At 36.5% G+C, this 144,179-nt stretch overlaps 3 protein-coding genes, 3 long non-coding RNA genes, 6 other non-coding genes and 5 pseudogenes across 12 annotated transcripts; 12 read left to right on the plus strand and 5 right to left on the minus strand.

Annotated features, from left to right (window-relative positions):
• Positions 1 to 18,971: 18,971 nt before the first annotated feature.
• Positions 18,972 to 22,775, plus strand: LOC113347579 (annotated as a pseudogene).
• On the plus strand, positions 20,887 to 20,977 carry LOC113354814. The gene has a single exon (XR_003362026.1). It is a non-coding gene; the product is annotated as a small nucleolar RNA Z101 (small nucleolar RNA).
• On the plus strand, positions 21,055 to 21,134 carry LOC113354847 (annotated as a pseudogene).
• LOC113354842 lies at positions 21,530 to 21,613 on the plus strand. Its single transcript, XR_003362051.1, has one exon. It is a non-coding gene; the product is annotated as a small nucleolar RNA Z102/R77 (small nucleolar RNA).
• LOC113354867 lies at positions 22,231 to 22,338 on the plus strand. The gene has a single exon (XR_003362070.1). It is a non-coding gene; the product is annotated as a small nucleolar RNA snoR100 (small nucleolar RNA).
• A 222-nt stretch (positions 22,776 to 22,997) lies between the features above and the next one.
• On the plus strand, positions 22,998 to 23,086 carry LOC113354823. The gene has a single exon (XR_003362035.1). It is a non-coding gene; the product is annotated as a small nucleolar RNA Z101 (small nucleolar RNA).
• A 63-nt stretch (positions 23,087 to 23,149) lies between these two features.
• LOC113354845 lies at positions 23,150 to 23,230 on the plus strand (annotated as a pseudogene).
• A 74-nt stretch (positions 23,231 to 23,304) lies between these two features.
• Positions 23,305 to 23,396, plus strand: LOC113354826. Its single transcript, XR_003362037.1, has one exon. It is a non-coding gene; the product is annotated as a small nucleolar RNA Z101 (small nucleolar RNA).
• An 81-nt stretch (positions 23,397 to 23,477) lies between these two features.
• Positions 23,478 to 23,561, plus strand: LOC113354840. The gene has a single exon (XR_003362049.1). It is a non-coding gene; the product is annotated as a small nucleolar RNA Z102/R77 (small nucleolar RNA).
• A 4,520-nt stretch (positions 23,562 to 28,081) lies between these two features.
• On the plus strand, positions 28,082 to 30,409 carry LOC113347578 (protein NRT1/ PTR FAMILY 5.8-like). The gene is made up of 4 exons (XM_026591254.1): positions 28,082 to 28,235; positions 28,330 to 28,547; positions 28,643 to 29,244; positions 29,354 to 30,409. Exons 1-4 carry the CDS (start codon positions 28,172 to 28,174, stop codon positions 30,159 to 30,161), a joined length of 1,692 nt encoding a protein of 563 aa, XP_026447039.1. The 5' UTR covers positions 28,082 to 28,171; the 3' UTR covers positions 30,162 to 30,409.
• Positions 30,410 to 43,517: 13,108 nt separating this feature from the next.
• LOC113347582 (tropinone reductase homolog At5g06060-like) lies at positions 43,518 to 45,833 on the minus strand. The gene is made up of 4 exons (XM_026591256.1): positions 44,864 to 45,833; positions 44,234 to 44,450; positions 44,040 to 44,146; positions 43,518 to 43,940 (listed from the first exon to the last, which is right to left on the minus strand). Exons 1-4 carry the CDS (start codon positions 45,401 to 45,403, stop codon positions 43,752 to 43,754), a joined length of 1,053 nt encoding a protein of 350 aa, XP_026447041.1. The 5' UTR covers positions 45,404 to 45,833; the 3' UTR covers positions 43,518 to 43,751.
• Positions 45,834 to 46,777: 944 nt separating this feature from the next.
• On the minus strand, positions 46,778 to 90,365 carry LOC113350952 (annotated as a pseudogene).
• Positions 65,942 to 68,264, minus strand: LOC113347581 (tropinone reductase homolog At5g06060-like). Its single transcript, XM_026591255.1, has 4 exons — positions 67,288 to 68,264; positions 66,658 to 66,874; positions 66,464 to 66,570; positions 65,942 to 66,364 (listed from the first exon to the last, which is right to left on the minus strand). Exons 1-4 carry the CDS (start codon positions 67,825 to 67,827, stop codon positions 66,176 to 66,178), a joined length of 1,053 nt encoding a protein of 350 aa, XP_026447040.1. The 5' UTR covers positions 67,828 to 68,264; the 3' UTR covers positions 65,942 to 66,175.
• A 375-nt stretch (positions 90,366 to 90,740) lies between the features above and the next one.
• LOC113347580 lies at positions 90,741 to 92,600 on the plus strand (annotated as a pseudogene).
• A 24,518-nt stretch (positions 92,601 to 117,118) lies between these two features.
• LOC113353214 lies at positions 117,119 to 117,843 on the minus strand. The gene is made up of 4 exons (XR_003361151.1): positions 117,701 to 117,843; positions 117,508 to 117,602; positions 117,321 to 117,409; positions 117,119 to 117,177 (listed from the first exon to the last, which is right to left on the minus strand). It is a non-coding gene; the product is annotated as an uncharacterized LOC113353214 (long non-coding RNA).
• Positions 117,844 to 125,704: 7,861 nt separating this feature from the next.
• Positions 125,705 to 128,009, minus strand: LOC113353215. The gene is made up of 3 exons (XR_003361152.1): positions 127,590 to 128,009; positions 126,537 to 126,603; positions 125,705 to 126,078 (listed from the first exon to the last, which is right to left on the minus strand). It is a non-coding gene; the product is annotated as an uncharacterized LOC113353215 (long non-coding RNA).
• A 1,158-nt stretch (positions 128,010 to 129,167) lies between these two features.
• On the plus strand, positions 129,168 to 131,596 carry LOC113347584. The gene is made up of 2 exons (XR_003359098.1): positions 129,168 to 130,763; positions 130,994 to 131,596. It is a non-coding gene; the product is annotated as an uncharacterized LOC113347584 (long non-coding RNA).
• The last annotated feature ends 12,583 nt before the right edge of the window (positions 131,597 to 144,179 follow it).

Raw genomic sequence — 144,179 nt, forward strand, 5'->3', positions numbered from 1 at the left:
CATATTTAAAAAAAAATTGCATAAAACCTCCAACTTATAGAGATTTTAGAGTCACTAGCATACTTCTAGGTACGTTTACATAGAGAATTCTGACTGACATAACTGAACTTGGAAGTGTTAGGGAACTACGTTCGGATTTCTTGCTTGTTAGAGTGTTAAATAATGGATTTAATCATGCCGGTGATGCAAATTAGGAGCAGGGAGAAATGCATTATTAGAGTTGCTGATCAATCATTAGTGGAGACTACCCTAATTATATCATGTGAGGCACCGACCAATTTTTTTTTTTTTTTTGTAGCGGACTAAAAAAAAAAAAAGCTTTCTTTTGGGTGTGTATCACCGTACGTTAATTCCGGGTAGAATGGTGAGCTATCCAACCTCCCACCAATAGAAGCACTACTTTTTGATCTCTTGAGTTTTAATTTTGTCAATCATGAGGGTGACATCTATAGATGAAAGCCTCCTTCTTGTAGTTCGATTTGCAGTTAGCACCATTCTCTCTCTCGGCAACAACGGGCCCATAGAAACATCATCATCATCAACAAGGGAGCGACATCAAAATCTACAAGGAAAGTTGAAGACATTCAAGGTTTACAAGCAACGGAACAAGAAAAAGAGGAAATTTCAAATCCAAGTAAAGCAACATATAATGAGCGGATTTTTATATATACATGTTGAAGACTTATTTACAAGAGCAAAGAAAAGCAAAAGGTGAGAATTATTGAAGTTTATGATTTCGAGACGATACAAGTTGTGAAGGATCAAGCGGTAAAGTTTTTTTTCCCGCGGCCATGGTTTGTTTATATTTTCACTTTGTTTTGTATTTTATTTCTCTTGTTTCTAAAAAAAAAAAAGAAAAAAAAATGATGACAAGAGAAATTATTATTTTTTTATTTTTTTTGTGGTTTTTATTTATTTAATAAGATGTGGGGAAGGAAAATCTATAAGGAAGTTTCAAGCGACAAGGACTTTAAGGATAAAGGTTACAAATTGTCAAGGATCTATGAAATTAAAGAGTTTATTATCATCAATAGTTGAATCCGAAGACGAAGACCGAGAAGATGAGGACGAGCAGACGAAGACGTTTCTATTGGATGCTATGAGAGTGTTTTATTATCATTGCAATCGGATGTGAAGATGAGCAAGTAATCTCATCCTCGATAATAGTGGTTGATTTCCTTTCTTAGAGATCATCAGAAAAATGGTTTTTCAAAATGTTAAAAGATGTGGGTTTTTTAAAATATTTCGGAAGTTATCCTTCCCACCATTCAACGTGTTGCAGGATTTATCTCTTCATTCCTACCTGCACATATGTGAGACCCATAAAAAAGCCGTCTTTTGAGTGCAATTTCATAAAATACTTTTTGGTGAGGCAGAAGTCGAGGCGAAATGCTTATTGATCGCTTCTCAAACACGCATTCTCTCATTATGGTGTGGTTATTTCTCACTCAACATTTAAGGATGAGAATATGTTCTTACGTATTTCTAACTTCTTATTTACTAGCATGCAGAAACTCTATGTCCTCATAGCTCTTTGGATGTTTGGGACGCTGGAACGCTTTGAAGTTGTAAATTTTAGTTTGATTTGCTCGAGGACTAGAAAAGTCTAAGTGTGGGGGAATTTAATAGGTGTAGAATACACCATATTTACTATCTAGAGTTTATGCTTTCTTTGTTATGTTTCTTGTAAATTATGTATTTTACGTTCGTTTTGAGTTTTATAACTACCCTGGAGTCATACGGAGGAAAAGAAGAAGAAATCACTAAATTTGAGTACAAAAGGAAAAAAATTGTCATTCCATGGGCGAACACTATCTGGAGCCCAGTCAAGTTTACGGGGCGAATCTATTTGGAGGAGTGTTAATTACAGTCAAGCTAAGGATAAAAGGCAACCCACTTAAGTGTTTGAAGCACCCGATTAGATACTCATGGCACCTCTGTATTAAGATAGCTGGGGATATCATTGGCCGGCCCATAACAGTACCCAGACCCACCTTAATGATTAACACAACCCTAAAATCGAGACCCTCTTCTTTCTCTTCTCAATCATTTTGCACCTGAAAGAGATGAAATTGAGAAAGAGAAAAAGAAGCGCAGCCAAGCAAATGGAGGAAAACGAGATCGAGGAGTACATAGAGTTCATGTTGAATCTCTGAGAAAGAGGAGAAGAAATTGAAGCTTCTTGATTTATACCGAGAGAGAGAGCATTCGCATTTGATAAAGGGGATCCGACTGTTAATCGAATGTAGAAGAGTATTGTTTCTTTTAAGGTTTTGCTTCGAAATTGAATTGAGAATGGGTTTGAAGTAGACAGAGAAGAGATGTGGATCTCTGTTGTTGTTGTGATTTGTGAAGAAGATGAAGAACAGATTGAAATGGTGGTTAATTTCGAAGATGGGTTCGATGCTGTTGCAATGAGATGGAGAAAATAAGACGAAGAACGTTCTGTTTGTGAGATATTCAAACTGAGATTGGAACGGAGTGTCTGCAGTTGGTGATGAATTGATGGTGCAGGAAGGATGGCAAGTATGAGATGATATTGTTGGTCTGAGATATAAAGAATGGTTGGTGGTAGGCTGGATATGAAGAACTGGAACAGATGAAGAATGGGTTGCTGTGATTCAGATTGTTAGCAGAGAAGAATAAGAAGGAATCTGCTGATTATCATGGGTTCTGATGAAGAAATTGATATGAAACTGGAGATGGGTTCTGTGTTGGTGTTAGCAGTTGAGAAGCTGAGAAAGAAAAAAAATTCTGGTGCATTTGAGCTGCAATTGGTGATGATTCAGTATGAAAGTTGCTATCTGAATAGAACAGCTTGAAGGTGGTGGTACTGGTTTTAGTGGGTTAAATGTGTAGCTGCTGTTACTTGGTCATTGATGGAAGCTAGTCCTGTTAATGTTGGCTACAATCTGAGAAGAACAGAGATGGGTATGGTGGCGATTTGAAGGAAACAATGTGTGATGAAATGATGCCGTAAAGAATGCTCAGATGTATGCCTAGGAGTTACAAGGAAAGAGTGAAGAAGGGCCTGAAATTATGGTTGGAATGTCCTGTAAACAGCTGAAACTCGGCCAGTTGTCCACTCCGACGATTTGACTCGGTGTCGGCGCTGATCGATCCAGACGAGTCAGATGACCGATCCTCCTGAATGACCCAATGAGTAAGCCGAATCAGCCTGACTCAGAAATTGACTAGAAGCTACTCACTTTCTGCCTTGACCCATTGATTGACGGTTTGACTTGTTTGATCGTTAACTCTGACGGTATCGTGACGGAATATTTTGTTATCAGAGAAGAGAATTCAGATGACTGGCAGAGAGCTTTCCTGGCCGGACTCCGGTGATCCTAAGAACTATTCCGGTGACCCAAAGTTATAAAATTTTTTTGTAGATTCTTCTCATGGGTGTGAATACTTAGATTTGGAAGTTGGATGGAAACTTGGAAGATTTGGAGATTTGGGCTTGAAATTGGAACTAGGCTCAAATTGGGAAATTGGTATTATTATGGAATGGGGATTCTATTCCTCGGAGGATTGGAGAGCTATTGAAACCTATAAATAAAGGAGTTCTCTACAACTTTTTACAGACACATCTACTTTGGAGAAGGAGTTAAAGTGCACAAGAATTGGAGGAGGACAAACCAGCATCTTTTCAATAAGTTCTTCTTTCTTCTTTAATTATTATTATTATTATTGTGTGAACTCCAAACTATGAGTACCTAATTTTCTTATTTATTGAGGGTGAATTCCTAGTTCTTAACATATGATTTGATTTTTTGCTTCAATTCTATCTTTAAGTTTTTCACATGATTATCGTTTGTTTTTACTAATTGGAATGTTTATACATTCATGGTTGATTGATAGATTGTTTAGGTGGCCAACCAAATTGATTTGTTAATTGATCTAAAGCTAGTGAAAGTTAGGGGATAAGTAATCGTTTCTTGACTCTTTACACAAGTAGCAAACACGAGACCTTGCGGAGGGATTCCGTGGAGCAATTGTGTGTGAAAACAACGTTAGCAAGTAAACCTTGAGCTAAGAATCTAACTACTAATATCAACCTAATAAATTCATAAATCTTAATGCGTTTAACTAAATTACATCTTGAGTGATCTACTACTAGGTGGTTTGGTGAATAGAATCCGGTAGTCGAGAACTTCCGTGTCCGGTGATACAAGGGATTTAGGGGTTTAGCACTGATCTAGCTGCTTTACCTATGGTTGGTGATAATCTGTGACTAATAAAAAGTAGAAAAAAACATAATTTGAATCATTATTTTGCAACGAAGAAGGATTCCTTGATCTAACTTCTCTTATTGATTTCGACTTAAACTTTTAATTGCTTTATGTACTTTCTTTTGTTTTTAAAATATAAAACAAAATCCCCCCCCCTTTTTGTGACAATTTTACAACTAAAAACTCTTGCTCCTCGTGGGAACGAACTTGACTACACTATATTACTTGTTAATTAGGTGGAAAAATATTAATCAATTTGTTGTGGTTACGACACGCATCAGTACTGCTGTTGAAGAAAAATGAATAATATCCGTTAGTGAACCAAGTTACATAGTTTAATACAATTCTTTTTTTTGTGATGTGGAGTCAATTTTTTAGTCCAGCTGCACCCAACTAAGACGCGAACGGTGTCGATTCACTCGAATTAGTGGAACCACGAAATGTTTGTAAGGTGATTACTAGGTTTAGCCTAGATTTTATTCACGAAATACATAAGATGCACCCGAGTGCATAATGTATATTCTGAAAAAAATATACGTTTTTTCCGGATGCTCCCGAGTGCATAATGCACATTCTTTTATAAGAAATAGGTTTTGCTCAGGTGCACTCGGGTGCATAATTAATGTTTTTTTTTTGAACTTGTTTCTTTTTTTTTTCATTAATACTTGTTTTTGTTTGATATTCTGGTGGTGAATTGTGATGATAGTAGTGGTGGATTTATTTTACGAGATCATGTACTATTGATTTTGGTCGTGTATGATATATTACAGGTGATTTGTAGGATAAAGTTAGATTTATCCCCGAAATACAAAAGATACACCTGGGTGTATAATGCATATTCTTTATAGGAAATAGGTTTTGCACAGGTGCACCTAGGTGCATAATGCATATTCGTATAGAAATAGGTTTTGTCCAGGTTGCATCTGGGTGCACAATGAAAATTTCTAAAGGAAATAGGTTTTGGCAAGGTGCACCTGGGTGCATAATGTGCATTCCTATAAGAAATACATGTTGGCTGAGTTGCACCTGGGTGCATAAAGCATCCTCGGTCTGCGTTAAAGGAATTTTTTTTCTTCAAATTTCATATCAACAATGGATCCTTTTTTGTAGATATTTGCAAGCCCTTTCCAAAAGTATAAATTTTGTTAAATTTCGACTTATATTTCGGAAGTTAAGATTTTTTCCGCGATTAATTTAAAATTAGAAGGAGAAAATATATAGAAGAGAGAAAAGGATATATGATAAAGAATAAAAGTTGAAGTAAAGAATATAAATACTAAATTTCCATGTGTCTTTTTCATCCAGACTCATAGTTTGTTTGTCCACTATTCCCATGCTTTATGGATTTGTGGTCATATGACCCATTTTCCGTTTTCAGTTTGGCCGTATGTCAAAAGTTAAAATTCTCTTAAAGGAACAATGTGAAGATTTCGAACTAGTGTGTTGATTTCTCATAAGTTCCGCTAAACCTCCAATGCCTTTTTTTCTTTTTTTTTTTCTTTTGAGTTTGGTCGTGTATCTAAAATCTAAGAAGCTAAATTTACCCAAAGGAACAACATACATAATGGTTTGCGACTTGGTCCCACGTGAGCACTATTACATGTCATTTTCCCTAAGCCATCTAACGGCTATTAGCAATCAAAAATTAAGATGCTAAGTCAAAGCTGAACATAGCAAAAAGCTACAAAACACTAGCTAATGGAAAAGATTTACGAAAAAGCTGATTATGATAATACTACGGTAACTTAGAGTTTGATGAATGGCCTGATTCTTTATGTCTGTTAACTAGGCCTCATTGTACTTTTGTTGTTTTGTATTAGGACCCAAAATAGTCAATCGCCAGAGTTTAGATTATTTCTAGATTACCGTTTTTCAAAATAGCTAGCTCGCTTTCTATAACGTTTTCCATGACTAATCTAGAAATTAGCCCAGTTTATACTTCAAAAGGGTTGAGTTCGGTCAAAGGTAGTCAAGGTCGTAGCTTAGCTGTGGGGCGTGCCAAAATGGTTAGGGCTTGAATCTTTGAGCCCATGAAACCACATGTTATAGGTTCAATACACGTACGCCACTTTCATGCATTTTACTCGCGCATGGCATAGTGGCCAGTAATGAATTCCTATAATGTACTTCAATTTTGATGTATCTGGGATTGCTGTATTTAATTTTATCTTATCAATGAAACAGAGGGTTACTTCTTTCCTTCAACAAAAAGTAATGAATTCCTATCATCCTAGCAGTTTATATTTCCGCCCAACATTGACCATGGTATACGGACACCATATCGGGACTTCCAAGGAAATACTATATTACTTTTGGAAATGCTATAAAACAATCAATCACACTATGTTATACACCAATCTCATAAATCTCTATTTTTTAATTAATCATCTTCGATTCTTAATCAACAAAGATGTTGGTTTCTGATGATACACAAACTTCTTATCTACAGTTTTTAAATGGCACGTATTGGTTTCTGCTAATAATTGAAATCACAAAATTAATCAAGTGCACGTTTTGCATTGGTTTTCTAGTGATATTGAAAATGGTTGGTAGCTAAGTTAAACGATGATGTGTGATTGGGTTTTCATTTCTTAGGGTTAACTCTATCGGGCTCCCCTATATCATTTGGACGTTTCTTGGGCGTTTTGGGCTTTGATGAGGTTATGTTTCTTGAATTTTTTATTTCACTGTTTGTAACCTATTTTTATTTTTGGCACTTAGTTATCTCATTGCTCTTTCATTATTTGAAAGTTGTATCCGCTTGTTATATAGTTATATTTGAGTTCTTTTTGTAACTAATTCTTATTTCTTCAATACTCGTTCTTTCACAATAAGAAAACAATAAAATAAATTGTTCTCAAATGTTATATAGTTATTGATAAACTAAATCTGAAGTAAAATACGAGATAAATTTAAAATACCGTCGATTGTTAGAAAACATGCAAACTTTTGAAATCGAATCTACCTTATATCTTAAGTGGTTTCCTTTTAACAAAGATACCACTAAAACACCAAAAAATTTGATTAGAAGCTAACTGAAAATGATATAATAAATTATGAGATCCTTTTTTTTGTCAGTCAACATTTATCAATTCATACATATCAAGATACTGATTACATGATCGCTTACAAAAATAACAAAAACATCAAAATAAAAGATGACTGAAACGATTAGAATTAAAGATATCAATTACAAGTATATTGTAAAGGGAAAAATCCACATAAACTATAAAGATATCCAATAAACTATAAGATTTGTATCTTTAATATTTTTCTAATACAATCTTTTATTACAATAATTTAAGTAGTCCAAGGAAATAAAAAAACAACCAAAAAATACTATTAAGAACGTGATATTGTAATAGCACTACAAAACATAAATCAACTCACAAAACCTAAGAGCTCCTGCTAAAGCCCGAGAAACCACCAGTATTGCTAAGGGCCCGAGCAACGACATAATTACCAGTGTAAGCGTTCATACATTTGAATTATATTGTATTATAAGTTTAGACTAATCCTTGCAAAATGAAGAAAATTGAGATCTACTGAGTAAAATGTGCAGCAAATTTAAGGCTAACAGGCAGTGCAGATGAATTAAGACGGGTTCAATGTCGTGAATGTAAATATATTTCCTGGTTGCTTATTTCGATCCTTTAGATGTAACCTGTGTCCCTTAAAGTGGTTTGACTTTTCTACCCAAATCTCCTTTTTTGTCTCTGAGGTTTCTCATTTGTTAATTAATAACAAGTTATGTAAGCTTATGAGAATATTCACGGGGTTTACTCAATAGATAATTTTGTAGATTTTTATAGATTTAAAAATAGTCATGAATAATGACAATTTTCTTTGAGTTCTACAGAGTTGGAAAAATACTTGCTGAGTTTTGTAAAGTTAAGTCCAATTCTTGTAGAGATTTGTATAATTTCAAAAAACTTGTGAAGCCGAAATTCTAGAGAATTGTATAAAAAACTAAACATAACAAATCTAAAAATATAGAAATTTATAGAGATATATTAAGTTTATCTAATCAAAAACAATTCTTGAAAAACTCTGACTGCAAATTAAATTGAGTGGGAATCATAATCTAAAATACTTTATCCATCAATGGAAATTTTCATTTCAACAAATAATAAAATTAAAAGGAGTTTGATCATATTATATGTACATCTAGGATATAATTAAAAAGAGAGAGAGAGAGAATTGGATCTAAAATTGTAGTTATCACAGAGTTTTCTAATCCTTTAAGAGAATTTAAATTTTTGTTATGATTTGTGTAATTAAGTGAGCAACTCAAATATATTTATAAAGAATAACATATAATAAATAGCTTGATATATAAAATAAGTTACATTCATGTGCAACTTACTAAGATGAGATATATTTTTAATCGTAAAACAAATTAGATGTATGAAATACACTATATATATCTATATATAACTTATATTATGATTGAAAATTGAAATATTATATGTGATACTTGTGACAATAACACATGAATATGTTAGAACAGACACTATGCTATTTTATATATTATGAAGGTTTAGCATTTTATTAAGATGGAATGAAGTGTTATAAGATGATAGATGACATGTATATCATGTTGTGTAGAAATATAAGATGAAATGCAGAGTTTTTTTAAAGTTATTTGAGACGATGACTTAATGTTTTATATGCTAATACATCTTTCAACTAGTGTTTCTTGTTTACATATACAACAACTTTTTTATGAAGTCTGAATCACATATACATGTTTAATGAGTTTTTGAATCAATGGTCTTTCGTAAGTACATTTTTTCATGAGCGAAATAAGATTGATAGAAAATTACCTCAATATAATTACTTTAATGAAGAATATTGTTAACACCATGTATACGAAAAATCCATCACACCGACAAGGGACAAAACAAAACCAAAAAGTATTTAGTTAAACATATGTTTAAGCTCCGGTTCACATAATAAAAGATCATTCCCATAATACCCTATTTATTTCAGATAAGCCATATATCAAAAGATAATACAATAATAATAACCTATCTTCCCAGTAACAGAGTCACCCATATCTATGAAACAAATTTTCCTTCCTAGATTTATAGATGAGACCCGAACCTGAGACACAATTAAAAAAAAAGTAAGTATAATAATATGCTTTTTGAATACATAAAGATAAATTTTGAACATTAAAATTAACTATTTAGGACCTGAAAAGTAAATGAGAACTTTCTAACCATCAAGTCGGAGCCGCTTGAGTAGTACCTGAAAAGACGAGGGTATCCAAAAATACCACAATCTTAAATTTTTCCACCTATAAGTCCACTTGACCGAAAGTGATTGTCTATGGGCAAAGTCGAGACAATACACACTTTGTGTGATCGTCTATGGATACGAAACCGAGACAATACAACAATCAAAGTGTGATTACTTGATAATATGTTCAGACTTAACCAAACTCTATAGGATCACTATCAAGTAATTAGGAACTAACGTTTGTGTAATTTACTTTAAATTATAATAACAACATTTATAATTGCGGAAAGAAAAAGTAAATGACACAACAAGATTTTGTTAACAAGGAAATTGCAAATGCAGCAAAATCCCGGAACCTAGTCTAGAATTGAATACTATCAGAATTAAGCCTCTATACAAAATCAAAATCAACTTCGTATAGTTGAGACCAAGCAACTAAATATAGTTCACCTAGTTTCTTCTGTATCCCTGCGCTTTCAACATTCGATAAGTGCACGCATTAGAACAATCCCTTTTGATCGTGATCCAAACAGTAAAGGAATAACAAATTTGTTTGGTAACTACTCTTTTCAAACGCAATGATTTGAGTTTGGCAAAGGCTCTTCCGTTTAATCTAATAAACTCCTTTGTCGGTTTTTAGATCTCTCTATCCAACAACTACTGAAATAGTAGAGTTTAGACTTTACGATCAACAATATAGAATCTACCTAGACGCTATATATATTGATGCAGATCTATGCAACTAATTAATCGAATAAATCCGATATTAGTTGGATCCCAGTCGATCAAGTTTTGTGCACCAAAGAATTGGGAAACAATAAGAAATATTTTTCGTCTTCAAATCTTCTTTAATATTCAATAAACACCTGCACAACACAACTTGAATCTCTTGGGATCAATCAGACATAGAACGGAGTCTGTTAAAAATGGATTATCACAAGATGTCTTTAGATCTAAAAAAAGTTATAAAGATCCCGTCGACACTTCAATCTAGTTTGAGTGAATCTTATATCAGAAGAGAAGATTCTCAATAATAAACAAACTAGGTGCAATTAAAGTTCAACAACCATTATTCAATCAAATAAAATCGAAAACTAATAACACTGCAATTATCTAGTTTCCCACCAACGGCACTCGTAGAGATTCTTGATCCCACAGAAGTCTTTGAACGAGCGATTGTAAGAGATTTCGCCTAATTCAGGTACTTTCTCTCCGGATAGACGGCTACACCATTAACAACACAAAGAAGTACGTAGTTTTCCTAGCTCTTAGCATAGTTTGCTAGAAATGCGAACTTGGGTATTTATAGACCAAGGAAGCTTGGACACCAAGGAATTTTAAAAACCGAAAATATTCTCAAGATATGCAATAAAAGCCAAAATTCGGTTTTCATAATTCTTGGAAATGCTTTGTCCAATATCTCTGAAATTCAATAGAAAATATCCAATTAGTAAATGCACATTACCAATTTTTATTTTCTAAAGATGTGCATTTAATTGCTCGTAATTAGATCATATAAAAGCTAACAACCTTAGTTAAAAGATTCTTAATTTATTTCGGATTGGGATCTCCTTGAATAACTAAGGAATATATTTGAAAAATAAAATATAAGAATTATTGTACATGTTCAAAGTATGTTGGCATCTTTTTCTTTGTAAATCCTCTTTCATATTTACAATCTTGGAATCGATTATACCACACTTCTAAACAAGTTTAGAATTGGTTCATCTGTATTTTCAAGACAACTATGTGATAGATCATATATTAAATCACCACTATGGGTTCAATCGATTCTACCAATCAAGGGATCGGTCATACCTTCACTATGGCCTAATTGTGATTGGTCGCACAAGTTACCAGGACCGATTACATCAATTACTGGGACTAGTTACCATATACTTGTGGTATTTCTTGTGATCGGTTACACAATTTACAAGGACCGGTTACACCAATTACAAGGATCGATTACACTACTCTTTTGTGATCGGTCACACCAATTACTAGGATGGGTTACACCAATTACTAGGATCGGTCACACCAATTACATGAATCTATCATACCAACTAAGGTGATTACTTAGGATTGGTTATACCATCAGAAGTCATACCAAATCATAAGTTGGGTCTTGTGATTAGTTATACCAAGATACATAAAAGTTATGATCGGTTCGACTAAATCATATATATTGGTAATTCCAAAGATATGCAATGAATAACAATACCAATAAGCCTAGCGATTTCCCTTTCAATTCATAAAACAACTTTATGAACGTACTTCCTTTAAACAAATGTAAACATTGTTTCCTAGGATGAAATCTTCACTTTTACCCATATATATAATCACAATAGCATTCAAAAGATTATGTTGATGTCATGTCTACGAAGTTCAAAAGATAAACAATATACCTCATAGTCTAATTCCTTAATCCTATATGTCTAGAGTAAAATCATTCACAACATCACAGTTATTTTTCAATACATCACGACTTGAAAGATACGTTGGGAATGAAACAGTTCAAGTCGATATTACTAAACTCAAGAGGAAGGTTGATGTTGTCATTGTAGCTCGTTAATTCTTCACGTTATTCAGGTCTTCGAGCAATACTTGTATGTCTCATAATCCAAATCTTTCCAGCCTAACCTATACGAAGTTGACTCTAGTACATAATCAAGTGACTCTTCAAATGAGTTTTGGTTAACTAAAATATGACAACCAAACTTGACATACCAACGCTTGGTGGGTTCAACCGAGATATGATCTAAAAATCTCCTCTTTTGTTAATTTTAGTGACAAAACTCTTAATACATATGATAAACAAATTACAAGAATTCATTAGACATACACTTGATTCCAAGTTTCTACTGCACAATACCCTGCATTCATTATATCCTTTAGATGTCGTTGCTGACATTATAATAACAAAGCTTATACTCCCCCTAAAGGTAAGATAGGTAGATTTTCAATCTGAACATCTTTGTTATTCAATTGTAGTTCATATACCGACAATATCGATATGATATGTTTCTCCTCCTTAGTCAATGCTTTACTCTTTTGTTAGATACAACGTTTAAACACAATTGACCTTTCCTTAGTGATTTTATTTCACTTGTTTATTCCATATATTTCTCCCCCCTTTTGTCAAAAAATGACAAAGGTTCGAGCAAATACAGGTCAAACCGAAAGGATCCCATAAACCTATAACAGTTAAGCACAAATATTTTCACATACCCTTTAGATAACCAAATATCAAAACCGAAACTACAAATAATTCGGTTTTAATATATATGTTATCAAGGAAACAATTTCCCGAAGCAATTTTCCCTAATAGTTTAACAAACTAACTAACTTAGTTCTTTTGTTAAACGATTAACTAACAAATTCGTTACCTCAGATTCTGCATACTCTTTTCCTAAAATTATATATCATTAAGCGCAAGTTCAAGTTAGAACACTCCCCCATTACATTGTCATCCTCTCGCAAGAACAAAAGAACAACAAAAAAAAGAAACCTTTACCAGAGAAAGGTTGAATCGATTTTAACTAATACGTCAATAGCAAAAGTTGAAAACCCGAAACACATATGCTTTTATGATAAAAACAACTCATGTGAACATAAATTGATTCAACATATTGTGACTTTTTCACACATGAGTTTCAATCGGAATACCTATGATCCTTTGATAAAGCCTACCAACAAGGGACATAACTCATTCCTACTAAATCAAAAAGTCACACAAATCATAAGCGTTAACAACATATGATATCGAATATTAAGGTTAAGAAAATCGAAATCAGACATCTCATAAACCGAAAACACATAGCAAAATATAGACATTCAAGCACAGACTACGTAATCGGAAACTAGAACCAAGAAAAATTATAAAATAATAATTTTATTTATAAATAATGATGGTTTTATTCAAAATAGACCTTATAAAATAATCAAAATAAATCAAATACTGATGTCTATTTTCTTGAAAATCAAAATCCTTCATGATTTTGGGATTTCTTACGCTTGATGGGAATGATTCTCCGAATTTCTTGAAGAGATACTTGATTGAAAAATAATTCCTCAACCTTGTGAAAGTTAGCTTCTTCTTCGTTTACTCTTTTAATGAGCAAATCTGTTTGTTGCTTCAGAAGCTGAGCTTTGAACAAGTAAAGATTTTTCAAGAGTTCGTTTCAACAATAATACCTCTAATTTAGTCTCAGCACAAGTCTGTGCCATCTGGTGAAACTCTTTTTCGTAATCAATCATACAGGGTGAGTAACTCATATTATTCCAAGAGATGGCTTGGTTTATTATGTAATCCAAAAGGATTACAAGTCATCTTTTCAGCACACCTTTCCGAAACCTTTTCAGAAAGTTTTGTATGATAATCTGAATCAAACATAATTCTTTGTTCCATACGAATACAAGAATTTTTCTCAAAGATCACCGAAATTTTATATACCAATAGTTTCCAAAAACCTGATCATTGATTTATGGAAATCAAATATTATTTTTTATTACAAAAAACCGAAATTTTATCAATAATAAGTTTTTTAAGAAAGTGATTTTCAGTGAATATTCTCCATAACTCTCGCAATATTTAAACTATTGTTCAATATACACTTAAGTCTTCAAACAATTTTTGAGAACTTTATGAGTTAGTTTATTTAGTCAAGATACTAAGTATCTGATTGACACATACTGTTCGCTTCAAAATTAGAGATTTTTCTTTTATCCGTTTTCATAGGGATCTTACTTCTTTTGATGGACAAACCAAACTTATCATAGAAATGACTAGCATAAAGATATTTAGGTATTACCCCATGAGTTGATGAACTTTATTTTTTATGCTTCTTTCTATTTGGATCCATAGTCTTCTTTGGCATCCATTTCCATGAGTTGCTAGTCTTACAAACTTTTTTCTTCCTCTGACAAAATTTTCTTCCGGAATCCATCGATATGGCCATATCAGTCTTATGGATGAAATTCTTTGAAGTAGATCTCATATTGCATCATTTACCTGAAGTGAGTTTTTTAGAAATTGAACAAGATAACTGTTGACAATATCTTATGATATGACCTTTGAAACCACAATGAAAACATCGTCTGTGATGATGCTTATAAGGATGTGGAGAATTCTGATACGAGTAGTTCATCTTGTGATTCTCACAGGATACCAATTTCCTTTTTGAGGATAAAACCTTCTCTCGAAAGAATTTCATGTCTTTGTTTTTTCGTTTTGAAGGAAAGATCAAACCAGAACTTTTGCATTTATCCAAGGAGGATGTAGTCACTTGATTTTGTGACATTATTGACTGCATCTCATCTTTCAGCCTATTGACATATTCAGAAACTGTCTTTATCTCAGAATCATTTGAGATTTTTAAGGCATTGTATTCTTCTACAATTATTTTTCTTAAGAACCCGGCCTTTTTTTCTTGGTCAATACTTTTCTTTAGCTTTGCTTCTAAAGATTGAATATTTGAAGCGGATACACTCTTGAGAGAGTCTAGATCAGCTTTAAGAATAGTTAGATCAAGATTGAGTCGATCATTTTCAGCTTTCATATGACATATATCTTTAATAAGCTTTCATTTTTTTTAGTGCAAGAATGAGTTCGATTGCAAATGGGAGGAATTCTTTACTCAGTTCATTTAGCTGAGAGTTTTTACATTGACATAATTAACATCTTATTTTTCATCAAGAAAAGATTTTTCAGAATCTGAATCAATGATTGTGAATACATGGATTAACTTATATTCTTCTCGAGAACAACCAAACATATTTTCGAAAGAGTAAGTAGAACTCGTGGAAGAAGCCCCTTTTGAGCATTTGCTGAAATTAAACCCATTGAGAGTTTTACTCCAATCTTGTAATACGTTAACCGAGTATTTTTTACTTTGCCTAGATTTTATGTAGACTCTTTTCTTATAGGTTGTATTGCACCAAACACAGATTGTTAGATCTTTTCGTGTTTTCTAGCTTGTTCTGATACCAATTGAAAAGACGAGAGTACCCAAATATACCACAATCTTAAACTTTTCCACCTATAAGTCCTCTTCATCGAAAGTGATTTTCTATGGACAAAGTCGAGACAATACAACAAATAAGTATTCACACTTTGTGTGATCGTCTACGAATACGAGATCGAGACAATACAACAATCAAAGTGTGATTACTGATAATAGGTTCGTACTTAACCAAACTCTATAGGATCACTATCAAGTAATTAGGAGTTAACGTTTGTGTAATTTACTTTAAGTTATAATAACAACAATTATAATTACGGAAAGAAAAAGTAAATGACACAACAAGATTTTGTTAACGAGGAAACTGCAAATGCAGAAAAACCCCGGGACCTAGTCCCGAATTGAATGCTCTCAGAATTAAGTCACTATAAAAAATATAAACCAACTTCGTATAGTTGAGACCAAGCAACTAAATATAGGTCTTCTAGTTTCTTTAGTATCCCTGCGCTTCCGACATTCGATAAGTGCACTCATTGGAACAATCACTTTTGGTAGTGATCCAAACAGTAAAGGAATAACAAATTTGTTTGTTAACTACTCTTTTCAAACACGGTGATTTGAGTTTGGCAAAGGCTCTTCCGTTTGATCTAGTAAACTCCTTTGTCGGGTTTTAGGTCCGTCTATCCAACATCTACTGAAATAGAAGACTTTAGAATTTTCGATCAACAATATATAATTTACCAACTCTGAAATACAGCGACTGAATCTCTCTCAGACTGTCCTGAAATTTGAACTCTGAAATTGTTCTTCAGTGCACATTTTTCCCGCCTATTTTGTTTTGCTTCAAATGGAAAGTACAGCACAATCCACCCCAAGATGATTACATATAACACCCATACATGCCCTATTTATCCTTAATTTATCCATCCATACAAAATTCAGCGATTGAGTCTTACTATAACAACCCAAAATCTCAAACCCTAATATGCTGCCATTATTCCCTCCAAAATTCAAATGTCAAATGAAAAAGGAGATGGTCGCCCCTTATCCATTTTCGGGTGTGCGAATAACAATTTGATGCCCTTTAGTAATTTGGGTGCTCCTTATCCACTGTCGGGGTCCCCCTAACACATGGTCTGGTGGGTTCAAATAGTAATTTTTGGGCATAAATAGTAATTTTCTTGGGTTCCTTTATTTATTCCTCTAGGTGCCTTTAATAACTTTCTCCAAGGATCCAAATGCCACTTTTCGAGCCAATTTCTCCACAAAAACTTATTTCTTCAAAAACACCTACAAGGACATAAAACCTATAACAAGTACAAAAATGAGCACTACAATATATATAGATGAAATCAGAATAGACATATAAATGCATCTATCATGTGTCCCCCAAGTCAGTCTGTTGGTAGACACTTATACCAATCCATCGGTTCATTGGAATGGTTAATAGATTTCAATCACCACGATATGAAAACTATGATTTTTACTAAGCTGGCAAGGACATTAACATTCATTAGGTTTAATTAATCGGTTGCAAACAAAATCTTTTTGGTGACTTTATCGCCAGAGCATCTAAGTGATCCAAATGCATCACCTTATTTTTCTGAAAATAAACATATAATATTACACCAAAAATAGTATGCTGTCTTTGGAATCATGTGTATAGACCAAATTGATTGCACACACAACGATACTGAAAGAGTGTTTACATGGTGTGAGCTATGCAATGTTGCGATAGTCAATTGTATTGAAGCATAATTATGAGAACTTTCAAAACTGAAATAAGTGTCAAGGTTTTTATGTCAGGGAGGTTTCTCCGTTAACAAAATATTGTGTCTTGTGTCATTCCTTTACTTTTTATACTATAATGATTGTCATAATTGTAATTAAATAATTGCACTTGTATGTTAATCGTCTTGGTAACAATCCCATGTTGGTTTCAGACTCAGACTATTTACCAAGTATATTTTGTTGAAGTAATCTTTTGGCCGTTACTGTTTTGATAAGATTATACAAGTTGTGTATGAATAGGTTGTTATCGAAAGATTACGGTGTATTTGGTATTCATGTCATTTTAATTAAAAATACTTCCCTTTGATCTTGCATTTACTAGCAACCATTTTCCTTAGAACAATTAGACATGATTCAGAACTTGTAAGAGCAAAACACACATAAATAACATATGAAGCGAATTTGAAGGCATAAGGGATGCAAAGTTTAGAGTATCATCCATGGTCCTTAAACTACGGATATATTGAGTTTTAATTGGTCGTTTTTCTTCAACTGTTTTCTGAAAATGTTACATGCTATCATGGGAAAAATAAAAAAATTCATACCTCGTGGACTTGGTTCTTTCCAGCATGACTAAGCAAAGAAATACACTTACATTAAACTTTTGACATGCAATACGAGGATAAACAACTTTTAAGGAAGCAAGAAGCAAAAAGGTTTTGCTTCATTTTGAAGCTCCTTAATAATTTGTAGAAGTCATTTATAAATGGGTTATTCATCCTTACTTTTCGCTTTTTAACTATAATTAAGTAAAAACAACTTCTACGAATGTATCCAAAGTCCAGATAAAACATAAACACTTATAGCCTATATGGATAAAACTTCGCAAATTACTTTTCGACTTTTAAAAAAAAAATGCAGAAATTAGTATGGAACGCAATTTCAAAATGACATCCAAATAGGCTACTAACATTTTATAAAATAAAATATTCTTACTTTTATTTTGGAATTAACACTTGCGTAATGGTAGCCGGATTCCGAAGTTCTAAACCCCCTCTATAACTTGTAATTGTAACCATCAAAAGACAGAATGGATGTGTTTCCAAAAAAAAGAAAAAAAAAATAGCCGGATTCCGAAGTTCTAAACCCCCTCTATACTTGTACTTGTAATTGTAACCACCAAAAGACAGAATGAATGTGTTTCAAAAAAAAAAAGAAAAAAAAAAAAGAAAAAGTAAAGTAGCCCAGCAGAATCCCAAATCCAGGCCCAAGTTTAAATTCGGGTTGATTTTGTGTGTACCGGTGTACATCGTCTCTTCAGCTAATTCCCCAATGCTGTCTCTCCTCCTCACGTACTCTTCTCAACAGCAGCAGCAGTTTTTAGGGTTTACAGAGACGAGCTGCTATGTCGCTCTCGTCTTCTTCACACTCACAGATCTTGAATCATGTCCAATCAAATGAGTAAGAATCGAAATGTAAATCTTCCTGCGATCCTTTGTTCCTCCATCATTTTTTATTAATTTTGTGTAATTTATTTTTTTTGTGATTTTCTGGAGGTTTAAATCATAATTGTTTTGATTATGGTACCAGTTTGTTGCTGATGGAGTGTTCTTTGCTGATCTCAACGAAGTATTGAGAAGAGAACTAGCTGAAGATGGTTACTCCGGTGTTGAGGTTAGGGTTACACCTATGAGGACTGAAATCATCATCAGAGCTACGAGAACTCAAATTGTTATAGGTATGAAGACTAAACTCTTAAACACTATTATCTGTTGTTTTGTGTATTTTGGTATATATCCGAAATTAGAGATTGATTTCATTTTTTGGTTTGTTTAGATTTGTTGGTGAGAAGGGAAGGAGGATTAGAGAATTCACATCTGTAGTAATGTAGTATAGAAGAGGTTAACTTAACCTAAAATAAGATAGTAAGAAACACTTACATAAAGTTGGATAGGTGATACTATTTTGCAGTGCAAACTGTGTATTATCAAAGCGATTGGAGCGTGTCCGGACTTCTCAATGGCTTTGACAGTACACATGTTTGCACTGCAAATGTAGTATCTACAGATGAGAGGAGGGTTAGAGAATTGACATCTGTAGTATAAAAGAGGTTTAAGTTTCCTAAGAACAGTGTTGAACTCTATGCTGAGAAAGTTAGCAACAGAAGTTTATGTGCTATTGCTCAAGCAGTCTCTCAGATACAGACCTTCTTGTTGGGCATGCTGTTCGTAGGTGTGTATTCATATATTTTCGCAGATGACCTCAATTATCTTGTGTCTATCAATTTGATTTGTTGTGAAACAAGTAGGTAAGTCGGTACCGTTTTGATTCAATTTTCGTGTTCTTAATGTTTGCTAATTACATCCATTTACATGTTAATATGGACTGGATTTTATGTGAAATAAGTGGGCAATTGGTGTCATTTTGATTTAAGACTCGTGTTCACTTGATTGTGGTTTCACATCTGTCTGTGTGGTTGCAATGTGGCTGTATGTTTTTGTGGAATTGGTTTAGAAATCTGTGCACAATTAAGCCGATGCTGCGGAAAATAATGAGGGAAGCCGGAAGCATGGTACTGTATACGGAAATTGAGCATTGGTACTAATGTCTGAGTACTTGCTCTGATGCTTCTGGCTCTGATTTTGCGGGCCTGGAAACGTACCTACAACTTTCATTGTTGTTATCTGCATTATGAATGGGTTGTATATCTGATCTGTATCACTGTTGTATACACATGATAGAGTTTCCATGATGTATGTCATTAATTTTCAGTTGCATGTCTCACTGATGTCTGTTAAATACTATGCACATCTCACATCTGTATGTCATCTTTAAAGCAAATAGGTAAACATGGTACCAACTTTGTGTTCGAAGATGACTACATGGGTTATGCTTTTTCAAGCTATTTAGTTCATGATGCCTTGATTTCATGTTTGTAAGCTCGGGTAGCCACATTCCCTCCTACATCTGCGTATCTTTTTCTTTTCGTTTTCATCTATCTCAATAGTCTGAGACCAGTTGAGCACTGATACATGCTTTGGTTTTCAATAATTATGATTTTTGTTGCTGTTAGTAATCTGTATTTTTGAGTATGCAAATATGGTTCATAGACTTTCAATGTTAAAAAGCTTTGATCTTGTTCTGTGTCATCTACAATGCACATATGCTCTCTTGGTATCAACTTTGTGTTGGGAGATGACTAAATGAAAAATGCTGTAACAAGTATCTTTGCTCTTGAATAATCATTATCACGTTGCTTTCTATATATTTGTTGAAGATGTTTGATTATGAATCATATAAGCTCATTGTATATCGCTAATGGAATTTCTGTGCTTAGGGCCTGCTATGGTGTTTTGGGACTCGTCATGGAAAGTGGTGCCAAGGGTTGCAAGGTACAGTCTTCTGCCGGTCTTTCATGTATTCCAGTCTTTTACCTTCTGTCTGCTTGATATGATATTAAACTTCAAGTTTGTAATTGTTATACAGGTAATTGTGAGTGGAAAGCTTAGGGCAGCTCGTGCAAAGTCAATGAAGTTCAAGGATGGATACATGATTTCTTCTAGTCACTACATTGATTCAGCCGTTAGACACGTCCTTCATAGACAGGTCACTTTGTACCTCTCAACTGTTGTTTATTGTTACTTTCTTAAATCTTTATGAATCTTTCGTTAGTATATTTTGAGTGGTAATTGTGGTTCGGTTTAACTGCTGAGTGTCAAGGGCAAATGAGGAAATTTTATATGTAAATGGATAATTTGCATCTGAATATTTCATTGATGTTAACACTTTGGAGATCTGATGCCTTGAATCTCTTTTGTGTATGTTGTTATTGTTTTCTCCCGATTTTGTTTGTTTCATTTTGGTTAAGAGTTTGATTGTGGAGAGTTTGAGGTGACGATTAGGTGATTTCCCTATTGGTTTGATCGTCAAAATGATGGCATAAATGTCCTCTAGCTGATCATTCTCTCCCTTCTCACAAAACCAAAATCCCATGTCTATTTTTCGGTGTTACTTTTTTTCTGCAAGTTGGTATTTCCTTTGTTTCTGGGAATTCCTTCCACCTTCTAACTTAAAGTTCATGTGTTGTTTGTTGAGCAGGGTGTTCTTGGTATCAAGGTCAAGAATCAAAATCATGTTGGATTGGGATCCTAAAGGAAAGAATGGTCCAGTGACTCCATTTCCTGACGTTGTTCCAATCCACCAACCCAAGGATGAAGAAGACTACGTAAGCAGGCCTTCAATGATGGCTCCTACCGAAATTGAAATGGCACCTCAAATGGGAGTTCCCCAACAAACTATAGTAGCTTAAAATGGATGTGGTTTCTAGTTTGTAGCCATTTTTGAGTTCCGTATTCAAGAGAATGAGGTGATGATTAGGTAATTTCCCTATTTGTTTGATTGCTGGAATGATGGCTTAAATGTATTAGCTCTAGCTGATCGTTCTCTCTATATTTTCTTTAATTCTATGGCGTTTTTGTTTTGAATGAAACATTTCGTATACTTTAACTGTAGTGTCAAGGGCATATGAGGTTGGTTACTCTGGTATTGAAGTTAGGGTTACACATATGCGTACTGAGAATCTGAGATTATCATCAGCGTTACTCGTACTCAAAATGTTTTTGGTATATATCTGAAATTAGGGATTTGATTGTTTGGTTTCTTGGATTTGTAGGTGAGAAGCGAAGGAGGATCAGAGAATTGACATCCATCTATAGTGTAGAAGAGGTTTAAGTTTCATAAGAACAGTGTTGAGCTCTATGCGGAGAAAGTTAACAACAGAGGTTTATGTGCTATTGCTCAAGCTGATTCCCTCAGATAAAAGCTTCTTGGTGGGCTTGCTTTTTGTTGGTGCGTATTCATTTATTTTGCAATCACTTTAATTATCATGTTAATATGAATTTGATTTGTTAGGAATTAAGTGGCTAATCGGTAATTGATTTCCATGATGTAAATTGTTTCATATTTTGAAACTGTGAATCGTTTTGTGTAAACTTTAAATTTGGCTGTATAATATGCATTTTAAGAAATCTAAGCACAATTAAGCCGATCCTCTGGATAATTAATGAGGGAAGCATGATACTGTGTACAGAAATCAAACTTGGTACTGATGTCTGCTTGCTCTGATGCCCTCTGGCTCTGATTTGGCGGGCCTGGAAATGTGCACATTTTTCTCCAAAGTTTCTGAATCATGATAAACTTATATTACTTCTCTGTATGAATAGCCCCTTGTAAGGTTTCTCAGATTTATTGATAACTTACACTTTTGCTAGGTTTCTAATATGTATGCATGTTATAATTTATTAAGAAGTTGTTGGTTGGTCTAACGTTATAGTTTTGAAACAGCAAGTTACTTCCTGTAAGTTACCTTGCCTATAACTAAAGCACAGTTGCACTTCTCTACACTTCTGTCTATTAATAAATATTATACATCTGTATGTCATCTATAAGCAAATAGGTAAGCTTGGTAGTAACTTTGAGTCGGAAGACAACTACATGAATTATGCTTTTTCAATCTATTTAGCTCACGATGCATTGATTTCATGTTTGTATTCCGCTTAGAATAGTGGCCAACCATTCTTTGATATTCGACTTCAAGTTTGTAATGGTTAAACAGGTTATTGTGAGTGGAAAGCTCGTGCTGAGTCAATGAAGTTCCAAGGATGGGTCAGCCTGCTAAAGAGTACATTGACTCAGCTGTTAGACACGTCCTCTTTAGACAGGTCAGTTTGTACACCTCGGTTGTCATTTACTCTTTACTATCTTAACTCTTTACCATTTCTTTGTTAGTTTATTTTTAATGATGATTGTGGACTGTTTTAACTGTTGAGACGGGCAAATTAGGAGTATTATTTGTAAATGGTTAATTTGCATCTGAATATTCATTGATGTTAACACCTTGGAGATCTGATGCCCTGAATAAATCTCTTCTTTGTTTATTTGTTATTGTTTTCCTTCATTTTGGTTAATAAGTATTCTCGAGAATGAGGTGATTAGGTACTTTTCCTATTGGTCTGATCACCGAAATGATGGCTTAAATGTATTAGCTCTAGCTGATCATTCTCTCTATACTTTATTTTACTTTTACGGCATTTTTGTTTTGAAAGAAACATTTGGTATGCTTTAACTGTTGATCTTCAAGGAAAATGTGGACATTTTATATGTAAAATGGGTAATTTGTGTCTGAATATTCCATTGATGTAAACACCTTGGAGATCTGATGCCCTGAAATCTCTTCTTTGTTTATTTTTTATTGTCCTCTCCTACTTTTGTTAGTTTCATTTTGGTTAAGAGTTTTTGATAGTGGAGAGTATGAGGTGATGATTAGGTAATTTCCCTATTGGTTTGATTGTCGAAATGATGGCGTAAATCTATTAGCTCTATCTGATCATTCTCTTCAGTCTTACTAAATAACATCTACTTTTCAGTTTTACTTTTTTTGTTTAATGCGGAGTTATATTTCCTTTGTTTCATGGAATTCCATTCATTCTTCTAACTTAAAGTTCATGTGTTGTTTGAGCAGGGTTTTTTGGTATCAATGTCAAGATCATGTTGGATTGGGATCGTAAAAGCAAGAATGGTCCAATGACTCCGTTACCTGATGTTTTTACAATTCACCAACCTAAGGATGAAGAAGACTCATTAGCTGGCCTTGGATGATGGCTCCTACCGAAATCAAAATGCTACCTCAAATGGTATGTTCCCCCACAAATGATAGTAGCTTGAATTGGATAGGTTTCTAAATTGTAGTCATTTTTAAGTTCTGTAATATCTCAGAAGAGGATATTTATGCTAGATGAAGATACTGTAACTACCGAGAATATTTGAGTTCTTTATTTATTTCAAGTTTATGTGGGTTTCTTTTTGTTGAGTAATACAGAAAAAACTACAGAGAAGTCATTTCAAATTTATTGAGATATTTATGCTAGAGGAAAATACTGCATTAGATAGTGTAACTTACTGATGCATGTCCAATTGATCCTTGGCTACTTTACTTGCTGCTACCTGTTAGGAGATTCTTTATTTTTTCTTTGTCTAGATAAAGTTAGCGGCTGTGCTTTACGGTTTTTTTAAAGCTGTAGGTATACCAGAATTCAGGATTCAATGATGCTGCTGGCGTTTTTTTTTTTTTTTTTTTTTTTTTTTTTTCTTCTTTTGCAGCGATGGAAAAATTGTTGTGAACTGAAAAGAGTTTGGAATGATGTTACTTGTTATCTTGTTTTATATTAGTGGGCTTGAAGGTAGTACCAAGCCCTTGGTCTTATTGTAAGGTTGTTTTATCTTGTTTCAGTGAAGTGACTCCTTCTTTGAAACCTGTTCGGAGGCATACTCAATATGTTGGAGGCATACTAAATGATGATACCATTTAGGGTATCTTTATAAAGGGGTGTCTAAGCATACCAAAATTACTAGATTACCCTTTAATTACATTAAATTATTTAAATATCCTTCAATTTAATTAAGAACTTAAACTAAAATAAATTAAATTATTGAAATACACTTAATTAAATTAAAATTCTAAACTAAAACTAATCAAAACTTAGAATCACTCACCACATTTCTTCTTCTTTCTTTTTCTTTTTCCATTTTCAGTAGCCGAACACTCTCCATAATCCCACATAATGTATATTAGAAGGTATTTCACAAAAACTCATCTAGATTTTGACCATTATTGCTTAGTTTGGTCGATAGAATAGGGTTTCTTTGATTATCAAAAGCTGGTTCGGCCCAAAAGTTTGCGACAAAAACAGAAGAACTTCGGCATTTTCTTATTTTTTTTTGCTATGTGGAAGGTTGTTTTATCTTGTTCCAGTGAAGTGACTTATTCTTTATAGCATCAATCCAAATAAGTTGTACCCTAATAAAATTCAAAATTTATTCGACGAAAAGCTAGGGCAGAAGTTTGCAAATGCTTCAACATTGGATTGTAGCTGAAAAGAGTTATATGCTGCTTGTGTGAGATAGACTCCATCCCAATGGATAAAAAGAAATAGTGAATTTCTTTAGTTGAAACTTGAAACTCCAAATGGTTGACTGAAAGAAACCAAACTACAATCTGCAAAATATAAAATTAAAGGAAAGAGAACAAGAAATAAATTGTTAGATGATTTCTTTGAATTGTGATCATACAAATCTGTTGTATAACAAACCATGGCTTAGCCCAGTTGGCAGGGAAGTAGGTTGAGTGGCTTCCGTGTCGGAACCTATGCCAAGTTGAAGGAAAAAAAAACCTATTGCATGAATGAAATACTATTAAGTTTGTATCTTTTTGATTAGAATTTATAAGAGAGAATTCGTCGCCTGGTAATTATTTTACGGCCACGGATTTTATTTTGGCTGGCAAATGTTCACCAAGGGCCCATGCTCATCACTGTTGTTTCATTTCAAAGGAAAAGATGGTTCGATGATGTCAGCAACAACAACATTTTTTTGTTTCTATCTTGTTATTTGTTTTTGCTGTTTTTATTTACTTATTTGATTGATTTCTTAGGTTCATCTTATTTGGATCCACAAAATTGGTCAATTAATCCAATAATGACAATTCCTGGATGAAAAAGAACGAGAATGTAAAAATAGTCAGGATATAAACAGTTTCACCCTACCCATTTTCAAATATTTTTTCTTATTTTTAATTTATATCAAGATACATCCAGTTTCATCCTCACTCTTTTTTAAGTTTAAACCATGATGAATCCAATTTCATTCTTGTTATTTTTCTCGTGTCCATTTCACCCATACTAATTTTTACTAGTCTATTAAAATCATGTTTTAAAAATATTTGGACAAATGATATATTTTCCGCTTTAAATTCCATGTTATGTTATTTTCTGATTTCCTTGTGTGAGAAACGATCTTAGCCTTAGATGTTGTTTTATTTTTCCCAGAGATTTTCATGTTGTATATGAGTACGTACACTTTTTTTTTTCTTCTTCTTATCTTCACGTGATCTGGTTTGTTCTTTTGGTCATTTGTAGAAAGTAGTGTTGTAGTAGTACTAGTCTCATTGTTATGCTATTTTGAGGCTCCAAGATGAAACCCATTTTTGCTAGTTGTGCGATTAATTTTTGTACGCTAGTTTTCATTGAAGGTCATTTGTACGTTGTAGGAATACGGGGAGAGGATTTGTCAACTGGATTATACTAAAGAAGATGGCCGAGGTAATTATTTTGATGAAACAAACTTATGGTGTTATGGTGTTATGACTTGGATACTTTCAAGTATATTAAGTTAATTAATCAGATGATTCGTAATTGGAAAATCCTTGCATAGAGATGCACTGTGAGCTTTTGTGAAGTCCTACATCCCACTGACGTTTTTCTATCAGTCCACATATCTTCACTCCATGTATGACCATGACCTATATGGCTAGCTGTGATATTTCATCAAGACAACACAAATGGGCACGTGGATTACTGTGCAAACTGTTTTGACTTGGACCTGTATTATTGTATCAGCAAGTATTGGAAATTTAAACCAATCAATAGATGATGGTCCAAGTATTCATTGCCATGCTCAGGTTTATATTTCTCTCTGTCTTGAAACCATTTCAGCTTCATGTTTGTGTATTTCTAGATATATTTCCATTCTGAATAACTTATGAGTTGATATGCGTGGTCACATGGCATGACAAGACTCACATTGTATGTTCAGTCACATTGTGTTACAGATATTGATATCTATGAAGTGACCTGGAGTGAGTGAATAATTAATGACTACTCCTGTTTATATCGGAAATGCTATTCATCTCCCTATTCTCCACCTCCCTATTCACATTCTTCTAATCTAAGTCCTACTTTTCTATCGAGATCCGCATTCAGATTCAAATGGGATTCACCATTTCCTTAATATGGGGTTTAGATTGTAGGGAGGTGAATAGGGAGGTGGATAATAGGGAATTGAATAACATTGCCCTATTTATATTTCATAAAATGACAGGTTAAATGGAAATTCTTTTTATATAAAAGTGAAAAATTACAGATAAGCAACCTTACCGTAGAGTTGTGATGGATGATAATAAAGCTGAGAGAAACGCACCTGTGAACCTTTCTCTAAACGATGAACTTGAATCCACATTCTCTATATAGATTGTTCTTGAATCTTCGGAACTCGATTATTCATCTCTACGACTGCAAGAAGCAAGGAAAATCCACCAAGTTACTCTTAAATCACTAAGGTGCCGTGCATGCATGCTTGCACAGAATGGAATGTTTATTCACCGGGTCTGCCATATAGCGGTGCATGTACTTGACGCATAATTAATTACGCAATGTGAATTCCATACAAAACTTAATACTCATCGAGGAAAGCACCCTCTTCAGTTTCTCTTGGAGGAAAATACAACATTTACAAATACATATACATACACATCATTACGTATGTATTATGATTTCCATGTGCATACGGAATTGATCACGCTCTTTTGGTACCACACTCCCACTGAGTTTAGATTTTTGTTTCTTTTCTATGATAAACGAAACAAAAGTAAAAGTATGATGACAAGAAGAAGCAAGTGAAGTACATATACCACGACAAAATGAAACACAAGACCTAGTTCATATACAATTAGCAACCAATTGGATGCTGATATAATAATAATGAGATGCGATTGAAAATTAAGACTCATACTACCTTTTCAGTCTTCCATAATATGGAGTCCATATATACTCCCTTCATCCGAGTCATTAGATCCTCCATGATCAAGTTTTGATTATTTGTTAATTAAGTACCACTGACATACAGATAAGTGTTGGTTGACGAGGATGACATGTCCGTATGCCATGTGGGTTTTAAACTAGTTTTTAATGAGTGATAGATTCATTGTGGATATACCATTCTTAAATGAGATTCTTAACTAATTAAGGTTGTGCCCTTAGTATTTGGTTGATCAGCTCTTGAATAATATAAATACGCGACTTCAGATTTCTAGCAATCACAAAGAGAGCATGTGCAGAGAACAATGAGTCTTGTCTAGAGCGACAAAGTGAGGGAGAAAATAGATTAATCATGGCAAGAGGTGGAGGGAGATTACCATCTATCATGCTAAACAAATCATGCATTCTTATAATTGGTGAGATTTTTTGAATCTATTAAGCTTAATTCTTCCCTTTGTTTTAGTATAATTAAATTCCAACTAAGACCATATTTTTCTGCTTTTTCTGTAGTTGTGGCTGCTGTAGAGAGGTTTGCGTTCAAAGGTGTTGCGTCGAATCTTGTAACGTATCTGACGGAGGTGATGAAGATGAGCAATTCAACAGCGGCAAAAACAGTCAACAGTTGGGCTGGAATTTCATTCTTGTTACCGTTGTTTGGAGCATTTCTTGCAGACTCCTATTTGGATAGATATTCTACCATTTTTTCCTCTTCTATTGTTTATGTTACTGTAAGTATTTAATTCCGACATTCAACACTTCGTATAAATTTGAGAACTCTGATTAATTGTACATTACTTTTTGGTTAATCATTGTATAAATGTAGGGACTGGTGTCATTGACATTTACAGCACTGGTATGGGAGTGGATAGCTAAGAGTACTAATGACCATGAAAAGACTAGTTCAAGTCCATTTTCTCCTTTTCTTTTGTTTTTGTCTCTATTTTTAATCGCTTTGGGACAAGGTGGATACAACCCATGTTTGCAAGTCTTTGGAGCTGATCAACTTCAACTTAGGAAAAATGATAATCAGTTACCAACTTCGAACAACAACGAAGATGGTGATGCAAATGACGAAAATATTTCTAATGAAAAAATAAAAAGTATGTTCTTCAAATGGTGGTATTTTGGTATATGTAGCGGGAGTTTGCTAGGCGTGTCACTAATGTCCTACCTTCAAGATACTTTTGGTTGGGGATTAGGTTTTGCCATTCCTTGCATTGCCATGGCTATGTCTGTTACTCCATTCTCATGTGGGACTAGGTTCTATACAGTTATCGAAGAGCAACCCAAGTCTGTTAGAGGAACCACCGGAAACATGATAAAAAGCTTAGTGAACTCTATTAAGAGTGCTGCACAGAAGTTAATGCATCGCGATTATGTCGCCCTACCCTCAAATCTATCCGACGCAGAAGCAGGCGAACTTGAGTAAGCTCTTCTCTTTCGATTTGATGGAAACTGTTTCTCTCTTAAATGAATAATATATCTTGTAGGGTTATATTGGTTTTGAAATCTAGTTTTTACATTTCATCTGTAGGCCTCAGCAGAAAGCACTATGTAGCCAGCATTCTGGTGATCAACAATCCGACAACATGCCTAACGGTGCAGTACCGGTAGTTGATATAGTTGAGGAAACAAAATCTGTAGCGCGGATAATGCCAATATGGGGTATGTTATTAACGTTTGCAATCATCTTTCAACAACCAGCTACTTTCTTCACAAAACAAGGCATGGCAATGAAGAGGAATATGGGTAACCATTTTATGATCCCTCCAGCAACATTACAAAGTGCAATAAATGTTTCTATAATTCTTTTAATGCCTTTATATGACAAAATAGTAACACCAGTTTATCGAATAATTAGTGGAAGCGATAAGGGAATTAATGTGATGCAAAGGATGGGTTTTGGTATGTTTTTATCAGTAATTGCTATGTCGATCGCAGCAATTGTTGAGACAAAAAGACTCGAAATTAGTAGAAGAGAACCAACCATGAATTCTGTTCCATTATGCATATTCTGGTTACTTCCCCAGTATATCCTTTTGGGTATTTCGGATGTTTTTACAGTTGTTGGTATGCAGGAGTTCTTCTATAGCGAAGTTCCTAACAAGCTGAAAACTATGGGAATGGCTTTACACTTGAGCGTTTTTGGTGTTGGAAGCTTCCTTAGCGCAATCTTAATATCGTTCATCGAGCTTGTTACAAGTGTTAGCAATGGAAAGCATAGTTGGTTCTCAGATGATATGTGTGAGGCCCAACTAAACAAATACTACTGGTTTTTAGCATTCTCAAGTGCATTAAGCTTGTTTTTCTTTGCAATTTACTCACATAAGTATTACAAGTAGGTGAGTTGAAACACAGATTGCAAATGCATTATAAGAAAGTTATATTAACTCAGCTAGAGATCGTAGTAAGGGTTTTTATTTCTTTTGGCTTGCACTTTGGGTAGTTTATATAGTGTGTTTTAGGAGTATCGATCTTTATTGTTTGCCTGTATACATTAAACGTTCAGTATTGACTATTGATGCTTTCTGGAGAGCTTATTATCTAAATGTAAAAAATGTTTTAGTCGTGATCAATAAATAAATTTGTGTAGGGATTCTCATCTGTACGTACAACTTCGGATGCTAGATTGTGCTTTTTGTTTATCTATAAATGAGAACGTCTTTCGCATAAATTGTAAAGGCTCTCATCCTCAACTATATCTTAAGAGTCAGAAACATGCAACTTACAACACGTTTGTTTTTTCCTCTATATAGGTAGAGTGTTCTATATTGAGGTTTACCTCTATATCTATATAAATATCATTATATAATCTCTCTTAAAATCATGTTTGTTGGACCACTATCTAACAACTCTATATTGTGTAACCAATTTTATATATTTCTCATTTTATCCTTATAATATTCAAAAAATCCATGAATATCCATTACAACCAAAGATGTTCAAAAATTCCAAAAGGAAAAAAATGTATTAGAAAATACAACCAAAGATGTTCACTTTTTCTGAAACGGAGCGAAAGTATAACTTTTTTCTGAAACGGGGTAAATATATCACTTTTTCTGAAACGGATCAAAAATATCACCTTATCTGAAACGGGCGAAAGTATGACTTTATCTGAAACGGGCAAAAGTATCTCTTTATCTGAAACGGGCGAAAGTATCACTTTTTCTGAAAGGAAAAAAAAATCACCTTTTCTGAAACAGCGCAAAAATCACTTTTTCTGAAACGGGGCAAAAACATAACTTTTTCTGAAACAGAACGATAATATCACTTTTTCTGAAACAGGGCAAAAATATCACTTTTTCTGAAACATGGAAAAAATCACTTTTTCTGAAACGGAGCAAAAATATCACTTTTTCTGAAACGGCGCGAAAGTATCACTTTTTCTGAAGCATGCGAAAGTATCACTTTTTCCGAAACGGGGCGAAAATATCACTTTTCTGAAACGGCGTGAAAGTATCACTTTTTCTGAAACGGGGGAAGTATCACTTTTTCTGAAACAGGGCTAAAGTGTCACTTTTTCTGCAACGGAGCAAAATATCACTTTTTTCTGAAACAGCGCGAAAATATCCCTTTTTCTGAAACGGGCGAAAGTATCACCTTTCTTGAAACATGTAAAATTTTAGATTTTAAATTAAGGAATTATTTTTGGACACTATAAGTTTGTTCGAGGATATATTAGTCATTTGAAGGTTTAATAGAGGTAGAGGCTCAAAGATAACACCTCATTGGTGCTATTTGATTTCCTCTATATAGATAGAAATTTGCCTCTATCTTAGTAGCGATAGTGGAAAAAACAAACACCAAATAAATGGGATCCACCACTATGTAGAGGCTAATAGAGGTTAGCCTCTACATAGACGAAAAAACAAACATGATGTTAGCCAATCGTAAAGGCTCTACTTATTTTCCTCATTCCTCTAAGCGCTTGCAAAGATATCCAAATTACTGATCTCATGGCAAATTGTTAGACAGAACAAGGGAAGAGAAATATACGTACATACCTGAAAATGACAATCATACATTCCGTGGAGTGTAAACCCATTCTCAGTAACTTTTCCTTTAATTATTCAAGTCACGGGTGATGATCTTATCCTTCCAAATACTTCTCTTAGTCGAACAGATAGTTAGCTTGTCGCAGTCGCTATGTGCACAGAATCTTAGGTCATTTTGTTTTGTTTTGAAGCATAGAATCTTAGGTGACTCACAACTACCTAATGTCCGAACTCAATGATCGTTGTCCTACAAGTACGTTTGTATTTGAGAATACTGTATGCATGTTGTAGATTTTGAACATTATTCAGCGTTTGTATCCGCAGAGTTTCGTGTTTGTGTGTTTGTTTGTATTTCATGTTGTTTATCGGTATTGATGGTATGTTTAATTTCCGTGACGTCTCTACACTCCAAATTAAGTGAGAAACATGCATTCTTCCTAAATCTAATTTTTAATGTGGCGTGAAACTCACGCCAAACTTGATACCACGTTATTCTCTAAAGATTATTATGCAATCTTCCATACAGGGACGGACCCAAAAAGGATAAATTTTCTTTTAAGACCCGCGCTAGAAGCCTTGATCAAATAGATTTTTTTTTGGCTTGTGGACTGGAAGGCTACCCGTGCTAAAATCTCTATAGCCCAGCTGTAGGTCCGTCAGTGCTTCCAAACTCGACTATTTAACATGGTTCAGCTGCCGTTGCAATAAAATGGAGCCATTTCCTATTTTTTTTCTTGGCCTACATGAACGTGTGAGTAATTCTTACAAGTCATTTTAATCAATCAGTCTCTATGACTAATACGAAAGTACTTGGGTCTTTACTTAATTAGTACTAGAACAATGGCAAAACCTTAAGTTCTCTACAAACTTGTAGAAACCATTTAAGGATCTTCAAACTAATGAGAAGGACATGTGGTTTAGTCACTGTTGTTCAAAATATATATGACCTTTGTCTCTTCGAAAATCTCATCCATTAAATTATATACAATGTCCCTGCTAATAAACAAATTAATAAAGACAAACCTAACGTGCATCCTGATTAAAACTACTTAAATAGTCTTTTCTATCGATCCCATTACTCCATAAACTTATATTCCAACTCTGGGTTTACAGATTTCAAGTTAAGCAGCTATTAGTTATGCCTTCGTTGGTGTTTGCAGTCAATAATATCTGCAAATTGTTTGGCACTGCAACAATTCATCGGTTGTGTGTACCATGCGAATCATAAGTGATGGGGCATGTTACCTCTCATCTTCTCCATATCCATGGATGCAGTTTCCTAGCTTAGGAACCTGTCAGATCCATCAAACTTCGTGTTGATCTGTCACCCATCAAGAAGTTATAAGAGAGCCCCGTTGCTTGGTGGTGTAGGTGTAAAAACATCCCAACATTCTTCGAGATACGTATAGATGGATTAAATCTGTGTCGTTGATGCAATTAGACAAAAAATGTCCATGAAAATGAAATTGATATTGACCGATTGATCTCCAACTACTGATTTAATTCCACAAGAAATAGTTGTTGAAAATATAATTGATGTCGAGTAGATGAGATACCTGCAAAAACACTCCGATGATAAAGTAAGAGAGAGTTGAGAAAGAGTTTCTTAACAGGTGTATAGTGTGGGAAAGGATTAGAAAATTTGTACCTATTGAGTTAGGATTTAACCTCATTTTATCTTGACAGGTTGATAGTTTAATAGGTATCTTAATAATTTCCCTAGTTTGTATAAATCGAAGAAAACAATCATATTCATGATAAAATTTGTTATTCCCTCTAACACTTATCATAATCCTTATTCATCTTAAATAATTTTTATCATAAATAATAATTATAATGACCTGAGATAATTATCCTCTTTTTATTAGGATTTTATAATTATCTTAAATAATACAGAACTATGAAATAAACCAAGGTGGCCATATTTAATACACTTCTCCTTCGATATTTACTATTTATATGAATTAGAATAAACTCGGACCATTACGGTACCGATAATAAGTAATTTTATACGTTTTGATTGTGATTCGTGCATTTGCCCGCCGTTATTACATAATATGACAATTGATTTCACTATTTTTCTGAATTGTCCATGTTTTTTAACCGTTTTTTAACATTAAAACGATCATCACACACATTACACTTTATAGTGTTACACATTTTGCGTCGTAACGGAATCAACATATAGTTACTCACCAATACCTCCCCCTAACCACAAAGCCGCATGATACCATTTCTTTTTCGACCACCACCAAGTGGTGGAGCCAAGGATTGACTGACTGGCTCAAGTCCCCGTTAAGACTCTGATAACTACATAAAAATCTTAATTTTCCTATAAATAGTACTTAGTCCATCTAAATTTAGGGTTTAGTCCACCAAGTTTACATGTTTCTTTAACGAAAAAAATAGCCCGCTCAATTTCAATTTCTGTTGTGTCACTACCAATGTTGTCATCACTACTAACCAGCACCCACGTACTACTTCTTCCACCACCCCAGTGACTGAGCCGGATTTTGAGGAAGGGGGAGTAAAAATTCTTGGCAAGTTGGATATGGATGCAAAATGGATTTAGTAGCCCATCATATGACAAAAAGAGCAAAAATGATTACAATTGGGTTTGGCTATGCCCCTAACCACCACTAATATTTCCGCCACCACCACTTTTAGAACCGCTAACTCTTCCACCCCCACTACTACCATTAATATCTATTGATATTATTTTTCTTTTTTATCAAAATTATTTACTAATGGAAATACATACTTATTAAATTAATTAAAGAAACAATTATAATGAAAAAAATTAATAGACCTTGAGCAATTAGTGAAACACTAACTTATAAAAAGTTTGTAATGAAAAAATTAATAAATCATTATTATGAGAAATTAGTGAAACAATAGTTAATAAAACACTTATTAGCTAATAGATCATTATTTAAGTTGAACAAAGCACAATCGTAGATTTATCTCCCCTTCACGGCAAACTGTTATTTATCTAGCCTAACTTAGATAAGCTTTGTTATTTGCTTATCGATAGGAAAATTGATTGCAGAATGAGCTACGTTTCAGAACCAAAGTAATTTTGTTCACCGAAAAATATTTTCTTTTCTTATTCAGATAAAAAGAAAAATAACACTTCAGATTCTTTCCATAGAAATTGAAGAGTCTTATTTCCTAATTCTTTATGAACACTAAACACTATAGTATTTATTCCTTTTTGTGCTATACATAGAATGCACCACAGCCGTAGATTTATCTATTGCGAGAGCAAATTAGGACCGCCATTTACACATGCTAAGTTAGCCAAACTGTGTTTTATATTCTTGAAAACCATTTGAAATAAAAATATGACAAAACCCAATTTCGATCCATAGAATTTAAATCTACGTTTTATTATTTTTAAAAATGGCACGCTGCCCTTTCTTTCATTTAATTGTTTTTTTTTTCTTTTCTTTTCGTTCTTTTTTTTCCCTTTCCACACCATCACCACCAACATCATTAGCTTTGCTAGCACAAAACTAGTTGGAAAAGACAGATCGTCAATAGCATCACCTCTGTCACCTCCATCATCATCTCCTTCTCTTTTTATTTACTTTTATGTTCACCATAAATACCTCTACCACCAATATCCGCAATTAACAACACCTTCGTCTCCTCCACCAACACCAACACCACCAACACCTCTAATCTCTTTTCATGTCTTGATATTACATCAACACCACCACCACCTCCTCCTCCATATATTTTTTCCCGCACCACTACATCTCCAGATCCCGCCACCAACAACACCTCCTCCTTCTTCTTTTATTCTCTACAAACATCACCAACACTTTCATATCATCATAATTGAAAACCATCATCAAAAGATAATGATACATCAGAATGTAGAAATTAAGGTTCTGTCTTAGTGAAATATTAGAAAACTGATCAAACCAAATTTGGTTTCACAAAACTTTACAAAACATTTTTTTTGTAAGTTCAGATGCATTCAAAAAAACCTAACTTGGGGAGTTAGTAACCCTTAAATTAAGATGAGTAGAGCCATCTAATGCTGGGCTAGAAGAGACAACCCTAACAGTTGATTTATCTACTTCTAAAGCTTGTTGGATAGAAGAAGGAGCAACATAACTCCAGTTAATTATAGTTATGAAGTATTTAGCTTCCTTAGCCAATACATCAGCTACATTGTTTGATGTTCTTGGTACGAAATAAAAACCTGTAAAATTTTGACAAAAAGAGAATTCCCTTTTCACTTCATCCATAATGAATTGATTCTGCCAAGCTAATTGCGATGGTTCTCCATTCAAATAATCAAAAAGATTTTTGCAGTCCCCTTCTACATTGAAATTTGATTGATTTACTTCTTTAGCCCACTTAGAGGCTTGGAGGAATCATAGTGCTTCTTCTTCTTCTGGGGATGAGACTGAAAGAGGTCCTGATCTTCCTGGTGTGAAGTCACCTGCATCATTTATGAAAATCAAAAAGAAACCTGCCGGGGTGCTACTTGAAATCCAAGAAGCATCCAGAGTTAATTTATTTTGACATTCTCCTGGGAATTTCCAAATGCCCTCAGTATTCCTTTATGCTTCTAAGAAATTTTTGTGAATTGAATACTTATCCTTATGCCAGAAAGCTCTTTGTATTTCTGAAGAAAGTTATTGGTGGGTGTGTTGTTGTTGACCAAAAGTTCTATTCTACCTTTCTTTCCATATGAACAGAATTTAGTCATTATAATTTCTATAGATATGGTGGGTTTGTCTTTTCCTAGACATTCTTTACATATATCTAAAAAGGATGTATAACATGCAAAATTTATATCTACGGGAAAGGGCTCTGTATCCCAGACTGCTTTAGCATAGTGACAGTATAAGAAAAGGTGTTATATGGATTCTAGTGCATTACAACTGAAAGTACAGTTAGGGGAAATGTCTTTCTTAAATCTAGACAATTTAAAGTTAGTTGAAACAACATTCTGCAAACATTTCTATGTGAAGATCTTAATTCTTTGGGAAGTTTTTGTGGCCCATAGATGTTTCCAAATAGAGTCAGGTTGACCTAAGTTATAATTATTAAGAGTACTCTCATTTAACTTGTTGTACATTGACTTAACAGTAAATTTACCAGATTTAGTTAGAAGCCATTTGAGAGTATCTACTTTGGCTAGTCTAATTTTACATATTTTTTGGGCAATATGTAAAGGGAAAGTGTTATGAATCAAGAGTTCATTCCACCTTTTAGTATTAGAGTCTAGTAGGTCCTTAATTAAGATTAAGGAATAATTGTTTACTGATTTGAATTGCCTAAGATTTTCTGTCAAGTCTGGTATCCAATTGTCTTTCCAAATTTTGACATTATTTCCATCTCCAATTTCCCATATACTATTCTGCTCTACTAGGTTAATTCCTTTGTAAATACACTTCCACATCCAAGAACTAGTGGTTGGGATATTTGTTCTAAAAGCAGAGGTTTTTCTGAAATACCTAGGTTTCAGTTGGGACACCGCTTTACAAAACTAAACAACATTGAAACTAGGTTTTGTGTCGGTGAAATGTCAGAAAAATGATGAAACCAAATTAAAATTTAAGAAAACTGAAGAAGCAAATTTGGTTTCATCAAATGGGGTTGTTGTGAACAATTTTTTTTGTTGGGTTTTTTGTATATGGATAGTGACAACTTTGGATTATAACCTATGACCTTTAAATGATAAATGTAACCATCTAAGATAATTATCCTCTTTCTATTAGGATTTTGAAGTTACCATAACCACCTAAGATAATTATTCTCTGTGTTAAATGATAATTGTAACCACCTAAGATGATTATCCTTTTTCCGTTAGGATTTTGAAGTTACCTTAAATAATTATTATCGTAAATAATAATCGTAACCACCTATGATATTTATTCTCTCTGTTAGGATTTTGCAATTAAGTATTCACACCGATAATTAACTTAGACAACAATGATAATCCCAAAGACTGATATTTTCTTTAAAATATCGTGATCGCCGTTCTAAGAATAACACTTATCCAAATTTAAACTTTCTTGCTTGAAGATAGGGGGTTTTAGAATTTAACTCATAGGTCTCCGGGCTTCCACAATAAGAAAAAATGGGTTTCCATGATAATTCCAATGGGCTTCAATAATAAGCCAACCGAACTTTCAAAATAAGCCCGTTGTGTATCCATAATAAACGACATGACCTCAGTAATAAGTCAATTGGATTTTCAAGATAAGTTAGTTATGTTTTCATAACAAACGAAATGAGCATCAATAATAAGCCAACTGGACTTACAAAATAAACCAGTTATGTTTCCATAATAAACAAAATGCGCTTCAACAATAAGCTATTACCTATACCGTTTTAGCATGGTACAAACACCAGGGTTTTTTAAAGAAACGTTTTCTGGGCGAAACTCTTGTTTCAAGGGGGGCCATGATTTACTTAGGGTGTCCACCTCACACTTATAATGGGTATCTTAAAGTGATGAAATGACTTATATACCCTTTGTCCGAATTTTATTTATGACTACTTATCAACTACCCTAAACTTAATTAAATGTATTAATCTAACCCTAATCAAAATCATTAACAAAAAAAAGAAAAAAGAAAAAAACTCACCGGAAAAAAACAAAAGTAAAACAGAAAAAATCTTATTATTCCTTTTCTCTTTTAGTTCCTAAAGTGTACGTCAACAGTTATTTTTCTGCTAACCCATCTCTTTTAATTCCTTTTTAGTAATCATTAAAAAATGGTGGAAACAACAGTTAGAGTAGCATGTTCGGTTAGGGAATTTTTGAAAAAAACTTAAGTTTATAACTGAACTTTTTAGAAACGAAGAACATTAAGAACAAATCGGTTACACAATGAAATTTTTTCCGATGTCGCAAATTACTTTGCATAACCAAACACTTCTCTGTACAGCCAACTCTAGTGTTCGATTGAATCGGAAAAAAAAAACCTAACTAAAATTTTCTCTGTATCGCCAACTCTTGAGTTCCGTTAAATCGTAATTTTTTTTTCCAAAGCCAAACTCTTCTCTGTATAGCCAACTCTTGAGTTCGGTTAAATCACAAACTTTTTTTAAAAAAACGAACATTTCACTGTATTACTAACATAAGAGTTTGATTGACTTGTAATTTTTTTTCTAACCTAACATTATTCTGTAAATCTCAGCCTAAAAGTTCGGTTACCTATCCTGGAAACTTGACAGCAGAAAAAAACAAAAAATCTATTAAAGATCAATTGGGATAATGTGTCTGAAGATATGCTAGCCGAACTAGTTTGTTCTTCAGATATTGTAACCGAACTTTATTGACATAGCATATTATTTTAAAAAATTTCATTTCTTCTTTGGAATGTTGGCCAAATCAAGCAGCACTATCTAATTTTGATGTTTACCCGAGTATCCAGAACCCTCATTTCCAAATCATCCATCTCAATGTTTTTCTTCCAAGAACATCTTCTTCTTCTTCCTCAAAAATTGTTCTCCCAAAAAAAACCCAACTTATTAATTTAACTTCACTAATAACTAACTACTTACTTAATAATTTAACTAATCATTACATTTAGTTAATTTGGGTATTAATATAAATATTGGATAAGGGGTAAATTCAGTTTACTTCTAATGTCATACCAAAATAAAATCACGACCCCCTCCAAAAAGGGGTGGTGCCCAAAAAACCATTCTTTTTGAATTAATATATAATCACTATATGTTGGGATATATGTTTTAAAATAATTATTTTATAATTTATATCAACAATTCGAGCTTGGCCCAGTGATTAAGTATTTTGGGCCTGGAGGGTTAGATCTCAGGATCGAATCCCTCCCCCTACTGATTGTGCATATATATTATTATATATATATATATAGAACATTAGTCCGGGAGGTCTCTTGAATTTGGAAAGTATTTTTGCTGTTTTTAAAAGATTTTTTCAAACCGTTTTTTTACTGCACTTAATTATGTTTTAATTGCGCTAATTATGGCATGATTTATTTGCCCGTTTTTTCACTCGTGTGAAATTTTGATTGCAGCAATTAATCCAATTTATTCTCCATTAATCTGCATTGATTGCCTTGTTATAAAAACAGTTTTGAGAACAAAAAGAAAAAACAAGTTTTTTAGGGATGGCCATTTGCCCCACCCAAACCCATCCCCGTGGGTACCCGCCCATATTGGGTAGGGTTTTACCCGTACAAACGGGGTTGGGGTTGGGTATGGGTAATACCCGAAATTAGTAAAGCGGGGATGGGGCCGGGATGGGATTCTAGGTCCCCGCCCCATACCCGCCCCGTACATTCCCGTTTTAGGATTTTATATTTTTATTAATTATTTATATTATATTTAGACTATGATATTATATTATAAAAGAAAAGGAAAAAGTATAAGATATCATTAATTATTTATATTATATTTAAACTAAGAAATTATATTATATTATATTATAAAAGAAAAGGTAAAAGTATAAGATATCATTAATTATTTATATTATATTTAAACTAAGGAATTATATTATATTATATTATAAAAGAAAACGTAAATATATAAGATATCATTAATTATTTATATTATATTTAAACTAAGAAATTATATTATATTATATTATATTATTTATTTATTGTATTGATTATATTATACTATTTAAGCTTTCTTTATTATATATATTATATTACTTTATGTGTATATTACACAGTGATCCCAAAATGACAACTATATCCACACGAGGTGAATCCGAACAGTCTGAACACCATGTCGAGACAATTCCAAGTTCTCCAATGGATGATGACCATGGTGAAACTGCCGAGGCAAACATTACAGGTGATTGTGATAATGCCGAAGGTGAAATTGCTATAGTTTCAGGGATGAAAAGATCCATAGTGTGGAACCACTTTGAAAAGAAAAAGATAAAAGGGGAAGATAAAGCAGTTTGGAAATATTGTCATAAACCATTAGGAGGAAAAAGCACAAATGGGACTAAGCATCTACACGCACACATGAAAAAATGTCCTCGACGTAAACAGCAAGACATAAGACAATCAATAATCACTCCGAGTAAAAAAAGTGACGGAAGAAGTCATCTTAACACGTACAGTTTTGATCAATCGTTCGCTAGGAAGGAACTTTCTTATATGATAATCATACACGAGTATCCGCTTTCCATCATTGAACATGCCGGATTTAGAAGATATTCAAATGCGCTTCAACCGTTGTTTAAGGTGGTATCTCGGAGCACAATTAAAAGGGATATCCTTAAAATCTATGATGAAGAAAAAACTAAAACAATGGAGGTGCTACAAAAACATCAAGGTAAAATTGCGTTGACTACTGATATGTGGACTAGTAAGCAAAAGATATGATACATGGTTATTACGACTCATTTCATCGATGAATCGTGGATCTTGCAAAGCCGAATTATTAGGTACGCGTATTCATTTAATGATTTCAGGCATTGGATATGCACGTCATAAATGAAAAATCACTACCATTAATTTTGTTACTGATTAATTACTAGTTGCTACGTAGTACGGTCTAATCAACCATCTGAATTTTATTTTGTATTAGGTTTATGTATGTGCCATGTCCGCACACGGCTGAAGTCCTGTCAGCCGCATTGACGGAGTGTCTGCTAGACTGGAATATCGATGGTAAAGTATCCACTCTTACTGTAGATAATTGTTCCACTAATGATCTTATGATCCAACTTCTCCAAGAAAAATTATCAAGTAAATTACTGTCGGGTGGAGATATTTTTCATATGCGTTGTTGTGCACACATATTAGCTCTTATAGTCAAGAAAGGATTAGAGGGGATCAAAGGAGCAATCGAATTGATTCGTAATAGTGTTTCTTACTGGAAAGCAACACCAAAACGAGTTGAGAAATTTGAAGAGGCCTCCCGTCAACTAAATATTTCGAGTATAAATAAGTTAGTTCTTGATTGTGAGACAAGATGGAACGTGAGCAACGTACCTGATGCTTAATACTGCTATTAAGTATCAGAAGGTTTTTGCTCGACTAAAGCAACGTGAGCAACAGTATGATTGTTTTCCAGATGATTAAGATTAGTTGTTGGCAAAGGAAATGTGCGACAAACTTAAGATATTTTATATCTTCACAGAGAGGTTTTCCGGAGTAAAATATCCTACCACCAACCTTTTCTTTCCAAGTTTTTGTGATATTAGATTGTCATTAAATGAGTGGAAAAAATCTAAAGTTGGTGTGATTAAGGAAATGGCATATGAAATGATAGAGAAGTTTGAAGAGTATTGATTTGTGATCAATGGAGTAATGGCCATAGCAATTATGTTAGATCCAAGGTTTAAGATGAAATTGATTGAGTTTTATTTTCCACAAATTTATGGTCAAGCTTTTTCAAAAATCGAAATTGATCGAGTACGCGATTTATGCGTTGATTTGGCGACGGAGTATGAACTAAAAGTAAAATTTGCTGAAACATCTGTTAGCCAAAATGATTTGTCTTTCACTTCAGGGATGCATGGTTTTAACGATGACGTAGATCCTTTGGAAAAGTTTGATATGTTTGTCTCTAATACTGCTCCTACTAGTACTGTTAAGTCAGAATTAACCAATTACTTAGAAGAAGATCTTTTACCTAGGATTGGTAATTTTGACATACTAGCATGGTGGAAGACAAATGGGATTAAATATCCAGTCTTGCAGTGTATGGCTAGAGATATTTTAGCGATTCCAGTTTCAACGATAGCTTCCGAATCAGCTTTTAGTACCGGAGGTAGATTCGTGAGTGTCCAACGTAATAGACTTCATCCAAAAACGTTGGAAGCTTTGATGTGCGCTCAAGACTGGCTATGGGATATGCTGAATGGTAATGAAATTCTCTTTTTATTGAAATGTTTTTTTTTACATTTAATACATCATTATGGTTAAATGATACACTTTCTTATTTTGGCTAGGTGGATCAAAATTCGATGGTGAAACATTTTGGGAAGAAACTGAAGCAGACGATGAGGTGATCAATATGGAGGAAGATACTTGATAAGAAATAATTAAGAACTAAAATGAGTGATGCTCGTTTATAGACCAATTTGTTTTTCTTTGCTTGTTTTACGATGAATTTATGAGTTTGAAATTTTAAATTATTATTATTATTATTGGTTGAACTTAGGTATTGATTATTAAATTAACTCATCATATTTGAGCTTAATGTTATGGGTAACCCGTAAAAAACCCTCCCCGTACGGGTATTTGCCATACCCGCCCCGTCCCAGATCAAGCGGGTAATGGGGAGGGTGTGGGTTTTTTTTTATGAACGGGGCAGTGACTGGGATACAAGATCCCCGCCCCATACCCGCCCCATGACCATCCCTAAAGTTTTTACACTATTGTTTTTCTGAGAATCAAGAGACCAAAAATACTGAGCAAGAATAAAGAGAGTAAAAGTGATCGATTTCTCATTGTGTGCTTAAGAGATCGAAAAAGAGTTTTTCTCGGCTGTTTTATCCTGGGGGCGTTGTGACGGAAAAGAACTGCTTGCACAAAATTCAAAGCAGAGCCATGAAACGTCCTAAAGAGAGCGACTTGGTCGTGACTCAGCCGTCACTTTGTTTTGTGTCTTAATCTCTGTTTTGCAAGTGTGAAATCGGCAATTGTTCCAACACTATCTAGGATACAGAACTAAAAAAAGCTTCCAAATAAGATTTGGAAATTTTTGAGTGTTTTGGAGGCTCACTAGAACAACAAAGGGCCTAAATAAGGTTTTAGGATTATATTTGCTTGCTTTTAACAGCGGATTTCAGAGATTAGAAAAGCTATAGTATTGCAGAAGGCCCTCTACCATCCAACTAAAGATAAAAAAACGAATGTCACACAACGTTATGGGTGTAAATTAGTCTCTCACACATAAGCTTCAGATCAGTGTATTTCCCAAATTTTATTCATAAATCGACAGGATCCAGCCAGCTAGCTAGTCATGTGCCGGGAAGTTTCCATTTACTGAAAATCCACCATCAACACAAATAACTTGACCGGTGATGTATGAAGCACCAGGGAGGCATAAGAACGCGACAAGAGGTGAGATCTCATTTGGAGCTCCAAAACGCCTCATTGGAGTCCTAGAGATTACGCGCTCTACGTATCCTTCTTTTTGGATTTCCTGTTGAAAAACATAAAATTGTAAACCAAAAGAATACCATAAGGATCAGCTTCTACATATATTTTTGAAATGCTTAAATTAGTAAGTGGTTGTTATTACCCTTTCAACAATCGGGGTCTTAATTGACCATGGCGAAACACTGTTGACACGAATGTTGTCTTTGGCCCACTCACAAGCGAAATTCTTCGTCACTTGGTTAATTGCTCCTAATTAAAAGAATTTTCTTGTAAATCATTATTATTGAACTGATTTCCACTAACATTGACTCCTAAATTTTACCGATTGAAACTCACCTTTAGAAGATGCATAGTTGGATACAAAAGGCAAAGCAACGACCCCAGCAACAGAAGAGATGAAAACTATGTTTCCTGAACCAGAAGCTTTTAAGAGAGGGTGTGCAAGTATTGACAGATAGTATCCAGAATCAAAGTTGGTAGCAAATATCTTCGAATGATCCTCATCTGTGAAATTCAAGGTTTCTTTGAAAATAGCTGTTCCAGCATTGTTTACCTGTAGTACATGAATAAATAGATGTTATATATGTTTATTATGCGATAAATATTGGTCACTAAATATAATATGAAGACGCCTTCCGTAATTTGGTGGACGCTATGGTTAAAGAGAAATAGGAGAGTTTTCAGTGGCAAGTATCAAGATATTAGAAAACTCTCTAGTCTCTTTGAAGACCTGATAACTTATTGGAAGGAGAATATGTACATGATATAATTTCTTTTTGTTAGATTGGGCTAGTTAGGTCTACTGGAGCTTGTTTTATGTGAACTTGTTCCGGTAGTGTCATAGCTTCTGGTATTGTATCTCCATTGCCTCTTCGCATTTAAACTTCCTTCCCCAAAAAAATAAAGAAGTAAAGAAAATAATTTACTAGTTAGGAAACTGAAAACTGGTTATGATAATTAACTTACAAGGATGTCAAGTTTTCCCTTAAAAGCAGTGGAGATATTCTGGATTAACTTTTTTCTATCAGATGAAACTGAAGCATCAGACACTGAACCAGTAACTTGATAACCTTTTTTTTCCCAATCTTTCAAGCATTTCTGGATTTCGGCCTCGTTTCGAGCTGTCATATGAACGACCGCTCCAAGTCCAGCTAACTCCTCAACTATAGCATGTCCAATTCCTTTGGTAGCACCAGTTACAAGAGCAATCTTTCCCTTAAGTGACCATTCTTTGAATGGTGACACAGATGGAGGAGGAGAGACATCTTTTGTGGCGGTGATGGCAGAAATGGGCTTTTCAATAGCTGTAGCGCTGTTTTTGATGGATAGATTTCTGAATGAGTCAGAGAACAAGTTTGTGACTTGTAGAGAATGAGAAGAAGAAGGTTTTGTTGGAATAGAGTGGGGATCAAATTTGGAGAAATTATAAGATTTTGTGTTAAGGAAGGGAGACGGGAGACGTGATGGCTTTCTCGATAGTGAATGATGTCCAGTAATGGAGGCCATCGTTATAGACTCACAGATGAAGTTCTAATAAGCTGTAGTTAGGACTTGGATTCAATGAGCAGAAACAATTAATTAGACTCTGGAACAAAGAAAGCTTATAAGAAGAGAAAGGCCATTTCCAAAGAAAGAAAGAAATAGATTGCTAAAGAACATTCTCTGTAATTTGAACTTGAATAATCTTCTTGTTTTCTTGATGACTGAAAATTATACCTTCTTTCTTTCCGACATGGATGAGTCCTGTAAGGCATGTCAAGCAAGACTGTCAATGATACACGTGGTCAAGTACATGTTTCAGTTTTGTTGCTAAAATCAATAATACACTGTTGAGATTATTAGTCGGACTTTACAAGCTGGTTTTGAGGCTAACTATAGACCCACGCACTTTAACATGGTATGTTTATGTTTTTTTATGTTTTTTAACAAAGATGAAAGGTACGTTATTATGTATTAAGATCAGGATATATATATATATATTATTTTTATAAAATATGGAATAAATTTGCTAAAGTATAATAAAACAACAAAAATATGAGAGGCAGGGATTCAAACCCTTTGATTGCTGTAATTGCCTTTAGGAGAGGCATGAGTCCAAACCCCGTAATTGTCACAAAAATCTTAAATAAAAGATTTTGGAGGTAATCCACGGATCACTCTTCCATTAATCAAAAAAAAAAAAGCAAACAAAAAAGGAAAACATTCGAGCATCACATCGCAATTTGCAATGAACTAATATGGTCTAGTTCATTTATTGACCGCATCTGTGCTTTCGACTTATAATTAATTAGTAATTAAAACCATGGTGTTGTACGGGTTCATCTCTAATATCTATTGACATGACAGTTAGCCAGAGATTCTCGTTCAACTTTAATAATGAAACACCAATGAAACAAAAACCGAACCAGATCTTCAATAAAAGTAATCCAACCAGATATTTACCTAGGCTGGCTAGGACCAATCGAACACTAAGAAAATAATTCCTCCACCCATCTACATATTCCAATATTCTCGTTCAACTTCATCAACGACACACCAATGAGACAAAAATCAAACCATATTCTTCAAAAAAAAAAAAAAAAAAAAAAAAAAAAACAAATAAAATCAAACCACATGCTCGGGTGTATATTTTATATATTTATTAATGGTGAGTGGGTACTAGACCTAAATCTAAACTTGAAATTATGGATGCTAATTAGATGACGGCCAAGTTCGGTTTATAATTATGCTTCGAGTAATTAAGGAGCACATGGGCAGCATCTTAAAGTAAAAATGGCACAACTGCAATTTACATGCAGTTCTCAAATTATAATCTTAGTTATGACAATTGAAACCGATCGGAAGACGATACTTAGACTAACCACCTAGAAGATGTCTAGGTCAATACTTTCTTCTTCAATCACCTTCAACGATCACGTCTTTAAATGAACCACCACCACGAATCTGTGTGCACATATTTCATCATCAAACACGTGTATATAGGAACATACGTGGAGAGCATGCGGACAAAGTCATCAAAGCATGATGACATGTGCCCACAACCAAGATGCTCATCCCGTCGACGTTGGATCGTTGCCCGAGCAAATCTAAGGGCAGAAGTTAAAGGATATTCCGGTAACACGCTGTACTGCGGAGCACCAAATAACTCCCAAAGAGTTACTTTATCTCATCCCCAAAAGAAGCCAAGATCAACGATGGAGAGAAGATGTACTGACATAGATGCGACAGAGGCAGAGAACACTTGCCTGACACGAGCAGGCACCTCAACTACCCGCATTAAACACTCTGAGCAGCATACGTGTCGATCAACCCGTGGAACGAACGAGGATGACTCTGCGTGATGAAGTTACGAACGAAGACCCCTGCGTGATGGAAACAAAACACAAGAAGATAAGGTTCCAACGGCTTTCAGAGATGGGTCCCACACTCTAACCCTATAAATGCACCCTCTCCACCAAGAGTGAAGGGAGGGGAAAAACAGGGGAAGGAGAGAGAGGGAAAAGATTGCAAGTGTAAGTTAGTCCTTTAAAATAGATAGACCAATGTAAACTACAAAGTCACTCGACTATCTTTGTAACCATCAAGTAAATAGTGAAACAACAACCCCGTGGATGTAGGCCTTAGTGCTGAACCACGTAAATCCCGGTCTCATTTACACTTCAGCACTTTATTGTTGTCTAACTCTTCATGAGTTTTACTTTTATGCTTCGTTTTCTTTATCTCCCCTTGCGCAAACGCCACTCGCAGTATTCTTAGATGAGGCTATGATAAACCCGAAGGTTTTGAGCCAAGGAATCAATGCCATTGTATTATCAGCACGAGTTGGTACCTAGAGTTTGAATATTGTTTGTGAACATATAGATGCCTACGTGATTTACGTGTTCACAATTTGGCGCTAGAAACAGGGACTTCGTCCCGGTAAAAGATTTATCTTATCCTGTGATTTCATAATTAAATTAGCGTAAGATTGCTCTGCTTCATTATATTTAACAATATTTATCTTTTATTAACTTTGCCATGTTCAAAAACGCACCCGTTGTCTTCGGTACTACCGACAGTATCGTCGTTTACTGGTTAAAATATTTATTACTTAGATCCAGGATCTACATTTTTCTTTCAATGAATCCGCACTTTTAATAAGAATTTAATCCCTATACTTTTAACTCATGTTTGAATCAAGTGGGATACCCTAAGAGTTCTCTATGGCCCTCGGGAAGTTTCTCCCTGTCGTGGAATTAGGAATTTTCGCAAACTAACCCGATCCGCGCAGACATTTCTGTTTCCCGCTGTTTGAAATTCCCTTGTGCAGAAAGATGCAAGAAGTAGGAAAATCCAGAGCCACGTCGAAGGAAACACCGAGGACAACCCCGGTCATCACCCGGAGCAAGCAGAAAGGAGACAAAGCCAAAATGACCAGTCAGAAACAGGACACTGAGGAAATCACTTCGCCTATGTATGCTAATTCCGTTGCAGCCGCGGCCCTCAGAGCAGCGGCGACAAAATATAATACGACAGCGGCAGTCCCGAAGACTACGGAAGCCGTGAAAACTCTTGCTACGAATCAATTTCACCAACCAAAAGAAAGGGTGGATGAATCCAGAACGTACCAACCCGCGCACCCGCCAACCTTCGGAATGCCATCAACCAATGAGCTGAATCAAACTGTGCAGGTGGCTCTAACACCGCAGATGGGCACTCCGCCCGATCTGGGAATGCCAACAATCGAAGCTGAACCTCCCCCGCCTTTAGTACAAACCATAGAAGAAGGCGGCACGGTGGCCGTAATAGCACGAGCTGGGACTCCCAATCAAGGGTCGAACCAATCAGACCGATTGATGGCCGAACTTGAAGAATTGAAGAAAAGCCAAAAGGTTTACGCGGATGCTGTGGCTTTGTTGGCCAGAAAAACCAGGATTTAAAAGACCGGATTGCCTTAAGCACAAAGACGAGCCAACAACTCGATGAAGCAAATTCAAAGGCACCCGAACCAAACCGAGACCGAAGAGTCATCGTAGCGGCCAATGGAAACGCGGCCAGAGGAAGTAGCGCATCCGACCCAGATTATAACGATGGAGAGTCAAGCTATCACGAGCAGAGGAATGTAGGGCACCACCGCGCGATGGAAGAGCTGCGTGATGAAATGATGGCAGAGATCAGGCAATTAAAAAGTAGACAAGGCGGAGGAAGGTTGGAAGAAGTCATGAGAGAGGCTAACTCCACACCCTTAACTCATCGCCTGGCCAACACTATTCCACTCAAATGCCCTGTCCCGACATTCGAATGCTATGACGGATCCAGCGATCCCGCTGCACACATTCGGTATTATAACCGTGTACTGGCTAGATGGAGCCAGAACGACGCAGTACTCTGTAGATACTTCCCATCGAGTCTGAAGGGATCGGCATTGTCTTGGTTTGATAATCTGCCGCCAAACTCCATCCACTCCTACGACCAACTCGCAGAAAAGTTCTTAAGAACTTACATGTACAACAAGGCTGTTAATACTGGAATGGATAAGCTTTTTCACTGGCAATCGGATATAAGGAAACCACGAGGGAATACACCAACAGATGGCACAAGGTCTGCCAAGCCATAGGAAGTGTGGACCCGGTGGTAAGTATCAACTGCTACAAGTGGGGATTAGACCGAATGAGTCCACTCTTTGTTGAGATTCATGGAAGCGTGCCAAGACAGAGGGGGATCTTCGAATAATTATTGAAAAACACGCTCGTCTTGAAGAAATCCAGCGTGAAAACCCGAGGGCGTACCCACAGAGAACTCACCGTAAATTCCGCAGAACAAACCACTGGAACCAAAAGGAATTGCTCGGTGGAACGACCCCACGAAGATAGGAAAGAACGAAGGGACGAAAGGCGAAAAGACGATCGGAAGTTCGAAGATCAAGTTTACACAAAGCTCAATGCTGCTCGGATCCTGCGAGAGGTCAAAGGAAGGGAAAATCTGGAATGGCCATGGTCTAAGGGAAAACAACCCCCAAGAACCGAGAAATCCAAAGATTACTGTGAATACCACTGTTTCAACGGGCACCAGACCGAAAAGTGTAAAAACCTCAAAATAATGATCCAGAAATTGATTGATGCGGGCGAGCTCAAACATTACATACGAAAGGATGTCGCAGAGGATAGATCTAAACGAACCAAGCCAGTCCAACTTCCAGAAGGGAACCGCACAATCAACACCATCTCATGTTCTGAAACCGCAGGGCCCTCACTTACAGCACAGATAGGAAAGAGGTTACGGAAGCAGTTCGAGGACCGATGCGAATTGTATAAGATCGATGGGATAGAGGTGGACGAACATGAAGAGTGGATGGACTCACCTATTATCTTCGATGCTGAAGATATCGACGAAGATATGGAAGACCATAACGACCCCTTGGTCCTCACACTACCCGTGGCTGGATGTAACCTTAAAAAGATCCTCATAGACGGGGGGAGCTCAGTGAACGTTCTATTCTACGATGCATTCAAACGAATGAAGCTCCATGAAGAACAGCTAATGACCTCTTATTACACCATCTACGGATTTAATGGAGCACCCACGAAGCCCTTGGGAGACATCGTGTTGCAGGTTGACGCTGGACCCATGAAAGTAGAAACACGGTTCAGCGTAGTGGACGCCCCGTCCCCCTACAATTCCATCATTGGAAGAAAATGGTTACATAAACTCAAGGGGGTGGCGGCAACGTACTACCAATATCTCAGATTCCCTACACCTGAGGGAGTAATGGAAATCAAGGAAGATCGGGTCTCTGCAAGAGAGTGCCAAGCCACTCAGGATCGCATCAACAACGAACAAGAAAAGCAACACAAAACCGGAAGACTTAAAAATAAAGAAGCTGCGAAAGAGAAGGCCATAAACTAGTTCCTCAAAGAAACTACAGGAAGGGATTTGACCAAAGATGATAATATACGGAACACAGAGACAAGTACTTCAGCAGCCAACACTGGACAGAAACATACCAAGTAGAAATTAAAGAACGCCCCAGTCCTCGGGGATCCGAAGCCGGTTTTCACGCCAGTAGAGCCCGTAAAAGAAATCAACATAGGAACGGAGGAAAACCCGAAGATGATCAAAGTAGGAACCATAATGGACGAAAAGAGAGAAGATTCCCTGACCAAGTTACTTAAAGAATACGCAGATGTATTCGCCTGGAAATTAGGAGATATGCCTGGGATTGACTCAAAAATAATCCAACATGAGCTGCGCATCAAACCAGGCACGCCACCTTTCAGACAGAAAATAAGAAAAGTCGCGCCGGAATATCATAAGGCAGTGGAAAAAGAACTTCGAAAACTACTAGACGCAGGTTTTATCAAGGAGGTCAAGTACCCTACGTGGATCTCCAATATGGTCGTCGTTCCTAAGAAAAATGGGGGGGTTAGGATATGCATCGATTTCACTAACCTCAACAAAGCATGTCCAAAGGATAGCTATCCATTGCCAAGCATAGACCAGCTAGTAGAAGCAGTAGAAGGATATGAAGAACTGTCATTCATGGATGGACATTCTGGCTACAACCAAGTGGCCCTGGCAGAAGAGGATCAGCCACACACAGCGTTCTACACACCACATGGTATTTATTGCTATACTAGAATGCCTTTCGGACTTCGAAACGCAGGGGCAACATACCAAAGAATGGTCGATGCTATTTTCAGGCCATGGATTGGAAGCACCTTAGAAGTCTACGTTGACGATATGCTCGTCAAAATCAAGCTGCGCAAAGATCACCACAAGGATCTGAGAGACATCTTCGAAGCAATGAGGAAACACCGCATGAAAGTAAATCCAGAGAAATGTACTTTCGGTGTCACCTCAGGGAAATTCCTCGGGTATTTGGTCACAAAAAGGGGCATCGAGGTAGACCCAGCGAAGATTCAGGCCATAGTAGAAATGTCATCCTAAAGAATTTAAAAGAAGTTCAGAAGCTCAATGGGTCCATAGCAGCCTTGGGCAGATTTATTGCCCGATCTTCGGACAAATGCATACATTTCTTCAATATTCTCAAAAAAGGGAGCAAGTTTGAATGGACCGCAGAATGCGAAGAAGCCTTCCAAAAAATCAAAGAACACCTAGCTTCGATTCCGATCCTGCAGAAGCCGGATCCTGATGAGGTTTTGGCATTATACATAGCAGCAACCGAAGACGCAGTCAGCGCAGTGTTGGTCAAAACCAATACGAAGATAGAACAACCTATCTATTACGTCAGTAAGACCCTCAATTCTACGGAAAGGAACTACACAAAGATCGAACAGCTTATCCTAGCATTGGTATGGGCTACTCAAAAGCTGAGAACCTACTTCCTAACTCACTTCGTCCGGGTCCCATGCAAAGCACCACTGGAAGCAGTCCTCAAAAGCGCGGGAAAAGTAGGCAGAATAGCCAAGTGGAACACCCACCTGGACCAATTCAACATCATTCATGAAATCCATCATTCTCGAAAATCCCAAGTTTTGGCGGATTTCTTAGCAGACCTTCCCCTGGACAACGACGATGGGATTAAGGGAATTTACTCACATAAGTATTACAAGTAGGTGAGTTGAAACACAGATTGCAAATGCCTTATAAGAAAGTTATATTAACTCAGCTAGAGATCGTAGTAAGGGTTTTTATTTCTTTTGGCTTGCACTTTGGGTAGTTTATATAGTCTGTTTTAGGAGTATCGATCTTTATTGTTTGCCTGTATACATTAAACGTTCAGTATTGACTATTGATGCTTTCTGGAGAGCTTATTATCTAAATGTAAAAAATGTTTTAGTCGTGATCAATAAATAAATTTGTGTAGGGATTCTCATCTGTACGTACAACTTCGGATGCTAGATTGTGCTTTTTGTTTATCTATAAATGAGAACGTCTTTCGCATAAATTGTAAAGGCTCTCATCCTCAACTATATCTTAAGAGTTAGAGACATGCAACTTCCAACACGTTTGTTTTTTCCTCTATATAGGTAGAGTGTTCTATATAGAGGTTTACCTCTATATCTATATAAATATCATTATATAATCTCTCTTAAAATCATGTTTGTTTGACCACTATCTAACAACTCTATATTGTGTACCCAATTTTATATATTTCTCATTTTACCCTTATAATATTCAAAAAAATCATGAATATCCATTACAACCAAAGATGTTCAAAAATTCCAAAAATGTATTAGAAAATACAACCAAAGATGTTCACTTTTTCTGAAACGGAGCGAAAGTATAACTTTTTTCTGAAACGGGGTAAAAATATCACTTTTTCTGAAACGGATCAAAAATATCACTTTATCTGAAACGGGCCAAAGTATCACTTTATCTGAAACGGACGAAAGTATCACTTTATCTGAAACGGGCGAAAGTATCACTTTTTCTGAAACGGAAAAAAAAATCACCTTTTCTGAAACAGGGCAAAAATCACTTTTTCTGAAACGGGACAAAAACATAACTTTTTCTGAAACAGAACGAAAATATCACTTTTTCTGAAACGGGGCAAAAATTTCTCTTTTTCTGAAACAGGGCAAAAATATCACTTTTTCTGAAACATGGAAAAAATCACTTTTTCTGAAACGGAGCAAAAATATCACTTTTTCTGAAACGGCGCGAAAGTATCACTTTTTCTGAAGCATGCGAAAGTATCACTTTTTCCGAAACGGGGCGAAAATATCACTTTTCTGAAACGGCGTGAAAGTATCACTTTTCTGAAACGGGGGGAAGTATCACTTTTTCTGAAACGGGCTAAAGTGTCACTTTTCTGCAACGGAGCAAAATATCACTTTTTCTGAAACAGCGCGAAAATATCCCTTTTTCTGAAACGGGCGAAAGTATCACCTTTCTTGAAACATGTAAAATTTTAGATTTTAAATTAAGGAATTATTTTTGGACACTATAAGTTTGTTCGAGGATATATTAGTCATTTGAAGGTTTAATAGAGGTAGAGGCTCAAAGATAACACCTCATTGGTGCTATTTGATTTCCTCTATATAGATAGAAATTTGCCTCTATCTTAGTAGCGATAGTGGAAAAAACAAACACCAATAAATGGGATCCACCACTATGTAGAGGCTAATAGAGGTTAGCCTCTACATAGACGAAAAAACAAACATGATGTTAGCCAATCGTAAAGGCTCTACTTATTTTCCTCATTCCTCTAAGCGCTTGCAAAGATATCCAAATTACTGATCTCATGGCAAATTGTTAGACAGAACAAGGGAAGAGAAATATACGTACATACCTGAAAATGACAATCATACATTCCGTGGAGTGTAAACCCATTCTCAGTAACTTTTCCTTTAATTATTCAAGTCACGGGTGATGATCTTATCCTTCCAAATACTTCTCTTAGTCGAACAGATAGTTAGCTTGTCGCAGTCGCTATGTGCACAGAATCTTAGGTCATTTTGTTTTGTTTTGAAGCATAGAATCTTAGGTGACTCACAACTACCTAATGTCCGAACTCAATGATCGTTGTCCTACAAGTACGTTTGTATTTGAGAATACTGTATGCATGTTGTAGATTTTGAACATTATTCAGCGTTTGTATCCGCAGAGTTTCGTGTTTGTGTGTTTGTTTGTATTTCATGTTGTTTATCGGTATTGATGGTATGTTTAATTTCCGTGACGTCTCTACACTCCAAATTAAGTGAGAAACATGCATTCTTCCTAAATCTAATTTTTAATGTGGCGTGAAACTCACGCCAAACTTGATACCACGTTATTCTCTAAAGATTATTATGCAATCTTCCATACAGGGACGGACCCAAAAAGGATAAATTTTCTTTTAAGACCCGCGCTAGAAGCCTTGATCAAATAGATTTTTTTTGGCTTGTGGACTGGAAGGCTACCCGTGCTAAAATCTCTATAGCCCAGCTGTAGGTCCGTCAGTGCTTCCAAACTCGACTATTTAACATGGTTCAGCTGCCGTTGCAATAAAATGGAGCCATTTCCTATTTTTTTTCTTGGCCTACATGAACGTGTGAGTAATTCTTACAAGTCATTTTAATCAATCAGTCTCTATGACTAATACGAAAGTACTTGGGTCTTTACTTAATTAGTACTAGAACAATGGCAAAACCTTAAGTTCTCTACAAACTTGTAGAAACCATTTAAGGATCTTCAAACTAATGAGAAGGACATGTGGTTTAGTCACTGTTGTTCAAAATATATATGACCTTTGTCTCTTCGAAAATCTCATCCATTAAATTATATACAATGTCCCTGCTAATAAACAAATTAATAAAGACAAACCTAACGTGCATCCTGATTAAAACTACTTAAATAGTCTTTTCTATCGATCCCATTACTCCATAAACTTATATTCCAACTCTGGGTTTACAGATTTCAAGTTAAGCAGCTATTAGTTATGCCTTCGTTGGTGTTTGCAGTCAATAATATCTGCAAATTGTTTGGCACTGCAACAATTCATCGGTTGTGTGTACCATGCGAATCATAAGTGATGGGGCATGTTACCTCTCTTCTCCATATCCATGGATGCAGTTTCCTAGCTTAGGAACCTGTCAGATCCATCAAACTTCGTGTTGATCTGTCACCCATCAAGAAGTTATAAGAGAGCCCCGTTGCGTGTGGTGGTGTAGGTGTAAAAACATCCCAACATTCTTCGAGATACGTATAGATGGATTAAATCTGTGTCGTTGATGCAATTAGACAAAAAATGTCCATGAAAATGAAATTGATATTGACCGATTGATCTCCAACTACTGATTTAATTCCACAAGAAATAGTTGTTGAAAATATAATTGATGTCGAGTAGAGGAGATACCTGCAAAAACACTCCGATGATAAAGTAAGAGAGAGTTGAGAAAGAGTTTCTTAACAGGTGTATAGTGTGGGAAAGGATTAGAAAATTTGTACCTATTGAGTTAGGATTTAACCTCATTTTATCTTGACAGGTTGATAGTTTAATAGGTATCTTAATAATTTCCCTAGTTTGTATAAATCAAGAAAACAATCATATTCATGATAAAATTTGTTATTCCCTCTAACACTTATCATAATCCTTATTCATCTTAAATAATTTTTATCATAAATAATAATTATAATGACCTGAGATAATTATCCTCTTTTTATTAGGATTTTATAATTATCTTAAATAATACAGAACTAGTGAAATAAAACCAAGGTGGCCATATTTAATACACTAAATCTCCTTCGATATTTACTATTTATAAATGAATTAGAATATAACTCGGACCATTACGGTACCGATAATAAGTAATTTTATACGTTTTGATTGTGATTCGTGCATTTTCCCGCCGTTATTACATAATATGACAATTGATTTCACTATTTTTCTGAATTGTCATGTTTTTTAACCGATTTTATTTTAACATTAAAACGATCAATCACACATTACACTTTATAGTGTTACACATTTTGCGGCGTAACGGAATCAACATATAGTTACTCACCAATACCTCCCCTAACCACAAAGCCGCATGATACCATTTCTTTTTCGACCACCACCAAGTGGTGGAGCCAAGGATTGACTGACTGGCTCAAGTCCCCGTTAAGACTCTGATAACTACATAAAAAATCTTAATTTTATCCTATAAATAGTACTTAGTCCATCTAAATTTAGGGTTTAGTCCACCAAAGTTTACATGTTTCTTTAACGAAAAAAATAGCCCGCTCAATTTCAATTTCTGTTGTGTCACTACCAATGTTGTCATCACTACTAACCAGCACCCACCGTCACTACTTCTTCCACCACCACCAGTGACTGAGCCAGGATTTTGAGGAAGGGGGAGTAAAAATTCTTGGCAAGTTGGATATGGATGCAAAATGGATTTAGTAGCCCATCATATGACAAAAAGAGCAAAAATGATTACAATTGGGTTTGGCTATGCCCCTAACCACCACTAATATTTCCGCCACCACCACTTTTAGAACCGCTAACTCTTCCACCCCCACTACTACCATTAATATCTATTGATATTATTTTTCTTTTTTATCAAAATTATTTACTAATGGAAATACATACTTATTAAATTAATTAAAGAAACAATTATAATGAAAAAATTAATAGACCTTGAGCAATTGAAACACTAACTTATAAAAAGTTTGTAATGAAAAAATTAATAAATCATTATTATGAGAAATTAGTGAAACAATAGTTAATAAAACACTTATTAGCTAATAGATCATTATTTAAGTTGAACAAAGCACAATCGTAGATTTATCTCCCCTTCACGGCAAACTGTTATTTATCTAGCCTAACTTAGATAAGCTTTGTTATGCTTATCGATAGGAAAATTGATTGCAGAATGAGCTACGTTTCAGAACCAAAGTAATTTTGTTCACCGAAAAATATTTTCTTTCTTATTCAGATAAAAAGAAAAATAACACTTCAGATTCTTTCCATAGAAATTGAAGAGTCTTATTTCCAATTCTTTATGAACACTAAACACTATAGTATTTATTCCTTTTTGTGCTATACATAGAATGCACCACAGCCGTAGATTATCTATTGCGAGAGCAAATTAGGACCGCCATTTACACATGCTAAGTTAGCCAAACTGTGTTTTATATTCTTGAAAACCATTTGAAATAAAAATATGACAAAACCCAATTTCGATCCATATTTAAATCTACGTTTTATTATTTTAAAAATGGCACGCTGCCCTTTCTTTCATTTAATTGTTTTTTTTTCTTTTTCTTTTCGTTCTTTTTTTTCCCTTTCCACACCATCACCACCAACATCATTAGCTTTGCTAGCACAAAACTAGTTGGAAAAGACAGATCGTCAATAGCATCACCTCTGTCACCTCCATCATCATCCTTCTCTTTTATTTACTTTTATGTTCACCATAAATACCTCTACCACCAATATCCGCAATTAACAACACCTTCGTCTCCTCCACCAACACCAACACCACCAACACCTCTAATCTCTTTTCATGTCTTGATATTACATCAACACCACCACCTCCTCTATATATTTTTTCCCGCACCACTACATCTCCAGATCCCGCCACCAAAACACCTCCTCCTTCTTCTTTTATTCTCTACAAACATCACCAACACTTTCATATCATCATAATTGAAAACCATCATCAAAAGATAATGATACATCAGAATTAGAAATTAAGGTTCGTCTTAGTGAAATATTAGAAAACTGATCAAACCAAATTGGTTTCAAAAACTTTACAAAACATTTTTTTTGTAAGTTCAGATGCATCCAAAAAACCAACTTGGGGAGTTAGTAACCCTTAAATTAAGATGAGTAGAGCCATCTAATGCTGGGCTAGAAGAGACAACCTAACAGTTGATTTATCTACTTCTAAAGCTTGTTGGATAGAAGAGGAGGAGCAACATAACTCCAGTTAATTATAGTTATGAAGTATTTAGCTTCCTTAGCCAATACATCAGCTACATGTGATGTTGGTACGAAATAAAAACCTGTAAAATTTTGACAAAAAGAGAATTCCCTTTTCACTTCATCCATAATGAATTGATTCTGCCAAGCTAATTGCGATGGTTCTCCATTCAAATAATCAAAAAGATTTTTGCAGTCCCCTTCTACATTGAAATTTGATTGATTTACTTCTTTAGCCCACTTAGAGGCTTGGAGGAATCATAGTGCTTCTTCTTCTTCTGGGGATGAGACTGAAAGAGGTCCTGATCTGCCTGGTATGAGGTCACCTGCATCATTTCTGAAAATCAAAAAGAAACCTGCCGGGATGCTACTTGAAATCCAAGAAGCATCCAGATTTAATTTATTTTGACATTCTCCTGGGAATTGCCAAATGCCCTCAGTATTCCTTTATGCTTCTAAGAAATTTTTGTGAACTGAATACTTATCCTTATTCCAGAAAGCTCTTTGTATTTCTGAAGAAAGTTGTTGGTGGGTGTGTTGTTGTTGACCAAAAGTTCTATTCTACCTTTCTTTCCATATGAACCAGAATTTAGTCATTATAATTTCTATAGATATGGTGGGGTTGTCTTTTCCTAGACATTCTTTACATATATCTAAAAAGGATGTATAACATGCAAAATTTATATCTATGGGAAAGGGCTCTGTATCCCAGACTGCTTTAGCATAGTGACAGTATAAGAAAAGGTGTTATATGGATTCTAGTGCATTACAACTGAAAGTACAGTTAGGGGAAATGTCTTTCTTAAATCTAGACAATTTAAAGTTAGTTGAAACAACATTCTGCAAACATTTCTATGTGAAGATATTAATTCTTTGGGAAGTTTTTGTGGCCCATAGATGTTTCCAAATAGAGTCAGGTTGACCTAAGTTATAATTATTAAGAGTACTCTCATTTAACTTGTTGTACATTGACTTAACAGTAAATTTACCAGATTTAGTTAGAAGCCATTTGAGAGTATCTACTTTGGCTAGTCTAATTTTACATATTTTTTGGGCAATATGTAAAGGGAAAGTGTTATGAATCAAGAGTTCATTCCACCTTTTAGTATTAGAGTCTAGTAGGTCCTTAATTAAGATTAAGGAATAATTGTTTACTGATTTGAATTGCCTAAGATTTTCTGTCAAGTCTGGTATCCAATTGTCTTTCCAAATTTTGACATTATTTCCATCTCCAATTTCCCATATACTATTCTGCTCTACTAGGTTAATTCCTTTGTAAATACACTTCCACATCCAAGAACTAGTGGTTGGGATATTTGTTCTAAAAGAAGAGGTTTTTCTGAAATACCTAGGTTTCAGTTGGGACACCGCTTTACAAAACTAAACAACATTGAAACTAGGTTTTGTGTCGGTGAAATGTCAGAAAAATGATGAAACCAAATTGAAATTTAAGAAAACTGAAGAAGCAAATTTGGTTTCATCAAATTTTATAAAAAACTAAAAACATTGAATTTTTTTTTTTTTTTTTTTCTGTTGGTGATTTTTTTTTCTGTTGGTGAAAACAATATCCCATTTTTTTGCTTATTTTTTTAAAATTTGATGAAACCAAATTTGGTTTCATCATTTTTCTGGGGTAGATTAGAGAGATTTGTTCAAATGGGGTTGTTGTGAACAATTTTTTTTGTTGGGTTTTTTGTATATGGATAGTGACAACTTTGGATTATAACCTACGACCTTTAAATGATAAATGTAACCATCTAAGATAATTATCCTCTTTCTATTAGGATTTTGAAGTTACCATAACCACCTAAGATAATTATTCTCTGTGTTAAATGATAATTGTAACCACCTAAGATGATTATCCTTTTTCCGTTAGGATTTTGAAGTTACCTTAAATAATTATTATCGTAAATAATAATCGTAACCACCTATGATATTTATTCTCTCTGTTAGGATTTTGCAATTAAGTATTCACACCGATAATTAACTTAGACAACAATGATAATCCCAAAGACTGATATTTTCTTTAAAATATCGTGATCGTCGTTCTAAGAATAACACTTATCCAAATTTAAACTTTCTTGCTTGAAGATAGGGGGTTTTAGAATTTAACTCATAGGTCTCCGGGCTTCCACAATAAGAAAAAATGGGTTTCCATGATAATTCCAATGGGCTTCAATAATAAGCCAACCGAACTTTCAAAATAAGCCCGTTGTGTATCCATAATAAACGACATGACCTCAGTAATAAGTCAATTGGATTTTCAAGATAAGCTAGTTATGTTTTCATAACAAACGAAATGAACATCAATAATAAGCCAACTGGACTTACAAAATAAACCAGTTATGTTTCCATAATAAACAAAATGCGCTTCAACAATAAGCTATTACCTATACCGTTTTAGCATGGTACAAACACCAGGGTTTTTTAAAGAAACGTTTTCTGGGCGAAACTCTTGTTTCAAGGGGGGCCATGATTTACTTAGGGTGTCCACCTCACACTTATAATGGGTATCTTAAAGTGATGAAATGACTTATATACCCTTTGTCCGAATTTTATTTATGACTACTTATCAACTACCCTAAACTTAATTAAATGTATTAATCTAACCCTAATCAAAATCATTAACAAAAAAAAGAAAAAAGAAAAAAACTCACCGGAAAAAAACAAAAGTAAAACAGAAAAAATCTTATTATTCCTTTTCTCTTTTAGTTCCTAAAGTGTACGTCAACAGTTATTTTTCTGCTAACCCATCTCTTTTAATTCCTTTTTAGTAATCATTAAAAAATGGTGGAAACAACAGTTAGAGTAGCATGTTCGGTTAGGGAATTTTTGAAAAAAACTTAAGTTTATAACTGAACTTTTTAGAAACGAAGAACATTAAGAACAAATCGGTTACACAATGAAATTTTTTCCTATGTTGCAAATTACTTTGCATAACCAAACACTTCTCTGTACAGCCAACTCTAGTGTTCGATTGAATCGGAAAAAAAAAACCTAACTAAAATTTTCTCTGTATCGCCAACTCTTGAGTTCGGTTAAATCATAATTTTTTTTCCAAAGCCAAACTCTTCTCTGTATAGCCAACTCTTGAGTTCGGTTAAATCGCAAACTTTTTTTAAAAAAAAGAAAATTTCACTGTATTACTAACATAAGAGTTTGATTGACTTGTAATTTTTTTTCTAACCTAACATTATTCTGTAAATCTCAGCCTAAAAGTTCGGTTACCTATCCTGGAAACTTGACAGCAGAAAAAAACAAAAAATCTATTAAAGATCAATTGGGATAATGTGTCTGAAGATATGCTAGCCGAACTACACCTACAAAAGGAGTTTGTTTACCCGTTCTTCAGATATTGTAACCGAACTTTATTGACATAGCATATTATTTTAAAAAATTTCATTTCTTCTTTGGAATGTTGGCCAAATCAAGCAGCACTATCTAATTTTGATGTTTACCCGAGTATCCAGAACCCTCATTTCCAAATCATCCATCTCAATGTTTTTCTTCCAAGAACATCTTCTTCTTCTTCCTCAAAAATTATTCTCCCAAAAAAAAACCCAACTTATTAATTCAACTTCACTGATAACTAACTACTTACTTAATAATTTAATTAATCATTACATTTAGTTAATTAAGGGGTTAATTTGGGTATTAATATAAATATTGGATAAGGGGTAAATTCAGTTTACTTCTAATGTCATACAAAAATAAAATCACGACCCCCTCCAAAAAGGGGTGGTGCCCAAAAAACCATTCTTTTTGAATTAATATATAATCACTATATGTTGGGATATATGTTTTAAAATAATTATTTTATGCATTTATATCAACAATTCGAGCTTGGCTTAGTGGTTAAGTATTTTGGGCCTGGAGGGTCAGATCTCAGGATCGAATCCCTCCCCCTACTGATTGTGCATATATATTATTATATATATATATAGAACATTAGTCCGGGAGGTCTCTTGAATTTGGAAAGTATTTTTGCTGTTTTTAAAAGATTTTTTCAAACCGTGTTTTTTACTGCACTTAATTATGTTTTAATTGTGCTAATTATGGCATGATTTATTTGCCCGTTTTTTTCACTCGAATGAAATTTTGATTGCAGCAATTAATCCAATTTATTCTCCATTAATCTGCATTGATTGCCTTGTTATAAAAACAGTTTTGAGAACAAAAAGAAAAAACAAGTTTTTTAGGGATGGCCATTTGCCCCACCCAAACCCATCCCCGTGGGTACCCGCCCATATTGGGTAGGGTTTTACCCGTACAAACGGGGTTGGGGTTGGGTATGGGTAATACCCGAAATTAGTAAAGCGGGGATGGGGCCGGGATGGGATTCTAGGTCCCCGCCCCATACCCGCCCCGTACGTTCCCGTTTTAGGATTTTATATTTTTATTAATTATTTATATTATATTTAGACTAAGATATTATATTATAAAAGAAAAGGGAAAAGTATAAGATATCATTAATTATTTATATTATATTTAAACTAAGAAATTATATTATATTATATTATAAAAGAAAAGGTAAAAGTATAAGATATCATTAATTATTTATATTATATTTAAACTAAGAAATTATATTATAAAAGAAAACGTAAAAATATAAGATATCATTAATTATTTATATTATATTTAAACTAAGAAATTATATTATATTATATTATATTATTTATTTATTGTATTGATTATATTATACTATTTAAGCTTTCTTTATTATATATATTATATTACTTTATGTGTATATTACACAGTGATCCCAAAATGATAACTATATCCACACGAGGTGAATCCGAACAGTCTGAACATCATGTCGAGACAATTCCAAGTTCTCCAATGGATGATGACATGGTGAAACTGCCGAGGCAAACATTACAGGTGATTGTGATAATGCCGAAGGTGAAATTGCTATAGTTTCAGGGAAGAAAAGATCCATAGTGTGGAACCACTTTGAAAAGAAAAATATAAAAGGGGAAGACAAAGCAGTTTGGAAATATTGTCATAAACCATTAGGAGGAAAAAGCACAAATGGGACTAAGCATCTACACGCACACATGAAAAAATGTCCTCGACGTAAACAGCAAGACATAAGACAATCAATAATCACTCCGAGTAAAAAAAGTGACGGAAGAAGTCAGCTTAACACGTACAGTTTTGATCAATCGTTCGCTAGGAAGGAACTTGCTTATATGATAATCATACACGAGTATCCGCTTTCCATCATTGAACATGCCGGATTTAGAAGATATTCAAATGCGCTTCAACCGTTGTTTAAGGTGGTATCTCGGAGCACAATTAAAAGGGATATCCTTAAAATCTATGATGAAGAATAAACTAAAACAATGGAGGTGCTACAAAAATATCACGGTAAAATTGCGCTGACTACTGATATGTGGACTAGTAAGAAAAAGAAAGGATACATGGTTATTACGACTCATTTCATCGATGAATCGTGGATCTTGCAAAGCCGAATTATCAGGTACGCGTATTCATTTAATGATTTCAGGCATTGGATATGCACGTCATAAATGAAAAATCACTACCATTAATTTTGTTACTGATTAATTACTAGTTGCTACGTAGTACGGTCTAATCAACCATCTGAATTTTATTTTGTATTAGGTTTATGTATGTGCCATGTCCGCACACGGCTGAAGTCCTGTCAGCCGCATTGACGGAGTGTCTGCTAGACTGGAATATCGATGGTAAAGTATCCACTCTTACTGTAGATAATTGTTCCACTAATGATCTTATGATCCAACTTCTCCAAGAAAAATTATCAAGTAAATTACTGTCGGGTGGAGATATTTTTTATATGCGTTGTTGTGCACACATATTAGCTCTTATAGTCAAGAAAGGATTAGAGGGGATCAAAGGAGCAATCGAATTGATTCGTAATAGTGTTTCTTACTGGAAAGCAACACCAAAACAAGTTGAGAAATTTGAAGAGGCCTCCCGTCAACTAAATATTTCGAGTATAAATAAGTTAGTTCTTGATTGTGAGACAAGATGGAACTCAACATACCTGATGCTTGATACTGCTATTAAGTATCAGAAGGTTTTTGCTCGACTAAAGCAAATAGAGCCACAGTATGATTGTTTGCCAGATGATGAAGATTAGTTGTTGGCAAAGGAAATGTGCGACAAACTTAAGATATTTTATACCTTCACAGAGAAGTTTTCCGGAGTAAAATATCCTACTACCAACCTTTTCTTTCCAAGTTTTTGTGATATTAGATTGTCATTAAATGAGTGGAAAAAATCTAAAGTTGGTGTGATTAAGGAAATGGCATATGAAATGATAGAGAAGTTTGAAGAGTATTGATTTGTGATCAATGGAGTAATGGCCATAGAAATTATGTTAGATCCAAGGTTTAAGATGAAATTGATTGAGTTTTATTTTCCACAAATTTATGGTCAAGATTTTTCAAAAATCGAAATTGATCGAGTACGCGATTTATGCGTTGATTTGGCGACGGAGTATGAACTGAAAGTAAAATTTGCTGAAACATCTGTTAGCCAAAATGATTTTTCTTTCACTTCAGAGACGCATGGTTTTAACGATGACGTAGATCCTTTGGAAAAGTTTGATATGTTTGTCTCTAATACTGCTCCTACTAGTACTGTTAAGTCAGAATTAACCAATTACTTAGAAGAAGATCTTTTACCTAGGATTGGTAATTTTGACATACTAGCATGGTGGAAGACAAATGGGATTAAATATCCAGTCTTGCAGTGTATGGCTAGAGATATTTTAGCGATTCCAGTTTCAACGGTAGCTTCCGAATCAGCTTTTAGTACCGGAGGTAGATTCGTGAGTGTCCAACGTAATAGACTTCATCCAAAAACGTTGGAAGCTTTGATGTGCGCTCAAGACTGTCTATGGGATATGCTGAATGGTAATGAAATTCTCTTTTTATTGAAATGTTTTTTTTTACATTTAATACATCATTATGGTTAAATGATACACTTTCTTATTTTGGCTAGGTGGATCAAAATTCGATGGTGAAACATTTTGGGAAGAAACTGAAGCAGACGATGAGGTGATCAATATGGAGGAAGATACTTGATAAGAAATAATTAAGAACTAAAATGAGTGATGCTCGTTTATAGACCAATTTGTTTTTCTTTGCTTGTTTTACGATGAATTTATGAGTTTGAAATTTTAAATTATTATTATTATTATTGGTTGAACTTAGGTATTGATTATTAAATTAACTCATCATATTTGAGCTTAATGTTATGGGTAACCCGTAAAAAACCCGCCCCGTACGGGTATTTGCCATACCCGCCCCGTCCCAGATCAAGCGGGTAATGGGGAGGGTGTGATTTTTTTTTTTATGAACGGGGCAGTGACTGGGATACAAGATCCCCGCCCCATACCCGCCCCATGACCATCCCTAAAGTTTTTACACTATTGTTTTTCTGAGAATCAAGAGACCAAAAATACTAAGCAAGAATAAAGAGAGTAAAAGTGATCGATTTCTCATTTTGTGCTTGAGAGATCGAAAGAGAATTTTTCTCGGCTGTTTTATCCTGGGGGCGTTGTGACGGAAAAAAACTGCTTGCACAAAATTCAAAGCAGAGCCACGAAACGTCCTAAAGAGAGCGACCTGGTCGTGACTCAGCCGTCACTATCTAGGATACAGAACTAAAAAAAGCTTCCAAATAAGATTTGGAAATTTTTGAGTGTTTTGGAGGCTCACTAGAACAACAAAGGGCCTAAATAAGGTTTTAGGATTATATTTGCTTGCTTTTAACAGCGGATTTCAGAGATTAGAAAAGCTATAGTATTGCAGAAGGCCCTCTACCATCCAACTAAAGATAAAAAAACGAATGTCACACAACGTTATGGGTGTAAATTAGTCTCTCACACATAAGCTTCAGATCAGTGTATTTCCCAAATTTTATTCATAAATCGACAGGATCCAGCCAGCTAGCTAGTCATGTGCCGGGAAGTTTCCATTTACTGAAAATCCACCATCAACACAAATAACTTGACCGGTGATGTATGAAGCACCAGGGAGGCATAAGAACGCGACAAGAGGTGAGATCTCATTTGGAGCTCCAAAACGCCTCATTGGAGTCCTAGAGATTACGCGCTCTACGTATCCTTCTTTTTGGATTTCCTGTTGAAAAACATAAAATTGTAAACCAAAAGAATACCATAAGGATCAGCTTCTACATATATTTTTGAAATGCTTAAATTAGTAAGTGGTTGTTATTACCCTTTCAACAATCGGGGTCTTAATTGACCATGGCGAAACACTGTTGACACGAATGTTGTCTTTGGCCCACTCACAAGCGAAATTCTTCGTCACTTGGTTAATTGCTCCTAATTAAAAGAATTTTCTTGTAAATCATTATTATTGAACTGATTTCCACTAACATTGACTCCTAAATTTTACCGATTGAAACTCACCTTTAGAAGATGCATAGTTGGATACAAAAGGCAAAGCAACGACCCCAGCAACAGAAGAGATGAAAACTATGTTTCCTGAACCAGAAGCTTTTAAGAGAGGGTGTGCAAGTATTGACAGATAGTATCCAGAATCAAAGTTGGTAGCAAATATCTTCGAATGATCCTCATCTGTGAAATTCAAGGTTTCTTTGAAAATAGCTGTTCCAGCATTGTTTACCTGTAGTACATGAATAAATAGATGTTATATATGTTTATTATGCGATAAATATTGGTCACTAAATATAATATGAAGACGCCTTCCGTAATTTGGTGGACGCTATGGTTAAAGAGAAATAGGAGAGTTTTCAGTGGCAAGTATCAAGATATTAGAAAACTCTCTAGTCTCTTTGAAGACCTGATAACTTATTGGAAGGAGAATATGTACATGATATAATTTCTTTTTGTTAGATTGGGCTAGTTAGGTCTACTGGAGCTTGTTTTATGTGAACTTGTTCCGGTAGTGTCATAGCTTCTGGTATTGTATCTCCATTGCCTCTTCGCATTTAAACTTCCTTCCCCAAAAAAATAAAGAAGTAAAGAAAATAATTTACTAGTTAGGAAACTGAAAACTGGTTATGATAATTAACTTACAAGGATGTCAAGTTTTCCCTTAAAAGCAGTGGAGATATTCTGGATTAACTTTTTTCTATCAGATGAAACTGAAGCATCAGACACTGAACCAGTAACTTGATAACCTTTTTTTTCCCAATCTTTCAAGCATTTCTGGATTTCGGCCTCGTTTCGAGCTGTCATATGAACGACCGCTCCAAGTCCAGCTAACTCCTCAACTATAGCATGTCCAATTCCTTTGGTAGCACCAGTTACAAGAGCAATCTTTCCCTTAAGTGACCATTCTTTGAATGGTGACACAGATGGAGGAGGAGAGACATCTTTTGTGGCGGTGATGGCAGAAATGGGCTTTTCAATAGCTGTAGCGCTGTTTTTGATGGATAGATTTCTGAATGAGTCAGAGAACAAGTTTGTGACTTGTAGAGAATGAGAAGAAGAAGGTTTTGTTGGAATAGAGTGGGGATCAAATTTGGAGAAATTATAAGATTTTGTGTTAAGGAAGGGAGACGGGAGACGTGATGGCTTTCTCGATAGTGAATGATGTCCAGTAATGGAGGCCATCGTTATAGACTCACAGATGAAGTTCTAATAAGCTGTAGTTAGGACTTGGATTCAATGAGCAGAAACAATTAATTAGACTCTGGAACAAAGAAAGCTTATAAGAAGAGAAAGGCCATTTCCAAAGAAAGAAAGAAATAGATTGCTAAAGAACATTCTCTGTAATTTGAACTTGAATAATCTTCTTGTTTTCTTGATGACTGAAAATTATACCTTCTTTCTTTCCGACATGGATGAGTCCTGTAAGGCATGTCAAGCAAGACTGTCAATGATACACGTGGTCAAGTACATGTTTCAGTTTTGTTGCTAAAATCAATAATACACTGTTGAGATTATTAGTCGGACTTTACAAGCTGGTTTTGAGGCTAACTATAGACCCACGCACTTTAACATGGTATGTTTATGTTTTTTTATGTTTTTTAACAAAGATGAAAGGTACGTTATTATGTATTAAGATCAGGATATATATATATATTATTTTTATAAAATATGGAATAAATTTGCTAAAGTATAATAAAACAACAAAAATATGAGAGGCAGGGATTCAAACCCTTTGATTGCTGTAATTGCCTTTAGGAGAGGCATGAGTCCAAACCCCGTAATTGTCACAAAAATCTTAAATAAAAGATTTTGGAGGTAATCCACGGATCACTCTTCCATTAATCAAAAAAAAAAAAGCAAACAAAAAAGGAAAACATTCGAGCATCACATCGCAATTTGCAATGAACTAATATGGTCTAGTTCATTTATTGACCGCATCTGTGCTTTCGACTTATAATTAATTAGTAATTAAAACCATGGTGTTGTACGGGTTCATCTCTAATATCTATTGACATGACAGTTAGCCAGAGATTCTCGTTCAACTTTAATAATGAAACACCAATGAAACAAAAACCGAACCAGATCTTCAATAAAAGTAATCCAACCAGATATTTACCTAGGCTGGCTAGGACCAATCGAACACTAAGAAAATAATTCCTCCACCCATCTACATATTCCAATATTCTCGTTCAACTTCATCAACGACACACCAATGAGACAAAAATCAAACCATATTCTTCAAAAAAAAAAAAAAAAACAAATAAAATCAAACCACATGCTCGGGTGTATATTTTATATATTTATTAATGGTGAGTGGGTACTAGACCTAAATCTAAACTTGAAATTATGGATGCTAATTAGATGACGGCCAAGTTCGGTTTATAATTATGCTTCGAGTAATTAAGGAGCACATGGGCAGCATCTTAAAGTAAAAATGGCACAACTGCAATTTACATGCAGTTCTCAAATTATAATCTTAGTTATGACAATTGAAACCGATCGGAAGACGATACTTAGACTAACCACCTAGAAGATGTCTAGGTCAATACTTTCTCTTCAATCACCTTCAACGATCACGTCTTTAAATGAACCACCACGAATCTGTGTGCACATATTTCATCATCAAACACTTGTATATAGAACATACGTGGAGAGCATGCGGACAAAGTCATCAAAGCATGATGACATGTGCCCACAACCAAGATGCTCATCCCGCGACGTTGGATCGTTGCCCGAGCAAATCTAAGGGCAGAAGTTAAAGGATGTTCCGGTAACACGCTGTACTGCGGAGCACCAAATAACTCCCAAAGAGTTACTTTATCTCATCCCCAAAAGAAGCCAAGATCAACGATGGAGAGAAGATGTACTGACATAGACGCGACAGAGGCAGAGAACACTTGCCTGACACGAGCAGGCGCCTCAACTACCCGCATTAAACACTCTGAGCAGCATACGTGTCGATCAACCCGTGGAACGAACGAGGATGACTCTGCGTGATGAAGTTACGAACGAAGACCCCTGCGTGATGGACACAAAACACAAGAAGATAAGGTTCCAACGGCCTTCAGAGATGGGTCCCACACTCTAACCCTATAAATACCCCTCTCCACCAAGAGTAAGGGAGGAAAAAGGGAAGGGGAGAGAGAAAAGATTGTAAGTGTAAGTTAGTCCTTTACAATAGATAGACCATGTAAACTACAAAGTCACTCGACTATCTTTGTAACCATCAAGTACATAGTGAAACAACAACCCCGTGGATGTAGGCCTTAGTGCTGAACCACGTAAATCCCGGTCTCATTTACACTTCAGCACTTTATTTTTGTCTAACGCTTCATGAGTTTTACTTTTATGCTTCGTTTTCTTTATCTCCCCTTGCGTAAACGCCACTCGCAGTATTCTTAGATGAGGCTATGATAAACCCGAAGGTTTTGAGCCAAGGAATCAATGCCATTGTATTATCAGCACGAGTTGGTACCTAGAGTTTGAATATTGTTTGTGAACATATAGATGCCTACGTGATTTACGTGTTCACAATTTGGCGCTAGAAACAGGGACTTCGTCCCGGTAAAAGATTTATCTTATCCTGTGATTTCATAATTAAATTAGCGTAAGATTGCTCTGCTTCATTATCTTTAACAGTATTTATCTTTTATTAACTTTGCCATGTTCAAAAACGCACCCGTTGTCTTCGGTACTACCGACAGTATCGTCGTTTACTGGTTAAAAGATTTATTACTTAGATCCACGGATCTACATTTTTCTAGATCTCGTACGGACCTATCTTTCCGTTGGGTTTCGTAAGTTTTCAAAGGATTTACGTGCAGTTTTAAAAGGGGTTTTCTCGCGTTTCCTCATACTTTCAATGAATCCGCACTTTTAATAAGAATTTAATCCATATACTTTAACTCATGTTTGAATCAAATGGGCTACCCTAAGAGTTCTCTGTGGCCCTCGGGCAGTTTCTCCCTGTCGTGGAATTAGGAATTTTCGCAAACTAACCCGATCCGCACGGACATTTCTGTTTCCCGCTGTTTGAAATTCCCTTGTGCAGAAAGATGCAAGAAGTAGGAAAATCCAGAGCCACGTCGAAGGAAGCACCGAGGACAACCCCGGTCATCACCCGGAGCAAGCAGAAAGGAGACAAAGCCAAAATGACCAGTCAGAGACAGGACACTGCGGAAATCACTTCGCCTATGAATGCTAATTCCGTTGCAGCCGCGGCCCTCAGAGCAGCGGCAACAAAATATAATACGACAGCGGCAGTCCCGAAGACTACGGAAGCCGTGAAAACTCTTGCTACGAATCAATTTCACCAACCAAAAGAAAGGGTGGATGAATCCAGAACGTACCAACCCGCGCACCCGCCAACCTTCGGAATGCCATCAACCAATGAGCTGAATCAAACTGTGCAGGTGGCTCTAACACCGCAGATGGGCACTCCGCCCGATCTGGGAATGCCAACAATCGAAGCTGAACCTCCCCCGCCTTTAGTACAAACCATAGAAGAAGGCGGCACGGTGGCCGTAATAGCACGAGCTGGGACTCCCAATCAAGGGTCGAACCAATCAGACCGATTGATGGCCGAACTTGAAGAATTGAAGAAAAGCCAAAAGGTTTACGCGGATGCTGTGGCTTTGTTGGCCAGAGAAAACCAGGATTTAAAAGACCGGATTGCCTTAAGCACAAACGAGCCAACAACTCGATGAAGCAAATTCAAAGGCACCCGAACCAAACCGAGACCGAAGAGTCATCGTAGCGGCCAATGGAAACGCGGCCAGAGGAAGTAGCGCATCCGACCCAGATTATACGATGGAGAGTCAAGCTATCACGAGCAGAGGAATGTAGGGCACCACCGCGCGATGGAAGAGCTGCGTGATGAAATGATGGCAGAGATCAGGCAATTAAAAAGTAGACAAGGCGGAGGAAGGTTGGAAGAAGTCATGAGAGAGGCTAACTCCACACCCTTAACTCATCGCCTGGCCAACACACCTATTCCACTCAAATGCCCTGTCCCGACATTCGAATGCTATGACGGATCCAGCGATCCCGCTGCACACATTCGGTATTATAACCGTGTACTGGCTAGATGGAGCCAGAACGACGCAGTACTCTGTAGATACTTCCCATCGAGTCTGAAGGGATCGGCATTGTCTTGGTTTGATAATCTGCCGCCAAACTCCATCCACTCCTACGACCAACTCGCAGAAAAGTTCTTAAGAACTTACATGTACAACAAGGCTGTTAATACTGGAATGGATAAGCTCTTTTCACTGGCAATCGGCTATAAGGAAACCACGAGGGAATACACCAACAGATGGCACAAGGTCTGCCAAGCCATAGGAAGTGTGGACCCGGTGGTAAGTATCAACTGCTACAAGTGGGGATTAGACCGAATGAGTCCACTCTTTGTTGAGATTCATGGAAGCGTGCCCAAGACAGAGGGGGATCTTCGAATAATTATTGAAAAACACGCTCGTCTTGAAGAAATCCAGCGTGAAAACCCGAGGGCGTACCCACAGAGAACTCACCGTACAATTCCGCAGAACAAACCACTGGAACCAAAAGGAATTGCTCGGTGGAACGACCCACGAAGATAGGAAAGAACGAAGGGACGAAAGGCGAAAAGACGATCGGAAGTTCGAAGATCAAGTTTACACAAAGCTCAATGCTAGCTATGCTCGGATCCTGCGAGAGGTCAAAGGAAGGGAAAATCTGGAATGGCCATGGTCTAAGGGAAAACAACCCCCAAGAACCGAGAAATCCAAAGATTACTGTGAATACCACTGTTTCAACGGGCACCAGACCGAAAAGTGTAAAAACCTCAAAATAATGATCCAGAAATTGATTGATGCGGGCGAGCTCAAACATTACATACGAAAGGATGTCGCAGAGGATAGATCTAAACGAACCAAGCCAGTCCAACTTCCAGAAGGGAACCGCACAATCAACACCATCTCATGTTCTGAAACCGCAGGGCCCTCACTTACAGCACAGATAGGAAAGAGGTTACGGAAGCAGTTCGAGGACCGATGCGAATTGTATAAGATCGATGGGATAGAGGTGGACGAACATGAAGAGTGGATGGACTCACCTATTATCTTCGATGCTGAAGATATCGACGAAGATATGGAAGACCATAACGACCCCTTGGTCCTCACACTACCCGTGGCTGGATGTAACCTTAAAAAGATCCTCATAGACGGGGGAGCTCAGTGAACGTTCTATTCTACGATGCATTCAAACGAATGAAGCTCCATGAAGAACAGCTAATGACCTCTTATTACACCATCTACGGATTTAATGGAGCACCCACGAAGCCCTTGGGAGACATCGTGTTGCAGGTTGACGCTGGACCCATGAAAGTAGAAACACGGTTCAGCGTAGTGGACGCCCCGTCCCCCTACAATGCCATCATTGGACGAAAATGGTTACATAAACTCAAGGGGTGGCGGCAACGTACTACCAATATCTCAGATTCCCTACACCTGAGGGAGTAATGGAAATCAAGGGAGATCGGGTCTCTGCAAGAGAGTGCCAAGCCACTCAGGATCGCATCAACAACGAACAAGAAAAGCAACACAAAACCCGAAGACTTAAAAAAAAGAAGCTGCGAAAGAGAAGGCCATAGACCAGTTCCTCAAGGAAACTACAGGATTTGACCAAAGATGATAATGTCCGGAACACAGAGACAAGTACTTCAGCAGCCAACGCTGGACAGAAACATACCAAGTAGCAATTAAAGAACGCCCCAGTCCTCGGGGATCCGAAGCCGGTTTTCACGCCAGTAGAGCCCGTAAAAGAAATCAACATAGGAACGGAGGAAAACCCGAAGATGATCAAAGTAGGGACCATAATGGACGAAAAGAGAGAAGATTCCCTGACCAAGTTACTTAAAGAATACGCAGATGTATTCGCCTGGAAATTAGGAGATATGCCTGGGATTGACCCAAAAATAATCCAACATGAGCTGCGCATCAAACCAGGCACGCCACCTTTCAGACAGAAAATAAGAAAAGTCGCGCCGGAATATCATAAGGCAGTGGAAAAAGAACTTCGAAAACTACTAGACGCAGGTTTCATCAAGGAGGTCAAGTACCCTACGTGGATCTCCAATATGGTCGTCGTTCCTAAGAAAAATGGGGGGGGTTAGGATATGCATCGATTTCACTAACCTCAACAAAGCATGTCCAAAGGATAGCTATCCATTGCCAAGCATAGACCAGCTAGTAGAAGCAGTAGAAGGATATGAAGAACTGTCATTCATGGATGGACATTCTGGCTACAACCAAGTGGCCCTGGCAGAAGAGGATCAGCCACACACAACATTCTACACACCACATGGTCTTTATTGCTACACTAGAATGCCTTTCGGACTTCGAAACGCAGGGGCAACATACCAAAGAATGGTCGATGCTATTTTTAGGCCATGGATTGGAAGCACCTTAGAAGTCTACGTTGACGATATGCTCGTCAAAAGCAAGCTGCGCAAATATCACCACAAGGATCTGAGAGACATCTTCGAAGCAATGAGGAAACACCGCATGAAAGTAAATCCAGAGAAATGTACTTTCGGTGTCACCTCAGGGAAATTCCTCGGGTATTTGGTAACAAAAAGGGGCATCGAGGTAGACCCAGCGAAGATTCAGGCCATAGTAGAAATGTCATCCCCAAAGAATTTAAAAGAAGTTCAGAAGCTCAATGGGTCCATAGCAGCCTTGGGAAGATTTATTGCCCGATCTTCGGACAAATGCAGACATTTCTTCAATATTCTCAAAAAAGGGAGCAAGTCTGAATGGACCGCAGAATGCGAAGAAGCCTTCCAAAAAATCAAAGAACACCTAGCTTCGATTCCGATCCGGCAGAAGCCGGATCCTGATGAGGTTTTGGCATTATACATAGCAGCAACCGAAGACGCAGTCATCGCAGTGTTGGTCAAAACCAATACGAAGATAGAACAACCTATCTATTACGTCAGTAAGACCCTCAATTCTACGGAAAGGAACTACACAAAGATCGAACAGCTTATCCTAGCATTGGTATGGGCTACTCAAAAGATGAGAACCTACTTCCTAACTCACTTCGTCCGGGTCCCATGCAAAGCACCACTGGAAGCAGTCCTCAAAAGCGCGGGAAAAGTAGGCAGAATAGCCAAGTGGAACACCCACCTGGACCAATTCAACATCATTCATGAAATCCATCATTCTCGAAAATCCCAAGTTTTGGCGGATTTCTTAGCAGACCTTCCCCTGGACAACAACGATGAGATTAAGGGAATACCAGAAGCCGAGGAAGAAAGCAAGGATCCAATGGATATCCTCGAAACCTCGAGTCAAAGACAATGGGAAGTCTTCGTCGACGGTTCCAAAAATAAGGAAGGAGCAGGAATAGGCATTGTCATCACCACCCCAACCGGAGAAAGGATTGTACAGGCACTAAGTTTAGAATTCAAAGAGCATACCAACAACATCGTCGAATACGAGGCAGTCGTACATGCCCTCCGAATAATAATAAAAATGGGAGTAGCCGACGTAAGACTAACAAGTGATTCACAGCTTGTCATACGGAAAATATGGCTCGAGTACAACGTGTACGATGACACCCTCTCAGCTTACATGGCCTTGGTCCAAACATTGGCGTCACAAATTCCGAACATCAAGTTCCGGCACTTATGCAGAAGGGATCTCAGGCACGCAGATGCCCTGGCATATATATCATCCATGCTGAAGGACGAAAGCATCGAAGCTATTAAAATAACAATGGTATACGAGCCTTCGATTACACCACAATTCTCCTTCGCTACCAATCAAGATACAGTGGAAGAAAATACCGAAGACCAGGTAGAAGAGGACATCCATAACGATTTCGACGAAGAAGATATCCTGTCAAGAGCAAATCAAGACGAAGATTTCAGCAACGAAGATGATTGGAGAACGGTGATCCATGCGTTTCTCGAAAAGGGAAGTTTACCCGCAGACCATAAACAGGCTAGGAAAGTACTCTCCAAAGAAGGAAGATATGATCTTCGGGATGGGGTCCTGTACAAGAAATCCTTCCTCGGACCGTTACTACGTTGCTTATCTTGAAAAGAGGGGCACCGAATTCTAAATGACATCCATTATGGAGACGCAGGGAATCATAGCGGTATGAGATCACTAGCCGACAAAGCCAAAACGAAAGGATATTACTGGCCCACGATGATACAGGATGCCGCAAGAATGTCCCGACGATGCGAAGAATGTCAGTGTTTCGCCAAAAAGATACACGCGCCAGCAACAATGTTAAATTCTGTAGATAGCCCATGGCCATTCGCAAAATGGGGCATAGATATCGTCGGGCCTTTCATCGAAGGATCAGGGAAAAGACGATTTTTGGATGTGTTTACTTTCATATTCCAGAACATCATCTGCAGGTTCGGCATACCAGCAGAAATGGTATCCGATAATGGTAAGCAATTACAAGGGAAAAACATAGACATGCTCTTCGATGCTTTCAAAATAAGGAAGAACAAATCCACCCCTATATACCCTCAAAGCAACGGACAAGCGGAAGCCACCAACAAGACCCTCGCCCTTATCCTCAAAAAACAATTAGAAGAACATAAGGGGCGGTGGTGTGAACAGTTACACAATGTGTTATGGGCATACAGGACAACGCGAAGAACTGCCACTGGGGAATCCCCGTTTCTTCTCACTTATGGAGCTGAAGCAGTCATCCCTACAGAGATACTCATGCCAACCACAAAGACCGAAGCGTGGGAGAAAAATCTCACAACAGACATGATGTTAGAGAGATTGGACGACCTAGAAGAAAGAAGGGAAACAGCATTGCAGAAGATGGAAAATTACCAACGAAGACTTGCAAGGGAGTACAACAAAAAGATAAAGCTTCGGAATTTTGTAGAGGGGCAGTATGTGTTGAGAACAATCCCACAGTATCAAAGAGAGAAGAGATGGGGAAATTTAGCACCTACGTGGGGAGGACCTTTTATAATACACGATATCGCGGGAAGCGGTTCCTACTACCTTCGTAATCTGAAAGGCGAAGTCCTCCGACATCCTTGGAATGCTAAGTGGCTCAAACCATACTTCCCATAGGGGCAACGCATCCTTGCAACTGCATGAAGGGTACCAGAAGAAGAAGGGAGCGTGACCACTCTACATGTTTCTATCTCTGGACGAGGAATTGCAGGCCTCAACCTATCAATCAAACAAGCTTTCTATATATCAACTAAACCTGTCGACAATATTGGGGAAAGTAGTTAATCTACAATCTCTCAGGGCTCCCCCGTCAGTGTCCATAAGTGTAATACCAGGGGGAAGGCACCCAGCAGAAAGAGATACCCAACCAATCTTAAGGCAACGGGTCGACGGAATGGGTGTATGTAAATTTTTTAACCCCATATCCTAGAACGTTTCCTCGGCCCCCACCGTATGGGAATCCTCTGGCCAAGGGTTCGCCAGCGGGGTGACAGGTCTCAAGCCGATCACGAAGGTACCTCCCTTCGGGATCGCACCCAAACACTTCAAATCCTCTTATATTTTTAGAGTCTTTCATCACAATGACTAAAATAAAACAACAAACTGATATTGCAGGTATATCAAAAAAAAAAAAAAATGATCCATTTCATAAAGGTTGGTTACAAAAAGCGACAAGGCCATGGATTGTAAATATACACATCCAAAATTTACAAGGAATACACAGCAAAAATATTCTCTTTTCACCAAAAATTTACAAGGAATCTCAACGGAAGGATAACGATGTTGCGGTCTCTACTTAGAAGGGGCCACCACATCAGCAGGATTGTTCCGAAGAGTTGAAGGGACGCTCCCACCAGACGAGGGTCCCGAAGAGCCAGGCAGGGAAGCAGGCATTGGACGACTTGGATAGCTTTTCACAAGGCCATGCTCGGTCTTAAGGCCAAGCTCAATCTTCTCCAGCATCTTGTTTGTCTCCTCAGCCAATTGATACCGAGCCTTGTGCTTAATAACTATCGTCCACTGTTGGGCTTGGGATAACAATGAAGACAGATGATTCACTTCTTTAGAAGCTGCACCAACGGCCTCTTCGCGGGACGCCGCCAAACTCTTAAAATGATTATTCTGTTATTCCTGCTGCGTTAAGGAAGATTGAGCCTTTTTAAGCTTTTCATTTGCAACGCGGAGTTGTCCCTCGAGCTCTGAAAAAGACAACACAAGGGAGTTAGCACAGTAAAGACACAATCACACTCGATGAAATAGAGTTATACCTTCGACACAAGACGAAGCCTCTTCATACTCATTAACAACCGCATCTCGCGCTTCATCAAGATGGTCATATTCCGCGAATAATTTCTTATAATCTAGTTGAAGGTTGGTGAGAGTAAATTGACTGGAATCTAATTCTACCTGCTTCATCGAATCCATGTGACGAAGGTGGTCGACCTCTTTGTTTATCTCTGATACCCCCTTGCTCAATCTGTACATACACACTTCAAGATTTCTCTCAGACTCAGCCTGACGAGCTACTTCAGCGCGGGACGCGGCAAGGGCCTTGCTTAGAGCATCGTCTTTGGCACGGGCATTGTCCCTTTCTCTGGCAAGATACAACACACTATCCTTAACTCCTGGAAAAGGGAGGGATCGAGCCTGTTGTAATTCCTCTTCCAGAAGTTGTATCATAGACTCCAACAAGGAAGTACGCTCATGGGATTCCCGCAAATTCTCACGTGTCCACAACAGTGTACCGTTGAATAAAGCACGGTCATAGTTATACAGATTCTGCATATCAACTATCTGAACATGCCTTGCGCGCCATACCTCAGCCCGAGCGTCCCACTTTTTGGCTTCGCTTTTAATTTTCTCAACAAGCTCTTTGATACGATATTTCTGTCGTGCCCTTTCATTGCGGAGCCATATCAGCTCGGGGATGCCGCCCACTGAAGATAGCGTGGGGAGACTCAGACAGAACACCCTAAGTAATGAAGGAATTATGACACATTGCGAGGGAAAAAGATGAAAAAGAGCCAAACCTATGAAAGCTGAAACTTGGCCGCGAGTTTGTTCTAACTAGGCGCGAACGACTGCAAGCTCTGAACGAAGACCAGCCTCCGCTTCACCCAGCTTTTCTTTCTCTTTGAGATTTTTCTTCAGCTCTTCAATTTCCACCTCAGCCGCAGATAATTCCTTTTCTTTGTGACGAAGCTTAGCCTCGAGATTCAGAGATTTCGCTTTGAAGAACTGATACACACGTGGTTACAATGCTCACTCCTCATCATCTACACATCAAGACGACAAACATTATTTTACCGAAGAATTCGATCGTCACGAAGAAATATGTACGAAAATTTACCTCCAAGACACGCTGCTGAGGAAAGCCATATTGATACCCGTCGGCTATGGCCATCATATCCGCAACGGAAGAAGGAGGCTCAGACACAAGGGTAGCTTCGGGAACACTCAAATTTCTTCCCCAGGCCTCAGATACCCGCGCCTTGGAAGACATTTCCATCATACGACGGGTATACGCATCAGAATCCTTTTCACCAGTAATAACCGGGGCGGGATGAGGGACAAATAGCAGATCCTTTTTCTTGAGCCAATCCATTATGGCGTCCTCACCCTCAGATGTCGGCGAATGAGGAAGATCCGCGGCAGGCGAATCAATCACCGACTTCCCCTTTTCTGATACGGCCCCTTCAGCACAAATGTCGGCACCAACATGCGCACCATGCTCCTCCGCGCCACCATCCTGAACAGCAGCGTCTTCGTTATCAGCAACCCCGAGCACATCCCAATCGTCATTGGGGGAAAGTAGAGAGAAGTCCTCAGGAAAATCGAGGGCATCGTCGAAGAACTCCCCTGTGGAATACATCCGGTCAAAAGAAAACTCTTGAGAAAGGGTGGGGAGAGTATCCGCGGCATCACCAGCAGGGACAGAAATATCACCATTAACACCGCCATCAGCTACCACGGCGTTTTTCTCCCTTCATCACCATCATGACCCGCACGGACCTCTTCTTCGACATTGAGAGGGGAAGTATCAGTACGTTCCTCCCCATCTGTAATCTCCTCATCCTCAGCAAACTCTTCGTTCACCGGACTGGTAACTTCTTCATGAGCCTCAGCCTCACCCATCACAATGGTAGAAGACTGCTTCGACTTAATCTTTTTCTTCTTCGACACCTGAACCAACACCACAAAAAGAGTTATTTTTCCCCGAACAGTTGAATTTCTAAAGAAGGAAAAGCGCAGCTAGAAACCGCATACCTGGGCAGTCGAGGCACTCCTCGGTGGAAGTATAGCACCAGAACCTTCCTCCTCGTCTCCCTCAACGACGTCAAGGGCATAAGGAAAATTCATACCTGAGAAGTTTAAACGCCAGGGACAGAAATCTCCATAACGAGCAGGAGGAGATTCACGTGGCCTGCTACTCTCAGTAGGACGCCAACCGCGTGGACCGGGAATCCAACCGTACGCCCAAGGACCAACAACTTCGATAACGGTAGCGTGCCACTCGTAGTCATGGTCGCGCTTGATCCTCTCGCGTGCCGGAAAAAGTTTCCGCTGACTAGACCCTTCCGTGCCGGGAACATACTTCAGCTTGGCATCGCTGACCTCATTTAACAGACGAATTTCGCCCCGAGGAGCAGCAAGATTCCGAAGGCTAACACTCCACGGCTTACGGTTCCTACTATTGACGTAATCACCGAAGGAGTTATTGAAATTCTCAGGAGTATACCATTCCTTCTCCGCGGGATTGGGAACGTAACAAGTCATTGTCGTCTCTCCCTTACTCCGCAGATAGCACTCCCTCAGTGCACGGAGATAATTCCCCGATAGTTGCGATACAGAACGGCTGTGAGTATTGGTGGAAGAGCCTTCACGACTAGCAAGCACATCATAGTAGAAGGAATCACCTGACTTGTATAACGGCAGCATAAGACCAGCTTCGAACGCTCCAACCGTAGTCAACAAATGAAATTCATCGAACTCATACCTTGAGATAAGCTCATAAGTAATATCATCCTCAGGGGCATAGAAACGAACCTCGAAGGCTTGAAGCTCATGCTTTTCCTTGAATATTTCGAGATCAATATGCTTGAACGTTACTTTTTTCTTGCTGACCGAAACGCTGCGTATCAATGGGGCAGCCTCATCCTCCTCGGCGGGACCGGATGAACCAATGAAAGCCTCGGAAGCCTTTCTCTTCAAAGAAGGATTTTTTGAAGACTCAGCCCTCGGAACACACCTTTGGTATTCCCTTTAAAAGAACTTATAGGAGGGGGCGGCAGATGACGCTCGGGCTCTACAGAACGTAGAGGAGGAACATCAAAAGCGACAGCACGGTCGGTGGCTGCGTACTCCTAACATCATCACGAGGACGAGACACCGCGCGATCGACAACTCTTCGAGACCCAGAAGGATTTGTCGAAGGAACCTCTTCCCTAGAAGATGAGGCCTTCGCCCCAGAAGAAACTCGATTTCTACGAACATCATCTTGAGACTCTCTACGCGGAGGAGATCTCGATAGACCAGAACCAGGAGTCTGATAAGGAAGCCGCGGACGGTCAGACATGGCTGCGAAAAGATTAATCATAAACAAGTCAAAAACAAACACAAGGACATCATAAGATCAAAAAATCCACATAAATAGCAATCCACACACGATAACGCAGAAACCCTAAAATTAGCATACATGCTCGAAACTCCCTAAATCACTACCCTGAAAGGCTCAAGCAAAACAATGGCCTCCTTGATTTAAGACGAAGAACAGGGGCAAACTAGCATGCAAGCATTAAAAGAAGTTCTTCATCACAAACAAGGGACAACAGTAGCAGAAAATTTACAAATCAACATAGCGTAAAACAGTGGAAACAAAGAAAAGAAAAAACTTACCAGCAAAAACAGCAGCAGAAAGAACAAATCAGAAATAAAGAGGAGGCAAGTGTGATTAATGCTAAGGCGGAGAGAATTTAAGGACTGAAGAATGAAGACTGACAGAGAATTTAAATGAAGACTGACAGAGAATTTAAGGGCTGAAGAACAAGGAATGAAGAGCAAGGAATGAAGACGGAGAGAATGAAATTAATTTTTCTCTCTTCCTTAATATACTCGAAAGAAAGAGGAGGAAGTTAAGAGAGGAATGGGAAACGTGCCCATTAAATGAGCAATTAATGCACGAATAAAGAAACATGCCCAAGTATCTAGGAGAAGTTATTAGGAGAGAGGAAGAATATGTAACGACTATTTTCTTCAATGCTCCCGCTAAACACTCAAGCCCGAAGAAAAGGGGCAAATTGTGTGCACATATTTCATCATCAAACACGTGTATATAGGAACATACGTGGAGAGCATGCGGACAAAGTCATCAAAGCATGATGACATGTGCCCACAACCAAGATGCCCATCCCGCCGACGTTGGATCGTTGCCCGAGCAAATCTAAGGGCAGAAGTTAAAGGATGTTCCGGTAACACGCTGTACTGCGGAGCACCAAATAACTCCCAAAGAGTTACTTTATCTCATCCCCAAAAGAAGCCAAGATCAACGATGGAGAGAAGATGTACTGACATAGACGCGACAGAGGCAGAGAACACTTGCCTGACACGAGCAGGCGCCTCAACTACCCGCATTAAACACTCTGAGCAGCATACGTGTCGATCAACCCGTGGAACGAACGAGGATGACTCTGCGTGATGAAGTTACGAACGAAGACCCCTGCGTGATGGACACAAAACACAAGAAGATAAGGTTCCAACGGCCTTCAGAGATGGGTCCCACACTCTAACCCTATAAATACCCCCTCTCCACCAAGAGTAAGGGGGAAAAACGGGGAAGGAGAGAGAGAGAAAAGATTGTAAGTGTAAGTTAGTCCTTTACAATAGATAGACCAATGTAAACTACAAAGTCACTCGACTATCTTTGTAACCATCAAGTACATAGTGAAACAACAACCCCGTGGATGTAGGCCTTAGTGCTGAACCACGTAAATCCCGGTCTCATTTACACTTCAGCACTTTATTTTTGTCTAACGCTTCATGAGTTTTACTTTTATGCTTCGTTTTCTTTATCTCCCCTTGCGCAAACGCCACTCGCAGTATTCTTAGATGAGGCTATGATAAACCCGAAGGTTTTGAGCCAAGGAATCAATGTCATTGTATTATCAGCACGAGTTGGTACCTAGAGTTTGAATATTGTTTGTGAACATATAGATGCCTACGTGATTTACGTGTTCACAAAATCATTGGCAACACATGCTCTAAAGGTGACACTATGACATCTAACAGATATGGTCCAGGGGTATCCAACATCTTCTGAATAGCAGCCCTCACTTGCCTCACCTTCGTCACACGAGCTAATGGAATATCACATGCCTCTGCAAACTTCAACATATCTGGGAACATTTCAGACTCTTTCGCTGGGTTTCCAAGATATGAGTGACCTCTGTTTGCCTTATAAAACCGATCCTCCCACTGAACAGCCATACCCAAATACTGATTATTCAGTAGCAAAACCTTCACCGGTAAGTTTTCCACCCTTACTGTCGCCAATTCCTGAATATTCATCATAAAACTTCCATCGCCATCTATGTCCACAACGGCAGCATCAGGTCTAGCAACAGCAGCCCCGATTGCAGCGGGCAATCCGAAACCCATAGCGCCAAATCCACCAGAAGTTAACAATTGCCGAGGTCTTTTATACTTGTACCATTGTGCAGCCCACATCTGATGCTGCACAACACCGGTGCTAATAATAGCATTTCCTTGCGTTAACTCGTCCAAAGTTTTTATCACATACTGAGGAGGAATTGATTCTCCAAAAGTCTTAAAACTCAACGGGTGCTTCTTTTTTTGCTCCTCGAGCTCCTCTCTCCAAGGCGAGAAATTGTGTTTCAGTTTTGAAATCTTTCCCCCTAACAACTTATTTAAACCCCCTAACGCCATCCCAATATCAGCACATGCAGAAACATGTGGTTGTTTGTTCTTTCCAATCTCAGCTGGATCAATATCAATGTGAACGATCGTCAAATCTCACCCCAAATGCAAGTAGCAAATCGGCTTTATCAACAGCATAGTTTGCGTATACAGTTCCATGCATACCAAGCATTTGCAAAGAAAGTTCATCTGTGCAGGAATGAACACCTAAACCCATCAAAGTACTGGCAACAGGTATTCCAGTAAGCGCAACAAACTGTCTCAGTTCTTCACTATAGTTTATGCACCCACCACCAACATATAACACAGGTTTATTTGATTCTGAAATTAACCTAATAATTTGTTCTAAAAGGTTTTTCCCAGGTGACTTTGGTACTTCTGACATATATTCATGTAATATCATGGGGTTATTCCATTTAGGAACAACATGCTGTTTCTGTAAATCTTTAGGTATATCGATAAGGACCGGACCAGGTCGTCCCGATCTAGCAAGAAAAAATGCTTCTTTAACAACACGAGGAATATCATCCACTTCAAGAACAAGATAATTTTGTTTGGTAATTGATCTCGTTACCTCAACAAATTGAGGTTTCCTGGAAAGCATCAGTACCAATCATATTCCTCGGAACTTGGCCTGTAATAGCAACTACTGGAATACTATCGCGTAATGCATCAGCAAGACCTGAAACAAAGTTAGTAGCCCCAGGACCAGAACTAGCAATGCAGACACCAGGTAAGCCAGAAGCACGAGCATACCCTTCAGCAGCAAATATTCCACCTTGTTCATGCCTAGGAAGAACATTTCTAATTGTTGAAGACCGAGTTAAAGCTTGATGAATTTCCAGTGTTGCGCCACCTGGATAAGCAAAAACAATTGTGACTCCTTCACGTTCTAAAGCTTCAACTAGAATATCAGCTCCATTTTTGGGTTCATTGTCTATAGATCTTGAAACAAACGGAGGAGCAGAGTGCATCGTCGTGGTGGTCCTGGTGGTGGAATCGTTTGTTTCAACGGCTGTAGCCTTGGGTTTGCTTGATTCATTTTGAAACGAATCAGGGAGCAGGCTTGTCAGCTGTAGAACGCGAGAGTAGGTCTTGTTGGAACGGGGAGAAAATGGGTTTTCGTGGAAACGAAGGAAGACGAGTATCGTGATGGCTTTCTATGGAGATTAACACGTGCAATGATGGACGCCATTGAAGTAGCAAAAGCCAAATATTTAGCACTAGTGCTTAGTATTAAATGGATGAGTGTACCATTAACAAGAGAGAGACCCTATTTATATAGACATATATTATACCCTGTTGGAGATAGATAGTCAGACAAACTACTTCCTAAGCATGAATCCCCACCTTAAAGGTTTGTAATAATGTAGTGGTATAGCTGAGGTTATGGCGGGTTGGGTCCGGGATTGGGGTGGAACCATAACTGGAGAATGAGTTCATGTTACAGCACCCAGACACGGTATTACCTGATATACTCCTTTTTGGTGGGTGGGTAATTCCATATGAATTAACTGAAATGTTTTATGTTCATGAACTTCCAGTAGTGGATGATAATGATGACGGAAGGGTTTGGTGTGGAACCATAACCGGAGAATTTTCAGTACCCTCAGCAATTGAATGCATCAGACAAAAGCATCCGAAACTAAATTGTTAAAAAAAAAGGTATGGAATTCTTCTATCTATCCAAGTGTTTCTAGTAATATGTGGAAATTGATTAAAGGAGTGTGTATTTCTGATGAAAATTTAAAGAAGAGAAATTTCATTGTTGCTTCCAGATGTGTACCGTGTAAGAAAATCAGAAGAATATCATGTGGCAATGTGAAAAAGGCTGTTAAATCTGACAGTGGTTGGGAAGCATCTTTAAGTTTGTGAACCCAATCTTTTATGAGGAGATCCCGAATCTTGCAAAATACAAGATCCTAGTAGTGGGGGAGATTTGGATAAATACTGCATTCATAACCATAAAAGAAATCTGGTTCTTGAGAAACAAATGAGTTTTTGAGGGAGAAACATTCACTGATGGTATAATCAAGAATAAAATAATGAAGTTTATTCTTGAATGTGATGTGAGAATAAAAGGGATTGTGTGGAACACAGCTTATGACATGGAAGTTCTTAGATTCTTTGGTTTGAAATATAGAAAAATGAGGTGTACAAAAAAGGAGGTATTTTTCCAACTACCAACCGATAATCAATTGCTCTTTTGCTTTGATGGGGCTTCAAAAGGGAATCTAGGAGAGGCAGGTTATGGTTTCATATGGAGGGATACTAGAGGTGATTTTATAACTGATGTGGCAGGTGAGATGTGACTTCTTTGTTGAAATAGTGGACAGTGAGAAATGAGTTTACTTCTCTGATCTTCAGAACTGACTCAAGCGCGGTGAATAATGCATATAGAAAGAATAAGGTTCCACGATATGCAGTCACAGGATGGACAAATATTTGTGCTAATATATCATCTTGGAAGTTTATAAAAGTAAACTTCTCAGCCGACAAAATTAGGTAAAAAATAAGTTGATTTCCATTGAGGGCAAAGTCACGACCTGAATTTTTGGGGGAACTGGAAAGTGCAGAGAAATCATATTTGAGAGTTTGTTAAAGTGTAGATACATAGGTGCCTAAGAATACTGGTTGGTATATTTTGTTTTTGCTTTGGAATGCCTTATGAGAGTTCTGTAATTAATTTAGTTATTCTTTGATTTTAATAAAATCTAAAAGTATCTTGAGTTACCTCTACGGTAAAGATTGGTTATTTGCGTTACCTCCCCTGAAAAATAAAATTAGCAAACATATTTAAACCTTCGCCCAACCTTGATTAAGAAAAATAATTAATCATTAATCACATATAAGGTTAGATAGTCAAATGGTCAAGTGAGACATCAGCTCATTTTATGCTTTTTGCTTGATCGATTTTTTTTTATTACTCCTTCCGTCCAACTTTATTTGCTTAAATTGTGTTTTTTTTAACATATTTGTACCAAAAAATTGGTATATTTCCAATTAAATTTTTCTAATTATCAAGAAAGAAACAAAACTAGGATATAAAAACTAGTATATTGAACCAACAATTTGAAAGATCGATCATGCATGTGGAAGTAATTTGAATTTCTATCAAGTTTTTACAAAATTCAAATTAAGTAAGTAAACTTGGACGGGAGTAATTTTTTTTGGTACCCATCATTCAGCTCACTGTATACGATGTAATTAATTTGGTACCCATCAATCTACATAGACATACTTACGTAGGCAGTCGGGGCTACATGGTAAGAGATTTATATCTGCTTACTTAATTGATCCGAAGGGCCATAAAGAGGTTTTAGGATTAACTATATTTGCTTGCTTTTAACCCGAATTACAGTGATTCGAAAAGCTATTATATTGCAGAAGGCCCTTTACCATCCATTTCAAGATAAAAAAACGAATGTCACACAACTAGATCAGTTACTATCGTATTGCCCACATAAATTACCGATCTGTTCATTATAGTATTTCCCAAATTTTAGCCGGAAATCAACAGGATCCAGTCGGGTCGGATAGCTAGTCATGTGTTGGAAAGTTTCCGTTTACTGAAAATCCACCATCAAGGCAAATAACTTGACCAGTGATATATGAAGCACCGGGGAGGCATAAGAAGGCGACAAGAGGTGAAATTTCATTTGGAGCTCCAAAACGCCTCATTGGAGTCCTAGTGATTACGCGCTCTACGTATCCTTCTTTTTGCATTTCCTGATGAAAAAACATAATATTTGTAACCGGAATAGTACAGCAAGGATCATTTCATACATATCTGAAAGGCGTAAAATTAACCGATGGTTGTTATTACTCTTTCAATAATTGGGGTCTTAATTGACCATGGCGCAACACTGTTGACACGAATGTTGTCTTTGGCCCACTCACAAGCGAAATTCTTTGTTACTTGGTTAATTGCTCCTGATTAGAGCTGGCAAACGGGCGGGCCGGGCTGGCTTGTGACCAATCCGCGGGTTACGGGTTAATACAAGCCTAAGTTTGCGGGTTGAAATTCTTCACGGGTGGTCATTTTTTCAACCCGCGCCCGTCCCGGGTAAAGCTTGCGGGTTCACGGGAGCTCACGGGTTAGCTGGTTTATGTTGAGTCAACTCGCCAGAAATCGATTTCTGGGCTATTTCCGGCCACATTCAGGCCACATTCAAAAACTCAAAATTGCAAAACTAAACTAATTTTGCATTTAAAGGATTAAAAGAACACAAATTACAAATACTAGTCATTAGTAGTTTAAATACTTTAGTTACAGTACTTCATCAGTTCATGTCATGAATCATGATGATATTTTCCACGTGAAACTGGTGCAGGACAGGCAGGTGCACAACCAACAGTTGGATCCTCATTCACAGAATCTAGCATCTCAACATCATCATCCTCACCATCACTACTCATAACATCATTATAATAGTCTTGTTCTTGTAACTCTTGTTCTTGTACACTTGACATACTGGAGACATCAGAGAGAGTAACCTAAAAACAATAGCACAAAATTAGAGCTAAACACATCAGAGAGAGTCATATCATTGTTTGTACTTTATGACTTTGTGTCGAACAATAAAGATATTAACAACCACTTACTTGCATTGCAATTTGCATCCCATTCAATTGACAGTCACAGACTCATAGTAACATTATCAGTTTATCACAATTCACAATTTTACACACAAATGGAGAGCATAATACCATACACATTATTATCTTGAATAAGATGATATCCAGCTTTAACAACCAAAACCCAGTCATGGACTTGGAATGTTGGATACTCAACAAAGAAACATCAAGAAAGGAAGTTCACATAATAAACCCCCACTTTGTTCTTTCAAGGTAGGAGGTAGCACACTAGCACTAGTCAGTAGTCACTACTCACTACTCACTAGGTCTTGCCAAATACAAAAATACAATCATTGGAGAATGGAGAATTGAGATGAATGAAAATGTAAAGAAAGAACCAACTGTAATTGTGTCTGTAACACACTGTATCCATGCTCTAATTAAAATAAAATATGCACAATCACATATTCACATACATAAGCAAATCCCTAATTAAAACCACATAGTTTGAGCCTTTGAGGCTTTGAGCTAATAAAAACATCCATCCAAGATTCCTAATAAAACATATGCACAATCACATATTCACAATCACATACATAAGCAAATCCCTAATAAAACCATAGAAAATATTAAATTCAAACCAATCTTTAATCAAGATGTTATACCTGAAGATCTTTGAGAAATTACTGCACCTGGAGGCTGGAGATCTTCCACACAATATTAAAAAGAAGGGAACTTCAATTGAAACCTTAACAGAGAAATTGAAGAAAGGAGTTACTGCACAATCTATCAAGAAATTAACCTCTAACAATTCAAATAAAATCAAAGTGATGGAAATTCAAATTACCTGAAGATTAATTTGCACCTGAAGGACTTCTACATTCAAAAAAAAAAAAAAAATTAAATTCAAACCCTAACATCCAAAAAATTGAAAACAAAACAAAAAGAAATTAACTTTCGAAAACCATAACATTACCTGATGAGTGATGAGAATTGAAATCAAAAATAGGGTTTTGAAGATACGAAGAGAAATAGGGTATGAGAAAAGGGGTTTCCCTCTTTCACTTTCATACTTTCTCTCACACCCACAGTCCCGCTTGCTTACACAGAGAATACTCAAGAGTCAAATGACTCAAATCCTTCAAGATCGAAGTAGTAGCAGACAGAGAAGACGAAAGAACTTTCAACTTTGTCTGTGAACTTTGCCGCTGGGAAGTGCTGCGGACGGAGAAGAAAAGAGAAGAAAAGACGAAGTAGGGTTTTTTTGTTTTTATACCATGGCTGCATGGCAGATGAGCGAGACACGTATAGTGACACCCGACATTATGAATGAAGTGCGGGTTAACGGGTTAACCCGTGATTGTACGGTCCGTGCCGGGTTAACCCGTTTTTTGACGGGTCACCATTTCTCCAACCCTAACCCGGCTTGTTTAGAAACCAGCCGGTCCGGGTTCGGGTTTTCACGGTCCGGGGACGGGTTAACCCGCGGGTTTCAACTTGTTTGCCAGCTCTACTCCTGATTAAACAAAATTCTTTGTTACTTGGTTATTTGCTCCTGATTAAACAAAAAAACTTGAGGTAAAGCGACGATCCCAGCAACAGAAGAGATGAAAACTATGTTTCCTGAACCAGAAGCTTTTAAGAGAGGGTGTGCAAGTATTGACAGATAGTATCCAGAATCAAAGTTGGTAGCAAATATCTTCCAATGATCCTCGTCCGTGAAATTTGAGGTTTCTTTGAAAATAGCTGTTCCAGCATTGTTTACCTGTAGTACATAACCAAGTTCAACCAGTAGACATTATGTTTATACCAAAAAGATGGGTCAGTACGTTTCTGACAACTTACAAGGATGTCGAGTTTTCCCTTAAAAGCAGTGGAGATAGTCTGGATTAACTTTTTTGTATCAGACGAAACTGAAGCATCAGACACTGAACCAGTAACTTTGTAACCTTTTTCTTCCCAATCTTTCAAGCATTTCTGGATATCTGTTTTGTTTCGAGCAGTCATATGAACGATAGCTCCAAGTCCAGCTAACTCCTCAACTACAGCATGTCCAATTCCTTTGGTAGCACCAGTGACAAGAGCAGTCTTTCCCTCAAGTGACCATTCTTTGAATGTTGACGCAAATGTAGGAGGAGGGATATCACTTGTCTTAGTGGAAATGGGCTGTTCAATAGCTGAAGCTCTGTTTTTGATGGGTTGATTTCCAAATGAGTCAGACAGAGAGTTCATGATTTGTAGAGCACGAGCAGAAGAAGGTCTTGTTTGAATGGAGTGGAGATTTAACTTGGAGAAATGAGATTTTTGTTGGATTAACTTCAACATAGAAGTCACTAACAAGTCGGTTAGGACAAGATTAGGAAATTGATGTAATCCTAAGGGAATTAGAAGTCATCTAGTTCTAAGAAAAGAAAAGAAATGTAATAAGATAATAGGATTAGGAAAAGGAATTCATAGTTCTATATATATATATGATCACCAAAGTTGTGGTTGATCATATGAGCAAGATTAGAACTTATGTTTAGTTTTGAGAGATTTTCTAAACATAAATAAAGAGAGTTGTCTTTATATAAGCTAAGTTTCATCTTGCAGTTGCCAATAATTACACCGCCTTCAAACCAGCGTAAGAACCACAGAACATTCGGTATACTGTCAAAAGGTGTTGAGGTAGAAGGTATCTCATTTCCTCCATCCAAATATGGCAACTGCATCATTGGCTTTTAAGTCCAGGGAGGATCATCGGAAACAGTTAGAATTAGAAGAAGCTCGTAAAGCTGGTCTTGCACCCGCTGAGGTTGATGAAGATGGAAAAGAAATCAATCCTCATATTCCGCAGTATATGTCATCTGCACCTTGGTATCTCAATGCTGAGAGACCGAGTTTGAAACATCAAAGGAAATGGAAACAAGATCCGAATTACACCGATAAATGGTATGAAAGGGGTGCAAAGATATTTCAGGCCGACAAGTACAGGAAAGGCGCTTGCCAAAATTGTGGGGCTATGACACATGATGCCAAGTCATGCATGGAAAGGCCTCGGAAGAAGGGAGCAATACATACAAACATGTACATTGCGCCTGATGAAAAGATTGAAACATTTGAATTGGATTATGATGGCAAGAGAGACCGATGGAACGGATATGATACCTCAACAATGCTCGCATCGTGGACAGATACGAGGCCAGAGATGATGCCAGAAGAAACCACCTAAAAGAGCAGCAACTGAAGAAATTAGAGGAGAAAAGCAATAACCAAAATGATGAGGCTGCGGCAGTGGCCGAGGTGAGTGATGAGGATGAAGATGATCTGAGAGTAGATGAAGCTAAGGTTGATGAGAGCAAACAAATGGATTTTGCTAAGGTGGAGAAACGTGTGAGAACCACTGGTGGTGGAAGCACAGGAACCGTCAGGAACTTGCGTATTCGGGAGGATACATCGAAATACCTTTTGAATCTAGACGTCAATTCCTCTCACTATGATCCCAAAACTCGTTCTATGCGTGAGGATCCTAATCCAGACACTGATCCTAATGAGAAGTTCTATGGAGGTGATAACCAGGACAGAACCAGTGGCCAAGCATCAGAGTTCAAGCAGCTCACTATGCATGCTTGGGAGGCTTCCGAGAAGGGGCAAGATATGCACATGCAGGCTGCTCCTTCCCAAGCTGAATTTCTGTATAAAATTTTTATGATTACCAAGGATAAGTTGAAGACGAAAACAAAAGATACCATCATGGAGAAGTACGGTAATGCAGCAACTGATGAGGACGTTCCTAGAGAGCTTCTCCTTGGACAAAGTGAGAGTCAGGTCGAGTATGACCGTGCTGGTAGAATCATCAAGGGCCAGGAGATGGCCATTCCAAGGAGCAAGTATGAAGAAGACATCTACCCAAATAACCATACGACAGTTTGGGGCTCGTGGTGGAAAGATCACCAGTGGGGTTACAAGTGCTGCAAACAGATGATTAAGAACAGCTACTGCTTAGGAATTGCAGGAATTGAGGCGGCTGAAGAGGCAATTGATCATATGAGAGCCAATATTGCTCGCAAGGAGGCTACTGAAGAAGTACCTGTAGCAGCAGAGGAGAAGAAGCTTGCTCCTTGGGGAACTGATGTACCAGAAGATCAGGTTCTTGATCCAAAACGGCTGAACGAAGCCCTCAGGAAGGAGGATGAAAGGAAAAGGGAAGAGCGGGATGAAAGAAAGCGGAAGTATAATGTTAAATGGAATGATGAGGTCACTGCTGAGGATATGGAGGCATATAGGATGAAGAGGACCCATCATGACGATCCAATGAAGGATTTTCTGAACTAGTGAACATTTCCTTTGGTTGCGAGAACTTGTTTAATTTTTCGGCTCAGTATGTTTAATATGTTCTCTGTGATCTATCGAGACCAATGACTGTTCCCGGTGAAATTATTCTGTATTTGTATATATATGTTTGTTTTCTGGTGGCTTGGATCAAAACTGACAAGGTTAAGGCGTTTTTTATGGAGGCAAACCATCATGAAAGTTCTAACAAAAAAAAATGTTGAATTAACTTCAACATAGAAGTCACTAACAAGTTGGTTAGGACAAGATTAGGAAATTGACATAATCCGGCTCCTTCAAGTTGGGATATGTAAAAAAAATTCTTTCAAAAAGTTTCGTGATCCCATGAGATGAATTAGAAGATAACTTCAAATGTTTCGTGAACACTTATTGATGTTGCTAATTCTGACTGAACTGTTCCAATTCCCAGAAGTGATACAGGGGGAGCTTACTGTCCTCCCTAGAATTTACAAAATTACTATTTTAGGCTTAGAAATTTAAAATTTTCCGTAATTCTCCCCCTGGGTTCTACAAAATAGCTAAAATATACTTCGTTTGTGTAACTTTTTAAAATGCACATGTCCTAACAAGCATAAGATGAAAGAAACATGTCAAGAATAATAATTTGGTGTGTTTATTCTTATTCCATAAACATATATTTATACAAGCCAAGATTCGGGACTCAAGGAACAAAGACTTTCCTAACACACATATAATTCTTTTTCCTATACCATATCTAAGACTGTCTATTCGAGTCTTAAACAAATTCCACCTTTAAGAGACTTATATATGTAATACTTTCCATATCAGTCTCAGATACGTGTCTTAATACCCTCCCCTCAAGACGGAGCATGCAGGTCACAAATGCCCATCTTGGACAAAATTCCATGAAACCGAGCATTCCCTAATGATTTAGTGAAAATATCCGCCAATTGCACTTTGGTAGGAGTGTAAGAAGGTGATATAATATTCCGCAATATTTCATCCCTGACCAGATGACAATCCACCTCTAGATGCTTGGTACGTTCATGAAAAACTGGATTTTTAGCAATGTACAATGCTGACTGACTATCACAAAGAAGACTCATTCCTTGTATATTTTGAACTCCCAAATCTCGGAGTAATTGTTTTAACCATGTCAATTCACACGTTGCTGCCGCCATCGAGCGGTATTCTGCTTCAGCTGAGCTACGTGACACAGTGTGTTGCTTCTTAGTCTTCCAGGACACTGGCGATTCTCCAAGAAGTACAAACCAGCCTGTTAGAGAGCGCCTAGTTAGAGGACAACTTGCCCAATCTGAGTCACACCAACCTCTCAAGTTTAGACTACTATCCGAGCGCAGCAGAATTCCTTGTCCAGGACTCTTCTTCAAATATCTAACCACACGCAGTGCGGCTTCCCAATGCTCCAGTCTAGGTTTTTGCATAAACTGAGACAAAGTATGTACAGAGTAAGAAAGATCTGGTCTTGTGACTGACAGATAAATTAGACGTCCAACCAGTCTTCTATATTTCTCCACATCATTGAGCAACTCACCTTTTGCCAAAGCAAGACGATGATTCGTTTCCATTGGAAATTCCGCAAGGTTTGCTCCCAACAAACCTGTTTCCATAATAATATCCAACGCATATTTTCTTTGGCATATGTAGAAGCCTTGTTTACGACGAGCCACTTCCAAACCTAGGAAGTATTTTAATCTTCCCAAATCTTTCATCTTAATACATTGACCCAAGTATGTCTTAAATTTTGTAAGCTCAACTAGATCATTACCTGCAATAACCAAATCATCAACATACACCATTACATTAAGTTGCATCTTTCCCTTAACCATAGTAAAGAGAGAATAATCTGAGTATGATTGACGAAACCCATAATTCTTCAATGCGGCTGACAATTTTGCAAACCAACACCGGGGAGCTCGTCGTAGACCATATAAGGATTTCTTCATCCTACACACCATATTCGGATTACCCTTGGAAAACCCAGGCGGTATCTTCATATACACTTCCTCCTCCAAATCTCCATGAAGAAATGCATTATGTACATCCATCTGATGCACTTCCCACTCTTTAGCTGCTGCAGCGGCCAGAAACATACGAACAGTTGTCATCTTCGCCACTGGTGCAAACGTTTCATTGTAATCTAATCCTTCAACTTGATGATTTCCAAAGATTACAAGTCTCGCTTTTAATCGTACCAACTTCCCGTTCTCATCATACTTTTCTGTATAGATCAACTTGCTGCCTTGTGCCTTTTTACCCTGCGGTAACTCTGTCAAATCCCATGTACCTTGTTCTTCCAATGCTCTTATTTCTTCTTCCATTGATTTCCTCCATCCTGGATACTTCATTGCTTCTCTGAAACTTTTAGGCTCAGACTTTGCATTTAGCGCTACAAGATAAGTTTTATGTACTGCAGAAAACCTATCACAACTAACAGAATATGTCAAAGGATAAGGTGTACCTGAGGACGACGATTGTGCGGAATGAGGTTGAGATGGACTATTTTCTCGAATGGTGTGCGTCACAAATCCTTTGATCCGACTAGAAGGAACCTTCTGACGCTTACCGTTACCCATCTCTTCTTCTGATGTCGCATATTTGCGACTACCAACATCTTCTGTAGCATCGACATCCCCTTCAGTCGGTTCTGGAGTAACTTCTTGTGTGTCTGCGACTGCGTCTGCGACCTCACCTATGCTCGATACTGAGCTATCCTCATCATCGCTCCAACTCACATCTGGACTGGATGGATGAGTCCCTGTCACAGCACTTTCTGTATCCGTCTCAATCGAGTCTCCATAACTCGACAGATCCTTGACAGGCGAAGCATTAGGACCCGACTGTCCTTTCTTATTCAAAACACTTTCCATATCAGTCTTATATGGAAACTGATGTTCATAAAACCTTACATCTCTCGACATCAGAAATTGTCTTGTGTCCAAGTCATAAACTTGCAATGCCTTCTTACCAAAAGGGTAACCAAGAAATATACATCTTCTTCCTCTACTTGCAAACTTATATCCTTTACTACTTTGATCATGCACATAACACAAGCATCCAAACACCTTCAACTGATTATATGGAGGTTGCTTTCCAAACAATATCTAATAAGGAGTTTTATTGTTCAGAATAGGTGTAGGTGTACGATTAATTAAGTATGCTGCAGTCAGTGCACATTCTCCCCAAAACCGTATAGGAAAATTCGCTTGAAATCTCAAATCCCTTGCCACATTCATTATATGCTGGTGTTTTCTCTCAACTCTTCCATTCTGTTGAGGTGTACCTACACACGATGTCTCAAAGACTATCCCATTAGTCTTGAAATAAGCACGCAATGCATTAAATTCAGTTCCATTGTCACTTCCAACAATTCTGATTTCTTTGTTAAACTGTCGCTATACCAGAGCAACAAAATTATGAAATATTAATTCAACCTCAATTTTACTCTGAAGTAAATATATCAACACACCTCTTGAAAAATCATCTACTATTGTCAGAAAATATTGAGATCCACATGATGAATTTATCTTATATGGACCCCATAAATCTATATGAACTAACTCAAAAATACAGTTTGATTTACTCAGACTCTTAGCAAAACTACTTATACGATGTTTTGCTCGTGGATAAATATCACAAACATCATTATTCTTCTTTATTAATCTACTTACTCCTTGTAACTTCTGTAAAACTTTTCTGAAGGATGTCCCATTCGTCTATGCCAGAGCTCATATGTATCTTCACTCACGGCCATAACTTCAACCTAAGGCACAACATAGAAAATATATAGTCCACCTTGTCTCTCAGCCCCTCCAATCATCCTCCTCGTCAACCGGTCCTGTATCAGACAAACTATTAGTACATTGGATAATACATCTCATCTCATCAATAAATTGTGTAACAGAAATTAGGTTACAAGTTATCTGAGGCACATAAAGTACGTTATCAAGTCTCAATCCACCAGGAAGAATCACAGTCCCTATTTTCTCAGAGTATGCATCCATCAGGAAATCCAACAGAACATGCCTTAATATCCCTTACATTTAACATGGACATGGTTTGTTGCTCCTGTGTCAACAATCCAAGAAGTTTTATTCTTTTTACCTTGTAGATGTGAACCGGACTTTCTTGAGTTTAAAAACTCCATCACCTGCTGAACCTGTGCTGCTGTAACTCCCACCAGTCCTGATACATCGGTTGTCAACGCACCACCAGATTGATTTGCTGCTGGAATATGCAAGTTGTGTGAACGAACAGTATTACCACCTTGTCCTCTGCCACCTCTTCCGCCTGCATAACCAGTACGTCCTCTTCCTCTAGTTCGACCTCCTCTTCCACTTTTTGTTCTATCTACCCACCATTCAGGGTATCCAATAATTTTAAAACACCCATCATCAGAGTGTCCTTGTCTGTTGCAATGCTTTCAGTGCTTAGAAGGATCATAGGCGCTATTTAGCATACGTTGATCAACTTGTACTTTGAAATCCATGATATTGTCTTGTACATCTGCAGACACACCTACATCTCCAATTCTCAGACGCTCCGAGTTGACAATCGTTTGATACGCAACGTCTATTTACGGGAGTGGATACCTAGCTAACAATTGTTCATGCACAGAACTGTAAACAGAATCCAGGCCAATCAAAAAATAACGCAAGAAATCTTCTTCTCTTAATGTACTTACCTGAGTTGCAATATTACAAGTGCATAGTCCACACTTGCACTTAGGTATCTTCATATAAGTCACCATCTCATCCCATATTTTATTCAATCTTCCATAATATACAACAACTCCCTCTGTTTTCTTTTGCTTGCAATCACTTAAAGACGCTTTTAGTTGGCATATTCTTGTTCCACTCACAACACAGAATCTTCTCTTCAAGTGTGCCCATAACAGACTCGCATCATCATAGTCTCCTAAAGATGATCTGACTGATGCCTCTAATGTATTACTAATCCATGAAACTAGCATCGAGTGAACTGCTATCCAATCTTCCAACTGTTCTGGTTCTACAGGTTGTTTGATGGTTCCATCAACAAAACCAAATTTTCTCTTGGCTATCAACGACCTCCGTATGGCTCTAGCCCATTCATCATAATTAGTTCCTCTTAGAATAATTGGAGTGATGATAATTCCCGGTCCATCACTAGATCCTAGATGATATATTGGGTTCTTCTTTTGTATATCATACTCCACCATCTTCCCTTTGGATGATTATATTTCGTCACCCATCTTTTAGGGTTTGAACGTTTTTTTTTTTTTTTTAGGTTTTGTAACTGTCTCTTGATGCCATGTCAAGAATTGATAATAATAATTTGGTGTGTTTATTTTTATACCATAAACATATATTTATACAAGCCAAGACTTGGGACTCAAGGAACAAATACTTTCCTAACACACATATAATTCCTTTTCCTAAATCATATCTAAGACTGTCTATCCGAGTCTTAAACAAATTCCACCTTTAAGAGACTTATATATGGAATACTTTCCATATCAGTCTCAGATACGTGTCTTAATAAAACATGTTAAACTCAAAGCGTTGTGTTGTGAGTTTAAATTGTGAAACCCAATAAGCGTATTGTTAACAACTGAACAGTGATCACTGCTAAGGATTTGGAAGGAATTGGTTGTCTGTTTGCAGGTGTACAAAAATCAAGGAATAACCCAGTAATACAATTTACAAGAGACTATTATGATTAGTCACGGTTCAACATATTGAGCAAACACAAATAATGATAAACATACCAAATTCTCATAAACCCATATAAAAATTATAAATAAACCAATGGGAACTGCAAACAGGGCGTAGAGAAAAATAAAATTACCCAAATCGATGAGCAACTTTACCTAGCTTCACCGGATTCATTTTGATTTTCATAAGCTATAATCTTGAACTTCCATGCAGCACTGACTTGTTCAAATAAATACCTTTGTTTGATGAATCTGATTGTTGAAATTTGGGAAAATAATCACTTGGACTTTTTTAGGTGGTCCCAAGTTAGTTTGGTCCACCAACAAAAGGTTGGTCCTTATTTATTCAAAAATATTATAGTATCTAAAATACCCTTTGTCTGTCCTTGATTGTTTCCCTTCTTCTACTAATTTCTCTCTCTTCTTAATATTAACCTTTAATACATAAAAGCTTGAAAATTATATATCTTTCAAAAACATAAGTCGAAAATTAATAAATTTTATATATTCGGAAAGGCCTCGACGAGATCTACACGAAGAGTACTCATTATACTATATTTCAGAATTTTAAATTTTTTCGGTATAATAGTATTCATATCCGAGAATGAACACTATTTTCGCACATGATAGCTCATTATAGTTCTAGCAGTTCATTTCGTAGAATGAACTCGTATATTCTAGCAATTTATTTGTGGAATAAACTCATAATAATAGTTCAATCTGAAGAATGAAGTCGTAATGGGAGTTCACCATTATTGTTCATATTGTAGAATGAACTCGTGATAGATGTTCTTATTTTCGAATGAACTCATAATGGTTGTCCATATTGTAGGATTGATTATTTATATTGTAAAATGAACTCGTAGTGATAATTAAGAATAATAATTCACATTGTAGATTGAACTCGTAATTGTTCATTATGGTAATTCATATTATAGAATGAACTGGTAATAATATTTTATTATACCAGTTCATTTTGTTGAATGAAGTCGTATGGTACCTCATTTTGTATAATGAACTTGTATAATGGTTCATTTTATAGCTAAAAAATAAGGTAAAAATTAAAAGCTCCGAAATATAGCGACAATGGTACTCATTGGAAATCTCTCGTCGAGGGCTTTCCAAAGATATAAAATTTATGATTTTGGCATATGGTTCAAAAGATATTTAAGTTCTAAGTTTTTTTTTTATTAAGAGAGAGAAAAAAATTAAAAAAAAGGTTATTTATGCCATTATTAAAGGACCGTGACATTATCACGCGTGGGTATTGTCCACCCTAGGACCAAACAATAATTTCTCTGACAAAACAATGATATATATTTTTAAAAAGACCAAATAGATAGTTGACTGGGTCAACTGGACCAAACTAACTTTAATATATTATTTTTAGGGTCAATTTGTATTTCCGCATAATAAATTGATTTATTTTTTTGAACTACTTTTTGAGCATAATATTCACAAACCGATTGAGGAACACACAAATCAAAAAGGGAGATTGCAGTTTATTATTTGTGAATCTGAAGGAGAGCAAGTCTTCGTTTCTGATTCCTCCCATCTGTTCATCCCTCTCCTTCTCAAATATTCTCGTGCTTCAATGAGTTTGTAGCTTTCTTTTTTGCTTTTTCTTTTTGACACGGAGTGAGTTCATAACTTTATGAAGTGAGAGGTAATAAGAAAGGGATTACAACCTGAAGAAGAAAATTAGAAATTCAAGTCAAATTATTGCCACATAAGCAATGGGTTTGACCAGTGGGTTTGATTTTTTTTAATAAAAAAGAAGATACATTAACAATTTAAATTAAACTGAATTTAAATTAAAATAAATTTGCATTAGATAAGTATTGCATGAGATCTCCAAACTCGTGAGCGTAGACTCGATCTGCTAACCTCCTATAAAATTATTGGTTTCTTAGATAGAGGATGAAATCAAATCCGTAAGTAGCGTCCACGTAATACCTCTTTGCAATCCTTTCTCCTATAGAAGATGTTATTTCTCGGGTGCACGGGTTATAACTACAACCATGCATGGAGATAATAAGTGATATAATATTTTAACAGGTGTAAATTGAACCATATTCAAAATTCATGGTAATAAAAAGGTGAACCTTTAAATTTGTGATTTTTAACTAACTACTAAACTAGGTGTTGGTGCAAAATTAATTACCCCAACAATCTTCGAGATGTGTACATATGTTGGTTGAATCTCCGTCATTGCTTTATTTCTCCAGAATTGTTGGTGAAAAATGAGAGGGTACCTGCAAAGAAACTCTGATGCTTAAGTCAGAGAGAGTTCTAGACATGTATTTTAAGAGGTTGAAAGGAATTTTTATTGTGTGCCTTTTGATTTGGATTTAAGCCTCTATTTATAGGCAGAAAATAAATCTTACTGTTATGATTTGTAGTTATCACAAATAACCACCAAGATTTACCTTTACTTATGAAATTTATAGTTATCTTAAATAACCACTTAGATTTATACTTATCTCCCCAATATTTGTATACATCTTGAAAGATCCATGTTTATCTTGTCAAGATTTGCATTTATCCAAGATTATGTTTATCTTGATGTATCTGGATATACCATGAGAGATTCTAAGTTATCTTCTTTAGATTCATAGTTATCTCAATATAACTATATTTATCTCTTGATATTTGTATTTATCTTTAACTGGGTTTCTTTAATAAACCCAGTTGGGCTTCTTTAGTAAGCCATTTTTGGTTTCCCCAATAAACCACTGGGTTTCCTTAACCCAGTTGGGCTTCTTTAATAAGCCATTTTTGGTTACCTCAATAAACTACTGGGTTTCCTTAATAATCCCAGTTGGGCTTCTTTAATAAGCCATTTTTGGTTTCCTCAATAAACCATTGAGTTTCCTTAATAATCCCAGTTGGACTTCTTCAGTAAGCCATTTTTGGTTTCCTCAATAAACCACCGGGTTTCCTTAATAAAACCAGTTGGGCTTCTTTAATAAGCCAGTTTTAGTTTCCTCAATAAACCACCAGGTTTCCTTAATAAAACCAGTTGGGCTTCTTTAATAAGCCATTTTTGGTTTCCTCAATAAACCACTGGGTTTCCTTAATAAACCCAGTTGAGCCTCTTAATAAGCCATTTTTGGTTATGTGGTGCTTGTTTGTCCCGTACGTACATCATTTTATGATGGTACAAACACTAGGTTTATGCGTCCAATTTGGCTGCTTAATTTTTTTCGAAAACACTATCTATGACGGTTCCCAACAAATCCCGTTATGCTTTTTTTTCTTCTTAAAGTTAAAATCAAATTTGGCTACTCTTAAAGGCGTAAAACGTACGACACGACACATCCCAACTCACGAAATTACGTGCTTATCGTGCTGGGCTGAACTATGCCTAAGATTTAGATGTGTCGTGATGTGCCGTGTTAAATGGCATGTTGTGTTGTGTCACAAAGATAAACGTGTTATGAAATGCGTTGCGGTGCTGCGACACTTATTTTATGTTTTCCAAAATAATGTTCTTTTATATATTTTAGTTAATATATGTATCATTTTTAAAAACTAATTAGCATAACAAACGTAAAATATAAAAAACTGGCCAAACAATAGTTCTTTTGTGAAATATGCATCAAACGTCATGTATTGTTTAACTTTTTATGCGTGAATTGGCGTGCTTCGCGTGTCGTGCTATGCTATGTCGTTCTGATGTGCCTATTTGTCGAGCACAACACAACATATTAAGCTAACATTTTGTTACCGTGTTGTGTCGATCACGTGTTGTACAGTGCTCGAATTTTAACATGCTGACCCTGCCCAATTTATACCTTACGCTAGAAAATTCTTATAACCGAAAGACATATTAATTATAGGCATTCCTTTATATACCCACGGAATCACTAATGGTACTTCACTATCTACATACCCCAAAAACTTATGTAGGAATTACCGGCTAGTCCAGTTCTAGCAGACTCAGTTAATGGCTAGTCCATCCGTGGAAAAGATTTACTCTCTAGTCCAAAAACATGTTTTTGGACTAGATTATTTACTCTCTAGTCCAAAAACTTTGTGGAGACTATAAAGTGTATTTTATAAATTCCTAAAACACCCTTCCAGGTCTAATTAGTATCAACACATGTAAATGTTACTAGTAGTATGTTACTACATACTAGTAATATGAATACGGTGATACTACATATTAATATGTATTGTACTAGTAGTAACAAAAGTATCTTATTGTTACTAGTAAATTATGTAACTACTTTACTATACTTAACTAGTATACTAGTATACTATACTAGTAAACTAGTAGTAACTAGTACCAGTAGTAAAATATGTAGTATCAATACATAACAAATTTTTTCTGATATGTAGTATCAATACATAACATACTACATATCAATATGTAGTATCAATATATAACATACTACATATCAAACATACTACATATCAATACATAACATACTACATATCAATACATAACATACTACATATCAATATGTAGTATCAATTTATAACATACTACATATCAATCATACTATATGTCAATATGTAGTATCAATACATAACATACTACATATCAATATGTAGTATCAATACATAACATATTACTACTAGTATACTAGTTACTACTAGTATACTACATACTATATATGTTAGTACTACATACTACATACTAATTACTACTAGTATATTACATACTACATATGTTATTACTACATACTACATACTAGTTACTACTAATTACTACTAGTATACTAGTTACTAGTAGTATATATTACATATGTAACTAGTATACTACATATGTAATATGTAGTAACATATGCATTATTATACGTAATGTTATATACTAGAGTTAGTAGAGTAATTTTACTCTTTTCAAAACTTTTTTGGACTAGGGAGTAAATATTTTTTGACGCTGGACTAGCCAGTAATCCGGGTCGGGTTTTCTGAACTAAACAGTAAATCCCTCAAAAATTATTTACCTGCTCAATCATACATGATAAATATTTATACCCCTATTCCAAAACGATAAAACAGAAACACTGATTTCAATCACGTTCAACAATGAAATACAACTTCAACGTCTACTACTAGATATTAAATATAGAAACGTAATAACGGAAATTGAATATGTTAAGATAATCATATAGGAGTATTTCTTCCATTGTTCCGATTTTATAAAATTAAATAAAATTTTATACTATAAGAGAAAGGAAAAGTAAATAGTTAAGAAAATCTAAAGAAGACGATAAATTGATCAGATAAAATAAGAAAAGTTAAGATCAAACCACAGATGATCAATCACAGAAGAAGAAAAAGAAGAAACACTATCACTATGGATGTTACCGTCGTTTATGTTGTTGTTTATGAGATGGAGCATGATGAATCAATGCTGAACAAAAAAACTTCGACCACTAAATGATTTAGGAGTACCGTTTACACTACTACTTATGGGTCTTTGAATGTTATTAACTTGGGTTTGATTTTGCTCATGGTATTGCCCGTTTATTGTTGTAAAAGTTAGGGATATGAATGCTAAATTGTAAACCGGTGAAAATGGCGAATAGGTTTTAACTTTAGGACCCACACTCTTGATGTTTCAAAAGATAGGTTTCTTCCATGGATCTCTTACTTCGGATGCAAATCTTCCCCGATTCTTTTTCTTTCTTTAGGGGTTCATAATAACTGAATTATAACTGACCTAAATAACTATTTGGGGTACCATTATCATTTCTTGGGGGTATATATATAAGAGCATCTTCGATGCAAAGGATCAAGGTGAAGGTCTTATTAATAAATTTTTATGTGTGGATGATCACTAAATGACAAAAAGAAAAGATAAATGCAAATTTTTACCTTAAGTTGATCTCCAACCCCCATGGGCTTTAAGACCCAAGGTTATAGAGAAAGTCTAATTTAGACTTTCTCCATCATCTCCGCTTAGTCATGTCATCTATTTCTATGACCTTGACCCTTGTGCTGGAGATGGAAATTTGGTGCAAGAAGTCTTAAATCCTACGTGTCATCAATTTTAAGACCTTTACCCCTTGCATTGGAGATGCTCTAGAGGAACGCCCTTAATTATTCAAACTCACATGGACACCGAAAAACTTCTCTAATTCATTTCAACCTACTACCACCTCAAATTCAATTGGAATCTGGATTCCATTGGAAGCCCAGGATGCTCTTACCTCTGGTCTGTACCTCCCAAGCTTAGTTCCTACCTTAAGAATCCTCTACAGAATTGGAATCCTGATTTGGGGTGGGGGGGAAGAATTACGTGGGGGGGAAAAAAATTCAAAACCAACCGTACCCACTTTGATAGGGGATGACCTCAGGAAGAATAATGAATACACGCTCTCAAAAATTTTGTGGGTGGGGTACCAATTCCCGCTTTCTTCCTCCTCTCTTCTGAAACTGCCATAGACTTCATTTCTCTGCAATTCACTAGAAGTTGATTAGCATGCAATGGTCAAGTCATGGTTCATTTTTTCTCTTTTTCCATACATTAATATTAACTTACACTGATGCAGGAACTACGCAACTCTAGAACAATATTCTGGATATGATTTAACTAAGAGAACATCCACTCTCTGGAAGTTATTTTACTGGTAGAAACGACATATTATGTAAAACACATAAGAAGAATGAATTTGAAACAGTTAAGAAGATTCTTAAAAACAGCCCTAACGTAGTTGATGAGGGAATCCAAAATGACTCATCAACTGCATTGTATATGGCTATATATTGGAGGATAGGTATCAAGATTATAAAAGAGATTGTTAGACTCATGGTGCCAGAAATACTTAGAATGTAAAACCACTGACAATGGTTACACATCATGTCATAGTGCTGCCATGCATGGAGATTTTGAAGGTGAATCTGGTGACGGTAAATAAAAATCCGTAACCGACGGATACGTGATGCCTTTGGAAGGACGCGGCTTGAAATTTCTCTTCCATGTGTTACAGTTGAGCAAAAGGAGACAGTTCAATATCTGTACTCTGTAACAAAGGACAAGAACCAACCCCATTCTTAGATCAAGACGGTGTAAGATTATTACAACAAGGAAATACCAATTGGTCCTATAAATTATATTAGAGACAGTCTAGTCCAGTGGACCTAGTCAATTGTCTGTCTGGTCCTATTTGGTAATATAAATTATAATTTGGTCCTAAAAATTATGGTTTGGTCCTAGGGTGATGTCATGGATGATGTAAATATCAACTTGTAGTGGCAGAAATACCCTTTTGGATAAAGACCATATATACAGTCAAAAAGTAAGAGAGAATAAATCATTCTCAGATTTACTTTCTCTGTCATCTTTCCAGTTCTAATCTCTCTCTCTTTTTCTTTCTTCTTCTTTTTCCTCCTATTAATGTCGTCTCCATTTTTTTTCTTCTATTTTTCTTCCTGCTACTGTAAACGATGGTGATGAAGGTGAAAATCGATTTAGATATTTAGATCGGTAGTTGTAGACGATGAATACGATGATGTTGGTACTGTTGAATACAATTTTTTTAGTTTCTTTTTTTCTTTTTTCTACTGTTGTTGACGATGAAGATGATGAAGAAGATGAAGATATGTTGTTGCTGCTGCTGCTGTTGACGATGAAGACGATGGTGTTAATCTTGATTTTGATGATGATGATGAAGAAGATGAAGAAGATAAAGATCTGCTACTGCTACTGCCATAGATGATGAAGACGGTGGTGTTTTTAAAGACGAAGATGTTGTTGTTGTTGAAGACGACGAAGATGATGAAGATGATGATGCTGCAGTTCATTCCAGAAATGAACTCTGTTTTTATATGGAGTTCATTCCATAAATGAACTTTGTTTTTATATGGACTTCATTTCTGGAATGAACTCTGTTTTTTTAGGTTTTTATATGGAGTTCATTTCTGGAATGAAGTCTGTTTGTTTAGGTTGTTATATGGACTTCATTTCTGGAATGAACTCTGTTTTTTTAGGTGTTTATATGGACTTCATTTCTGGAATGAACTCCGTTTTTTTAGGTTTTTGGATGGAGTTCATTTCTAGAATGAAGTTTGTTTATTTAGGTTTTTATATGGAATCCATTTCTGGAATGAAGTCTGTTTATTTTGGTTGTTATATGGACTTCATTTCTGGAATGAAGTCTGATTTTTTTAGATTTTTGTATGGACTTCATTTCTGGAATGAACTGCTACACGAAAATAAATAAAGATTAACACGAAAAGGCATTTTTGTCAGTTTAATATTTTTAAATAATTGTGGACCAAACAGTAAAGGCGTTTGACCAAAGGACCAAACAGATATGGGTCCACCTAAAAAAGGACCAAACCATATTTTTCCCTTATTACAAGTGGTAACTACTGTAAGAAAGCAAATTAAAACTACTAGTTATTTCTTCTTTTCTATGTCAAGCATATACAGACGTATGTGGCGTCTGGAATTTTTATCAACGTAGCCACCCTTAGGCCATTCTATTAAGCATATATAGACGTTCGTGACAGATACAAATGATTGTTTTATCTGCAGATTTCGCATTGTGTCTTATCAAACGTTTTCCAGTATTGATCAGGAAGAAATCACAAGAAGATAATTACCAAAAACTAAAACGCTATTGCGAAACTCTTATTAAAATATCTATAACCTTCTTGAGAAACAAATTTGAAATTCATCGAAGCAACAATTAACAGAATTATTGCCCAAAATCACCACTGTTTTTACATAATTCTTTCCCAACATCTTCATAATTACTCATTGTAATAACTTTCTGGATTTGTTAGGATTGCCGTTTACAAGAGAATCAAGATGCAGTTAATGGGATTGGAACTGGAAGTGTTCTTTTTGGTTTAGTAGCCTAACTTCAATGGTATTTCAACTCACTACAAGAAAACATGGCTTTAGTGACGATAGTTTTTGCGGCGAAGAATATTTCATTATTGAAGCTTAGTTATTGTGACCAAAATAATTTTTGTCACTGACATCAACGGGACTCGAGTTTCGTCACTCATAAGTTTTTAGTGACCTCATTTAGAGACGAAATAATGTGTAGTCACTAATAAGTTTTTGTGATTATGTATATTTGTCACCATTTAATTCTATTGTGATGATGCTAAAAAATTGACATAAAATCTTTTTGGTGATAATCTATAAATTTCGTTGCAAAAAAAGATTTATACTAACAAAATTAATTCGTCACTAAATAATTTTATAGTAACGAAACTAAAAGTTTGACGCTATATTTCACTACACCAAATCAAGGATTTCCTTATAGAAGAAAAGTGTTACAAAAAAATTAGAGCTAATTTCCCTAACTAAGAAAAATGGTTATCCATAGCCAGTTATATAATGTGTTAGTATTTTATCTAACGCTTTTAGTTCATTAGGAAACTTAAATAGGCTAACACATGCATTTCATTACAATTTTTTCCTGACTATTGCCATTTTATACTTCATAATTACTTGTAATGTAGAGATTGTGTTATAATGTTTGCTAACCCTCTGTATAACAGTTCAAGTGACTAATAAAGAGATGACATGCGTCTTGTTTTTCAAAATAGTCTAACTCATTTTCTACGTTAGGAATTAGTTAGATTTTAATAAAAAAATACTGGCACTTTCAGGTGATCCTCGCCTGAAGCCGGTCACTTGAGAATGCCAGTTCCGGTCACCTGGGAATGCAAGGTTCCGGTCATCTGGGAATTTCAGGCCATCCATATTTTCAAATTCAAATTTTGAAACTGCAACTTACTTTAACCATTCTTATTTCTGAAACTACAATACATTCAGGAACAATTTACAGTGTAATCATTCACCAAATTGAATGACTGAAACACATATAAGACATTCAGGTGTTAAAAAATGATTTAGTTCATGTGCCATATACTAGACAGATGCTATATTGCTTTATATCTACTGGTATTCCAACATCATCAGTCGAAATTACCTCTACCCCTAGCTTAAATATGTGCTCAGTGCTGATGTTTCAATTGTACTTGCAAGAGGACTTCTTCATTGACATTGTGAACTGGTTCCTCTTGCTGGAGTTGTAATAACGCAAGGATTCAAAGATTAGATTCAAAGCTTGATCGTGTATGGGCATCAGAATAGCACTAGGTGATGATGTTTCTAGTACCTGCACAGTTGTTTTAAGAAGTTAGGTGTAGTCTTATCCTTATCTGATACAACATACACATAAAGATGGATATAAATACACTAGACTCTTCTCAGTGTTGTCAATCACCACATACATTCTCAGAATGCATTCACACGAAACTAGAACACATGTCAATGACTATTTCCTATAGTTCTTACAAGTTAATGTCGACATGTAGGTAATACAATCACATAGATTTCACGAGTAATGGACTGTTGCTTACTATTCTCATCTAAGTACCCAGCTTGTTCCCTCATTTGTGCCTACATTAGAACAAGTATTGATATGTATTAGCATACAAAATACGTAACCCAGCATACAAAAACTCATGATACTTTCAAATTACTGATGAGTGCCAAATATTGTATATTTTTATCCCTTTTTGTTGGCATTTTAACTCATCTTTTGTGCATTAATTCTACATTTTATCCCATATTCTGTATTTTCATTGTTTTCAAGAATAAATATTTTTATTAATTAATTTTGCATTTTTAGGTAATAAATAAAGTTCGGATGAGTCGCGGAGCGAAAAGAGCAGAAAAGTAGTGAAAAGCCGGGAGAAATTACGCAAGGAAACCGCGAAGAATGGTGCGCACAACCTCATTTTCTACACACAAAAGCGCCTCCGTTCTCAGCCATCAGATCAGTTCTCAGAAGCATCCGACGGTCGCTCCTTCATAGATCATCAAAATATGATGTCTCTGCCGAGCACCACAGCGCTGAAATTCCAAGCCTTCAGATTAGATGGTAGTTGAATCCAACGGTCGCTCCCTTGCTGTGCATCGAAGTTTGATATCTCCGCTTCACACTACAGTACCTAACTCCATCAAGTACCGTTCATTTTGTTGTATCATATAATCCAACGGTCTCTCATCGCTTACCTCCGCATCACCGTCCGATCTACCAACCATCTTCGCATCTCGCAGCTCAGAGTCACAGAACATCAAAACTAGATACACCTGCCTTACACCCTAGTGACCGAGCACCACCCACCTAACCAGACACACCCCCCTTCTCTCCCAAACCATCGAGCCATACCCTCTCCACCATCTTCTCCACAGCAGAACCATGTCCTGCCACCGTCTTCTTCACCACACCGCCACCAAACACCACCATACCACCAACTCTCTATTCTACCTAAACCCATCACGTACCATCCCTTTAATCATCATTTACAACATCAATTTCTCATCTCTCTGCCTAAAACCCTAGGTGAGAAATTGGTGATATATATGATGATTAAAGCATCAATTGGAGGCGTGGGAAGCATCAGGAGACTAAGGAGAAGCATGGGTCGAAGTCAGTAGCAGTTTTCAGAGATTAGGTATGGATTGATTTTATTTCTTATAAACCCTAATTTCATAATTTGGGGATAATTGGGGGAAAGTGATTGAATGTATAATTAGAGGCATGGGTCGACGTATTAGGGCTGTTGTCAGTAGGTTAGGTGAGTTAATTTCACTTTTTGGGTGAAACCATAACTTCACTGATTTCTTTTGGGTAGAACCCTAATTGTGCTTGTGGATATAAATAGCACTGTGGTGTGTTGTAATAGTTATGTTTGGGTTAGCCAACATCCAGGACTCTCATGTCCTGTTAAATTGTTAATTTTCATGTTTCAGTTAAATGTGCTAGTAGTTGCTGTGTTTTGTTAATTTCTTGTCTTATGCTTATGTTCATGTTATAATTGTTATTTGTCTCCTGTTAATGTGTTAGATGTTTATGTGTATTCACATGTTAATTTCAGTTCATTTGTTAATTTCTGCTCAGTTTCATTTTGTTTATGTTCATGTTAGACTTTTTATTCACTGTTAAATGTTCACTGTCAGTTAAATGTTCCTGTTGTGTTTAATGTATTGTTACATTTGAAGGAATGCTAGGCTAGGTATCTGTGAAGCAATGTGCTGATTGTGCAATGGCAAGAAATCAGTGCTCATAGCAAGCTGATGTTCTTGCCATTCTCCTTGTATGCTTAGGTTGTAGTGTTGATTGTGCATTGGGGGAAATTAGTGCTCACTAGTGACAATGAGCAAGCTAATTTTCCTCCCATTCTTTTAGTTTGCCTGTATCCTGCCTTAGCTTTGCTTCATTTCAGTTTCTTATTCAACCCTGCCCTTGGCCTTAGGCCTTGGTTCAATTTGCTTTGTTCCTTGTTTTTGCATTGTGTTGTTTTCCTTTGGCTTGCTCTGCTGCTGCATTGCTATTGCTGTTGTGTCTTCCCTGTTGCTGCCCTGTTAGTTACCCACTACTTGTTTTCTTGTTGCTTCCCCTACTGCTGTTGCTGTTGGCCTTGCTGTGCAGCTCTTGCTGCTGCTGCTGCTGCTTTTCTGCAGTTCCTGCTGCCACTTCTTCTCCTGCTGCAGCTCCACTCTGCTGCCACTTCTTGTGCTGTGCAGTCTTGCCACTGCTGCTTCCTCCCCAAAGGCCTAGCTAAAGACCCAATCCAACTAAGCCCAATTCAGTTCATTGCTGTGCACTCAAGCCCAAAGCTCAACTCAAACTGAAGCCCAATTCAGTCAACTGTGGGCTTAACCAAAGCCCAGTTGTTTAAGACCAAAGCCCAAATTCATTAAGGCCCAATCCAATTCAGGCTTAATCAAAAGCCTAAGTTTAAGGCCTAAGCCCATTTGCACTTCAAAGACCAAACTGAGCCCATGCTCAGTTCCTTTTATTGTGAACAAACCCATTAGCACTCAAAGCCCAATTTAAGCCAAAAGGCTTCAAAACCCAACAACAATTTAGGAACCCAATTAGCTAAAACACTTCCAAAACACACCCGATCTCTGTGGATCGACCCGTACTTGCACGAGCTACAACTGACGACCGTGCACTTGCGGTATTACTGTAGGCCCCCGTTTTCTTGCGCTTAATTTTATACATATCCCAAAAACTTGGTAGGCTTCTAAAAGAGTATAAAAATTATCCCCGGCAGCGGCGCCAAAAACTTGGCAGGCCTCGAAAGGGTATAGAAATTATCCCCGGCCAAAAACTTGGTGGGCCCGGAGATATGTATAAAATTAAGCGCAATGAAAAACGGGGGCCTACAGTAATACCGCAAGTGCACGGTCGTCGGTTGTAGCTCGTGCAAGTACGGGTCGATCCACAGAGACTGGGTGTGTTTGGAGTGTTTCTAGCTATTTTGGCTTCCTAAATTGTTGTTGGGCTATGAAGCCTTTTTGGCTTAAATTGGGCTTTGAGTACTATTGGGTTTGATAACAATAAAAGGAACTGAGATTGGGCTCAGTTTGGTCTTTTGAAGTGCAAATGGGCTTAGGCCTTAAACTTAGGCTTTTGATTAAGCCCACAGTTGATTGGATTGGGCTTTTAACCTTAACCTAAACTGGGCTTTGAGCCTTAATGAAATGGGCCTTGGTGGACTGAACTTGAGCTTTGATTTAGCTAGGCCTTTGGGTCTTAACCTGAGCTGTGGTTTCAGTTTGATGGACCTTTGCTTGGCTGCAGGAAGCAGCAGCAACAACAGCAGCAGCAGCACAAGTGCTGCACTGCAGCAGCAGCAGCTTGGCAGAGGAAGAGAGCAATGCAGCAGGAACTGCAGGAAGGCAACAGCAACAGCAGCTGCAGGAGAAAGAAGCAGCACCAGGTAGCAGGCCTAGCAGCAGCAATAGCAACAGCAGCTGCTTGGCAGCAGCAACAGCAGCAGCACAAGTGACAGAGAAGGCAATGTAGCACAAGTAACAGAATGTACAAGCAATGGAAAGGAAAGCAAAACAAGAGAGTTGCAGGGCAGATGGAATAAGAGAAGCAACAGAAAAAAAAAAGCAATGGAAAAACTAAACAGCAACAACAGGGTGAACAAAAACAAAACAAAACAAAACAAGATGAACCAAGGCCTAAGCCAAGGGCAGGGATGAATAAGAAACTGAAATGAAGCAAAGCTAAGGCAGGATACAGGCAAACTAAGGTAGAACAAAGAAAAAACCAAAATTCAAAAAAGAAACAACAACAGCGCCGCTCACCGAGGATAATTTTTATACTCTTTTAGAAGCCTACCAAGTTTTTGGCGCCGTTGCCGGGGATTGGTGCTGTGTTTTATCTGTGTTTGTCTTAGCTATTTTGCATTTCATTTCATAGCATTTGCATCTGCATCTGCTTCACTTCATTTGCTGTTGGACCTGCTGTTCTGAACCTGTTCTTCCTCTGCTGGGACGCCACCAAGGAAAAGAACCAAAACCCAACTGGGTTTTTGCAACAATATCAGAGCAGCTGGGCTGTGCTACAAAGGTAAGCCTAAACCCATTCCATTGAGAGAACCCAACCTGTGGGCTTCCAAATTTCTTTAATTGTGGGCTTGTAATAATTAACCCAATTTTTTGGGCTTTTTATTTTTCTATTTTGGGTTTGTAATAATTTATTTGTGGGCTTGTTTGTTTAATTTGTGGGCTTGTATTTATTTTGTGGGCTTGTTTAAATTCTTTCATTGGACTTGTATTTTGGACTCTGGGTTTAAACCCAGCTGAGCTTGTAACCGATTGTGGACTTGAAAAGTGACGCGAAACCAAAGTTTTAAAACAAACGTCGGGCCTTAACCAACTGGGCCAAATTAAACTTTCAAAATTAAAACTTGGATTTTCGTAGGCCGCAGCCTTCATTCCATTCCATTAGAGGCTTGCACAGTGGGCGTGCTCCCAATTCAAAAACCAAATTTCATTTTCTTTTTCAAGAAAAAAAAAAAAAAAAAAAAAAAAAAAAAATTCTTTTGCTCCCTATTTTTAAAACCAAATTTCTACTTTGCTCCCATTTTTTAAAACCAAATTTTCTTGTAGATAATGTGTTAGTTAAATTTCCTTTTGTATATATTTTGCTAATCCAATATGATCTCGGCTGAAATATGTTGGATTTTTGCCTTGAATAACGGAGTTTTAATTCTGCTTTCGCCGAAATCGGGTATTCTCTCTCCTTTTACTCTACTCAGCATGTCCCTTTCCATATGTTGCATTTTAATTCTTTCCATATTTTGAAACATTGAGGACAATGTTTAGTTTAGGTTTGGGGGTATAGAGTAGATACCACGATAATATGCTATAATTGAAACAAAACTCCTTCTTCTTTTTGAAAAAATTGAAAAATTCCAAAAAAAAAAAATTAAAAATCAAATTCAAAAAAAAAAAAAAAATTAAAAAATGAAAAATCATAAAAATGGAGCTCATTTACCTTGAAATGTTGACTCTTGTGCAAATATGTATTTTTATTAGGAGTCTTAGTCTAGATATTTAGGCACCCTGATTCTAGCACAATTCACATAGTGATAAGAAATTTGCACGCGCACGATCTACCAATACATGTATGGCCTCGATCTTCAAGGTGTTGGATAGGAAGTTACGATTGCCAATCACTTTAGAATACTGAACGAAACTTGACTAGCTTGTTCTTTGGTTGGTTGGGATAGAAGGTGGAGGTTACATTAAGAAAGACAACCATCGAATTTAACTGGGTGCATCAAAAAGGGCTACCTCTTGCAAAGTGTCATGTAATCTTTTGTTTCTTTTTGTTATGTATCAAAAGTGTTTCCTTGTAAAAAAAAAAAAAAAAAAAAAAAAAAAAACGATGTATAATTCAAAAAAAAAAAAAAAAAAAAAAAAAAAGAAAAAAAAAAAATCAGAAAAAATAAAAAAAAATCAAGTATTTATCAATTCCATCCTCTCTTGTTCCAAAAATAAAAGAGAATAGTCAATGTAAATAAGAGTCATGTAAAGAGTCATTTTGTTGTTTCTTTTGTAATAAGCAAGGAGGGTGTATGCCATTGATGTACAACGCGAGTAATTGTGAAATACCTCCAACTCATTCACAATTCTCGTAAAGTCCGGACAGCTAGCTAGATTTCGACCTCAGTTCTTAGCCTGAGAAACTATCTCTTGGTGATTAGTAGTCATGATTTCAGATCTTTCTTTACACATGTGTAGATACACTTTACACTCTTATCACATGTCTTTTTTTGTTATCAGTGCTAGGATTGTGCCTTCGATAGCTAGATTGACATCTCCATTTTGCTGTGAGCTTAAACTGTTTTGCACATGTCACGTTTGATGGAATCTGAGCTTATATTTTGTCCTTAGGTTTTGTAGGCACACCTCTGGTAAACCTTCACGAGACTTCACTCGTCCACTAGGGACACTTAGTGGTTTAAAAGGCTTAGTGCATACGCTAAATGCATTCGAGAGACCAGCGACAGTGGTTAGTTAGGATTTCCTTAGTTTTGTTTTACTTGAGGACAAGTAAAATTCAGGTTTGGGGGTATTTGATGAGTGCCAAATATTGTATATTTTATCCCTTTTTGTTGGCATTTTAACTCATCTTTTGTGCATTAATTCTACATTTTATCCCATATTCTGTATTTTCATTGTTTTCAAGAATAAATATTTTTATTAATTAATTTTGCATTTTTAGGTAATAAATAAAGTTCGGATGAGTCGCGGAGCGAAAAGAGCAGAAAAGTAGTGAAAAGCCGGGAGAAATTACGCAAGGAAACCGCGAAGAATGGTGCGCACAACCTCATTTTCTACACACAAAAGCGCCTCCGTTCTCAGCCATCAGATCAGTTCTCAGAAGCATCCGACGGTCGCTCCTTCATAGATCATCAAAATATGATGTCTCTGCCGAGCACCACAGCGCTGAAATTCCAAGCCTTCAGATTAGATGGTAGTTGAATCCAACGGTCGCTCCCTTGCTGTGCATCGAAGTTTGATATCTCCGCTTCACACTACAGTACCTAACTCCATCAAGTACCGTTCATTTTGTTGTATCATATAATCCAACGGTCTCATCGCTTACCTCCGCATCACCGTCCGATCTACCAACCATCTTCGCATCTCGCAGCTCAGAGTCACAGAACATCAAAACTAGATACACCTGCCTTACACCCTAGTGACCGAGCACCACCCACCTAACCAGACACACCCCCTTCTCTCCCAAACCATCGAGCCATACCCTCTCCACCATCTTCTCCACAGCAGAACCATGTCCTGCCACCGTCTTCTTCACCACACCGCCACCAAACACCACCATACCACCAACTCTCTATTCTACCTAAACCCATCACGTACCATCCCTTTAATCATCATTTACAACATCAATTTCTCATCTCTCTGCCTAAAACCCTAGGTGAGAAATTGGTGATATATATGATGATTAAAGCATCAATTGGAGGCGTGGGAAGCATCAGGAGACTAAGGAGAAGCATGGGTCGAAGTCAGTAGCAGTTTTCAGAGATTAGGTATGGATTGATTTTATTTCTTATAAACCCTAATTTCATAATTTGGGGATAATTGGGGGAAAGTGATTGAATGTATAATTAGAGGCATGGGTCGACGTATTAGGGCTGTTGTCAGTAGGTTAGGTGAGTTAATTTCACTTTTTGGGTGAAACCATAACTTCACTGATTTCTTTTGGGTAGAACCCTAATTGTGCTTGTGGATATAAATAGCACTGTGGTGTGTTGTAATAGTTATGTTTGGGTTAGCCAACATCCAGGACTCTCATGTCCTGTTAAATTGTTAATTTTCATGTTTCAGTTAAATGTGCTAGTAGTTGCTGTGTTTTGTTAATTTCTTGTCTTATGCTTATGTTCATGTTATAATTGTTATTTGTCTCCTGTTAATGTGTTAGATGTTTATGTGTATTCACATGTTAATTTCAGTTCATTTGTTAATTTCTGCTCAGTTTCATTTTGTTTATGTTCATGTTAGACTTTTTATTCACTGTTAAATGTTCACTGTCAGTTAAATGTTCTTGTTGTGTTTAATGTATTGTTACATTTGAAGGAATGCTAGGCTAGGTATCTGTGAAGCAATGTGCTGATTGTGCAATGGCAAGAAATCAGTGCTCATAGCAAGCTGATGTTCTTGCCATTCTCCTTGTATGCTTAGGTTGTAGTGTTGATTGTGCATTGGGGGAAATTAGTGCTCACTAGTGACAATGAGAAAGCTAATTTTCCTCCCATTCTTTTAGTTTGCCTGTATCCTGCCTTAGCTTTGCTTCATTTCAGTTTCTTATTCAACCCTGCCCTTGGCCTTAGGCCTTGGTTCAATTTGCTTTGTTCCTTGTTTTTGCATTGTGTTGTTTCCTTTGGCTTGCTCTGCTGCTGCATTGCTATTGCTGTTGTGTCTTCCCTGTTGCTGCCCTGTTAGTTACCCACTACTTGTTTTCTTGTTGCTTCCCCTACTGCTGTTGCTGTTGGCCTTGCTGTGCAGCTCTTGCTGCTGCTGCTGCTGCTTTCTGCAGTTCCTGCTGCCACTTCTTCTCCTGCTGCAGCTCCACTCTGCTGCCACTTCTTGTGCTGTGCAGTCTTGCCACTGCTGCTTCCTCCCCAAAGGCCTAGCTAAAGACCCAATCCAACTGAGCCCAATTCAGTTCATTGCTGTGCACTCAAGCCCAAAGCTCAACTCAAACTGAAGCCCAATTCAGTCAACTGTGGGCTTAACCAAAGCCCAGTTGTTTAAGACCAAAGCCCAAATTCATTAAGGCCCAATCCAATTCAGGCTTAATCAAAAGCCTAAGTTTAAGGCCTAAGCCCATTTGCACTTCAAAGACCAAACTGAGCCCATGCTCAGTTCCTTTTATTGTGAACAAACCCATTAGCACTCAAAGCCCAATTTAAGCCAAAAGGCTTCAAAACCCAACAACAATTTAGGAACCCAATTAGCTAAAACACTTCCAAAACACACCCGATCTCTGTGGATCGACCCGTACTTGCACGAGCTACAACTGACGACCGTGCACTTGCGGTATTACTGTAGGCCCCCGTTTTCTTGCGCTTAATTTTATACATATCTCCGGGCCTGCCAATTACTACACCAGCTACTTACTATGTAACCCTTATGAGTTATCTGAACTGTCATCCTCACTGGATTCTTGCTTCTTTGTTGCTGGTGCAAGGAGCAACTTTCTTTGCAACTGGTTGCTGCATCAATGGATTTTCTTTTTATCAATAAATCAACCAACCCAATAAAACCAATAAGAAAAATAGAACACTTTCAAATGACTATAGTTCTAATGAAAACTGAATGTATTATGTAATATTACAAATGGTCCAGAAAAACTCACATCCTCAGAGCTTGAATCATCTGAACTATCATCAGTACTTGATTCGTTTTCTTCTTGAAATTTCCATTCTTAGTTAAAGGAGCTGCAACCTTTTTAGGTGTAGCAGCAGCTAAGAGACAAACTTTTCTCAAACATAACATTTTTTAAATGCAAAATAAACAAACCCAAAAAAAGAAAAGGTACTCACTTTCTCGGAATCACTATCAAATCCGATTCAGAGCAGCAAGATTCTGGTTTTTCCTTCTTAGCTGCTACTTGTTTTGTAACATGAAACACAGGTTCCTGAAATAACATGTGGGACAAACTAGAAATTAAAAACTACACATACATTACTTCAAGGGTATAAATAACAGGGAAAGATTGCAGGACCTAGTTCTTACACATTTGCTTCTTCTTATGACCACCTTCTCAAATAATTTCCAGCCTTTTAAGAATTGCAAGCACTTGGTCCTATTGAAAGTAAGTAATCTAAAAGGGAGAACTTAACTGACTCTTTCCTACAACTTTGAGCTAAATATCTGCTGGGTAATGCCTTTTGCTTTGCATCATGGTGAACCAGTAAGAGCCACCTCTATTAGGACATGGTTTACAGCCTCAAACCTCTCAGACAATAGTAAGATACAATCCATAAATTACTTGCTGCAAGTCCCTCCAATTTATTCACTAATGCCTCACTTGTTGATGCACTGCCAATTTTCTTCTTCTCTGACCTACAAAAATCCCAATTAAATTTCACCCAAGAAATCAAATTACAAAAGTAAAGAAGAAAAATTGAAATTGGATCAACAAAATTGATTTCTTTTTTGTTTTTAAGAAAGTGACCAACTTTTTGAACCATATTTAAGAAATTAGCCATTTTTTGGAACTGTTAAATTGGTTCTAGTGGATTAATAGATGCTCTTCTTGCTTTGTTTATCATCAAGATCCACAACAGAGCTTGCAAATCAACCAACAACATCACCGCACGAACATCCAAAATTCAAATCAGCAAGCAACCCATTTAACTACTCATTCATTAATACTCAAATCAATTAATACCCAAATCAATTGATCACAGGAAAAAAAAGAAACTAATTTCAATTCATTCATGTTCAGACCCTCAACATATCCTAGTGGAAATCATACAAAAAACAAGTTGTATTAAAAAGGAAAAAAAAATTCAAAAATCACAAAATCAAAAACTAGCAAGAGATTCAGAGGTAGATTCACAAACCTTTGAACACAGCGACTCCTCCAAATGGACTTCCAAACTAACCCTGAAAAAAAGGAGAATTAGAGAAAAATCAGTACCAAAATCTTAGTATGAAACCTTAAAATAAAAACCCAAAACCACTTTTCATGAAACCCTAGTACGTGAAATTGATAATATGAAACATTGAAATTGATATTCGAAATTAAAATTAAACTGAAACTGACCAGATTAAGAGATGCAGCCACTGTGAGCAATAGATGTGAAGGATTTGTGTTAGGCCTTGATTTGGAAATTTTGTTACGAGATAGGGTTTTGCTTGAGGCTGAGTTAGAGAGGAAAACAACCGAGAAAGAGAAAGGAAAGAAGAGAAAGAGGAAAGTGAGAGGAGAAAAAATTTTGGTTTTTGTATAAAATTTTGGACGGTGCAGATTGATCCTCGGTTCCTCATACGGATTGTGGAGGTTTTTGAACGGTGGAAAATTGGTTATGGATTCTCATACGGATTGATACGGGTGTGTTTCTTTTGAACCTTCGTAAGACCAAAATCCAAATTTCGGTATTTCGAAATACTTTCATTTTTGGTAGGATTATATATTTTTATATAAGGAACATGCCACGGAAATCTTAGCTTCAAATTAATTTTTGTTTTGATGTTTTAGAGAAAAAGGTGACACACAACTGTGTTCTTTTGAACAGAAGTGTGTTTCTTTTGAACCTTCATAAGACCAAAATCCAAAGTTCTGTATTTCGAAATACTTTCATTTTTGGTAGGATTGTATATTTTTATATAAGGAACATGTCACCGAAATCTTAGCTTCAAATTAATCGTTGTTTAGATGTTTTAGAGAAAAAGGTGACACACAACTGTGTTCTTTTGAACAGAAGTGTGTTTCTTTTGAACCTTCATAAGACCAAAATCCAAAGTTCTGTATTTCGAAATACTTTCATTTTTGGTAGGATTGTATATTTTTATATAAGGAACATGTCACCGAAATCTTAGCTTCAAATTAATCGTTGTTTAGATGTTTTAGAGAAAAAGGTGACACACAAGTGTGTTCTTTTGAACAAAAGTGTGTTTCTTTTGAACCTTCATAAGACCAAATCCAAAGTTCTGTATTTCTAAATACTCTCATTTTTGGTAGGATTGTATATTTTTATATAAGGAACATGTCACGGAAATATTAGGTTCAAATTAATCGTCGTTTAGATGTTTTAGAGAAAAAGGTGCCACCATGTCAAGATTATGTCATTATAACCATGTCAAAAATATCTGACAGGTTTAGTACCCAGGTGTAGATTCCAACATAATATGAGATGACATTGAGGATAATATGAACAATATTGGTAGGTTTATGATTTTGATGAAGATTCTGAGTTAGTGGAAGCAGAGATTCCTTTGGAATATTCCCCCAAACCTTAAACTGACCCCTATTCGCCAACTTCGAGGCATGAATCTGGATTCGAGATCGAAACCTGGAGGTAAGTGGACTACTATAAGTCGAAAACTTCGTAAGACAATGAAACCATATAATATGCCAAACATTAGTAGGTTTACGACTCCGATGTAACTAGCAAGGTTTCAATATTGAAAATTAACGCATTCGTCTGAAGATGTATTTTTGACTTAAAACAAATAAATATTGCTCTGGAAAATAATATATACCAGATTTTTAAAATCGAACTGAGGATTATCCTGGTGAATATTAAAGATAAGTTTCCATAATCGAAATTATCCTGGTCAATCTAATTTCTATCCGGGAATCCGTTTGTTAATCAGTTTCCCGGTATGCATACTAAAGTTCCTGAATTCAGAAACCGCCTTGAGGTACACGTGCCCTGTACGCATACCTTGGTGTTTTGAGTTCACGAATTGGGTTGGTACACATACCCGTTATGCACACCATCCCTGTCGAATATTTTCAGATGACACGAGACATACACCAGTTCACATTGCTAGAGATATACCCCCGGTGTACATACCGAGTATGCATACCATAAAAATCCAATTCACGAACAAATGATTTTGATATGCATACCGGGTATGCATACCCAAATTCGTCAAACCATAGAGCTATGGCGGTATGCGTACCACTTATCCAGAACCAATACAGTTGAGTCGGTACGCGTACCTTCCTATTTCCATATTTTCAGTAGTTCTATATCTGTAACCAATAATATCGGTAGGTTGAGGATCCCAATGAACTAATCGGGATTATTGGGATTTAAGATGCACATATAGTAAAAGATAATTTGCATTACTGAAACACGTCACCGTTCCATATGAACCTTTACCCCCAATTTCACACATTTAAATAATTTGTGCTACAAAGAGAGAATTGATGAAAAATGCAAATTAGTGAAACTGGCGTGAATCGAACACGCATTTTCTGTCTTGAAGTCAGACGTGCTACCATTGCACCACAGATTCATTGGTATTTACACATGTATAGTTTAAAGAATTTATATGACTATCTTCAGAATTTGTCAACACCAAACACATTTAATCACTCATACATACACAAGCAAGCACAAAAAAGTCAATCGCACCCGCAGTTTCATGAAACCCTTACTAAAAAGTGATTTTCAGTTTAGTCATTCAAGTGAAATAGTGAGTTAAAAGAGGAACTGGGAAAATAATAGTCAGAAGAGGAATTGGGAGAAAAAACTGAAACATAATAGTCAGCGAAGAAAGTTTTAGAATTGTTATCCTTAGTACAGTATTTTCTAGATAAAATGTATCTTTAACTCCGTGGCTTACCAATTCTCACATATCACATAATCTATAAACAAGGACATGTGATCAAGCTTTCCATCCACACTGAAACACCATACTTTGTTGATTATGCTGGATATATAACATGAGTGGTAACATAATACATGTAAGGGTCTGGCTGGCACTAAAAATATTAATCAAACAAGCACCTAAAGCATCATTTCAAATATTATAATAAGGGAAGCATTCACAGCAGCAAGTGGTCAAGTGCTTCTTTAAAACAGAGTTGTAAGTATGTATTTAGTTAAGATGACAAACTGCAAGGAAACAAGTCTCATTCGATCACGTTAGGTACTGGAATTCTATTCTTATGAACCTATTAAGAAATGATCAGAAACAATTGAAAGAATCTAAAGAAAAAGGGAAAAAACGATTACCTATGACACCTGAAATTGCAGATGGATTACCTATGACACCTGAAATCTGACTTTCTTATAAGCTTTGGATATTTCGTTGGATAATAATACAAATTTGTTGCTCCAACAGGACCTTGTGCCAATCTCCACAAAACTGAATCTGTTTTTTTTTTCTCTTTCACTAGCTATACAAAATGAAAATAACAAGTCAACCAAACTTTAGATAAAAACCAAGGCTTCCATTGGAGATTCACTAAATAACAATATACAGGCTGGTTCTACTCTAATCTAATTCTTCTCTCTCAATCATTAATCCATCTATAACAACAGTCAATGAATTGATATATGAGACCCCTATTTCAATTTCCCATATAAGGTTTCCATATAAACATAATCTAAAAAAAATGCACAGCAGCCGTACCTTTTCAAATGCTACTGCATTTCCTCAATACTGAGACAACCCCCATTTAAACATCTAGAACATGGGCAAGGACAAAGGGTTTTCCAAAGACCATATGTAGATGCATATTGAATGAAAAATTTCACCCCATCTCTGTATACTTTACCAAATCTTTTATTTTTAAATATCCAAGACTTATCCAATTCTCTCGGCATTCTGAAAAATTAAAATTAACCACATTAGCATCTCATCTGGTGTGAAAGAAAGCAGTAAAGTCTACAATAGCTAATGACATCTTTAGATCTATAGATTTATACAGGGAATGTTTCTACATATCTAAGCATAAGATGCTAACGCGTATTGAATTTCTAAGGCTGGTTTTAAAAGTTTGAACATATAAATCCAGCCCTTGAACAGAATCAACAGCTAAGAAAAGTGCAAGTAGTAATATGCTACACATTTTCACGTACAGTTCCATGAACCAGAAAAACATTGTTCATCAGAAAGTCTGCGAGTTTTTCCCCTGTATATTCTAAGAACACAAACATTTGAAGAAAGTATAGTAAGACTGGCATGAGAAAACAATTTGTTTCATGATTTGGATACACCCTTGAAGACAGTATCCATCCACAAACTTGGCCTGCGAATTTCTTACGGGTAGTCGACACAAGATCTCAATCACTAAATGCAAATGGCCTGCGAATTTCTTGCTCACATTTAAAAGCTTCTCACACAAACTTGTTTGAGAACGCAAATGAGCCGAAGCCTCAACGGCTCGCATCACTTTGATTTTAAATTTTGTTAACTGTGGTTAGGAAAGAAATACCTTCGCAATAGTGGTGGCTTGTGGTTGCAATAATTCTTCTTTCACAAGAGAAGTATACCCCTGCTCCGTTTCAAGCAAAGCTCGAGTTGTCAAAGATGTCACACCATGAGCTTCTTCCAAAATTTCTGCGAGGATATCAAAGGTAGATAAAAAGAACAGTTAAAGATAGAAAAGTTGAACTGCAATAACAAAAAGAAGTGAGAAAAGGCGCTCAAAATAGCGCTGAAGTAATAACGTAAACGTTACCAAGCCATTACTTACATGTAAACAACCTGAATGCTTAAGTGCCAAAAATGGGTGAGGGAATGTATGACCACTGTTTAGTAACACAAAACACTCGACTCAATCCTACTGAGAGCCACCACCGCTGACTGCAAAAGCACAAGTATTCTCGTAAATCAAACAACACAATTGAATAAGAAAGAGATACTTTCAGCAAACACTGTAACAAACAAACAATAAATCTTTCCTTACAACTGTGAAGACAAGACTGTAAAGAGAAAAAAAAATTCTAAAAGATGTCCAAACACTCTGAGAAAAAGAGTGAACTTGCAATCTGTAAGAACTAAAAAAATATGCGATTTTTGTAAGACAAATTTTACCAATAGATAAATTGATTTATTACAGTTTCTTTCTTTTAATTCATCAAAAGGCCTCATTTATAATGGTGATATGTATGTACCAGAGGCTCACAAGAGCATACCCAAAAATGTTTTGCTTCAATCTTTTTACCTAGAGAAACCGATGAGGAAAAAAATAGATGCTCAATAATGTTGTTCCCTAATTTACTGATGAGGTAAATTTGAAACTCAATGCCTCTGAATATATCCCGTAGACCGAATATGATGTCAGGACACTTGGGTTGGTAAATTTGAAATACAAGTGAATTGCAGTATTCCTCTGGATGGATAGTCATATGAAGGCATACAAGCACACTTGTAGGAGTAAGCACACCCATCAGTAAGTCATACAATGGTGAATGGTTAGGATATAAACTTCAGGTGAGTAAAAAAAACACTGAAGCATTCTACACTGAAACTTCAGGTGAGTAACAAAAGCTTCAGTAAGTCATACAATGGTAAACCCAAAAGCAGTCTACACTTGGAAAGCTACATCACAAATAACCAACCACGGGGCTAAAACTGCTAAAATTATGAAACAAAATTAATCCTCAAGGGCTACTGCTAAAAATATGAAACAAAATTAACCCTCAATTAATCAATTTAACGGACAAAATCAGAAACCCCCAATTTAAACCCAATTTTAAAAATCTCGTTTAAGCCCTAGGTTCATAATTGAAAAAATGTAATAAGATTAATCGAAGTAGAAGAAGAGAATCATACCAGAAACAATGTGAATGAGTTGAAGAAGAAGAAGAGAATCATTATAAATTTTGTAGATGAAACTCTATCTTTGAGTTATTTCTCTTCAAGTTCCTCTGAAATCAATGAAATTGAAGAAACAAAGAGAAATCAATCATACGATGACGATGGGTATTTAATCAATCAGAACGACGATGGGTTTGGGTTCTTTGAGTTCAGCTTCAATTGAAAAGAGAGAATTTTTTTCTCCGGTTTTTGTTAATGGAAGAGAGATAGAAAATGAAGAATTTTCTTTGTCGGCTGGACCTTATGGGAAGAAGTTGGGAATCTGGCCAAGTTAGACTTCGGTTCTTCTATCTTTTGGTTCCAGGTCTAGGTTATTCCAAGGTTCTACAACTTAAATTGGTTCCAAACAAAAGATTTATAAAATCTTGAAAATCTATTTTTCATTTTCTAAATTTGAAAATAAATTACTGTGTTAGTTATGTCAAAGTGTGTTACAAACAAAAATGATAAAGTGTTATAAACATGGGGTTCATTTTAATATACACATAATTTTGGGTAGAAATAGTTGTAATAGTGATTTAGTTTAAATTGTGTTATATATGAATAACACAATTTGAATAGTTATTTAGTTTATATAAAAGAATTTCTAATTATGGTAACTATTACCTAATTTGCTAACTCTTTAAATGGGTTACTAGAATCATAATGAATTTCTTGAATTAGCAAAATAAAATTAGTTAGGAAACCTATTGTTAGGAAAACCTAGATATGGTGTAGTGTTTATTTTTAGTGACCATCAGCTTTTTTTATTGCTAATATTTATATGGTAACCACGTCTAATGGTCACAAGAAAAAACATCTGCGACGAAGTAAATTTTGTCTCGTTATTCATATTTAGTGACATTAAAATTTCACCGCAGTTCATGATTTCAGTGATTACTAAAATGTCGTCACAAAGAATTCATTATGGTGACAAAGGAAGAAATAGTTGTTAAGGAATAATTTTTTGGTAACAGTAAATTTTATCGCATAAAACATAATGTCTAACTATAACTAATAAATTAGCAAAAGTCAATTTATTTATTGACGAAGTAAATTTTCATAAAAGGAAAAGTAGAAGTCATCATCTTTTTATATTATATAAGGGAAAAAATGAAAAGAAACCAATATAGATAAAAAAAAATCCTTCTAACATAAAGAATCCAGAATGAAGTCTGGTTGAGAACTCTGATGGATATGCACCCATGGTATATTTACAAAATAAATCCATTTTTAATAGAAGTGAAATTGTTCCAAAAGCGCACATTCTATGGTAATCTTTCACTATAGATTTTCTTTTAGAGCTGGCGCTAGAGCATTGCTCTATAGAGGAGGACCGAGAAGACAAAAAGAACCTGAATATTTCTAAAAGTAAATTCCCAGCCCGCTGAAAATTAAGATGAAAAAGAAAAACAGACCTGTGAAGGGAAAACCAAACCTAAAAAGTAAAAATGAACTTAAGATAGAGAAGAGCAACAAAAATAATTAATCACTTAGTTCAACATATATATATATATATATATGAATATATATGAAAAAGAGCTATTATTCTAATCAAAATTATTATCAAACTAAACAAATATTTTTAAGTAAATGAGTGCAAACAACTAATACTCTATATCTGAATCATCATCAACCGGAACAATGCCTCGTCTACCTCTCCTTCCTAGACATCATCATCATCCACACCATCATCATTTTGTTCTTTCCGATTAAATTTAGTTTCAGTGTCACGGAAGTACATCGAGCTGAATGTCAAACATTCATTGTTATTGTAAGCCTCCGCAATTGAACCTTCTGGGCAAGAGTTAATTTCCATGTATCGTTTGAGCGTTCCGGTGTACCTTGATAAATACGAAAAGGTAAACATTAGTAAATATACACAATTATTTAAAAACAATCACAGTAAGGTACAATTGTAAGTACTGTAGGTCTTATTGTAGCACTTCAGATTATTGGGAGCTCATGTGTACTTCTCTATATATAGATATCAAACTTCCTATTATTGTAATTTACTCATAATCAATCATCAACAAATACCAAATTTAAGCTCATAATTTTTCGTAGCTGCAACGTTGTCTAACAGTAGAGAATTGTAGTAATAACACCAACAGCACTAGAAGCAGCTAGCATTAAAAATTTAAAAGCAACAACGAAGTACCAAGAGAATCATGTAGTATAAGTAAAATATACATGTCCATATGCCATCTCATGTCAGTAGCTGTGTGTTTTAGCGAAAACAGTCTCTGAAGTCTTGGTCTTAAAGGAAAATAACGAAGCACCTTGTGTGGGATCTTCTTACCTTTACCGTCATTAAACTTGTACCTATATTCATCGCATACCGGACACCTGTACTCCTTTTCATACTCCTTCCAGAAAAAAGAACAATCATTTTACAAGCATGAATTGACTCATAACTCAATCATAAATCCCTCAACATTATATTAGCATCATAATATGAATAGGGATGCTACGTTCTTTTAGCTTCATAATATGAATTGGGATTCTACCTTCCTATATCTCATTGATAAAATATTATTTTCTCTCTATCTCAAATTTCGCGGGCAGACAAAACATGTATATGTATGCATTATGGTGTTGGAAATAAGACTAACACGGAGAGGTAAAAGGAGTAGTTAGCATGGTTTTTTTGCGAGATCCTGACCAGCAAACTTATAGCAGTCCCTTAAAACTAGAATAGTGATTCTACAATACTCGGCATCAAAAGACAACTGCTTAGATACACAAGTAGATCTAGTATTCATACTTTGTCCATACACGTATGGCAGTATCAAAATATCAACCCTCATAGCCTCATATCACCTTTTCTAAGGAGTAAAGAAAGCAAGTTACAGCTTCCAGAGGTATAAGTCGACAAATTCGCACCAAAGCTAACAGTCCTTGGTGGTCAGTCCATAGATTGAACAAATTTACAACTTGAAATCGTAGAGTATATATACTGTAAAAACAGCTAAACCTCCCTAACCACTTGACTGCCATTAAATTAATGTAATACAGCAAAATCGACTAGCAAAATTCTTACATATTCAAATACAGTGTGTCCAAATTTGTATGAGCCAAATTAGACGGTGCCTATAGAATTCCACTTAACAAACTTTGTCATAATCAAGTAACATTAATAGTTTCAAATCTCTAAACATGTAAGTTAAGGATTTTGTTCCAAATCATTATTCAAGGGAGCCTGTATATTTAGATTGTTCTAGCATACATTTAAATCCACAAATCGCCTAACTGACAAATTATGGCCAAAGTAGATTTATCGGATCTGTCAACATTAATAACCCTCTTTCCCAATATGATTAAAGGATTGAAATAGTTAAAACAGAACGATTACCTTTTAATTTCACCTTAACCCGTCCAGAGAATGAAGAAGATGTGACGAATTTGATTGTGCTTGGTTTCCTCACGAATGCTTGTATTTATAGTTCTCTATGACGGTGTACATGACAACAAGGACTTTACAAACACTTGTTAACTAGGTTTGAAATATCCTCGTTTAACAAGTATTTTACAACCAAACAGAGTTTTTGAGTTTTAATAATAAAATAGTTATTTAGAAAGATGAACTAATTAGAAAATGTTTAAATTGTGAGCTAGAGATGATATGATCTAAGTTTCAATTCGAGAAACAAGTTTTCATTTTTGTGTTATTAGTTTCCGAGAGATAGGCGAGGATCAAAGTATTTTTCCAGAAGAATTGAAATTGAGATAAAAAAGAGAAAGAGATGGGATAGAATCGAAAACAGAGTTTCTACCTCAAGGTTTCATCCCCCACCTCCCAAAAAAAAAAAGGCGCGCCAACTTTGCCGCGAATTCATTTTCCCCATAATGTTTTTGCGCCACAAAAAAAGTTGTGGTGGAAATTTTTTCCTTCTTGTGATTCAATATCATTTCTCGGATTTAATCCCATCTATATATTCTTCGGATGTTTATCGTGTCAAAGGTCGATAACATTTTGTTTTATTTTTCAGTTTTAGATTCATTATTTTTCAACTCATTCTTATTTTTATTCCTATATAAAAAATCACGTTTCATATATCATGGGTTGCTGAATCCACATAATGAAATAAAAAAATGGTCGCATAAGTTATTATAGTCAGACAAGTGAATCGATGCAATAGAAGTCGCGAAACTGCGGATGATATAGACAGACCTACTTTAAATTTTGAATCCAAATATGAATTTGTTAACTTGTTATATGAGGCTAAGCAATAGTTTACCTTGATGATGGAGGAAGAAAGAGTTAATTCTGTTAGAACATCGAGGAAATCTTGAATAGAGTACACGTCTGAGACCAAAGTAGGTGTTTACTCTGCGTATAATTGTAACAAAATGGTAATCTGTATTCTTTCTTCTTCAGAATCTTCATCCTACTCTATTAGTAAATGGGTTAACATGAGGAAAATATGGTGAAATGGTAAATTTTATTAAATAAATCAGAATTCATTGTATCGTAGTATGCATGTATAATAAAAAAATTCGATTTATTCGGAAAAAAAATTAATTTTATTTTTATTATTTTAACGCTTACCATTTTTCTTCTTTATTATGGATAACGGTGATCGCTGAATTTTTTCTTATTAATATTTTTGATCAAAAATACTTTTTATTTTATACTATATAATCAAAACCCGATCAAAGAAAATTCAAGAATAAAAATAAATTTCTATCAAAGTAAAAAAAAAAAAATCATGCTTCAAAAAAAAATGAAAATAAAAATGTTAATAAGGATATGCTTACGTATGTCAGAGGTGTTTAGCCATTCCTATGGTCCCAAGATAAACGGCTCAGATTATGATGATTAAAACCAAGTAATCTTCATCTACGCATGTAAGAGGTTTAGATACTAATACATCAAAGGATGATAGCATAATAAAAAATTGATCGTAACCCTACTCCTCCGAATGTTTCACCCTCCTCACTCTCTTATCCCAAATCTCTCTCTCTCTCTCTCTCTCTCTCTTTGTCGAGATCTTCCGCCTCCTTTCCCTTTTTTCTTTACAAACAGTTTCAGAATCACCTTCACCAATCGTTAAACTTCTACTAATCCATTGTGATCCAACAAACAAAAGAGGGTATTCATGGAAAACATCTTCCACTTTTGAGTAATAAAAAGAGAGAAAGAAAATGTGGATCTGGGATTTTTTTTGCAAATTTCATGTACAATTTGTATTGAAAGCCTTTAATAATTTCTGTGTTAATTAGCTCAATCGATTTAATTATTATTTTCTTTTTGTTATATGTTCGATTTTGATTTTTGGATTTTTAATATGAAATTTATTCTGTTGATCACTAAGTTCTATCTAATGATTTCATAGTGATTGTGATCTGGCACTTGTGGTGGTGTTGATTCTAATTGCGAAGGTTGTGGTGATAATGGTAGTTGTTTAATTTTGATTGGTTTTGGTGGATAGTTTTCCTAGCTTAGTTCAATTGAGGGTAATTTTTGGGTTAATTCATGGTTCTAAGCGATTATGGTAGATAAGATGTTCTCTCAGTTTAAAATGCAGTAAGAAATTATTACATGATTTATTACATGTTAGTTTCAATTTAAAACTTTGATTAGGTATTTCTATTTTAGTTTAAGTTTTCAAGTTCAATATGTCAAAATTAAGTTTTCTGTTTTCTTTGATTTTAGTGGGTGAACTATTTGATAAGTTGTCTCAGTGAACATAACGTTGTTTGTCTAAACTTTCGTAAGTTTAATTGGGTAGTTACCATTCTATTCAATCGAAATTATTTATGTTAGATTATGGTACATCCACATGATACTTCAGTGATACTTATAGACATGTTACCAAGATGCTGGTGTGATTGCTGGATTAAATATAACAAGAATCATCAATGTACCAACTGTCACACTATAGCTTATGGTTTCCTTGACTATAACGGGTGTTGAGTCTGTTGACATGGTAAGGGAATAAAAACCACACATAAAGAAAAATTAGCTTTCGTGAATGTTAATATGCATTTGACCTTACCCACCGTTTTTTTAGTGTAAAAAATCTAGGACTCTCCATTTGTCATTTACTCCCCGCTTCCTAAAGGATGATGCTTTGTGATGATATTTTGATGAAAACAAATTTAATAGTTTAGTGATGCACCTTTTTTTTCTCTTGCAGGTAAGCCCTTTTGAACCATGACATTTCTCAATGTCAACTCCCATACCACATTTTGTTTGTTTCTGACGCACTAAATTGGTGTTTGATTCTGTTAGATATCTGCGTGTGATTTCCATTTGAACAATTTCCATACGCTCACTCATCAAGAGAACTGATGGGGATAGATAGACACCTCTGTGCCAAACTTTATGTGAAACTATTAATGCTAACTGAACTGGATTAGTCTTCATGCATTTAATATACATTTCAGAGTGATTATATATATGACTACTAACCCAAGTTCAGTCAGCCCACTTCTGCGATAATCACTTCATTAGTTGGGCAGGAGTTGTGGATGCACACATGAAGGATGGTGTGAGACTTCTTAACCTCAACGTGGTAATGTGGTATGTAGAATATAAGGTCGTGGAAACCTACATGTCATTTAGTTTGGTTTACAAGTATCCTATTTAATATCTTAATATGTGAAGTACAAATACTATAATGATAACTGGATTTTGATTAACTATATTAAAGATTGATCCAGTGGGTCTCTTTGGGCGCACCTAGGATGCACTATGTGAAATGAGATTTAAAGTACTTATTTCATCTACTAATAATGCATTCTGCCATGTAGATTGGAGTCCAGTCCATTACCAAGAGGCAACCCACAAGTTCTGGAACAATAAGGTAACCTGCATTATGTGCTGGTCATTGCTACCCATTTAAGGAATTACATTTTTCCAAGGTATTGCAGCCGCCACCGCCACCATCAGCACCGTCCCTGTCAGAACAATGAGCTATTGCAGCGAGATAGCGAAGAGGGAGCTCCACCACCCTTTGAGGATAAAGCGAAAACGACGACGTGCTACAACCAATGCTGATTATAACAGCAAAGAACTTCAACCAATGATACAAGTGGAGGCTTATATAATTCAAGCGCAGGCTAACCAAATATGCGCACAAAATGAGATCATCAAAAAGCTGCAAGAAGATGATGAAAAGTTCACACAAAAAATGCAGAAACCGATGCTTACACTCGGGCTAAACAACAGTACCGCTGATGGATCAAATGATGTTTTAGTCTTGGCATTATCTTTTTACTTATTTACTTGTCACATTAATGTTGGATCAACGGTGTTTTTTTATTTATTCGTAGAATTTATTTATCGGGTATTTTTTAGTTTGGATAGTGTTTCAACAACTTATTTTAATGGCTAATTATTTTTTATTCAACTAATATTATTTCTTTATTGGAATTCTTATTTGTTTATATTTATTTTTGTGAAATAAATCTCATTGGAATCATCAGTGGTAATATCGACTAGTTTGGCATGTTGAGAATGGTTATGGTGAGGACAGTGTTGTGTCTCTATTCGTTATTGAAATGACCATACAGAGACAATCCTAACTGGTCATTATATGTATTTTTTAGAGACGACTAAATTTTTGTTATTGATTTTTTATTTTGAGACGAAAGTCATTTCGCTGCTAAATTATTATTTTTTCTGAGATGAAAAAATTTCATGGCTACAACTATTCAGGTGACGAATTCGTTTCTTCATTATAAATATATTTTGAGACGAATAAATTTTGCGGCTAAAATTATTTATGAGTCGATCTTTTTTCTTCACTACAACTACATTTTGAGACGAACGAATTTCGAGGCTAACACTATTTTATGTGACAAATTTGTTTCTTCAGTATAAGTTATTTTGAGACGAAATATTTTCCTCACCAAAACTACTTTAAGTGATAAAATATTTTCATCACCAAAAATACCTAGAGTGACAAAAAATTTCATCACAAAATTGGTGAACAGTGTCAATTTTATTTGCTCACGAAAAGATAGTTTTGGTGGCAAAAAGACTTATATCGCTAATTAAAAAAAATTGGTGATGATTTCTTAAGGATGTCACAGAACACTTTCAACGACTCGCTATAGGTGACGAAATTTTTTGTGCCGCTAAATTCTTTTTGCAACGAAGAAACTGGTTTTCATGACACAATATTTTACCACTAAAAGTGACTTTTCTTGTAGTGACTACGTCTAGGCAATGATTTTCTTCTTTTGTTTTCACGAAACTAAACTAGGGTTTTGGACTTGCCCTTTTCCTTAGGAAATGCAGAGAAGAATAAAGTGTTCGATATGGGGAAAAAATAGTGGAGGCCGTATTTAACGTTTGGGTTATAAGGGATAGCTTCAATTTTATTTCATAACCATGCTGAGTCACCTGTTCCCCCCTCACGTAATTCCTTCCCCTAAATCACGATTCCAGAATTGAGTTTAGACCGGAAAGCATATGGATATGAAGCAAACAACCAAATTATTTCTTAACGACCTTATGAGAAGAATATCAAGCCCAGTTAGGTTTCAAACATAGTCTAGCACCTCCCATTATGCAACACTTGCGAGGTTCACGTCCAAGAACTATTGACCACCCTTATGGGTGCGTGCGGTGCGACTAATATTAGTGTCAACAGCTTGTTCATTTTAGTTATCCACTACCACGAGGACTCTTTAGACAAAGATTGCTTTATTGTCTTACTGGCATGTTTCTGACAAGACCGTCGGGAAACACATAAAGAAATTCCGGTCCGAGATCAGTTGAACGAGAAAAAGAACAAAAAAAATTCTTCACAGACTTGGTATCCATCTTTTAATAACATGCCTCGCAGTGGTGAAGGATAAGAACAGGAACGCAGTGCAGGTTAACATTTAAATATTCATTTTCCTCTTCCCGTCACACGTGTGAGATAGCTGTATCTGACCTGTACTTCTCACACGCACCACACATGGTTACTTAATCATTTTCTAAATTAGTAATGTCTGTGAGAGTGTGTGGTCTGTAATGAAACATTATCTCTCTGATGAGAGTTTATCTCTTTATTGTAATCAATTCATTGTTGTTATGCTATCAGACATGATAGGTTAGGGTTCTTCATCTTCAACCTACATTTCAATTTCTCGATTATGTTTTCTGCTACGATTATGATTCTTTTTCATTCGTAGTATATCAGCAATTTCATATTTGAGAGGTATTGTTTCTTCTTTCGCTTCCTGTTATCAAGATTCATCTATTTTTCTTGATTTTCTTTTCTCGGATCTACTTTCTGTAGCTCTCTTTCTTGTGAATTTCTTCATCACAAGAAAAATATCAACTTGAACATTGTTTTCTTGGTATTTTTTTACTCAAGTAAGATTACATTTAAAGCTTTTCTACATTCAATAATGGAAAATCCAACAGCACCAGCTTCATTTTCTAAAATTCCTTTCAATCAATTAACTGGATTTTTTCATCTCAAACCTAAGGAGGAAAATTTCATTACTTGGAAGAATTTGATGAATCCAGTAATTCAAAAGTATAAATTGCGCCGCTCTCTTGATGGATCTCATCCATGTCCTCCTCAATACACATCAAATATAAATGAAATTAATGGAATTGAGAATCCTCTCTACCTAGACTAGATTGATGAAGGCTCAACCATCATTATGTGGATTCACTCTACGATTTCTGATTCTGTTATTGCATACTTTTCAAGATCCATAACTTCACATCATCTTTGGACTAGCATTGAAGAACGATTTGCAAGAGATTCCTCTACTCACTCGATTCAACTCCGTACAAAGTTGTTATCTCTTACACAAGGTACCAAATCTGTTCCTTATCTGATCAATGAAATCAAGTCTTTGTCAGATCAATTAGCAGCTGTTGCGGAGCTAATTTCAGAAAAAGAATTGGTTGTTGTTACTCTCAAATCCTTGAATTCAGATTACATTCCTTTTGCTACTGCTATGCGTCGCAGAAATCCACCAGTCACATGTGTTGAATTACATAATAACTTGTTAAGTGAAGAGACTGTGATTAGTAAGAGACACAAAATGACAGTTGATAATTCAGATGATAAAGCTTTTGTTGCTCATAGAGGAAATTTTAGAGGAGGATATACTAATTACAAGGGAAACTCTTATAGAGGAAGAGGTTATGCTAGTGCTAGATATCCAAATCCTTCTATCTTTGGCAGAAGGATTTGGAAGGGAAACTCTCATCTGGTAGAGGCTATTCATCAGCACCTGAGCAACAGCCTTGTTAATTGTGCAGACAAGATGGTCATCTAGCACCTAATTGTACTCAAAGGTTGAATTTCTCTTATCAGGGAAGACCACCACCATCAAATCTTAGTGCTATGCTAGAATCTGCTGATATGTTTGATACAGAAGAATGGATTGCAGATAGTGGAGCTAACAATCACATTACATCTTCTTCTTCTCAATTGCAAGAAGTCACTTCTTACGATGATGTTGAGGCTATTCACACATCTAGTGGTGAAGGTGTGTCCATTTCTTGCACGGGAAAATCTAGTAAACATGTCTATGATCATTCAGTTGTTCTCAAAAAAATTTCATTAGTTCCTCAATCTTCACACAATCTACTTTCTATCCATAAATTTACATCTGATAACAATTGCTCATTAACTCTTGATACTCATGGATTTTGTGTGAAGGACCTCAATTCTTGGAAGACTCTCTTCCAAGGGCCACATAAAAATGGTTTATATCATATATCATTCAGCTCTCAACCTCATTCCCATCAAGCATTTACTTCAACCATCACTGATCATGCACTTCTCCATAGAAGATTTGGCCACCCAACTTTTCAGACACTTCAAAGACTATGTCACAAACTCTAGTTATCCAATGTCTCCAATAAACCTTTCTTCTATAATGACTGCAAAATTTGTAGGTCTCATAAATTGCCTTTTCAATTGTCATGTAAAGTAGCTACAACACCACTTGAGTTGTTACATATGGATCTGTGAGGTCCTTGTAATACTCCATCAACTTCAGGTGCTTTGTACTATGCTAATGTGATTGATGATTTTACAAAATATTGTTGGATTCTTCCCTTGTCATCAAAGTCTGATTTTAAAATTTCTTTTACTGCCTTAGTTACCAACATTGAAAATATGTTTTCTACTAATGTCATTACTATAAGAACTGACAATGGTGGAGAATTTCTCAATTTTTTTCTTCAGTCATTTTGTACTACAAAAGCCATTACTCATGAGATGACATGTCCCCATACACCAAAACAGAATGGTGTTGCTGAGGTTAAGCACAAACACCTTATTGAAACTACTATAACTTTATTCACATCCAAGTATCTCATTAATAGACTTCCCACCAAATCCATTGCATTTGAAACACCATTTGAACTCTTATTTCATAAGCCAGATGATTAAAATTTCTTAAAGGTTTTTGGTTGTGCATGTTTTCCATGGATTAAGCCTTATACAACTAACAAGCTACAACCTAGAAGCAAGCAATGTGTCTTTCTAGGCTATAGTTTGAATCAAAAAAGATATAGATGTTATGATCCAGTCACTGGTACTATATATGTATCCTTTAATGAATCCAGTTTTCCTTATAAGGATATTGTTAATTCATCTTTGTCTACTTCTGCTGAATCTTCATCATCTAGTATTGTTTTTTTACCCTCTCTTTCCACCTCGGACATTGTTCCCAACATAACTGTGAATGATCATAGAATGACAACTAGAGGCAAGAATGTCATCTTCACTACAAAATCTTATTTTTCTACTAAACATCCTTTGCATGTTGCTTTTTTGTCAAGAATACCCTCATGTATAACTGAAGCTAAGAAAGTAGAAGCCTGGAATACTGCTTCAGTTAATAAATACACTACATTAAAGAATGCTGGAATATGGTCTTTGGTTGAACCTGTTGAAGGTCAGAATGTTGTAGGATGCAAGTGGGTGTTTAGAATAAAGCACAAGGCATATGGTAGCATTGATAGACACAAGGAAAGATTGGTTTCCAAGGGCTATCTACAGCAGCATGATGAGTGCTAAAAAGTGCATATTTCTATATATTTTTCTTGGCATTTAACTCATCTTTTGTGCATTAATTCTACATTTTATCCCATATTCTGTATTTTCATTGTTTTCAAGAATAAATATTTTTCTTAATTAATTTTGCATTTTTAGGTACTAAATAAAGCCTGGTTAACTCAGGGAGCAAAAAGAGCAAAGAAACGGCAAAGACTCTCGCTAGGAGGAAGCGAAGAATGATGTTTGCAAGAGCCGGATCAACTAGAAGTGGGCTTGAAGAGGAAGAATTGTTCTTAAAGAAGATATGGGCTTGGCATACCCAAGGCCCAAAACCCTTACCCAAATCCATTTCCATTATCCATACCCATTTCCATGAGAGCCGTCAGATTGGATCCATCTTGTCATCCAACGGTCGCCTCATCATTGTGCATCAAAATCCAAAGCTCCTGTCAAACACCATAGTACCTAACTCCATCTGGAGCCGTCAGCTTCGTTGTATCACTTAATCCAACGGTCGCTCAGAGCCTTCTTCTATCTTGTCGTTAGATTCAATCTGAAGTTGATGATCCAACGCCTTCCACTCGTTGTTCATCAAACTACGCTGCACCTGACCAACACCTAAACATAAAACACATCGACCCAAAACAAACACCCACCTTCTTCTTCCCCAAAATTCCATTCTCCCAAAAACCTCTTCCTCCCCCGACAGTTGCAGACATCACCTCACCCATCGCCACCATCACCTCCCCAGCCGACCATCATCAGAACAACCATACCCTAGTTACTCTCCTTCTTGTTCTTAGCACCCACCACTCTTAGGTGCTACATCCAAGACAGAGATGGAACTAGGGTTTCACAGTGGAGAGAAGAAGGAAATTGGAGCAGCGTTCGAGTAGCAGAAGCAAGTTGAAGCATGGGTCAACGCTCAATTGCAGAGGGGACAACAAATTCAGAGGGTATGGTGAGTTTTTCCCAAATTCCTATAAACCCTAATTTTGTTAAATTTGGGGGTTTGGTGTAAAAACCCTAATTGGGTGTTCTGATTATAAATAGGAAGTGAGGGTGTAATGTTTTGGGTATGCCTGGGTTAGCCAGCTTCACCCTTCAGAGGACTGGACTAGCCAGTTCCTCAACTATGCTGTGTTGTTCATGTTTTGATATATTGTTAAGTTACTGTTCTGTTTTGAATTCTGTTTTGTTCATGTTTCTATTTTGTTTATTTCCTGTTTTGTTTATTTTCAATTCCTTGTTCTGTTAATGATATTTTATGTTCAGTTTATTTGCAATTTCATGTTTAGTTCCATTTTAATGTTAATTATGTTCTGAGTTCATTGCTAGGGTTGAGATGAAACCAATAACCTACTGCTAATTTTGATTTATGTTTTAGTATTGTTCTTATTGTGCTATAATGTTGTGAATAACAGGATTATTTAACTATCTAAATGATTGATCTGTGGTTAGTTTTTTTTGTGAGAGGGCAGCTAATACTAGGGTTAGGAATCATATTAGTGACACTAAATCTTTCTCATGTAACCACCCTTTGATGTGCAGCAGACTAGAATCTTTACTGCCATCTAGATAATCGGCAGAGCCTAGAAGTTTTCCGTTATCTATACAAGGGACAAGAACATTATTGAGACTGAATCCACTTAGTGTAGGATAGGAGGTAGATTCAACTGCCCTAGTGACCTTTTAATCTACATTCTTTCTTACACTTAGCTCACTGTCTGCCTTAGTAACTTCATATTGTTCTTCACTTCTTTTACTCATTGTCTTTGTCACTGTATTACTCTTTTACTCACTGTCCTGTTTAGCTACATTGATGTTTTGCACCACTATTACTGTTAGAGAATTAGCTTAGGAGAATCTCAACACACACCCAAGTCTCTGTGGATCGACCCGTACTTGCACATTTGCCACTTTCGACACCGTGCACTTGCGGTATTAGTTTGTAGGTCTTTTTAGAAACCTACCAAGTTTTTGGCGCCGTTGCCGGGGACTTGGTGTCGTGTAGTGAAGTCTTTGCATCTTAGTATAAGCATTTCCTGCATCATAACTTGCATATTCATCTTTGCATTGCATTCCTGCATGAGCATTTAGTGTAGCATCTAGTGTAATTTTCCTGTTCTTTGTAGCTTGCTCTTAACTGATAACTCTGTTGAGTAACAGGTGCCTTCTCCAACTGACCTGTTGCTTGCCAAGGACCTGTTGCTGCTTTACCTGCTGCTGCCTGTGGTGCTGCTGCCAACAGCTGCTGTTGCTGAAGCTGTTGCCCCTGCTGTTGCTGAAGCTGTTGCCCCTGCTGTTGTTGCTGTGACCTTGCTGTGAGGCTGAGAACAAACCTCTAGTGCTGTTGTGCTGCTGCGAAGCCCAAATAGAGCTGCTGCTGCCAAGCCTGCAACATTGCCCCTGTTCAGCTACTGCTTGTGGTGCTGCTGAACTTGTGGTGCTGTTGTTTCTGCTGAGCTGCTTCTCCTGCTGCTGCTCCTGGTCCTGCTGCTGTGCCTCAGCTGTTGCTGTTGTGCAAAGGCAAGCTGCTGCTACCTCCTGCTGGTCCTGCTGTTGCTGTGATCCAAAGCACAACTGGGCTTTTGCAACCAAACTGAGCATCTGGGCTGTGCTTAAGTAAGTAAGCCTAAACCCATTAAGAGAACCCAACCTGTGGGCTTCCATTTTTAATTTGTGGGCTTGTAATAATTTTTTCCATTTTTCTGTTGGGTTTGTAATTAATTTCTTGTGGGCTTGTTTGTTTAATTGCTTGTGGGCTTGTGGTGTTAGATTGATTTGGGCCTGTAGTTTTAAATTAGAAAAACTGAACTTTTAAAAGCCCAACTGGGCCTCAGACCAAACAAACAACAGTTAGGCTATTTCAAAAGCTACATTGGGCTTCAGTTTGCATACACATTGTGGGCTTAGTTCACCTTCCCTTGGCAAAGCAATTTCTCCAACCAATGTGGGCTTGCTCCCAACACTAAAACCAAAAATTTTGCTCCCAATTAAAAACCAAACTTTTTACCTCTTTAAAACCAAATTTGCTCCCATCAAAACCAAAAGCTCCCAAATGGGCTTTGTCTTCAAAGTATAAAACCAAAGTTTTCAAAACCCAATAAACCAAAGTGTTTTCTTTTCCCATTAGGTCCAAATTTTTAAAACCCATTAAAAACCAAATTTCTTTTTCCAAAACCCGAAAAAACCAAATGTTACCCATAAAAACCAAATTTTTCCCAAAAATCCAAACCCATTAAAAAACCAAATTTTGGGCTTTGTAACATAGTTACTTAGCTTTTGAGCCAAATCATGTCTGGATCTTGGTCTACAGTTGGGGAATACAACAAATCCCTTAGAGAACTTGCGTATGGACATACTCCACGTTATGAACCTCCCATAGACCATGATGTCAATAGTTATAGGAATTATTATGGACATTTTCAAAGTCCCGAGCCTCAATACATGAACCCTAATAACTATTCACACATGCATCATTCACCACAACGTGAAAATGAACATTTTTCTAGTGCCTCACTCACACAATCATCACTGATCGATCAATTAGAAGCTCGAATCACAGCTTTAGAAATGCAATCACATGAGGAATCTGTCACATCTAATTTTCTTAGGCAACCTGAAATCTATGCATGTCCCGCATGTGGTAGTTTAGACCACCCTGTTGAGAATTGTCATATTTTGCATAATTTTAGGAAATCTAGAGAAAATCCAAGGTATGAAATGCCCATAAATTGTGAGAATGATAGTCATTGGGACCATAATCAATCCTTTGAGGGTTGCGATCAATATTTTGTAAACCCTAATGACCATGCACACATGTACCATTCACCACAATTTGAACATGAAGAATTTTGTACTCCCATGAATTTAGACTCCACCACAGAAGCTCTCAGACTCAGCAAGCAAAACTTTGATAGATCTACATCACGAATTCATGCATATTTAGATCAGATTTTGCTTCACCTACAAAAGGAGGAAATTCATGAGGAAATGTATGTAGTCCCTAATGAAGTGTCTAGTCCCATTCATGTAAATGATGTTGAATATGAACCTAATTTAGAGGAACATGAATCGACTAATGACACCACCACTGTTAATGAGGACCAATATGCATGCTACCATGATGATGATTATGATGATTATGATGATATGTTAGAAGAACATGAAAATATTGTGGAACCTGTTGGTTCAATAACATAAGGCTTCTCGCCCTCGACCTTCGTGAATGTTATTTTTTCTAATACTCATTGTAATTCATATGATTTTGATATTGACACGGGATTCGTACAAATATTCTGCGAAGATGAGCATGACATAGGAATAGTTGAATCTTCTGTAGACACTAATGCTAATATGCATGAAAATATAATTGATGTGTCTGATTCTCTACCTCGGTCACATTGTGATATTTCTCCTGATTTGCCGATGCATGAGAATAAATTTGTTGATGATGTTGATGACTCTGATTGTGATCTTGCCAATTTGTTTGATGATTGTGAGCATGTTGTGACACGTGTAGAAGACTTAGGAGATGTTGATGTGATTAGTAATGATGTGCCTATCGTCCTACATAAGTCACAATCTGATGGCCTTCCACCCAACCTAGATTTGGTTTGTACCCATATTGTCAAACCGACTTTTCTGAGAGTCCCTAATCTAGGTTTGGAATTGTGTGCTTCCCAAGTCCTTTTGGACTATTTTGCATCTAAGTATAATATCTTTGAGGAGCCACAGTTGGAATTAGCATGTTTGCCCGTCCCTAGCACAGTTCACTTTGAGTTAGACCTTGTGCATGATGAACCCCCAAAACTGCGAGATTTTGTTTCCAAAATTTTATCCGTTGAAAAATCCAGGTTTGGGGGTAGCTCATTTTGTTTCACAGTTTCACTTGCGTTTCTTTCCTGTTATATTTGTGTGAAGCTGTTGAAACCTCTACACTTTGTCTTTTGGGTTGATCCTCAACTCTTTAGATTGTTAGTGTATGGTGAATTTTTTGTATATAATCCAGTAGATAAAATTTCTTAAAACCCTTTTGTTCCTTTTGTATATATTTTGTTAATCCAATATGATCTCGGCTGACATATGTTGGATTCTTGCCTTGAATAACGGAGTTCTAATATTGCTTTCGCCAAAATCGGGTATTCTCTTTCCTTTTTCTCTACTCAACATGATCCTCTTCATATGTTGTATTATAATTTTGTTCATATTTTGAAACATTGAGGACAATGTTTAGTTTAGGTTTGGGGGTGAAAAGTAGATACTTTGATAATATGCCATAATTGAAAACAAGAACTCCTTCTTTTTGAAAAAAATGAAAAATGAAAAATGAAAATAAAAAATAAAAAATTGAAAAAAAACATAAAAATGGAGCTCATTTACCTTGAAATGTTGACTCTTGTGCAAATATGTAATTATTAGGAGTCTTAGTCTAGATATTTAGGCACCCTGATTCTAGCACAATTCACATAGTGATAAGAAATTTGCACGCGCACGATCTACCAATACATGTATAGCCTCGATCTTCAAGGTGTTTGATAGGAAGTCACGATTGCCAGTCACTTTAGAATACTGAACGAAACTTGACTAGCTTGTTCTTTGGTTGGTTGGGATAGAAGGTGGAGGTTACATTAAGAAAGACAACCATCGAATTTAACTGGGTGCATCAAAAAGGGCTACCTCTTGCAAAGTGTCATGTAATCTTTTGTTTCCTTTTGTATATGTATCAAAAGTGTTTCCTTTTCAAAAAAAATAAATAAATAAATAAATAAAATAAAAAGAATGAAAAAAAATAAAAAAATCAATCAAGTATTTATCAATTCCATCCTCTCTTGTTCCAAAAATAAAAGAGAGTAGTCAATGTAAATAAGAGTCATGTAAATAGTCAATTTGTTGTTTCATTGTAATAAGCAAGGAAGGGTGTATGCCATTGATGTACAACGCGAGTAATTGTGAAATACCTCCAACTCATTCACAATTCTCGTAAAGTCCGGACAGCTAGCTAGATTTCGACCTTGGTTCTTAGCCTGAGAAACTATCTCTTGGTAATTAGTAGTCATAACATACGATCTTTCTTTACACATGTGTAGATACACTTTACACTATTATCACATGTCTTTATTTGTTATCAGTGCTAGGATTGTGCCTTTGATAGGTAGATTGACATCTCCATTTTTCTGTGAGCTTAAACTGACTTGCACATGTCACATTTGATGGAATCTGAGCTTATATTTTGACCTAGAACTTTGTAGGTACGTTCTAAGCAAACCTTCACGAGACTTAACTCGTCCACTAGGGACACTTAGTGGTTTAAAAGGCTTAGTGCATATGCTAAATGCATTCGAGAGACCAGCGACAGTGGTATAGGTAGGATTTCCTTAGTTTTGTTTTACTTGAGGACAAGTAAAATTCAGGTTTGGGGGTATTTGATGAGTGCTAAAAAGTGCATATTTCTATATATTTTTCTTGGCATTTAACTCATCTTTTGTGCATTAATTCTACATTTTATCCCATATTCTGTATTTTCATTGTTTTCAAGAATAAATATTTTTCTTAATTAATTTTGTATTTTTAGGTACTAAATAAAGCCTGGTTAACTCAGGGAGCAAAAAGAGCAAAGAAACGGCAAAGACTCTCGCTAGGAGGAAGCGAAGAATGATGTTTGCAAGAGCCGGATCAACTAGAAGTGGGCTTGAAGAGGAAGAATTGTTCTTAAAGAAGATATGGGCTTGGCATACCCAAGGCCCAAAACCCTTACCCAAATCCATTTCCATTATCCATACCCATTTCCATGAGAGCCGTCAGATTGGATCCACCTTGTCATCCAACGGTCGCCTCATCATTGTGCATCAAAATCCAAAGCTCCTGTCAAACACCATAGTACCTAACTCCATCTGGAGCCGTCAGCTTCGTTGTATCACTTAATCCAACGGTCGCTCAGAGCCTTCTTCTATCTTGCCGTTAGATTCAATCTGAAGTTGATGATCCAACGCCTTCCACTCGTTGTTCATCAAACTCCGCTGCACCTGACCAACACCTAAACATCAAACCCATCGACCCAAAACAAACACCCACCTTCTTCTTCCCCAAAATTCCATTCTCCCAAAAACCTCTTCCTCCCCGACAGTTGCAGACATCACCTCACCCATCGCCACCATCACCTCCCCAGCCGACCATCATCAGAACAACCATACCCTAGTTACTCTCCTTCTTGTTCTTAGCACCCACCACTCTTAGGTGCTACATCCAAGACAGAGATGGAACTAGGGTTTCAAAGTGGAGAGAAGAAGGAAATTGGAGCAGCGTTCGAGTAGCAGAAGAAAGTTGAAGCATGGGTCAGCGCTCAATTGCAGAGGGGACAGCAAATTCAGAGTGTATGGTGAGTTTTTCCCAAATTCCTATAAACCCTAATTTTGTTAAATTTGGGGGTTTGGTGTAAAAACCCTAATTGGGTGTTCTGATTATAAATAGGAAGTGAGGGTGTAATGTTTTGGGTATGCCTGGGTTAGCCAGCTTCACCCTTCAGAGGACTGGACTAGCCAGTTCCTCAACTATGCTGTGTTGTTCATGTTTTGATATATTGTTAAGTTACTGTTCTGTTTTGAATTCTGTTTTGTTCATGTTTCTGTTTTGTTTGTTTCCTGTTTTGTTTATTTTCAATTCCTTGTTCTGTTAATGATATTTTATGTTCAGTTTATTTGCAATTTCATGTTTAGTTCCATTTTAATGTTAATTATGTTCTGAGTTCATTGCTAGGGTTGAGATGAAACCAATAACCTACTGCTAATTTTGATTTATGTTTTAGTATTGTTCTTGTTGTGCTATAATGTTGTGAATAACAGGATTATTTAACTATCTAAATGATTGATCTGTGGTTAGTTTGTTTTGTGAGAGGGCAGCTAATACTAGGGTTAGGAATCATATTAGTGACACTAAATCTTTCTCATGTAACCACCCTTTGATGTGAA

This window comes from Papaver somniferum, chromosome 2 (genome assembly GCF_003573695.1).
Source record: "Papaver somniferum cultivar HN1 chromosome 2, ASM357369v1, whole genome shotgun sequence".
Classification (NCBI taxonomy): domain Eukaryota; kingdom Viridiplantae; phylum Streptophyta; class Magnoliopsida; order Ranunculales; family Papaveraceae; genus Papaver; species Papaver somniferum.

Bases quoted from the DNA above. Each gene is read 5' to 3' on its own strand.
- LOC113347578 (XM_026591254.1), top strand. From the start codon at position 28,172: ATGGCAAGAGGTGGAGGGAGATTACCATCTATCATGCTAAACAAATCA. The intron at 28,236-28,329 runs GTGAGATTTTTT...CTTTTTCTGTAG, and splicing joins ATCATGCATTCTTATAATTG to TTGTGGCTGCTGTAGAGAGG. The intron at 28,548-28,642 runs GTAAGTATTTAA...GTATAAATGTAG, and splicing joins CTTCTATTGTTTATGTTACT to GGACTGGTGTCATTGACATT.
- LOC113347582 (XM_026591256.1), bottom strand. From the start codon at position 45,403: ATGGCCTCCATTACTGGACATCATTCACTATCGAGAAAGCCATCACGT. The intron at 44,451-44,863 runs GTAAGTTAATTA...CATGTACTACAG, and splicing joins AGGGAAAACTTGACATCCTT to GTAAACAATGCTGGAACAGC. The intron at 44,147-44,233 runs GTGAGTTTCAAT...TCTTTTAATTAG, and splicing joins CAACTATGCATCTTCTAAAG to GAGCAATTAACCAAGTGACG.
- LOC113347581 (XM_026591255.1), bottom strand. From the start codon at position 67,827: ATGGCCTCCATTACTGGACATCATTCACTATCGAGAAAGCCATCACGT. The intron at 66,875-67,287 runs GTAAGTTAATTA...CATGTACTACAG, and splicing joins AGGGAAAACTTGACATCCTT to GTAAACAATGCTGGAACAGC. The intron at 66,365-66,463 runs GTAATAACAACC...GTTTTTCAACAG, and splicing joins AGACCCCGATTGTTGAAAGG to GAAATCCAAAAAGAAGGATA.